The sequence below is a fragment of the Podarcis erhardii genome (assembly GCF_964252035.2).
Source record: "Podarcis erhardii genome assembly, chromosome: 15".
Classification (NCBI taxonomy): Eukaryota; Metazoa; Chordata; class Lepidosauria; order Squamata; family Lacertidae; genus Podarcis; species Podarcis erhardii.
This window is the reverse complement of record NC_138505.1, coordinates 5,302,213-5,415,722: the sequence shown is the minus strand read 5'-3', so window position 1 is coordinate 5,415,722 and position 113,510 is coordinate 5,302,213. Positions and strand designations below refer to the sequence as shown.

Sequence of the window (113,510 nt, the reverse complement as noted above, 5' to 3'; positions counted from 1 at the left end):
CCCAAACCAACGGATTCAGCTGGCAAAGTTTCTGAGTTCTTTTGACGGTGGAACAAACTACCTGGAAAGGTAGCAGACTCTCCTTTCTGGAAGCTTTTTAAACAGAGATTTAAATCCTTTTGGGGATTTGTTAGCTGCAATTCCTGTATCGTCATGGCTTGGACTAGATGACCTTTGGGGTACCTTCCAACTCTAGGATTCTACGGTTCTTCTACTCCTTGGCGACCATCACTGGATTGTGAAGGATGATTGGATGTGCATCATGAAAGGCCATGTGCTATGGCTTGCAACATCACCTCTACTGATCACCTGACCGATATGACTCCTTTAGCGACTCTGACCATCGGGCCTCCTGAATCCACTTTATGCTTTTATTGCAAGGTTGAAGCCATTTTTGAAGCCATACAACCAATAATGGGGTGAAGCTGCTCCAGCTGGTATGAGCCCTGATGGCAACACGCAACACAATACGATCATCTTTATTGTCATTGTCGCATACATATCAACGAAATTGAAAATCAACATCAGACATTCAGAAACCAACAAGCCTGCTATCCCAGCTATCCCAGCCTAGTTAGCCCCCTAAAAATCCTGATTGTTGTTGTTGTTGTTGTTGTTTAGTCGTTTAGTCGTGTCCGACTATTCGTGCCCCCTGGACCAGAGCACGCCAGGCACTCCTGTCTTCCACTGCCTCCCGCAGTTTGGTCAAATTCATGCTAGTAGCTTCGAGAACACTGTCCAACCATCTCGTCCTCTGTCGTCCCCTTCTCCTTGTGCCCTCCATTTTTCCCAACATCAGGATATTTTCCAGGGAGTCTTCTCTTCTCATGAGGTGGCCAAAGTCTTGGAGCCTCAGCTTCAGGATCTGTCATTCCAGGGAGCACTCAGGACTCATTTCCTTCAGAATGAATCGTTTTGATCCCCTTGCAGTCCATGGGACTCTCCAGAGTCTCCTCCAGCACCAGAATTCAAAAGCATCCATTCTTCGGCGATCAGCCTTCTTCATGGTCCAGCTCTCACTTCCATCCATCACTACTGGGAAAACGATGGCTTTAACTATACGGACCTTTATCAGCAAGGTGGTGTCTCTGCTTTTTAATATGCTGTCTAGGTTTGCCTTTGCTTTTCTCTGATACCCCATAAAAACTCTGATACCCCATAATTAAATACAATAGACTCCCACAGAGACACAGTTAAACTATGGAACTCCTTCCATCAGGAGTCAGTGATAGCCACCAAGTAGGATGGCTTTAAAACAGGGTTAGGCAAATTCACGGAGGAGATGGCTACTAAACACCAGGTGCTGTAAACCGCAGGAGGGGAAAGCGCTCTTGTGCTCAGACCCTGCTTGCTGGTTTCTTGGAAGAGGTATCTGATTGGCCAGTATGAGAAGAGGATGCTGGACTCAGTGGGTCTTTGGCCTGATCCAGCAGGCACTTCTTACGTCCCAGGCCCACATAGTAGAAGAGAAGCTGGAAGTCTGCCTGCCTGCCAACACTTTGCCAAAGCACTGAAGCCCTGGCTCTGTCCCCAAGGATGCTGCAGGCTGATACCAGCCCTGGAAAATTGCACAACATATATACAGTACATATATTTATTATTAAACAGAAAAAGGCAGAGATTCCACTGGTGGGCAGTGGCAGTAACTTCAACTGCTCTTTTAAACCTCCATCACTCTTTCCCCTGGGCTTGCTTTAATGTGGTATATTGTTTTAACTGCATTGCTGTATTAAGTTCCTTGCAATTGCCAATCTTACTCATCAGTAAAAATGCATTGACGGACGCTCGACCTGGCCTGAAAAAGACTGATGGGGCAGGCTCCCCGAGCTACTGAACAATATTCAACTACCACACACAGGTGTACCTCAGCAGCACAACCGCAGACATATTGGCGCTTATAAGCCATCCTCTTGGCGACTGAATGGTCCATCAAGTGGATTAAAACACAAACCAAATCAAACATCAGTAAAATCCCTGATGAAATACCTGGCAAACCTTCCTAACTACAAGTGCCAGAGTCATTTAAAGCACATCCAGGAAGGACGCTTTTCAGTCTCAGTAACAGCCAAAGCTTCCTGTAGTTGCTATATGGGGGGGGGGGGGGGACAGAAAGTTGTTTTGTATTTTTTTTGGATCAATGTTCCAATGTTATAATGTGCTTATCTGGAGAGCCAATGTGGTATAGTAGGAGTGTTGGACTAGGAGAACCTGAGAGAGAAGAGGGAGAGACCTGGGTTCCGATCCCCACTCTGCCATGAAACTCACAGAGTGACCTTTGGCCAGTCATTCACTCCAGGCGTAGCAACTCAGATATATAATCTAATCACCAAACGGGACCTTAAACCTAAGTTGCAGTCACCACAATGGAATGTCTAGGCACCGTTCCCCCTGATGGTATTATTATTATTATTGTTTCTATACCGCTTTATATTTTAAAGAACAAATCTCAAAGCAATTTACAACACATTAAACAAAATCAAATAAAACAATCCAGAATAAAACTAACTCAAGCTTCAAAGAAAATATTTCAGATCCTTCTGTGACATTTTGCTTTTCCCAGTTGCCAACCTGGATCCAGAGATCGCCATGTGGCCACAACTGGGCCTGCGCCAGCCACAAAATGCACCTGGGCTGATTTTGAATGCTGCTCACTCTCAACCTAACCTACCCCATAGGGTTACTGTGAGGATAAAATGGGGTGGGGAGGAGAATTTTGCCGCCTTGAGCTTGCTGGAGGAAAGGTGCAATAACATCAATAAAATATATTTACGTTTATAAATATGGAGACCCTTCAGTAACAAGGGACTACCAGATCTAACAAACAACAAATAAGTAAATAACCCCACATTTTTTACTCAGGGATGGAAGACCACCTGCAATTAGGTCTTGCAGACCCTAGCAGGAAGGACATTCCACAAAGCAGGTACCCTGATAGAAAAAGTCAGGTTCCGTAAAGGGACGCTGTGCAAAGCCTACCCAATGGAGCCAAGAGGAAGGGTGGTAGCTCAGTGGCAGGGCCCTTGCTTGGCATGCAGAAGGCACCTCCAAGTAGGATTGGGGACGCCCCTGCTATCAGAAATGCCGCAAAACCATTGCCTCTCAGCATAGTAGGAAATACGAAGCTAGATGGCCCAAAGGTGTGGCTCAGTATAAAGGAAGCTTCCTTTGGTTCCCTAGAAATAGCGCTTCTAGTTCTCATGGTTTTGTACAAAGGGCTCATTTAAACAGAAAGGGCTGTGACTCAGTGGCAGAACACCTGTGTCACACACGGGAGTCGTCCACCACCTTCTGTCGAACAGCTCTTACCGTCCAGAAGTGCCTCCTAATGTTCAGCTGGAATCTCCTTTCTCGATAAGTCCATCAGTTCGGGCCCTACCCAATCTAGCCCTGATATGCAGCAGAGGAGCTGCTGGTTCTCTGGAGCTAAGGTCACAGGCTTTGTTTCGCACGGGGACGTCCCTCGCGGAGGAACAGGGCTTGGCCGTGGCAGGCACTTACCTGCCGAAGGCACAGAAATCTCGCCAGCCAAGCCCTGAGATTGCATCACTCCAGGTTAGTCACATCCATCAGAATCAAAGTCCGTGGACTTATCGCGGCAGAAGGTGAGGATGCATTCCCTGCCAGTGGGGAGCTTTTAAGAAATGCCATCCAGCACCTAGGAAGGCCCAGCCATCTCATCGTGAAGCTGCTTAAATTACAGTGGTACCTCGGGTTACAGACGCTTCAGGTTACAGACGCTTCAGGTTACAGACTCCGCTAACCCAGAAATAGTACCTCGGGTTAAGAACTTTGCTTCAGGATGAGAACAGAAATCGTTCGGCGGCAGCAATGGGAGGCCCCATTAGCTAAAATGGTATCTCAGGTTAAGAACAGTTTCAGGTTAAGAATGGACCTCCAGAACGAATTAAGTTCTTAATCCGAGGTACCACTGTATTTCCACTTCTGCTGCTGGAAATTGTGGGGGAGACAGAGAAGCATGAAGCTATTCCTGCTCCAGGTCCCACAGTATGCTGAAACATACAAAGCAAACTTATACAGATCTACCTCAATACTGTCTGCACGGGTTGGCAGCAGCTCTCAAGGGTTTCAGGCAAGGGGACACTCCCAGACCTAAGTGGGATTGAACCAGGGCCTTCTGTTTGCAAACGGGCACTCAGCCACTGAACTCTGGGCCTTCCCTTTAAAATAATAGTCAAGATTCCAGTCCTCATGGTTGTGAATGAAAAGCTGGCATAAACAGACTGCCTTATATCAGTCAGACCCTTGGCCCATCTAGTTCAGTATTGTCTACACTGACCGGCAGCTGCTCTACAGTAACTTTACCATTGATCTTCAGCCCTTCCCCACCCAGTCCTGCGAGAGGCCACGTTCTGCACATCAGCAGAACCGGAACAAATGCATCTCCTGCATAAACCTGCTCAACTGCGGACATTTTTTAAAAAAATTGAATGCCCAAGGGAGACAATTGCCCAAATGCAGCAGCTAGCCAAGGTCACAGAGAAGAGCTGGCAAAAAACAAACAAACACCTGGCCTTTGCAAGAAGCCAAATCAAAACCCACAGGGAACAAGACCCTACTTGCCCGCACATCACCCCCCAAAACACGAGCATACTTCAAGACCCTGCAACCTGGGGAACAGCCAGCCAAACCATGCCTGCAAAAGCATCTCTGAGGGCCAAATTATCCCCTGGGGCATCCTTCCTAGGGCCACATGATGGTGGTGGGTGACGAGACACAAAAGTGGGTGGAACAGTGAATGTGAATTTTACCTTTGTCTGCAGGAACTCATACACACCTCTCTATATTCCATCCCAGCAGTCAAAAAAGCGCTATCAAGAGAATAAGCCAGGTAAAAAAACTGAGGTGTGTCCATGGAGGGTATGTAAGACCTGGAGAGTTACAAAGGCAATAAGGAGGCCTAGAGGGTTGCACTGCCTGAGACTCCCTGCCCCTGGTTTTCCTGCACTTCCCCATATTATATTCACAACAACCCAGCGCAGCCGGTTAGGCAGAGGGAGACCATAACTGGTCAAAGGTGAGCTTCCTGGCTGGCTGGAGATTTGAACCCCAGTCTCCCAGGACCAACACTTTAGCAACTGGCACAGTGACATTCACCTCTGCAAGCATGCACCCAGTCAGGAACAGCTGTGGGTTCAGAAAATGTTTTCTACCTCGGCGACCAGCACTTTCCTTCTGACATTTTCACTTGCGTAGGGATTCGAATCTCAAACGCAGGAAAGTAAGGTTGGAACCAACGTTTAAGGAATGGCAACAACTAGATCCACACACACACACACACAGTGTAGGATCTGCCACGTGAGCCTTTTACCACTACAGTGGTACCTCAGGTTACAGACGCTTCAGGTTACAGACGCTTCAGGTTACAGACTCCACTAACCCAGAAATAGTACCTCAGGTTAAGAACTTTGCTTCAGGATAAGAACAGAAATTGTGCAGCAGCAGCACAGCGGCAGCAGGAGGCCCCATTTGCTAAAGTGGTGCTTCAGGTTAAGAACAGTTTCAGGTTAAGAACGGACCTTTGGAATGGAAGGAGCTCATGCACCACACCAAAGGTGCGTTCAAGAAAGGACCATGTTGTGTAACTCTCCATGGCTGGAAGCATAAAAGCCCTGGAGCTGGATCAGGCCAATGGGGTTCACCTAGCCCACCATCCTGTTCTCAAAGTGGCCAAATAGATGCCTCTTTCAGGAAACCAGTACAAGAGTACAAGAGTCCTCTAGTTTCCAGCCACTGATATTCAGAAGCATTGCAGCCTCTGGCCGTGGAGACAGAGCACAGCCATAGTGGCTAGAAGCCCTCAGTAGCCTTCTCCCCCTCCATGAAATTTGCCCAATCCTCCTTTGAAGCGATCCAAGTTGGTGGCCATCACTGCCTGCTGTGGGAGGGAGTTCCAGAGTTTAACGATGCTGTGCATGATTAAGTCCTTTCTTTTATCCACCCTGAATCTCCCAGCATTCAGCTTCACTGGATGTCCACGAGTTTTAGTTCTATAAGGGAGGGAAACGTCTCTCTTTCCACTTTAGATGCAAGAGATAGGGAAGAAAACAGGAAGCGGCCATATACAGAGTCAGTCCCTTGGTCCATCGAGCTCCGCATTTGGCAGACGCTCCCTGGGGTTTTGAAATAATAATAATAATAATTTATTATTTATACCCCGCCCATCTGACTGGGTTAATCCAGCCACTCTGGGCGGCTTCCAATGGGATATTAAAATACAATAACCTATTAAACATTAAAAGCTTCCCTAAACAGGGCTGCCTTTAGATGTCTTCTAAAAATCTGGTACAGTGGTGCCCCGCAAGACGAACGCCTCGGAAGACGAAAAACTCGCTAGACGAAGGAGTTTTTCGTTTTCTTAGCCGCTTCGCAAGACGCATCTCCCTATGGGCTTGCTTCGCAAAACGAAGCTTGCCCTGCAAGCTCCGGGGATAGCGGGGAAGCGCAGCGCGTCTTCCCCGCTGTCCCCGGACCTCTTTTGAAGCAAGGGGCGGCAACGGGGAGAAGCGATTCTCCCCGCTGCCCCTTCCCTTGCTTTAAAACAGGTCCGGGGACAGAGGGGAAGGGGCGCGCGCCTTCCCCTTTGTCCCTGGAGATTGCGGGGCAGGCAACGGGGAGAAGCAATCTTCTCCCCGCCGCCCCTTGCTTTAAACAGGTCCGGGGACAGAGAGGAAGGCGCGCGGCATTCCTATGGGAAACCGTGCTTCACAAGACGAAAAACTCGCAAGAAGAAAAAACTTGCGGAACGAATTAATTTCGTCTTGCGAGGCACCACTGTATTTGTTTTTCTCTTTGACATCTGGTTGGGAGGGTGTTCCACAGGGCGGGTGCCACTACCGAGAAGGCCCTCTGCCTGGTTCCCTGTAACTTGGCTTCTTGCAGCGAGGGAACTGCCAGAAGGCCCTCAGCGCTGGACCTCAGTGTCCGGGCAGAACAATGGGGTGGAGACGCTCCTTCAGGTATACTAGACCGAAGAAGTTTCGGGCTTTCAAGGTCAGCACCAATACTTTGAATTGTGCTCGGAAACGTACTAGGAGCCAGTGTAGGTTCTCTCACCAAATGAGGCCTCTCACCAAGCCCTACCTGGTGATGCCCAGGATTGAATGCTAGAAGAATCAGGACGGATAGAAGGAAGTCCTCCTTCATGCAGCAGTTTTAAACTACAGAATTGCTCCCACAGGAGGCAGTGATGGCCACTAACTTGAAGGGACAAATTGGCGGAGGACAGAGTCATCAATGGCTACTACCCACACTGTGACTTTGCTCTGCCTCCGTAGGTGGAGAAAGCAGTACTTCTGAATACCAATTGCTGGAAGCCGCCAGAGGGGAGAGGGCTCTGGGCTCAGTCCTGACTTTGGGTATTTTGCACAGGCATCTGGTGGCCCCTGTGAGAACAGGATGCTGGACTAGATGGGCCCCCTTTGGCCTGATCCAGCAGGCTGTTCTTATGTTTAACCTGCAACATTCTACATGCAAAGCTGATGCTCTACTATCAAGTTGTGGTCCTTAAAATGCACATCCCTCCTCCAAGCTCAGAGATGGGGCTTCCCCAGGCTTTCCGCAGCTCGGGGGTGGGGCAATTTGATCAGGCTGCTCTCCGCTATCCAAAACCCGGCATTCCAGGCACCAGATAACATAGACAGCACTTGCTAATAATGTACAAAGCACACCAGTGGCGAGTTAGTGCAGAGGAGCAAAGACACCAGGCCAGGAATGCCTTAACGTGGGCTCCGGCTACCCCTATCAATTACAAATTTGAGGGGATGACACAGGCCCTCTGTCATTAGCAACTGCTAACATTTCTGTTTGCGCTGCAATTTCCAAGTCAACAGGTCTGGCCCGGGATCACGAAAACATCTGATGCGCATTCCCGGCGCTTACAGTTACAGAGCAGCTTGATAAATATTAACTTAGCGCTAGTCCGGCGTCACGAGAACAATTGCAATGGCTTTTTATATATCTTTTATCGCACACCGTCGGGAAAAAGGTGTTGCTGAACCAGGAGCAGAAAACCCACCCGCCCACGAACACTCTCTTGTCCCCGACCTCGGCTAAAATGCAATCCTGAAAGAGGGGAACGGGGAGGCACCTCCCCATCGCAGCTTCCCTTCTCATCATCACCGTGGGCCGGTCTGAAAGGGAAAGTTTTCAGTGCCGCCAATTAAAGGCACAAATTAAATCTTGCATCAAAGCTCGAGGCGCCAAGCCAAGCCTTTATGAACAAGGGAAGTTAAGAAGCGCCCCAGGGGGTTGAGGACAAGTGTTTAGAGGTTACCACAACACCGGCTTCTCCAGCAAGAGTGAAAACAAAGGAGATTTGCGACCGAAGGGGTGACAAAACAGGCAAAAACAAGGATGTGTCCACAAGAGAGGCAAAGCTGCAAGGCAGAAGGATGATGGGAAAGTGGGGGGGGTGTGGGGGCAGGGGTACCCGGAAGGATCCCAAAGAGGGTCAGAGAATCAAGGCTGCAGGGTTTAAGCCAGCAGGAGGGGGAAGAGGAAGGATCTGGGGAGTGAGAGAATTTCAAGAACCAATTTTATGGAACTCCCTTCCCTGCTGAACTTCCAAACTTTGTTTTCTTCCAGCAGACATTTAAACTGAGCTCTCATTTCATTATTTTAACCCATTTTTATTGACAACCATTTGGAGACCATTGTCATTAAGCGATAGATAATGGTAGAAATCAATGAAAGTGACTAAGATAAAAACCATGCAGGAAAGTTTTGAGAAAAGGCCACAAGGCGTACGCAGACCTTGAAGGCTGCGGGACCCAATAGGTCAGCAAGGCTGGGTGGTTCTTCAAGCTAAGAAACCATGAGTTTGGGGTGGGGGCTTCTAAGGTGGAAGGAGGAGAGAGAAGAGTCAGTAATGAGGGGCACAAGAAAGGGAATGGAAAGCACTGCTGGGAGAGAGGATTGGGGGAAAGCAGGAGGCTCAGGAGATCTGGGAGGAATGGCAATGAGGATGAGGCTTTAGGGTAGCTCATATGGGGGCGGAACAAGATCACACAGGAAGGCAGGGCTTTATGAAGTTGGGGCGGGGTTAAGGAAGCCTGAAGGTTCTAAAGGGGAGGGGCTAGGGGAGATTGAGGGCGGAGCCAGAGCAAATGGGAGGAGCCACAGAGGCTGAGAATTAACAATAAAAGTAACAACGCCCAGATTACTTTAGGACAGGCATGTCCAAAACCCGTTTTGGGGGCCTAATCCGGCCCCTTTGGCAGTTTATTTCCTGGGGTAAAATCCTTAAAAAAAAAAAAAAAACACCTCAACAACTTCAATCCTTAAAAAAAGTTAACAACTTTGGTCGGCCCTCGCGGCCCTTCACTTCATCAAATCCGGCCCTCTTTGAAAAAAGTTGGAAGATGGAAGAGGTAGAGAGGCAGGGGAGCAAGAGAGTGGGCGGAGCAAGATAGAACCCCGCCCCCATTTTAAAGGGGAGGGGCCAAGAGAAAGATCCCGGGGTGGGCAAGCTCCGAAAAAGGGAGGAGCAAAGGAAACCGTTCTACGAGGGGGGCGTGGCCGCGAGCGATCCCGAGGGAGGGGCGGGTGGTGGGCGTGGCGAGAGCGACCGTTCCCTCGGGCGTTCCGAAGGGGAGGGGCGCCAGGTGTGGCGTGATATTGAGAGGGGGAGGGGGCCGCCGTTTCGAGCGTTCGCGAGGGGGGGGCCGTTCGGAAGGGGCGTGGCCAGAGCGCGCGAGAAAGTTCTGAGGGGAAGAGGGAGGGCGCTCGACTCCCCCCGGCCGCCCTCAGTCTGAGGCGAGCGCCGCTTACCCTTGTCGTCGTCCGCCGCCGCCGCCGCCGCCATCCCGAGCTCCTCTCGCAGGGCCGCCGCCGGCTCTGAGGGGAAAGGTGGTGTGGAAAGTCGTCTTTTGAGGGGACTTCGTGTGTCCCCCCCCCCCCCGGCCGAGGGAGGACGAAGGGCGAAGACTCAGCCCAGGCCGCCCTACCGTCCCCTCACGGGTCTCCTCAGCCGCCCGAGACGGAAGAAAGCGCGGGCGGGTGGGATGAAACGCTGCGGAATTCAGTTAGAGAATTTAAAAAGTCAGGCGGGTGTGTGGAGATATGTCCCTTTCTCTCTCTCTCTTTCTTTCCCTCAGTCGCTTCTCTCTCAGTCGCTTTCTGCGCGTGTGCGCCACTCCGGAGCGTCCCGCCGCTCGCGCGCGCCCCCCGCCTTCGCCCCGGAACCCGAGTGCGTAGGCTGCGTTTTCCGCCCGGAGGCGTTTCAAGCGGGGACGGCGGCGGCGGCTTCCTTTCCCTTTCGCTCCCCCGCCCTCAGCCGGTCGCCGTTGTTAGGGCGAGCCAATGGGCGGGCTGGGCTGGGAAGGGGGGCCACGCCCACCGAGGGGGAGAGGTTCACGTGTCCCCCTCGGCCACGCCCACACGGAGGGGCGGGGGAGGGAAAGGAGGGAGTCGCCTCGGCCTCGTCACTTTCCCCCTCCTGCGGCTTAAAAAAAAAAAAGGGGGGGGGGAAATGCTTTATTTTCCTTTTTCTCTGATGGCTTGACCGGAAAGCGACTGATTAAAAAAACCTGACATTTTAAAGATGTTATTACTACTGTTCTATGAGGGCTTATCCCTTTAAAAAAATGACAAATTATGGAGGGCTTTGCCATGAAAAGCGCCCAATAAAATTCTCATTTTTTTGAGAGCTTGGTTGGCTCTGAAATGTCACCAAGAAATAAGTGTTTATATTTATTTATATTATACACATATACACATACACACCCCGTATTTTTCCGTCTATATGACTTTCCCATGTATAAGATGCCCCCTGTTTTGCGGGACTCAGATTTAAGAAAATATGGGGAGATATATCCATGTATAAGACGCCCCCTAATTTTTGACATTATTTTTTAGGGGGGGGAAACCTGGTCTTATACACAGAAATATATATATATAAATATTACTGGTCTGTAGTTGGGTTTGGCTGTGAAAATAATAAATTATATAATAAATTAATGACATAGATAACATATTTCTTTAGTATTTTCATTATACTTCCAGTGCAAAATCAAAGAAGAGCCTTGTGGCATCTTAGACCCACGCAATGTTGTTGACGGACATCAGATTCCGTGGAATGGCATCTGTTCCGTCAGAGGTAGGGAATGTTAACCTGCGTGGGCAGCTGTGTATTGTAGAAGCGTGGGTGTAGAGAGAGTGAGAGAACAGTTAATAAAATGCAAAAGAACCTGACAATCCATGACATGCCAGTCAAAGCCTTCCCCAACCTGGTGCCCTCCAGATGTTGTTGGACTCTTAACTCTCATCACCACTGACTGAACCCTGGCAATCCTGGCTGGGCTGGTGGGAGTCCCAACAAAGTACACGGGGCACCAGGTTGACAAATTAGCCCAATGACCATTCACCGTGAATTTTGCATTTCCTTGCCACTGTTTCTGCTGCTGAACTCCCACCTTCCATCAGATCCAGTCAGTATGGTCAGTGGACAGGAATGAGAATGAAATTGAGAGTCTAACAACATCTGGAGGGGCCACAAAGTGTTCCCCATCCCATCCCTGGCAGAGGGATTTCGACAACTCTCTGATTAATGAAAGTCTTATACCATCATGAATTTGTTACAGTGCAATCCTATGCCAGTTTGATCAGCTGTAACATCATCATCATCAACAACAACAACACATATCCCCCTCTTCCAAAGGAACCCAGGGCAGCAGGCAGACAGGTGATACAAACATCTGAAAGCATCTTTTAAACAATTCCAGTACAGATGCAAGACTGGGAAATATCTCTGCTTAAAAGGCTTGCTGGAAAAGGGAGATTTTCAGTTGGTGCCAAAATGACAGAGGTGGTGCCTTAAGTTCAAGGTGAGGCCTACTCACAGGTAAGCTTGGACCCTAGTCTTTGAAGCGTCACAATACTTGATTTTGCTGTGAACAGCAAAGCAATGCATACAATATCTCTTTTTCATGTTATCTCCATCGCGGTACAGCTAACAGTGTATGGAACACGAGGGTATAGACTGGACCCAGTGGTGCAAATTCCAAACCCAGCAAATTCCAAACCCAGGGTTGCAGTGGCGTAGCGTGGGGGGTAAAGGGGGGGGCCGGCCGCACCACGCGCAACATCTGGGGGTTAGGGTTAGGGGGCGCAAATCCATGGGTTAGGGGGCGCAAATTACTTGCCTTGCCCCGAGTGCTGACAACCCACGCTACGCCACTGCTGGGTTGCAAGCTGGCTAATGCTGGTGTTACACTGCTGTGTAGTGGTTAGAGTTGGACTAGGACCTGGGAGACCCAGGTTCAAATCTCCACTCGCCCATGAAGGTGACTGGGTGACCTTGGGCCAGTCACAGCCTCTCAGCCTAGCGTACCTCACAGAGTTGTTAGAATAAAATGGGGAGGAGGGGTACATGAGCCAGCTTGAGTGCGCTTATGCAATAAATAAGAGATTAAAAATAACAATAACAATTAAAAAATTGTTAAATGGTTTTCTTCTTCAATAAACCTAACAAGCCCTTGGTGTCTGGGTCAGCCTTTATCCTGAATGTTAGCCCAAGAATGTTAGGTTGAGTCTATCTCAAAGCTAAATTTAATATCCTGTGACTTTAGGGTACTTAGTGCAAAACTATCTCCTTGAGTTGACATGACAAAAATTGTCAGTGTGGACTTCTTGATGTTTTTAGCAATAGCTTGCTTACTTTTTGGTAGCAACCCTCTCACCCAACACCCCAGAAAGTATTTTTCAAGCTTCTTTTTATAACTTGGGGCTTTCCTTTTCCCTCAACTTCACATTCAATACATATGTTAAACACTAAATTTACGGTAAAAGAGCCCCCTCTAGCCAAATCTCACTGTCTAGGAGGACTTTAAAGTGCTGCCTATATTGACCTATTCCAGGGCTTATTTAAAACCAGATAACGACTGAAAACTTGGGCACTTTACAGCCAGAGAGACAAAAAAAGGGACTTGCAAATATTTGGAGCTAGGAGTTAGGTAACAATATGCAAATAATGTTCTCACTAGGAAAGAAATGCAGGTTATCGACATACACGTGCAACTTAAATCTTGCCTAGGAATGCAAAACATCATGAAATAGAAAACCCCCCACTTACTTCACTTCCAGAAAATGAACAGGCCCAGACTTTGGTGGCTCTCCAGAGAGAGATTTCCAGGGCTGTGGAGTTTGGGGGTTGCCGTCTCACTGTTCCCTATAAAGAATAAACTTAGACACTTTCTAGAGAATCCCTCTGACAGATCGTCAGAATTGCGATGGAACGTTGCAGAGGCAGCGGCCTCTGGTTTTATTACCCCCCAGCTCTGTCTTGAAAGGCTCACTAGTCTTATTGACCTAGGGAATTTGCCTCTGCTGCTGTGAAATCATCAGATCCTTGTCGCTGCCAACAACAGCTGAAGCTCCGGGCTCCAGGGAACAATGGGCCTGTGGGCAGCCCTCTGGCACTTGGGCCCCCTGTAAGGAGCGGGACGGCGCGTCCCGTACGGTCCAAGGGCGGACGGGTGCTTTGCATTCTCCTGGTCGTGGGCTGCCAGGAGCGTTGACAGGCAAAGCATGCGGACTATGCACAGGGGTCAGCTTGTGGCGTTTGCATTATCTTTTCCAAAGGCAAGGAGGAATGGATGAAGCTTCTTAAAGGAAAGTCGCGGGGCCTGGAGCCAGCCGTGCTGGAATTTGAGATTGTTCTTCCAGCCTCTGGGTTTGAAGCCCTGCAGGGTTTGCTCAGATTTGCTGGGGGCTCTTTCATTCTTGGGGGCTCTTGAGGGCTCATGTTAGCCTCTGCGTAGTTTCGTCAGTGCCCCAAATGCCTGGAAAGGCAATCCTATATCTTATTTCTTTATTGCATTCCTATCCCACCTTTTTCTCCAAGGAGCTCAAGGTGGCAAACATGCATGGTTCTCCCCATCCTCGTTTAATCCCCACAACAACCCTGTGAGGTAGGTTGGGTTGAGAGGCAATGGTTGGCTCAAGGTCACAGCCGGTGGCTGAGAGGGGGGCATTCGAACCATGGCCTCCTAGGTCCAACTCTCTAACCACTGGCTCTCAAACAAGAGTTGCTTGGTGAGGTTTGAACCAACAGCTTCCTGGTTCCCAGCTTACTGTTCTTAGACACTATGCTACACCAACTGCAAAAGTGGCTGCCAGCCACAGTGACTATGCTCCACCTTCCCCTCCCTGTTTGTCTCCCAGAACCAGAAGAGGCATGAAAAGGGCAGAGGAGAGGTTGGCTGCATGCCGGCGCAGTCTCAGATTGCTTTTTTAAAACCCTAGAATGGAGGAGACTTAGCTGTGAGGACCTTTGGTCTCAGCAACTGCTTCAGGGGGCAGGCCTTCCCGGAGATGAGTTGCTGTGCTCATTAGGCCCGTGCAGCTCGTGGTTTTGCAACTCCAACTTGCACTGTGTGATTTATTGCTGGCTCCCTCCTCACAATGGGACAGTGCTCCATTTGCCTGCATGGGCTAGCCTGATGATCTTTTTTCTCTGTTCCCAAGTCCTGCATCTCCTGTGTTGATTCTCCCAACAGAACCAGCAATGACATTTTGTGCTGCGGCGAACCTTTTGCCGAAAAACGCTTGGCGAGCCGCTGCAGTAGGTCAAGTGTTTTTGGGTCGCCTCCAGGCTGTCAGGATGTTTGCAGGAGGGATTCAAGCATGTTCTGGAAATATAAGGTAAAGGGACCCCTGACCATTAGGTCCAGTCGTGACTGACTCTGGTTTTTGCGCGCTCATCTCGCTCTATAGGCCGAGGGAGCCAGCGTTTGTCCACAGACAGCTTCCGAGTCATGTGGCCAGCATGACTGAGCCGCTTCTGGCAAACCAGAGCAGCACACGGAAACACCGTTTTACCTTCCCGCCAGAGCGGTACCTATTTATCTACTTGCACTTTGACGTGCTTTTGAACTGCTAGGTTGGCAGGAGCAGGGACCGAGCAACGGGAGCTCACCCCGTCGCAGGGATTCGAACCGCCGACCTTCTGATCGGCAAGTCCTAGGCTCTGTGGTTTAACCCACAGCGCCACCCGCATCCCTCTGGAAATTTAGGTTTGTGTAGTTGAAGCTGATAAAAGCACTCTATCACCTTAGCGTAACACATTCCCAGCAGTGAGTGGAGCCAGAGGCAAAAAGTAGGTGGAGCAACGGATGCTAATTTTACCTTTGTGCAGTGAGCTAGTCTCTATGCTCGAACACCCCTCTCTATCCCCCACCCAGGCAAGCAAAGGGGCAAGATCAGAGTTCAGTGGAACAATTCAGCCAGACAGAAATGCTCAAGGAGGGTGAAAAACTGGGCAAGGGGGGCTGGGGAAAGTGGGGTAGCTGGGAGGAGTCCCGAGAGAAACTTGGAAGGCCATATCCAGCTCCTGGGTGCCCTAAGGATGCCCACTTCTGCCATATTGCCAACAGATGCACTTTTAAAAAAAAGAGAGAGCCAGACTTTCTGGGGTTAGGAAAGTGGAGCAGAATGAAAGTGTAGGATGAATGACTAATGGGAACATCCTGCAAGCCGAACAGGGGGGAAAACAAAGACCAGACACGGTCTAACCACTGCGTAAGCTTTGTGCAAACAAGTCAGAATGAATGCTCAGAAAGTAGGTTGTCTTGAGGAGTCGTAGGGAAAGCGTAGAGGAAGGTGGAAGTGTTTGGGGGGCTGGTGCTTTCGGCAGGCCTGCCCGCTCCCCCTGGGAGCAAGTGATCTCTCCCTTTCCTGCTCAGCGCCAGAGTGATAAATCCTGACTAGCCTCAGAGGGCCTCCTCTGAGCCATTATAGAAAGTCAGCAGCAGGGGGAGAAATCAATACACCCCGGGGCAGACGAGGCCATTCTGCTGGCTGGTCCTCCAGCCGCAGGGATTAGATGATAAAAGCCAGGAATGCTCTGGATTCTCTGCACGCCTGAAGCCTCCCATGACATCTGTGACGGAATCACCCATCACGTTCGGGGTTCTGTTTTTGTGGCATTCAAAGACCCGCAGCCGAAGACGCGGTGGGTTATTTTGAAGAAATATACAGTGGTACCTCGGGTTACATACGCTTCAGGTTACATACGCTTCAGGTTATAGACTCCGCTAACCCAGAAATAGTGCTTCAGGTTAAAAACTTTGCTTCAGGATGAGAACAGAAATCGTGCTCTGGTGGTGAGGCGGCAGCAGGAGGCCCCATTAGCTAAAGTGGTGCTTCAGGTTAAGAACAGTTTCAGGATAAGAACGGACCTCCGGAATGAATTAAGTACTTAACCAGAGGTACCACTGTACAGACAAAACAAGAATGCTTGGATCCTCGGCTCCCTCTCCTCCAACATGTAACCATAGGAAACTGCTTTATATTGAGTCAGAGCATGGGTCCAGCTAGCTCAGTACTGTTTACACTGACTGGCAGTGTAGATTCAGAGTTTCAGGCAGGAGAAATTTCCAGCCCTGCCTGGGAGATGTGGTCATGGGAGAGACACATGCCCAGTGTAAGCTGTATATTTCATCCCGCTTTAGGGCATGTGGACCACTGGTCTGAAAATAATCCTGCCTGTTTGGTATCACCGCCAAACGATGTGTTTACACACATTAGTTGGCCAAGCTGCATTGTGAAGGGAGACCTAACCACTGGCCACTGTTGACAATATCTATTTTATAAAGTGATCGTCTTAAAGTTGTACGTTCCACTGCAAGGGTACAGCTTTCGTTTTAAAGTTTATAGGCTATGTCGACTTTCTTGACCAGGTAAAGGCCATGTTGTTTGCAAGCGCCTGGTCCTGTGTTGGTTTGGAACAACGTGGTCAGCTCACGGGCCAGCCTACATCCCTGGAGGTGTCTTTCCTTTCTTAAAATGAGGGGGAACTGCCAGGAGTCAAGCTTTGCCCAGATAAGAACATAAGATGAGCTCTCAGTGGCCCATATAGGCTCTCAGTGGCCCATATAGGCTCTCAGTGGCCCATAAGATGAGCTCTCAGTGGCCCATATAGGCTCTCAGTGGCCCATAAGATGAGCTCTCAGTGGCCCATATAGGCTCTCAGTGGCCCATAAGATGAGCTCTCAGTGGCCCATATAGGCTCTCAGTGGCCCATAAGATGAGCTCTCAGTGGCCCATATAGGCTCTCAGTGGCCCATAAGATGAGCTCTCAGTGGCCCATATAGGCTCTCAGTGGCCCATAAGATGAGCTCTCAGTGGCCCATATAGGCTCTCAGTGGCCCATAAGATGAGCTCTCAGTGGCCCATATAGGCTCTCAGTGGCTCATAAGATGAGCTCTCAGTGGCCCATATAGGATCTCAGTGGCCCATAAGATGAGCTCTCAGTGGCCCATATAGGATCTCAGTGGCCCATAAGATGAGCTCTCAGTGGCCCATATAGGCTCTCAGTGGCCCATAAGATGAGCTCTCAGTGGCCCATATAGGCCCTCAGTGGCCCATAAGATGAGCTCTCAGTGGCCCATATAGGCTCTCAGTGGCCCATAAGATGAACTCTCAGTGGCCCATATAGGCTCTCAGTGGCCCATATAGGCTCTCAGTGGCCCATAAGATGAGCTCTCAGTGGCCCATATAGGCTCTCAGTGGCCCATATAGACTCTCAGTGGCCCATAAGATGATCTCTCAGTGGCCCATAAGATGAGCTCTCAGTGGCCCATCTCAGTGGCCCATCCCCAGTCCCGCATCCTGTTATCACAGCAGCCGCCCAGTTGGTTGTAAGAACCGCCCCCAAAAGTACCTGAGCACAAGAGTACTCTCTCCCTTCCTGCAGTCTCCAGCTATTAGTATTCAGAAGCGTGATCACTAGTAGCCATTGCATAGCCTTCCCTTCCAGGATGCTGTAACCTGACAGCCCTACCCCATTTTAAAATAATTGCAATTAATCAATGCATCATAGACATGTAAGGTGTCCTGGTTGCACTTCTCCAGGGGTGATGGGAAGGCCCATTGCTCCCCCGTATCCAGGACGTTCCTGGCACTGACCAATCCGTCCTGATTCCCAGGCTAAGCCCCCCCCCCCCCCGGAGAGCCTTCAGATCGAACCCTCGCTATCTGAAGGGACCTCTCTGCTTCAGTCGGCATCAGCCTCACTTTAGTGGGAGCAGGAAGCTAGGGTGGGAGCGGTCACATGGGCACCTCAGCTGACCCGCAAAGTGAATCACCGGCTTTGTTCTCCCCCAGCCGTTGTTTATGTCCCAGACAAAAGGATTGTTTATCATTTCTGGGGACACAGAAAAGTCCAGCAATGAAAGAGAGCTCTGTGCTTTGCGAGTCCGGTCCCCCGATGAGACGGGCTTGAGTTTTGTTTCCTTGGCTTTTTATACAAAATATTAAACGCCGTGGCGGGGCGCTTCTCCACTCTGCTGCAATGTTTGTGCAATTCGGGTGGGGTGAGAGGAAGTCTTGTTTGCAAGGCTGGTCTGCTGTTTTATACAAATCAATAGGAAACAGAGCTGTTTGCATTCTGTTTGGGCTGGAGGGGGAGAGCAGGTACGTTGACAAGACGCTTTTCATAGTGTTGAGCAAAAGCATCTCAAGCAGTGGATCCCAAACTTTTTTGTCCACCGTCCCCTTGGTCCCCTAGTGCACCCTATCCTATCCTATCCTATCCTATAAATAGCAGTAACTCAGAAAAGCAGTTTTCACGACACACTAAGAATTCCAAACAGTAACCATTAATTGCACACTTATTCCAGATCCAATTAAAACTACTTAGTTTAATCAATTCAGCAAAACAGATGAACTTGATCAAGTGATAGCAGCTTTTTCAAAGTCTGAGGATCATTTAGCAGCAGGAGGCCCCATTAGGTAAAGTGGTGCTTCAGGTTAAGAACAGTTTCAGGTTAAGAACGGACCTCCGGAACGAATCAAGTACCCAAGGTACTTAACCCAAGGTACCACTGTAAGTCCTTTCATGCTTAAACAGTCAGAGAGGCATTTTGGACAAAGCTACAGGCCTCGGCTGGGACAAAGGCACATTCAGCTATCTAGCGAAATGTTGCAGTGCACTTTCCCTGCTCTCTGTGACTGACAGCCATGTGTAATGACAACCATGCAGCCATTGAAGTTTCTTCCACCCTCTTCTTTCCCAAGGTTTCAGGAAGGCAGTGCCGGATTTACATATAAGCTAAACAAGCTATAGCTTAGGGACCCACTCTCTTGGAGGCCCCCCCAAAAAATTAAAGAAAAAAACTGGATGTACATTTGCAAAATATAAGATAAAAAAACAAATAAAATAAAGCCTACATACAGCAACAGTGTTTTGTGTTGTGTAGGCTCCTATGATGTAAGTCATGGGCCCCACCTGCTAGCCTGCTCCCTAAAATATCACTGGTTTGCTCATTTCTGTATCAATTACTTTGATAAAATACACATTTTGTGAAGTGCAAATTGCTTTAGATACCTATGAGGTCCATAAATGACCATATAGCATATATTCAACACAAAAAACAGCGACAATTTGTTGTGATAAAGGACAGCTGGACATATAAAGGGCCCCATTGCCTTCAGTAGCCTGGGGCCTCATCAAACCCAAATCCGGACCTGCAGGCAGGTGACATTCCCAGACCCATCAGGGGATGTTCCGCCCTGAGCGACAAACCCTTTCGCTAAAAGGATGGGCAAGATTCCAGTCCTCATGGTGTTGCATAAAGAGTAGATTTAAGCAGGAACATTTGTTGTTGTTGTTGTTGTTTAGTCGTTTAGTCGTGTCCGCCTCTTCGTGACCCCCTGGACCAGAGCACGCCAGGCCCTCCTGTCTTCCACTGCCTCCCGCAGTTTGGTCAAACTCATGCTGGTAGCTTTGAGAACACTGTCCAATCATTTCGTCCTGTGTTGTCCCCTTCTCCTTGCGCCCTCAATCTTTCCCAACATCAGGGTCTTTTCCAGGGAGTCTTCTCTTCTCATGAGGTGGCCAAAGTATTGGAGCCTCAGCTTCAGGATCTGTCCTTCCAGTGAGCACTCAGGGCTGATTTCCTTCAGAATGGAGAGGTTGGATCTTCTTGCAGTCCATGGGACTCTCAAGAGTCTCCTCCAGCACCAGAATTCAAAAGCATCCATTCTTCAGCAATCAGCCTTCTTTATGGTCCAGCTCTCACTTCCATACATCACTAAAGCAGGAACATAGGAAACTGCATTATACCAAAGCAGGCCATTGAGGTTTGCCTACCCAGCATTGTCTGCACTGACCGGCAGTGCTTCTCCAGGTTTTCAGAATTGGGGGATATTTCTGGAGATACCGGAGATGGAGGGGCCTTCTCTGCTCACAAAGCAGTTTACCCATCAAGTTCACGGGGTGATTTGGGGCCAGTCCCTGTCAGAGCCTCGCATGCTTTACGTTTCTGAGCACAATTCAAAGTGTTGGTGCTGACCTTTCAAGCCCTAAACGGCCTCAGTCCTGTATACCTGAAGGAGCGTCTCCACCCCCATCGTTCTGCCTGGACACTGAGGTCCAGCTCTGAGGGCCTTCTGGCGGTTCCCTCGCTGCGAGAAGCCAAGTTACAGGGAACCAGGCAGAGGTCCTTCTCGGTAGTGGCGCCTGCCCTGTGGAACATCCTCCCACCAGATGTCAAGGCAATAAACAACTGTTTTACTTTTAAAAGACAACTGAAGGCGGCCCTGTTTAGGGAAGTTTTAAATGTCTGAGACTGCATTGTTTTTAATATTGGGTTAGAAGCCACCCAGAGTGGCTGGGGAAACCCAGCCAGATGGGCGGAGTATAAATAATAAATTATTATTATTATTATTATTATTATTATTATTATTATTATTATTATTATCTAAAGGGGTCGTGCATCAGGACGTAGCTGTCTTCCGGTCTCCCTGCTCCAAGCTTAACAACCTGTTGAATTTTCTTGTGCAAAATGACCATTGTCTTTGTACCCGACGGATTTAGAACCATGAGGGCTAGCAGGAGAGCAGAAGGTCTAGATTCTGCCCTCGGCAGCATCTCGAGGTACATCTGGGTCTGTCTGGGAGAAAACAGCTTCCTAACATCAGGAAGGGTGAGCTCAATTCCTCCTCAGGCCTAAAAGCAGGTGGCTTCGTAGGGATATTTACTGTCTCACGGCAAGAGGATGCCACAGTTTTGCCCCCCGATGCTCTGTGTCAGCTCAACAAAGGGAGATTATCATCCCAGCCCGGAATCGAGACAGCCAGTGACTGATGGGGAGATCACGTGAGTTCGCCGGTGGCCACAAGTCACCACAAGGGAAGGAGTGCGATAAAGAGGATAAGTGAAAGGAGATAAACACACGCGAACAGATGGCCGCCCGATACGCGAAGATGCTCAAGGAGGGGGGAAGCGAGGCCTTTCATGGGGGTCGGTGCTGATCTTGTCCCAGCTGTGTGTGGAATCGGACAGCAGTGGGATGGCCTTTCATAAGACCGAATTTGGGGAGGGGGGAGATATTCACACCGGCGCTGATTTGCAGAGAAGCCTCTGTGCTTCATTTTTGCAGCCAAAGCCAGAATTCCTAGCCTGGGGCTCCTGGTTGCGGCCACAGGAATGAGCGGAAACAGCTTTATACTGAGCCGGACACTTAAGAACATCAGGCGTTGCTGGCCGAGACCAAAGGAAATCCATCTTAGCACAGCCTTTCTCAACCATAGCTGTCAACCTTCCCTTTTCTTGCAGGAAATTCCCTTATTCCAGCACCGTTTGCCGCTGCTATCCCGGATTGTTAGATATCCCGTAGACTGTCCTCGGGACAGGTGAGGCGCTGATCCCTTATTTTTGAGGCTGCTGATCCCTTATTTTCAAATATGAAAGTTGACAGCTATGTTTCTCAACCTGTGGGTCCCCAGAAGTTGGACTACAACTCCCATCACCCCTAGCTAGCAAGGCCGGAGCTCAGGGATGATGGGAGTTGTAGTCCAACAACATCTGGGGACCAACAGGTTGAGAACCGCTTCTAGCCCATGAGTAGGCAAACTAAGGCCCAGGGGCCAGATCCGGCCCAATCACTTTCCCAATCCGTCCCGCCGACAGTCCGGGAATCAGCATGTTTTTACATGAGTAGAATGTGTCCTTTTATTTAAAATGCATCTCTGGGTTATTTGTGGGGCAAAGGAATTCGTTCATTTTTATTTTTATTTTTCAAAATATAGTCCGGCCCCCACAAGGTCTGAGGGACAGTGGACTGGCCCCCTGCTGAAAAAGTCTGCTGACCCCTGATCTAGTCTAGCATCCTGTTCCCACAGTGGCCAACCAGATTCCTGTGGATTCAAGCGTGGGAGGAAGCCCTCACCCCTCCTGAAGTTTGCCGCTACTAATATTCAGAAGCGTCACTGCCTCCAGTTGGTTAGCAGCCATCAATAGCCCTCTTCTCCTTGAATGAGTCTCTTGTCCAGCCCATTACCACCTCCAAGCACCTGTTCAGCCCCCGGGCAACCCATGTACACCATTATGCAATTTTACGACATCTAGGGCATCCATTGTATGGGTAAATCCATGCGTCACATCCACACTGCACATTTTAACATCGCATTTAAAGCACATGGCTTTCCCTCGAATAATCTTGGGGATTGCCGAATGCCTCTCACAAAGCATTCCCTGGGGATTATCGAGTTGATTTTTGATTTTTATTGTTATTCATGTTTTTATACTGTATTTTATGCTGCTTTTATAATTAAGTTTTAAATTTGTTGTTAGCCGCCCTGAGCCCGGTTTTTGAACCGGGAAGGGCGGGGTATAAATAAAAATTTATTATTATTTATTATAAAGGCACAATTATACATTATACAGCTTCCAGAGAATGCTGAAGAAAAGGAAACTGGAGGAAAAGGAGAGAAGAGAAGAAAAGAGGGAGTGGAAAAAATAAAAAGGAGTGTCCTGTCAGTTGCGTAAAAGAAATTATTCAAAATATTCTCTCTAGAATGACATCCAGCTGATCTACTTTCTGCTAGACAATGTTTTCCCAATCTTCCAATCCAAATGTCTCAGATTAATTCATTTTCCTTTTTACACAAAAAGTCCCAAAGGAACCACATTTCCCCCCCCCCCCAAAAAAAAGTTTGCTTCTAAGCCCAATGCACCCGTGAATCGCTGGAAGTGCAACAAGCTGGTGTCCACTGCCTTATAAGCAGTGTGTTAATCTGGTCCATAATTGCATTTTGTCGGGATTTTTCCCCCCAGGGAGCCTAGTGTGATTTAAAACGCTTTAATCGTATCAGGAAAGGGCTCGTCGTTTTAATTGCTGCCTTGTTTCCTTGTAAATGTTTCCTTTATAGCATTGTTAGCGACAGGGTTTTCAAATATATGGTCTCAGGGAGACACTCTTTCCTAGCAGCCGTTTGCCATTATGCTGGGGTTGAATCTAGCAGAGCAAGATTCATGCGGCAATTTGCAGCTGATTTACTGAACTAAAACTCTCACACCTGGGGGGAACGAATGTGATATTTTTAGAAGTATGTAAGAAGAGACAGCAGTCACGAAATTAAAAGACGCCTGCTTCTTGGGAGAAAAGCAATGACAAACCTAGACAGCATCTTGAAAAGCAGAGACATCACCTTGCCAACAAAGGTCCGTATAGTAAAAGCTCTGGTTTTCCAGGAGTGATGTGTGGAAGTGAGAGCTGAACCATAAAGAAGGCTGATCGCCGAAGAATGGATGCTTTTGAATTCTGGTGCTGGAGGAGACTCTTGAGAGTCCCATGGACTGCAAGAAGATCCAACCTCTCCATTCTGAAGGAAACCAGCCCTGAGGGCTCACTGGAAGGACAGATCCTGAAGCTGAGGCTCCAATACTTTGGCCACCTCATGAGAAGAGAAGACTCCCTGGAAAAGACCCTGGTGTTGGGAAAGATGGAGGGCACAAAGAGAAGGGGACGACAGAGGACGAGATGGTGGGACAGTGTTCTCGAAGCTACCAGCATGAGTTTGACCAAACTGTGGGAGGCAGTGGAAGACAGGAGTGCCTGGCGTGCTCTGGTCCAGGGGGTCTCGAAGAGTCGGACACGACTAAACGATTAAACAATGAAAGAAGAGTCCTGCTGGGTCAGGCCAGCGGCTCCTCTAGTCAAGCACCCTGTTCTCGCAGCGGCCAACCAGATGCCTGTGGGAAACCCACAGGCGGGATTCGAACACAAGATCCCTCTCCTTTCCTGCGATTTCCAGCAACAGGCATCCAGGGGCGTCACTGCCTCTGACCGTGGAGGCAGAGCACAGCCATTGTGGCAGGGAGTCATTGAAAACCTTTATCCCCCATGAATTTCATAGGATCACAGAATTGGGGCACCCTGAGGGTCATCTAGTCCAACCCTCTGCAAATGCAGGGACATATCGCAGCCATTCCATACAGGGATCAAACCGTCAACCTTGGCGTTACCAGCATCATGCTCTAACCCACTGAACTATCCAGATGGGGGGGCGGGATTATGTCATATATAAAGGTAAAGGGACCCCTGACCATTAGGTCCAGTCGTGACCGATTCTGGGGTTGCGGCACTCATCTCACTTTATTGGCTGATGGAACCGGCGTACAGCTTCCGGGTCATGTGGCCAGCAGGACTAAGCCGCTTCTGGCAAACCAGAGCAGCGCACGGAAATGCCGTTTACCTTCCCGCCGGAGCGGTACCTATTTATCTACTTGCACTTTGACGTGCTTTTGAACTGCTAGGTTGGCAGGAGCAGGGACCGAGCAACGGGCGCTCACCCCATTGCGTTGATTCGAACTGCTGACCTTTTGATCAGCAAGCCCTAGGCTCTGTGGTTTAACCCACAGCACCACCCGCGTCCCACATGTCATATATAGGATAAGGTGAAATAGTGAAATCAGTAGAATGGAAATAAACCTCATAATGGGAAAATAAAAAGAAATTTTATTGGACATTAATGACAATATGAATTAAAACAAAATGCAATTGAGGTAATTAACAGTATTTGTAAATGAATATTGACAGACAAGAAGATTTGTATATACAGAAAGATTTATTTGTATACAGACACCGTATGGACAAAGATGGAAGAAAAACAATATACAAAATGGACAAAGATAATGCGAAAAATTTAGAGGTGACATATAAAAAAGCCAGAAGAAGGAAGGAGGAGCTTTTCAGGATGTTTTAGATACAGTGGTACCTCAGGTTAAGTACTTAATTTCTTCCGGAGGTCCATACTTAACCTGAAACTGTTCTTAACCTGAAGCACCACTTTAGCTAATAGGGCCTCCTGCTGCTGCCGCGCCACTGGAGCCCGATTTCTGTTCTCATCCTGAAGCAAAGTTCTTAACCTGAAGCACTATTTCTGGGTTAGCGGAGTCTGTAACCTGAAGCGTATGTAACCTGAGGTACCACTGTATTTGTCCAGTTCTCTTTCTGACGCTGTCCAAGCTTGCTGGCCGGCAGGGCCTCCTGCAGCAGTGAGTTCCATCGTGGCAGCTTGGGGAAAAAATAAAAATGACAGCTGTGTAAAAACCCAGCAGGACCCAGGAGGGAACTACTGTACTGTGTGCAGTTTGCCCATCGCAAGATAAACAAGAGTTGCTCCAGTGGCACAGGAGGGCAGGATTTATCCATGAAACTATGTAAACCTATAAATAGCGGTGGGGAAGTGAAGGTGGCTTGGGTTTATTGCGCACAAGCGCCTTTATTTCTTTCTTTCTTTTAATTCTGTCTCGCCATGCCAGGAATAGCACCTAATCCCAAAATGTTAGGAGATTAGGCAGTTTCTCGAAGGCAGCATTCAAGCCAAGCAACTTGCCCGCCACCAAGCAGGGGGTTTTGGGGGGAGAGAGACCCCTGTCTGCTCTCAGCCGCTGTTTATTTCTGTGGGGTCACAAGAATGAGGCGTGAGGTTGAGCCCCGGAGACACAAATTGTGTCGCAGAAGGAGCAAGACGTCCCGTCGTGCCCCGGTGACGTCACTTGCTTATTTTTGGGATCTGCCCAAGGTGGCGTTTAATCCGACGGGGACGTCTGTCTGCAGCTTCAGACATCTTGCGGGGGGGGGGGGGCTAGGAGGACAATGTTAGCTCATGGGTTTAAAAGTTTGCCGTCCTCCCAATCTTAAACAATGCACAATCTCCTCCTGACTATAACTGAGCTTTTTACACCAGGATGAAACTGTTCAGCTCGCAGCGAACTAAGTTCTACTTGGCGTACACCCATTGACATTAATGGACCTAAGTTGCCCGCCGTGGCCATTGATTTCAGTGGTTCTAATATGAGTACCTCTGGAGAGTCCCATGGACTGCAAGAAGATCCAACCTCTCCATTCTGAAGGAAATCAGCCCGGAGTGCTCACTGGAAGGACAGATCCTGAAGCTGAGACTCCAAGACTTTGGCCACCTCATGAGAAGAGAAGACTCCCTGGAAAAGACCCTGATGCTGGGAAAGATGGAGGGCACAAGGAGAAGGGGAGGACAGAGGACGAGATGGTTGGACAATGTTCTCGAAGCTACCAGCATGAGTCTGACCAAACTGCGGGAGGCAGTGGAAGACAGGAGTGCCTGGCGTGCTCTGGTCCAGGGGGTCACAAAGAGTCGGACACGAATAAATGACTAAACAACAACAACACATTCTGCATGGACTGGTTGCAGGGCAACACGTGCAAATGGCTTGAGATACCTATTAGATCCATAAATTACCATATAGCATATATTCTGCACAAAAAAACAGGACAATTTGTTGTTGACAAAGGATAGCTGTACTTAATTTCCGTCCGTAAGGAGGTAAGGATCAGGCCCAAAGTGGGCTCATCTAGTCCCCGCATCCTGTCCTCACAGCGGTCAACCAAACGCCCCCATGGGCAGGATCCGAACCCAAGACCCAAGTCTCCTCTCCTGGTGTTTCCAGCGAGCGGCATTCAGATGCATTGCTGAGCATAGCACATCGTTCCAAGCAAAAATTAGAAAGGAAAGCAAACTCGCTCAGCGACTCCTCCGGTCTGAAAGCGCCCCCTCTCGGCGCGCTGCGGAAACACCGAATGAGATTTGCTCCTTTGCAAACCCAGCCTTTGCAATGTCAGCCCGGGAGGCGCGGAGGCTTCTGGGAGATGTAGTCTCCCACTGCTTGCAGCTGCAACCGAGTCAGCTGGAGAACTACAGCTCCCAGGGTTGCAAGAGCCAAGAGAGAGAGAGAGAGAGAGAGAGGAAGAGAAATTGGGTAGCTCTTCCAGGCTTGGTGCAAGGAAGGAAAAAAGAAAAGGGAAAAAGGGGGATCCTGTTTAGTTGCATTTCTTTGCAAAAAAAATTAAGGGGTTTGCACCGGGAGGGAAAATGAACGTGGTCTTTGCAGTCAAGCAGTACATCGCCAAGATGATCGAGGAAAGCGGGACAGGCATGAAGGTGCTTCTGATGGACAAAGAGACGGTGAGCTCGGAAAGGGGGAGGGAGGAACGGAGGAACGCTCCATCCAGGCCAGTGTTGCCAGCACGGGCTGGCAGCAGCAGCAGCTCTCCAGGGGTTTCAGGGCAGGGGTAATTCCCAGGCCTTCAAGGATTGAGCCGGGGATATTTTGCATGCCAAACAGGGGCTCTCTGGCACTCAGATCCAGCCCGTCCCCTAAAACTGAAATCAAGATTCCAGTCCTCATGGGGGTTCTAAATGGACTGATTTGAACAGGTGGGCAGGTGGAGGTGGCGTGTACTGAGATCATTGGCCCATGGGGGCTCAGTAATGTCTACAGTATACCTGAAGGAGTGTCTCCACCCCCATCATTCTGTCCGGACACTGAGGTCCAGCTCCGAGGGCCTTCTGGCAGTTCCCTCATTGCGAGAAGCAAAGTTACAGGGAACCAGACAGAGGGCCTTCTCGGTGGTGGCCCCCGCCCTGTGGAACGCCCTCCCACCAGATGTCAAAGAGATAAACAACTACCTGACATTCAGAAGACATCTGAAGGCAGCCCTGTTCAGGGAAGTTTTTAATGTGTGACATCTTAGTGTATTTTTGGTCTTTGTGGAAGCCGCCCAGAGTGGCTGAGGAAACCCAGCCAGATGGGCGGGGTACAAATAATAAATTATTATTATTATTATTATTATTATTATTATTATTATTATTATTTAGCTGATTTCCAGCTCTGAACTCTTGTGTTTCCTCATTTCAATTGGTCACAGTGTGGGGGGGATCTTTCTTTCTCCTGAATGCAGGGCGTTGGACTTGATGGCATTTGCGGGGAGTACCTTGTAACTCCGCAGTTTTGTGATTCGAAGACTCCCTGCTCTAATGGACCGCACCCCTGACACGGTGGGAGTTCGAGTCCTGCAACATCAGAGTCCTTCAGTGGAAGACCTTCTCTTAATAAATAATAATAATAATAATTTATTATTTTACCCCACCCATCTGGCTGGATTTCCCCAGCCACTCTGGGTGGCTTCCAACAAAATATTAAAATGCAATAATTCACTAAATATTAAAAGCTTCCCTAATCAGGGCTGCCTTCAGATGTCTTCTAAAAGTCTGGTAGTTGTCGTTCTCTTTGACATCTGGTAGGAGGGCGTTCCACAGGGCGGGTGCCACTACCAAGAAGACCCTCTGCCTGGTTCCCTGTAACTTTGCTTCTTGCAGTGAGGGAGCCGCCAGAAGGCCCTCAGCGTTGGACCTTAGTGTCCGGGCTGAACGATGGGGGTGGGGACGTTCCTTCAATCCCACCACCCTCCCAGACCCACTAGGTGGGGACAAGGGAGAGGGCCTTCTCGGTGGTGGCTCCCCCCCAGACAACTTTGGTGCTCCCTCCCTGGAGAAGCCAGACTGGCTCCCTCCTTGCTGTTCTTTGACCAGCAGGTAAAGACTGTTCTGTATTGGGAAATAATCCATAAGGAATTGAAAAAAAAATCCAATTTAAATTTTAAAAATCCGATTTTTTAATTATTATTTTTAAAAAATCATTGATTTTTATCCACCCTTCTCGCAGACCAGTATCGTGAGCATGGTGTACACGCAGTCGGAGATCCTGCAGAAGGAGGTGTACCTCTTTGAGCGCATCGATTCAGCCAATCGGGAGAACATGAAGCACCTGAAAGCCATCTGCTTCTTGCGGCCCACCAAGGTGAGACAGGGCAGAAGGGAGCCTCTGCCAGAGGTGGGGAAACATCTGGGAGAGCCATCCAGATGTTTGGGGCTCACTTCTCCCCATTAGCCTTCAGGTCCCTGGAACTTGCATGTTTATTGATTTCAAACCAGAGTGGATTTGGTTTAAACCACTAGTCAGTAAGACTTGATTTAGATCATTATTTATTTTTTTTTACAGAAAGACTCATTCTTGCAGGTATAATCTTAATATCCACAACCAGATGAAGGTTTCGTTTTTTGAATAATAAATTTTCAGAGTAGTTTTTACGGTTATATCAGAACTCACTGACTTGGTTATGCTATTAGAAATACATTGACAGATAATTATGAAATTATTGTGAGGTTTAATAAGTGAACTGTTTATATTGGGACAACTTTCCTGTTGTACTTTATTGGAAGAAGAAAAATAATCACTTCCTTAATAAGAATTTATTTAACTAAAGCAATAACGTTATAGCATATGTGTCCATGTTTGTTAACTGATGTGGTTAAACGATTAAAACAAACTTGGATTGAGTTTTAGCATACATGAAAAACTTAAACCCTCATTTCCTGTTGAATAGCCTTTGGACTATAATGTAACTTAAATAGAAAACTATCTTTAGAAAGATTTTTTTCTCCAAAAGCATTTTATTTAAAAATCCAGTTTAAATCCCAAAAAATCTGATTTTTTGATATATATATATATTAAAAAACATTGATTTTTTTACCCACCCTGTTTCAAACCCTAAAGGTGGGCGACGACAACCAAATATATAGCTATATAAAACAACTTGAAAATTACCAGGAGTGAGATGAAATACTTTGCTTTCTGTAACTGGTTTAAGGACTTGATTTCTCGCCTCACTGGTTTCTGGATGGGTTGTCCTTTCAGGAAAACGTGGATTACCTCATCCAGGAGCTGCGACGTCCAAAATACAGCACCTATTTTATTTGTAAGTACGGAAAGCCTCTCGGTATGTTGCATTTTCCTGGCAGCACGGCGTAGTGGTTGGAGCATCACCCTGAGCTGCTTGGAGAAGAAGGTGTCCTAGAAATGCAAAAAATAAAAAATAAATTCTCTCCTGACATGTTTCTTCATCATCATCATCATCATCATCATCATCATCATAATTATTTTTACCCCGCCCATCTGGCTGAGTTTCCCCAGCCACTCTGGGCGGCTTCCAGCAGAATATTAAAATACAGCGGTACCTCGGGTTACATACGCTTCAGGTTACAGGCTCCGCTAACCCAGAAATAGTGCTTCAGGTTCACAACTTTGCTTCAGGATCAGAACAGAAATCGTTCTCCGGTGGTGTGGCGGCAGCGGGAGGCCCCATTAGCTAAAGTGGTGCTTCAGGTTAAGAACAGTTTCAGGTTAAGTACGGACCTCCGGAACGAATTAAGTACTTAACCCGAGGTTTTTGTTGTTGTTTAGTTGTTTCGTCATGTCCGACTCTTCGTGACCCCCTGGACCAGAGCACGCCAGGCACTCCTGTCTTCCACTGCCTCCCGCAGTTTGGTCAAACTCATGCTGGTAGCTTCACGAACACTGTCCAACCATCTCGTCCTCTGCCGTCCCCTTCTCCTTGTGCCCTCCATCTTCCCCAACATCAGGGTCTTTTCCAGGGAGTCTTCTCTTCTCATGAGGTTGCCCAAGTATTGGAGCTTCAGCTTCAGGATCTGTCCTTCCAGTGAGCACTCAGGGCTGATTTCCTTCAGAATGGAGAGGTTTGATCTTCTTGCAGTCCATGGGACTCTCCAGAGTCTCCTCCAGCACCAGAATTCAAAAGCATCCATTCTTCGGCGATCAGCCTTCTTTATGGTCCAGCTCTCACTTCCATACATCACTACTGGGAAAACCAGAGCTTTAAGGATACGGACCTTTGTTGGCAAGGTGATGTCAGGTTAAGAATAGTTTCAGGTTAAGTACAGACCTCTGGAACAAATTAAGTACTTAACCCGAGGTACCACTGTACAATGATTCACCAAGTGCTTCTTTTTTATGCATGTGTTTGCTGCCTTGGACCTCTCCTTTGAGAGAACGGCACATCTTTTAAGAATAAGCGGTTCTCATTGATAGCTGCATTAATCACAAACCTTCGGTTATTTGGGGATGGCGTGAGCTGACCCAAACAGGCCTCTAGAGGTCGTCCTCGGCTTACGCAATCGCCCCGATGGAGCAGAACAGCTGCTTTGGTTTGCAGCCTGCTCCTGGAAGACTTTGATGGGGAGAAAGTCAAGAGTGGATAGGGCCCATGGACTATATGGAACTTGCCGAACTGACTGGGAGACTCCGAGACCAGAGAGAAGAGACGGTGGAAGAAGGTTGGAAGAAGTTTAAAGAATATCTGGAAAAAAAATGTTAATATTTAAATCTTAGAATAGCTTTGGAAGTGGATACAGGATGTGGGGTTAGAAGTAGAAGACAGTGTATTTTAAAATAGTATTATTTGTAAAGGATAATATGTGAAGATTGTTATGGTAAAAGTAAGTGTGTTAAAAATGGTTAAGAATTATGATATATGTAAACTGCTAAAGATGAGGTAAAATGAAAATCAGATAGGGGGGGACTTGGGGAAGCTCACCTAACAATGTTTAGGGAAAAAACGGATAAGACAAGAATTTGTTTGTACAGTGGTACCTCAGGTTAAGTACTTAATTCGTTCCGGAGGTCCATACTTAACCTGAAACTGTTCTTAACCTGAAGCACCACTTTAGCTAATGGGGCCTCCTGCTGCCACTGCGCAATTTCTGTTCTCATCCTGAAGCAAAGTTCTTAACCCGAGGTACTATTTCTGGGTCAGCAGAGTCTGTAACCTCTGCTGACCCAGCGTATGTAACCCGAGGTACCACTGTATTGTTTGTTTTTCTGTTTGTGTTGTTTATTTGCGTTATAAAATGAATTAAAAAAATTGGGGGGATGGAGTGGTTAGGGCCCACCGTGGAACAGACCCACATCCCACCCAGCAACCACTTTTTCCCCCTTCTGTCTCTCGCTTATCCTGCTTCCTTTCTCTCCCTGCCTCCTTCCAGATTTCAGCAATGTCATCAGCAAGAGCAACGTCAAGTCTCTGGCCGAGGCGGACGAGCAGGAAGTTGTGGCAGAAGTCCAGGTATGTCTACGGTCAACGAGCCACAAGTCCAGGAAGTCTCTTGGTTCCTTTTTTAAAAAATATATATATTTCTACTTTTCAGGTTTATACATTCCACTAATTTTAGAATCATATTGACATTTCTAAACTTGGCTTCCTTCCCCTTCTTTCTGCGGCTCCTTAAATTTATTTTTAACATCTTCTGCATATCCACATTAACTTAATTTAGTCATTTATTCATCTTCTTTAAATATATACAGTCGGACCTTGGGTCCCGAACGCCTTGCGAGTCGAACGTTTTGGCTCCCAAACATTGCAGAATCAGAAGTGTGTGTTCTGGTTTGCAAACATTCTTTTGGAACCTGAATGTCCGATGCAGTTTAGGTGGCTTCTGATTGGCTGCAGGAGCTTCCTGCAGCCAATCAGAATCCGCACCTTGGTTTCCTAAAGTTTCGGAAGTCAAACGGACTTCCGGAACGGATTCCGTTTGACTTTCGAGGTGCTACTGTACTCTTATGAAATTGCATGTTATTACAATAATATTGTCAATGATCTTATCTGTTTACAATTTAACTGTAAATAATTCCATAAACTGTTTCCATTTTTTTACAAAAAAAAGTTATGTTGATTTCTTATTCTTCCAGTAAGTTTCATCGTTTCTGCATATTCCATCAGTTTTTGTATCTCTGGGCTTCCTTTTTGAGGAAAGGCTCCCTGCTGAATGAGGGAATTAAATTTACGGCCTGTAGTGCATTAAAAGAAAATACTATGAAAATGATGTATAGGTGGTATTTAACACCAACTAAATTGGCTAAAATGTGTAAGATGAAAAAAAAGGAATGTTGGAAATGTAAAGAAAAAGAAGGAAATTTCTATCATGTGCTGGACTTGTAGCAAAGTAAAAAACTTCTGGGATTTGATTAGTAATGAATTAAAGAAAATGTACAAAAGTACATTTGTTAAAAAACCAGAAGCATTTTTACTGGGTATAGTAGGGGAGAGAGAAACCAAAAATGGAAAAAAACAGGAACTACCAACAATTGAAGAGTGGCAGATGAAGAAGATGGAATATGCAGAACTGGCGAAGCTGACCGGGGAAATCCGAAACCTGTGTGATCAAGCTTTCCAAAAAGACTGGGGTAAATTTATGCAGTATTTAAAGGACAATTGCAAACGATCAACAACACTAGCAGGATTGAATGAAGACGACTTGTAATGTTGATGACCCTACCTATTTACATTTTCTTTAAAAACGGACAATGGGAATTGTATAATGTAAAGAGGAAGAAGTATAAATGCGAGGACATTATAAACAATTATGGTAACCATGAGACTTGGGTGGGGGGTGGGAGTCGAGTACCTCATATGAGCAAAAATAGGGTGAAAAATGAGGAAGTGCTTATAAACTGTAAAATGGAAAACTTAATAAAATATTATAAAAAAAAGAAAGTATCCCTGCTGCTTTGGAGACGTAGAGGCGGACTGGTGCTGTTGCAGTATAATCTAATGCAGCCCCCCAGGCCCTTAAGCCTCTCCCCTTGCCCAACTCTTCATGATGCACCAAATATAATAATAATAATAATAATAATAATAATAATAATAATAATTTATTATTTATCCCCCGCCCATCTGGCTGAGTTTCCCCAGCCACTCTAGGCGGCTTTCGACAAAATATTAAAATACAGTAATACATCAAACATTAAAAGCTTCCCTTCAGATGTCTTCTAAAAGTCTGGTAGTTGTTCTTCTCTCTGACATCTGGTGGGAGGGTGTTCCACAGGGTGGGTGCCACTACCGAGAAGGCCCTCTGCCTGGTTCCCTGTAACTTGGCTTCTCTCAGTGAGGGAACCGCCAGAAGGCCCTCGGTGCTGGACCTCAGTGTCCGGGCAGAATGATGGGGGTGGAGACGCTCCTTCAAGTATATAGGACCGAAGCCGTTTAGGGCTTTAAAGGTCGGCACCAACACTTTGAATTGTGCTCGGAAACGTCCTGGGAGCCAGTGTAGGTCTCTCAAGATTGGTGGCCGCTCCCATTCACCAGTTTAGCTGCCGCAGTGACAAACCCTGCCCCTGCTTTATACCCAACCTCGCTTTGCCACATGTTGACACCGGGTCTGGTCACTGGAGTTGAATAGCTTCTTGGGCATTGCTATGACACCGAGTCTCTCCTGTTTCTCGCCTGGCAGGAATTCTACGGAGACTACATCGCCGTGAACCCGCATGTGTTCTCTCTCAACATCTCTGCCTGCTGTCAGGTAGGTGGCGTGAGAGGAATCCCGGTAAATTCCAGGCCGCCTCACAACTCTCAGCACCAGTTCCCAGGATTCTTCAGGGGAAGCAGTGGCCGTCCAAAGGGGTGTGATAACCGCGTCAAATGTCTGGAGGCTTCAACAGTCACCTAGCAGCAGACTAAGCAAGATGTTTTGTCATAGGAGAGCCGTCTTGTCATGGGTTCATCACGGGGTTGGACCAGATGACCCCTTCCGACGCAGGTGGCGCTGTGGTCTAAACCACTGAGCCTCTTGGGCTTGCCGATCAGAAGGTCGGCGGTTTGAATCACCATGACGGTGGTGAGCTCCTGTTGCTCTGTCCCAGCTCCTGCCAACCTAGCAGTTTGAAAGCACACCAGTGCAAGTAGATAAATAGGTACCACTGCGGCGGGAAGGTAAACGGCGTTTCTGTGTACTCTGGTTTCTGTCATGGTGTCCCGTTGCGCCAGAAGCGGTTTAGTCATGCTGGTCACATGACCCAGAAAAGCTGTCTGCGGACAAACACTGGCTCCCTCAGCCTGAAAGCGAGATGAGTGCCGCAACCCCATAGTCACCTTTGACTGGACTGAACTGTCCAGGGGTCCTTTAACCTTTACCTCTACGATTCTGTAGCTGCTCCCGGGGCATCACCTAAGCAGGCTGCTGGCTGCTTTCTTTGCGTATTTTTATGTCATATTTTTATGTCGTGAACTTCCCCTGTTAACGGAGAAATCTGAGGGCTCCCTTGGACAAAAAACAAGGACACCAGCCAGGAATACCGGAGCAAAACATCAGCCTTTAGGCTTGGTCTTTATTGAAGACTGTCGCGACAGGACTCCCACCTGCCAGAAGGTGGAACAAGATGGAAGCCCCAAATAAAGAGCCCCAAACTTTTATTAGCTGTTAATCCCCATGTAAGGGACGTGGGTGGCGCTGTGGGTTAAACCACAGAGCCTAGGACTTGCCGATCACAAGGTCGGCGGTTCGAATCCCCGCGATGGGGTGAGCTCCCGTTGCTCGGTCCCTGCTCCTGCCTACCTAGCAGTTCGAAAGCACGTCAAGTGCAAGTAGATAAATAGGTACCACTCCGGCGGGAAGGTAAACGGCGTTTCCGTGCACTGCTCTGGTTCGCCAGAAGCGGCTTAGTCCTGCTGGCCACATGACCCGGAAGCTGTACACTGGCTCCCTCAGCCAATAAAACGAGATGAGCGCCGCAACCCCAGAGTCGGCCATGACTGGACCTAATCCCCATGTTACACCCCCGCAAACTACATCATGAAGATCACGGGGTGTTAATGGAACATCAGGTGGCAGTGTGCAAATGTAATAAATGAAATAAAACCAAACAGGCCTTGCTCGGCTCTCATTGATCTTTTCACCATATTTCTTTAGGGGCACAGCTGGGACCAGGCTCAGCTCTCCAGGACCACCCAAGGCTTGACCGCTCTGCTCCTGTCGCTGAAGAAATGCCCCATGATCCGCTACCAGCTCTCTTCTGAACCAGCCAAGAGGCTGGCAGAGTGCGTCAAGGTTCGTTCTTATTTAGTAAAAGTATTTGTATGACACTGCCTAGTGAATTATTATTTTTTAAAGAGAACACCAGGGCAGTGCTCAACAAAGTGCATGTGATAAATCGTAAAGCACCCTTTGCCTCTTCCACAAGTCTCTCAAGAAATTAGGGATAAGTAACATCTAATTTGGGACACGGGTGGCGCTGTGGGTCAAACCACAGAGCCTAGGGCTTGCCGATCAGAAGGTCAGCGGTTCGAATCCCCGCGATGGGTGAGCTCCTCTTTCTTGGTCCCTGCTTCTGCCAACCTAGCAGTTTGAAATCATGCCAGTGCAAGTAGATAAATAGGTACCACTCCGGCGGGAAGGTAAACGGCATTTCCGTGCGCTGCTCTGGTTCTCCAGAAGCGGCTTAGTAATGCAGGCCACATGACCCGGAAGCTGTACACCGGCTCCCTCGGCCAATAAAGCGAGATGAGCACCACAACCCCAGAGTCATCCGTGACTGAACCTAATGGTCAGGGGTCCCTTCACCTTTACCTTTACCATCTAATTCAGAGCTTTCCAAACTGTGTGTCGTGACATGTTTTGTGTGTCGGAAGCAGTGGGGAGGGGTGTTGTCTCACACAAACGCTCCCAGCCCTCCTCCCGGGGCTAGAAAGGGGTAAGTTTAACCTCTGGTTTGCTAGTAAAACTGAATTACCGTGTCAAGAAGTGATGCGTGTCTAAAAAGTGTGTCGTCAACATGAAAAGTTTGGAAAGCCCTGATCTAACTGGTTGGAAATGTTTCTTGATGTAAGACAGAGCTTTTTATTCTCAGCAGTCCTTGTTCCTCTGGAGGTCTCTCAGCTGTTGTGTTTCTCTAGACCTTGCAAGTCACGAGCGCCACACTTTTTGCTCTCTCGTTTCTTAGGACGGCACCTTGAACTTACCTGTCTTACTGGAAATATCTGGATAACCAGCTATATCATTTCTTCTCTTGACTATATGATCCCGTGCCAACCTTGGTTCAGTTCGGTTTCGTTTTTATGCTCTTGTCTCATAAGGTTCTATTTTGTTATTTGGGTTATATATTAAAACGAAAACACTTTTATTTGAATTTGGGGCCCATCTAGCTTAGTATTGCCTACACTGGCTGGCAGCAGTAGCTCTCTAGATTTCAGGCAGGGGCCTAACTGGAGATGCCCCTGGAGACTGAACCAGCAAGACAAGCAATTGCTCTCCCACTGAGCCAAAAAAGTCACAGGCCAGTCTTTTTTGCCTTCCAGTGCCAGGGTAGAAAAACTAAGTTTGCAATCCCTGTGCAGAGGACCTTTTCAGACCTTAACTACCTGGCTTGCCTATTCCTTTCCTCCCCTCCAAACAGCAAGTGATCACGAAAGAGTATGAGCTTTTTGACTTCCGTCGCACCGAAGTCCCTCCGTTGCTGCTGCTCCTGGACCGCTCGGATGACGCCATCACTCCACTCCTGAACCAGGTGAGAGCCTCGTTCCTCTCTGTCGCCTTGAAGCTGTCTTTAAATGGGAATCTGTGGATCTGCCTTCTACCTGGGAGGAGGAGGAGGTGTCGGAAGCCAGAGATCTTAGCGAGCAGAGAGTCTGTGGCAGAGAGCAGTCCGGAGGAGGGAGGCCAAGAGGCAGAGATGAGAGGCACAGGTGTCTCCCCCTCTTGCTGCAGCAAGCTCCCCTCCCTCCTGGCCTCCCAGGACCAGGAGAGGCATGAAACGGGAGGAGCAAAGGCAGGTGTGATGGCATAGCCTCAGATTGCTTCAGAAAACGTCCAGAGAGGATGGAACTTAGTCCCCACAACTGCCTCATAGGCAGGGCCATCTTTTATATATATATTTTTATTGAACAGTTTTAACAAACAAATTATCAATCAATATAACCATTTACATTTCCCTCCCTTTTTATCCCCTCTCCCCAGGACTTCCCTCAGCTTCTCTCTCCGGTTTCTTTGCACATATTATCCTCTGCATATTGTAAAATTGTACATATCATTGCCTTATTTATCATATAGGCAGGGCCGTCTTTACCCAGGGGTGTAAGGTGTGTGGGGCACCCAGGCGCTGAATTCTGGGGGGCACCTGCTGCCCACCACTGAAGCCGCCGAAGCTCTTATCTACCTGTTAGGAAATAAATAATTTTGATCAAGCTAGAAAAACAAAATACATATATACCTAGATATTACCGAAATATATACCTACTGTTTCACTAAAGGACTTTCGACTTTGTGCACTTATTTACCAAAGACACGCTGCGCCAGCGGCGATGGTCATTCACAACGGTGGCACTTCGCAGACTCAACATTGGCGCTTGTCATTCTCAACTGTGCCATGCATGCAAAATTAACTAAATTTGGGGACGCTGGGCGGATCTTTGCACCCTGGCAGCACAAATGGTACTTGCTCATAGGGGCAACACCGACTGCTTATTGGCCTGGCACTCCTGAGCACACCTTGTTTTTTCTGATAAAGAGTTTGCCTACTCGGTGTGATTTATTGCTAGCCCGCCCCAACACTAAACCAAGCGCCACTGGTCCATCTAGGTCAGCATTGCCTACACTGGCTGGCAGTGTCATGGTCCGGTTCATGGGCGATCAAAGTCCTGGCTGGGGACGTCAGGACTATGGGGAAGATGGCGGGGTGGGAGCAGGAACGGGGGTCCAGAAGCCAGGAGTCAGGAAGCCAAGAGTCCGAGGGTCAGAGAGCTGGGAGTCAAGAAGTCAAGGGTCCGAGGATCAAGAAGCAAGGAGTCACGAAGTCAGGGGTCCGAGGAACACGAAGCAAGGAGTCAAACGCAGCAAGGCAGGGAATGTGTTGCTGTGGCAAAGAGTCGAAGGGAAATGCTGACTTATATCCCTTCCCAGCTCTTGCCACCAGGTGCAGTAAGTTACCAATTGGCCTCACCTGTGCGGCCTCACCTTGCCTCTTCAGAACAAACTTAGGAAGGCCCCAGTCTTGGTCACAGGGTCTGGCTTCTGCACACATACCCGACAGGCAGTGGCTCCCTGGGGTTTCAGATGGAGATGTTTAGAGATGCCTGATGATCCGTTTCCTAAGTTTTGGAGCTTTCCTTCCTTCTGCCTACTCTGCTAACTCTCTTTTCCTCTCTGCGTAGTGGACATATCAGGCAATGGTCCATGAGCTGCTTGGGATTAACAACAACCGCATCGATCTCTCGCGAGTCCCGGGCATAAGTAAGGACCTCCGGGAGGTGGTCTTGTCGGCCGAGAATGACGAGTTTTACGCCAACGTAAGTCTTTTGGAAGGTACCTTTTATCACATGTGGTGGTCATGTAGGGTAATAAAGGCTTTCTGGGAAATGATATATAATGAACTGAAAAAAACGTTTTAAATAACTTTTGTTAAAAAACAACAACAACCCAGAAGCCTTTTTGTTAGGAATTATAGGTACAGTGGTACCTCGGGTTAAGTACTTAATTCGTTCTGGAGGTCCGTTCTTAACCTGAAACTGTTCTTAACCTGAAGCACCACTTTAGCTAATGCCGCGCCGCTGGAGCATGATTTCTGTTCTCATCCTGAAACCAAGTTCTTAACCCAAGGTAACCTGAAGCGTATGTAACCTGAAGCATATGTAACCCAAGGTACCACTGTACTGATATCCCAAAGGAACAGAAAAGACTCTTTATGTATGTGACAACAGCAGCATAAATGCTATTAGCCCAGAGATGGGAAGAAGAAAGAAAGAGGAATGGCAAACCAAGCTGTTAGGACTACGCCGAAATGGCAAAACTGACCGGAAAGTTCAGGAACCAAGAAGACAAGAAATTCAATAAAAAATGGGGAAAAAATTATAATTTATTTAGGAGACCACTGTAAGCAGATGAAAACATTAGCAGGATTTTAATCTCACTTGTAATGGATCAAATACTATGGACAATATGGATACAGTGGTACTTTGGTTCTCAAACTCCTTGGTACTCAAACACTGCAAACCCGTAAGTAAGTGTTCCACTTTGCGAGCTTTTTTCAGAAGCCAAACGTGCTCCGTTTTGAGTGCCACACTTCCGTTTTCAGTGTCACGCTGAGGTCTGCCTGTTTTTGCTATTTATTTTGCGTTTTTGTTTTCGCGGCTCTTCTTGTTTTTGTGACTGTGTGCAATCCAGTACAGCTACTGATTGATTGACTGTGTGACTACAGTACATTGTCTATTGCTTTCATTTTATGACTCAGCGGTTTCGTTAGATAGTAAAATTCATGTTAAATTGCTTCTTTGGGGTTTGTTTTTAAAAGTCTGGAACGGATTAGCCCACTTTGCATTACTTTCTATGGGAAAGCGCGCCTTGGTTTTGGAACGCTTTGGTTTTGGAACGGACTTCCGGAATGGATTAATTTTGAGGACCGAGGTACCACTGTAGACATAAAATACAGATTATGAAATAATATGCAGTTGAAAATATTGACAATAGAATCCATGGAGGTGATGGGGGAGAAGTCCCGAGATTCAGAGTAGTCTCTTAATATGGATGTGTATTTGGTACGGTTATAAATTTATATTTGTAAAATCAAATACAAACCATTTAAAAAAAAAAAAAGTCTTTGGGGAACGCTCTGTACGATGCTGGACGAGATGCTGGGGACCCCTTTGGCTTCTTCTAGCAATATCCAGACCCCCCTGACATTTCCTTCAATCCGCTGCTTTTTCTCGTTTGCAGAACATGTACCTAAACTTTGCAGAAATCGGAAGCAACATCAAGAACCTGATGGAAGACTTCCAGCGGAGGAAGCCTAAGGAGCAGCAGAAGCTGGAATCCATCGCAGACATGAAGGTAGCTTGGAATAATAATAATAATAATAATAATAATAATAATAATAATAATAATAATTTTATTTATATCCCGCCCTCCCCAGCCGAAGCTGGGCTCAGAGCAGCTAACAACAATAAAATACAGTGGTGCCTCGCAAGACGAAATTAATCCGTTCCGCGAGGCTCTTCGTCTAGCGGTTTTTTCGTCTTGCGAAGCAAGCCCATTGACGGCTTAGCGGATTAGCGCTATTAGCGGCTTTTAGCGGCTTAGCGGATCAACTGATAAGCGGCTTAGCGGCTTAGAAAAAGGGGGGGAAGGGGGAAAAAACCGCAGGAACTCGCAAGACATTTTCGTCTTGCGAAGCAAGCCCATAGGGAAATTCGTTTTGCGAAGCGCCTCCAAAACGGAAAACCCTTTCGTCTAGCGGGTTTTCCGTCTTGCGAGGCGTTCGTCTTGCGGGGCACCCCTGTAATAGAGCATTCTAGGGAAAGGCCATCAGCAAGCGCTTGCCCAGGAGCAGGGAGCTTGCAAGACTTTTGGACCTGGGGGAATGGCAGACCAAGTTAATGGAATATGCAGAAATGGCGAGACGGACGGGAAAGATCAGAAACCAGGAAGCTCAAGTATTCTTAGAAGATTGGAGTAACTTTTTATAATATACTTAAAAGACCACTGTAGGCATTTGAAATCATTGGCAGGGATACAATGACACTTGGCAATGTGAACTGAACTTTGGTAACTAAGATCATATAACAGATGGAGAACGGTAAAAAACGCAGAAAAAAGAAAAGAGTATTTTTATTTTTTGGAAATGGAATCCACGAAGGGAGAGGAGGAAGTCCAAAGGTTTCAAAAGAACCTTTTTATTTGTATGTTTTGGAATGATTAAAATTATTGCGTATAAATTCATGCAAAATCAATAAAAAATTAATTAAAAAAACAAACAGTTTTGGACTGGGACCTGGAGGAGACCTGGGTTCAAATCCCCATGCAGCTGTGAAGCTTGACTTGGGGCCAATCATTGCCTTTTAGCGTGGGTAGGCAAACTAAGGCCCGGGGGCAGGATCCTGCCCAATCGGCTTTTAAATCCAGCCCGCAGACGATCTGGGAATCAGCATGTTTTTACATGAGTAGAATGTGTCCTTTTATTTAAAATTCATCTCTGGGGCATAGGAATTAGTTCATTTTTATTTTTTCTCAAAATATAGTCTGGCCCCCCACAAGGTCTGAGGGACAGTGGACCGGCCCCTGCTGAAAAGTTTGCTGATCCTGCCTTTTAGCCTGATCATGGTGCTGTGGGTTAAACCACTGAGCCTCTTGGGTTTGCTGATCGGAAGGTCGGCGGGTCGAATCCCCGCGACGGGGTGAGCTCCCGTTGCTTGGTCCCTGCTCCTGCCAACCTAGCAGTTCGAAAGCACCTCAAACTGCAAGTAGATAAATAGGTACCACTCCGGCGGGAAGGTAAACAGCATTTCTGTGCGCTGCTCTGGTTCGCCAGAAGCGGCTTAGTCATGCTGGACACATGACCCGGAAGCTGTACGCCGGCTCCCTCAGCCAATAAAACGAGATGAGTGCCGCGACCCCAGAGTCGGTCACGACTGGACCTAATGGTCAGGGGTCCCTTTACGTTTACCTTTACCTCGCAGGGTTCTTAGCAGGATAAAACAGGGAGAACTTTGGGTGCCGCCTTGAGCTGCGTTGAGGGAACTTGATTCAGCAGCCGGGCTCTGAGGTCTCCTCTTCCCTTCCCTTCCTTTCCATCCTTCAGGCCTTTGTGGAGAACTACCCTCAGTTCAAGAAGATGTCCGGCACTGTTTCCAAGCACGTCACGGTGGTGGGGGAGTTGTCCCGGCTGGTGAGCGAGAGGAACTTGCTGGAGGCATCGGAAGTGGAGCAGGAGCTCGCCTGCCAGAACGATCACTCCAGCGCTTTGCAGGTAGCCCAAGCCCTGAGCCTGGAGCCTTCTCCAAAACCCTAAATAAATAAATCCCCTCTTGGTGCGCTGTCATGGAAGTAGAAGCATTAGAAGGCATGCAATCAAAGGGCCCAAAGCATATTTTCCCAGCCTGGCTCAGGGATGTTAACATCATACTACTACTACTAATAATAATTTATTATTTGTACCCCACCCATCTGGCTGGGTTTCCCCAGCCACTCTAGGCGGCTTCCAACAAAGATTAAAAATACATTAAATGTCACACATTAAAAGCTTCCCTGAACAGGGCTGCCTTCAGATGCCTTCTAAATGTCAGGTAGTTGTTTATCTCTTTGACATCTGGTGGGAGGGCGTTCCACAGGGCGGGCACCACCACCGAGAAGGCCCTCTGCCTGGTTCTCTGTAGCTTTGCTTCTCGCAGGGAGGGAACCACCAGATGGCCCTTGACGCTGGACCTCAGCATCCAGGCAGAATGATTGGGGTGGAGATGCTCCTTCAGGTATACTGGGCCGAGGCCGTTTAGGGCTTTAAAGGTCAACACCAACACTTTGAATTCTGCTCGGAAATGTACTGGGAGCCAATGTAGGTCTTTCAAGACTGGTGTTATGTGGTCTCGGCGGCTGCTCCCAGTCCCCAGTCTAGCTGCTGCATTCTGGATTAGTTGTAGTTTCCGGGTCACCTTCAAAGGTAGCCCCACGTAGAGCGCATTGCAGTAGTCCAAGCGGGAGATAACTAGACCAGCAACAGATTTGGTTTGGTTCGTAGGCCCAAAACCAAACCCTGACTTCGGATCATGGCTTGTTGGCAGAAAGCAAACTACAGTTCTAGGCTCGCTTCACAATTCCAAACAAAACAAACCACGGTTTAGTGTTCCGTGTGAACCAGACATGTTCGTGTGTTTCTGTTTACGTCTAAATCTTCCAGTCTTTCAGCCTCCAATAATGTTGGAAGTGCTTTTGGGGATATCTAACCTGCTTTTCAGTTGACGGGTGCGTTCTCAGCTTTCAAAAGCTCAGAAATGACCAGGACTAAAAAGTGAAAAGAAGAAATTATTGGGGTTCCGTTCTGCGTTCTTAAAGGTTCTCCTTCTCTGAATCCTACGCTCCACCCTCTACTCTAAATCCTGGGATCTTTCAGAAAGATGCTGCTTTTATATAAAGAATTTCTTTGGGGCAGTGGAGATACTTTCTAATTTTATTTCGGGGGGAAAGCTTCACAAGGAATCCTCTGTCTGCCTCCGGAGCTTAGATGGGACGTCTGTTTCCTCCGTAACCCATAGAATTCATAGACTGACCCCACCAGCTGACACCACATCAGTGGGGATGGATTAGGCTTGTCGGCTGTTAACAATGCAGCCCTTTTTATGAGGGATCTTCCGGCGCCTCGGGGGGCCTAGATGGGCAGGGAGGTCAAAGGTCAAAATGGGTGGGTTTAGATGATGTCAGGGCAGAAACTTCTGTGTGGATCTCAGCTTCCGACCACAGGGAAACTCTCTTTTCTGAATTTTAAGCCGCAATTCTCAAGCTGCTTTGGGGCTCAGAAATGCCTCCGTAGATAAGACGGGGGAATGTCCTTGGCAGTGGGAAAAAAAGTGCATTCTGCACGAACTCAGAGGCAGCCTTCTGCAAGAAGGCTCCCAAGCCAGTCCTCCTGATTCAGCTGGAGATCTTTGCGTTGTGAAAAGGCTTGGACTTAAGAGTACCCTGAGCCTGTGATGTTGTTGTTGTTTAGTCGTTTAGTCGTGTCCGCCTCTTCATGACCCCCTCGACCAGAGCACACCAGGCTCTCCTGTCTTCCACTGCCTCCCGCAGTTTGGTCAAACTCATTCTGGTAGATTCGAGAACACTGTCCCACCATCTCGTCCTCTGTCGTCCCCTTCTCCTTGTGCCCTCCATCTTTCCCAACATCAGGGTCTTTTCCAGGGAGTCTTCTCTTCTCATGAGGTGGCCAGAGTATTGGAGTCTCAGCTTCAGGATCTGTCCTTCCAGTGAGCACTCAGGGCTGATTTCCTTCAGAATGGATCGGTTGGATCTTCTTGCAGTCCATGGGACTCTCCAGAGTCTCCTCCAGCACCATAATTCAAAAGCATCCATTCTTCGGCGATCAGCCTTCTTTATGGTCCAGCTCTCACTTCCATACATCACTACTGGGAAAACCATAGCTTTGACTATACGGACCTTTGTAGGCAAGGTGATATCTCTGCTTTTTAAGATGCTGTCTAGGCCTGTCATTGCCCTTCTCCCAAGAAGCAGGCGTCTTTTAATTTCGTGACTGCTGTAACCATCTGCAGTGATCATGGAGCCCAAGAAAGTAAAATCTCTCACTGCCTCCATTTCTTCCCCTTCTGTTTGCCAGGAGGTGATGGGACCAGTCGCCATGATCTTAGCTTTTTTTAACTTTGAGTTTCTGACCATATTTTGCACTCTCCTCCACCCCCCAAATCTGCAGATGGAAGGCGGTATACAAATTTAATAAAATAATAATAAATACGGAATTCAGATTGTGATGCAAGCAAAGATGCAAGGCAGGAAATGAAACAAGCAATGAAATTACAGTTAAAAATCCAGTCCGTTGCGGCTGCTACAAGAGTTGCTCTCCCAAGTGGCCCGCTGTTCACCGAGACTTGCTGATTTTCAGGCCATCTCTGTGGCTGAAAACGTTTGAGAAACAAGGCCTTTGATGGCTTTGAAAGGGGAGGAAGCCACCCCATTTATGTGGAGCATTTAAGTCGGCCTTTCCCAACCAAGGCATCTTCCTGACGTTAGATCTAAGCCCATTCATTTCCATGCTTAAACTCTGAGCAGAGCTAACACTGGGTTTCATCCACGTGTTATCTAGACACAAATCTGCAGCATAATAATCGTAATTTATTATTTATACCCCGCCCATCTGGCTGGGTTTCCCCAGCCACTCTGGGCGGCTTCCAACAAAAGATTAAAAATACATTAAAACATCAGTCCTTACTTCCCTAAACAGGGCTGCCTTCAGATGTTTTCTAAAAGTCAGATAGTTGTTTATTTCATTGGCATCTGGTGGAAGGGCGTTCCATAGGGTGGGTGCCACCACCGAAAAGGCCCTCTGCCTGGTTCCCTGTGACTTGGCTTCTCGCAGTGAGGGAACCACCAGAAGGCCCTCAGAGCTGGACCTCAGTGTCCAGGCAGAATGATGCGGGTGGAGACGCTCCTTCAGGTATACTGGGCCGAGGCCGTTTAGGGCTTTAAAGGTCAGCACCAACACTTTGAATTGTGCTTGGAAACGTCCTGGGAGCCAATGTAGGTCTTTCAAGACCAGTGTTATATGGTCTCGGCAGCCGCTCCCAGTCCCCAGTCTAGCTGCCGCATTCTGGATTAGTTGCAGTTTCCGAGTCCCCTTCAAAGGTAGACCTACGTAGAGCGCATTGCAGTACAGTGGTACCTCGGGTTAAGAACTTAATCCATTCCGGATTAACCTGAAACTGTTCTTAACCTGAATTTAGCTAATGGGGCATCCCACTGCCGCCACGTGATTTCTGTTCTCATCCTGAAGCAAAGTTCTTAACCCGAGATACTATTTCTGGGTTAGCAGAGTCTGTAAACTGAAGCATCTGTAACCCGAGGTACCACTGTAGTCCAAGCAAGAGATAACCAGAGCATGCACCACTCTGGCGAGACAGTCTGTGGGCAGGTAGGGTCTCAGCCTGCGTACCAGATGGAGCTGGTAGACAGGATGCCCCTCCGTCGTCCCCCGCCCTAAAAGCCTCGTCTCTCCTGCTGCAGAACATCCGCCGGCTCTTGCAGAACCCCAAAGTGAGCGAGCTGGATGCCACCCGCCTGGTGATGCTGTATGCCCTTCACTACGAGAGACACAGCAGCAACAGCCTCCCGGGACTCATGACGGAGCTGAGGAACCGAGGGGTCTCCGAGAAGCACCGGAAGGTGGGTGGGGGTTCTGAGCCCTCCAGGGGGCAGGGAGAAACTGTCCTTAAGGAGCAAAGGCTGTGGAGTGGGTCCATACATTGCTACGATACCACTACAAACATGCGTTATCGCTTTGTTTTCGTTTCATTGTTTTGCATTCTAGTTTGGTTTTTATTATTTTGTACTGACTTCGGTTTTATTTATTTTTATTCTTGTTTTGTATTTTCTGTTGCCAACCGCCCTGGAATCCTTCTGATGAAGGGTGGTGTACAAACTTGATTAATAATAATAATAATAATAGTAAGCATTTGAATTATTTCTGTGTGGGATAACAGGTTAAAAGTACATTAAAACATCAGTCGTTAAAAACTTCCCTAAACAGGGCTGCCTTTAGATGTCTTCTAAAACGTCAGATAGTTGTTTATCTCTTTGACATCTGATGGGAGGGCGTTCCACTGATAATAATATTTCTCTTCCGGCTCAGCTGGTGTCGGCCGTCGTAGAATATGGAGGCAAGCGCGTTCGTGGGAGCGACCTCTTCAACTCCAAAGATGCTGTCGCCATCACCAAGCAGTTCCTCAAAGGACTAAAGGTGGGGGCCGTTCTTCCAGATAACCATGGTTTTTAATTTCTGCAGCCTTGCTGAGCCCGGAGAGAGCATTCGCTTTTCCCTCTTGTGTTTCCTTCTTCAAACAGGGCGTCGAAAACGTCTACACCCAACACCAGCCGTTGCTGCACGAGACTCTCGACCAGCTCATCAAGGGGAGACTAAAAGACAACCAGTACCCCTACCTTGGCCCCAGCACCCTCCGCGACAGGTAAGGGTGGCAGACGTGATCTCTCCTAGCTGGGGATGCCTTTAGGGGCTGGATCTGGGACCATGCAGAAGCCAGGTGATCTACCTAGCAACCGCTGAGTTGCTAAAAAATAAAGTAAGATTGCAGTCCTGAGGTCCAGCTCCGAGGGCCTTCTGGTGGTTCCCTCGCTGTGAGAAGCCAAGTTACAGGGAACCAGGCAGAGGGCCTTCTCGGTAGTGGCCCCCGCCCTCTGGAACGCCCTCCCATCAGATGTCAAAGAAATAAACAACTCTCTGACTTTTAGAAGACATCTGAAGGCAGCCCTGTTTAGGGAAGCTTTTAATGACAATTGTATTTTAAGGGATGCAGGTGGCACTGTGCGTTAAACCACAGAGCCTAGAGCTTGCCGATCAGAAGGTCGGCGGTTTGAATCCCTGCGATGGGGTGAGCTCCTGTTGCTCGGTCCCTGCTCCTGCCCACCTAGCAGTTCGAAAGCACGTCAAAGTGCAAGAAGATAAATAGGTACCGCTCCGGCGGGAAGGTAAACGGCATTTCTGTGCGCTGCTCTGGTTCGCCAGAAGTGGCTTAGTCATGCTGGCCACATGACCCAGAAGCTGTACGCCGGCTCCATCAGCCAATAAAGCGAGATGAGCGCCACAACCCCAGAGTCGTCCGCGACTGGACCTAATGGTCAGGGGTCCCTGTATCCTTTACCTTATTGTATTTTAATATTTTGTTGGAAGCCACCCAGAGTGGCTGGGTAAACCCTACCATAGGGACGGGGTATAAATAATATATATTTATTTATTTATTTATTTATTTATTTATTTATTGTCATCATCCTCACAGTTCTGAACAAAGGCCTGGTTCAGATAGGGACCAAGGAAGCTGGCTTATACTGAATCAGGGCACGGTTCCCTCTAGCTTAGTATGGCCAGCATTGACCGGCAGCATCTCTTTCTAACTCAGGCATCTCTCCCACACCTAAAGATGCTGCCTGCGGGGCTGGAGCCCTTCTCCTGAGCCCTGCCGCTCCCTAAATCGTTCCGTAACCGTCACAAGACAAGGGCTGAAATAAGCACCTCGACAGTATAAATTTTGTGGCGAACGCCTCCCTACGGCCGAAAGCTTTCCATATCTCCGATTGAATTGCTGCCTTAAATTCCCTGCTCCCCTGAGCAGCTGGCTTACAAACCGACTTGGCGCTGGTTTTCCTCGTTTGCGACCTGCGCTGTAGTTTTTTCGTTTTGTTTTCTGTACTCTCCACAAACTGCGATCCCCGTCAGAGTTCAAACGTAATGGGGGCGGAAGGCTGCTAGGATTTGCATTTGTTTATTTGCATGAGCCTCGTAAAACTAGCCTCCCCATCAAATTTTCAAAGCAGAGGGTCTGCCTGTCTTTTTTCATTCTGCTTCTCCTAAGCGCCCATAAGGCACCACCTTCCCTGGCAAGTTGTCACTGTGCAACCTTATTTCTTTTATTTCCACATTCTTCCCTTTATATCCTGCCTTCCTTCCATCATAGAACCCAAGGCTTCGAGTCGGTCGGCACAGCTGAGATATCACCAACTTTGGGCTCTTAGGCCATCCCAGTTGTTCATCATTTTGTTTCTTTAGATAAGTAACTTAAGAGTGAACCCACTGGGTTCTCTTCTCTCTTTTTCACTGGGTTCTCTCTCTTTTTATATAAACTTTTATTAGCTTTACATAAAAGTTATACACCATAAACATAACATTTTCACACACTGAAAAAAAAAGAAAAAGGTTATTTCGAACCTTGCGACCTCCTTCCTTCCCTCTATGGGTTTCCAATTCTAAATTTTATTCCTGCATCTTTTCCTGTAATCTATCGGCTATATAATCATAGCATCCACAAGCCACATTACAAGTGTCATTGTATTCCTGCCAGTGATTTCAACTGTTTACAGTGATCTCTCAAATATGTTAGAAAGTTATTCCAGTCTTTTAAAAATACTTGGTCTTTCTGAAGGAAGAGCTCAGCATTCTCTGTTCACTAGTGCAAGGGCTTTCTCATATATATATATATATAATTTTTATTTATTTTCCATTTAATAATATAGACTCACATCATTACATTCCACTTTACGTCTCTGGCTCTGTCAACTTCCTGCCCTCCCACCTCATGGCTCTCAGAATTAACCTTTATATCATTGCGTTTTGTACATTTTCCCATTCTAATTACACACATTATGAAATAACTCAAAATTTAAATAAATATACAAAGGTAAAGAACTTTTCATTATAAGTCTTCAAACAACCCTGCTGGTGATGTTAATTGCTTACAGTAATCTTTCAAATATCGTATGAATTTACTCCAGTCCTTTTGGAATACTTGATCCTTCTGGTTTCGGATTTTTCCTGTCAGCTTTGCCAGTTCTGCAAAGTCCCTCATCTTCACCTGCTCCCCTTCTTTCGTCAGTACTTCTTGTTTCCATTTTTGGGCTAAAATAATTCTTGCGGCAGTTGTTGCACACACTAGTGTGATGATACACTAGTGCGAGGGCCTTTGCACCAGCAGGCAGGTGAGTTTTACTGCTGCGCAACGAAGGAATCCATTGCCGCAGTTGCGCCAGCGTAAACTCGCCATGTGACCGATCACGCGGTTGTGTCATGCAGCGAAGTTGCCAGGGACCTGCTCTTGCGAGTTCTGCTGCGTAGCAAGTTGCCGCGAGTGCAAAAACATTTCACCAGTAGAACAAGGATACCGCTTTGTTGTTTAGTCGTGTCCGCCTCTTCGTGACCCCCTGGACCAGAGCACGCCAGGCACTCCTGTCTTCCACTGCCTCCCGCAGTTTGGTCAAACTCATGCTGGTAGCTTCGAGAACACTGTCCCACCATCTCGTCCTCTGTCGTCCCCTTCTCCTTGTGCCCTCCAACTTTCCCAACATCAGGGTCTTTTCCAGGGAGCCTTCTCTTCTCATGAGGTGGCCAAAGTCTTGGAGCCTCAGCTTCAGGATCTGTCCTTCCAGTGAGCACTCAGGGCTGATTTCCTTCAGAATGGAGAGGTTGGATCTTCTTGCAGTCCATGGGACTCTCCAGAGTCTCCTCCAGCACCAGAATTCAAAAGCATCAATTCTTCGGCGATCAGCCTTCTTTATGGTCCAGCTCTCACTTCCATACATCACTACAGTGGGATCTCGGGTTAAGTACTTAATTCGTTCTGGAGGTCCGTTCTTAACCTGAAACTGTTCTTAACCTGAAGCATCACCTTAGCTAATGGGGCCTCCTGGTGCTGCCGCACCGCTGGAGCACAATTTCTGTTCTCATCCTGAAGCAAAGTTCTTAACCTGAAGCACTATTTCTGGGTTAGCGGAGTCTGTAACTTGAAGCGTATGTAACCCGAGGTACCACTGTACTGGGAAAATCACAGCTTTAGCTATACGGACCTTTGTCGGCAAGGTGATGTCTCTGCTTTTTAAGATAAGGATACCGCTAAGGGACTTTAACTTGGTCTCAGACCCTCTGTGATCTAGCGACTTCCTCTGCATGCGAAGACAGGCTCTGGCGGATCGAGCGGACGAGACCAAGAGCGGGTCCGACAGTCAAGAAGGCTGTTTCTGCACATGCAGAAGATATAGAAGCACGCGTAGTCGCACCAACAGGGTAAAGAACAGCTTCTATCCGTGGGATGTTAGGCTGCGGAATTAAAAGAATCATGGAATCATAGAGTTGGAAGAGACCACAAGGGCCATCGAGTCCAACCCCAACAACAGGGCAACTGAGTTTCGGGTTTGGTGGGTGTGCGTCAGTAAACAAAAAGGAATTACGACTAAGAGAGCTGAGTGGGGGGTGCTCGTGTAATCTCACTGTATAGTAGTAGTAGTAGTAGTTTGGATTTGATACCCCGCCTTTCACTCCCCTTCAGGAGTCTCAAAGCGGCTAACATTCTCCTTTCCCTTCCTCCCCCACAACAAACACTCTGTGAGGTGAGTGGGGCTGAGAGACTTCAGAGAAGCGTGGCTGGCCCAAGGTCACCCAGCAGTTGCATGTGGAGGAGCGGAGACACGAACCCGGTTCCCCAGATTACGAGGCTACCACTCTTAACCACTACACCACAGTGACAATAAAGTATTTCAGTTTCAGTGCTGCAGAGGGAAGGGAGGGTCAGAAGGGAGGGTCAGATGGGGCTCGGAAGGCAGCCCACCTAGGAGAAGGAAAACTGGTCCTAAATCTCCACTGTCTTGCGGGGATATATTCGGGAGATGCAAAAGCTTGAGAGTAAACGCTACACAAATCTGGAGCGGAGTCCCTAAGACTGTTGGGTGGGGCCTTGAACTCCTCCTTCTGGCAAGCTGGTGCCAAGCGCCTTTCTCTGCTGTCCTTTGGACCACAGCAGCGAGCCTGGGGGGCGGGGTCTTGTTCTCTGGGCAGCCCAGGACCTCCAGACACCCTGCCCAGGCTTGCGCCCCAGGGGAGTCACTTTGGGGCTGCCAGCATCGCGGTTTGGCTGCATCCCCGGAGGCGCACTCCATCGTCTCTCGAGACAGACGGAAGCCAGTGCCAAAAACTTTGGAGACAGCCCCTAGGCCTGGCTCACTTTGATCGGTTAATTTCAGCGGTGGCGTTTCCTCTATCTGTTGAGCCGTGCCTCCAATTCTGGAGAACGCAGAGCTTGGGGAAGGCTTCCCCGATGGGATACAGAATGCTGCAAGCGTGTTTACTTTTAAAAGTGCCCCTTTCCCCCCCAAGAGTGGGGTTGTGCTGTTGTTTTTCCAGCATTCCTCGTAGCAGAGCTTAAGCTGCTGATGGGGTCATTGGTTGTGTCTGTCATCGGCTGCCCTTGTGGTTTTTACCCCCGGGGGGGGGGCAGGTGCATTGATCGGATCTCGGCACTTACGCAAAAGCAACAGCGTGTGTTTGTGCGGTTTCGCATCTGGCTCTGTCCCGCTGTCCTCGTGGAGATAACTGACAACAGGAAGGGTGTGAGAGACTTTTTTCCACCACAGACATCGGGTCACGCTGGGAAATAATTCCCATCCCTTCTCTCAGCTTGCTTGGAGCGATCTCCGGTCCAAGCAGGATCGGCAGGGAGAGAGGAACACACAGATGGATCCCTCCTCCTCCTTGGGTTTCATAAGATCGTAAAGTTAGAAGGGCCCCCAGGATCAGTCAGTCAGTTTTATTGTACATAGCCAAAGGCTGCCGCAATGTACACAGAATCATTCAACAATTAAAAGAAAATATACTGGATTGATACAAAAAACTTAAAACATTTATATTATCAAGACATTACCTACTCTAAACAGAGCTATAAAAGTACCTTAAGACATTAAACAAAAAAATTTATAAGTTCAAATTATCACATGGCCACTAATATGATAATTAATACAATGTGCATTTATATTCAGAGTTTGGTGATAAAGATAGAATATAACTTAATGTAGATAGGGTCAAATAAATTCATCTCCTTTACAGTTGGTGGCTACCCTGGCTATATAATTTGCTCGAATTTTCCTAGCGGCAGTTGCAAAGAGTGCTACACGCCAGGTCACACATACTTATCTGTGTCTGCGAGGAGATAGAAAATCATGTCAGAGGGGGTCTGGCCGAGGGTCACGTAGTCCAACACCCCTGAAACGCAGGATTTGCAGCTAAATAATCCACAACGGGTAGCCATTTAACCTCTGCTTAAAATCCTTCCATGAATGAGAGTCCACCACCTTCTAAGTTAAAACGAGATGAGCCCTGTGGGCCTCATACAGCAGCGAGACTCTAACAACAACAACAACAACAACAATAATAATAATTTATTATTTATATCCCGCCCATCTGGCTGAGTTTCCCCAGCCACTCTGGGCGGCTTGCAATCAGGTTTAAAACATTGTTTGAAACAATACAGCATTAAATATTAAAAACCTTCCCTAAACAGGATTGCCTCCAGATGTCTTTTAAAAAGAAGATAGCTGCTTATTTCCTTCACATCTGAAGGGAGGGCATTCCACAGGGCGGGCGCCACTACCGAGAAGGACCTCTGCCTGGTTCCCTGTAACACCGCTTCTCACAATGGGGGAACTGCCAGAAGGCGTCCTCGCTGGATCTCAGTGTCCGGGCTGAACAATGGGGGTGGAGACGCTCCTTCAGGTATACTGGACTGAGGCCATTTAGGGCTTTCAAGGTCAGCACCAACACTTTGAATTGTGCTCAGAAATGTACTGGGAGCCAATGTAGGTCTTTCAAGACTGGTGTTATGTGGTCCCGGTGGCCGCTCCCAGTCACAGTCTAGCTGCCACATTCTGGATTAACTGCAGTTTCCGGGTCACCTTCAAAGGTAGCCCCACGTAGAGCATGATGTTTTTAGGTGAAAAAGGAGATTGCTGTTGGTTGACCCAAAATTCTGTCCTCTCTGTGGCCTTGAGGGTCTCCGTTAGCTGGGCTACTACAGCCGTACCTTGGTTCTCGAATTTAATCCGTTCCGGGAGTCCATTCAACTTCCGAAACGGTTTAAAAAGCAAGACACGGCTTCCGATTGGCTGCACTTCCGAGTTTGCGACATTCAGGAGTCGGTTTGTTCGTCAACCAAAGTGTTCGACTACCAGGGTACCACTGTATTGGGATTTTAAAAAGGGAAAATAAAGCCGGATATTTAGTTGGACAGGAAAGAAATTCACCAGTTTTATAGAATTGTATAGTTGGAAGGGATCCTGAGCGTCATTTAGTTCACCCCCCTGCTGTGGAAGAATCACAAATAAAGCATACATGACAGATGGCCAGCCAGCCTCTCACGTTCTGCTACAAGAACAATAGAATTGCCAGCAAAACACCTATATTGTGAAGTGTCCTGTCTGCCCCAGACATTTGATGGGGTATCGCAACCCACGGTTTCTCCCAAAGTAACAGACAGGGAACTGCTGTCTGTTAAACTTTTGTTGTTGTTGAAGAATCTCTTTTTAAAAACCATATTTTATTGCGCTTTACTTGTCAAATTTAAACATCTGCATCATATAGGATTCCTTGAATCCTTTTGACTCCCCTCCACCCTTCCATGGTTACCATTTTCAAACTTTTCCCACTGCTTCACTTATTTTCTCTGTTTTTCTTATATAATCCCATTTTCCCTTCATTTTAATACATTACAAACGTTATTCGAATCCTGCCAAAGTTTTTAGTTGTTTACAGTGTTCTCTTAGAGACATTATAATTCTTTCTCATTCTTTTTAAACTTCATCACTTCCTAGTTTCTGATTTTCCCGATCATTTTTGCCATTACGGCGTAGTCCAGAGGTCAGCAAACCTTTTCAGCAGAGGGCCGGTCCACTGTCCCTCAGACCTTGTGGGGGGCCGGACTATATTTTTTGGGGGGGAATGAACGAATTCCTATGCCCCACAAATAACCCAGAGGTGCATTTTAATTAAAAGAACACATTCTACTCATGTAAAAACACGCTGATTCCCGGACCGTCTGCAGGCCGGATTTAGAAGGCGATTGGGCCGGATCCGGCCCCTGGGCCTTAGTTTGCCTACCCATGGCGTAGGCCATCATCTTCACCAGTCATTCGTCTTTGGTCGGGACTTTATCTTCTTTCCATCTCTGGACCACCCTTCGCCCGTACATAAAATGAACAATATAATAACACATTAAATACGTACTAAAATTAAGGGTGCCGAGAGTTGCTGGGAGGGTGGAAAGTTACTGAAACTGAGGTTTGAAGGCGGGGATGGGGGGGGGGGGAATGAATCAATTTGGATTCCAGACAGGTCTGATAAAGGAAAGGATCCCCGCGGATTAGCCGTGTTTCTCGCTCTGGGAAAAAGCCGGCCTGTCTCAAAATTTACGACGCTGTCCTTTTCTTATCTGTCAGACAAACTTGCAGAAAGGGACCTTTTTGTCTGGCTCGGAAGGAGCTGAAACCCTCCATTAATATTTTTCCGGAGGGGCGCTGTGTGTGACCACCCGCCTCCCCTTCCCCACCCAAAGATAATTCGAGAATGTTTCCAAAACGATCCGTAGTTTGCCTCTTGTGAGCTCATAACTCCTTTTCCTTGTTGGTAACTGGAGTGACGAATGGGCCATGAAGCTGTCAGCGGGGCTGCGAAGCGTGGACACCATTCGTGACAAAATGCTCCACCTTCCCCGGGGAAATTTTTTATTTTTATTAAAACGCTCATCAGATGCATCGGAGTTCTGTACTACAGAAGCGCAGGCCCTTCTCCCCTTATCCTGAACCTCATTTTGAGGGTGGGGGGAGCTGTGTTCTTTTCAAACTATGGATAAGGAATCCCAATTTAAGGTTTTCCCCCAGCCACATGTTTTGCAGGCTCCCTCCCATAGTCCTTCAGCTTTCACAATGCTTCTCGTCTGCCCGGATCGTAGAATTAAACAAGTCGTAAGGGAACACGAGAGCCATCTGGCCCAACCTCTTCGCAATGCTGGAATCTCCCCCCTCCCCCCCAAAAAAATTGTATTCATTTTCCAGAAAAAAATTAAGACAAACAAACAAACATAGATACTAATTGTAATTAAACCAATCTTAATAACATTATTAAGTGACTTCCTCAAATCCCCCGGTTGAATTTCATTGTATATCATTTTAACAGTTTTCCAAAATCAATCTTCTCAAAAAATTAATTTTGTCACTTAGCATCTTTCAATCTTTCTAATCTAGCTTTAAACACCTTATTTCCTATCCTTACATATTTAAATCCTAAGCCTATGTAATATTTGCAAGCTTTTCCAATTAAGTTATCTTAACATATTTAGCTAAATAGTCTTTAAATTTTATCCATTCTTCCTGGTACTCCTCCTCCTTCTGGTCGCGGACTCTTCCAGTCAGGTCGGCTAGCTCCGAAAAATCCATCATCTTCATCTGCCAATCTTCCACTGTTGGTGCTTCTTGTTTTTTCTGCAATGCAGGAATCTTTTGCCCAACGTAGGACTCAAAACCAAAGCCCTGAGATGAAGAATCTCACGCTCTACCAACTGCGAGCTCTCGGGACAGAGAGGGGTGTGTGTGTGTGTGTGTGTGTGTGTGTGTGTAGGAAGCCCGCTTGACACAAAGGTTAAGATCTCTGGTGCAGCCCCACCTGTTAGCATTCCACTCCTCCGTTGCTGGTTATGTGATTGTTACTTCACATGTCTGTGTTTACTTTCTATATAAACACACAAGACGTAACCAGCTGTACTTTTGATAATAAATCAACAGCAGCAACAAATTATTTTTATATGATGATAAGAAAATATTATTATCATTGGCTAATTAATGGAATTGGAGTACAAATTTCACTTCAGAAATTGGCTCCTCCTCACAATTTCTTTTTTTTTTTTAATCAAAATTTTTATTGATTTTCCAAAGTTTATAAACAACTAACCAGTTGTACTTTTGAATAAATGAGGTACAGTGGTACCTCGGGTTACATACGCTTCAGGTTACATACGCTTCAAGTTACAGACTCCGCTAACCCAGAAATAGTGCTTCAGGTTAAGAACTTTGCTTCAGGATGAGAACAGAAATTGTGCTCCAGCGGTGCGGCGGCAGCAGGAGGCCCCATTAGCTAAAGTGGTGCTTCAGGTTAAGAACAGTTTCAGGTTAAGAACGGACCTCCGGAACGAATTAAGTACTTAACCTCAGGTACCACTGTATAATATTCATTGTGTCAAATTGTAGATTTCAATGGAAGTCTCATAAAGTTCAACGAAAAAAGCAGAAGACCCAGTGGATCAGTTCATTTTCTAGTCAGTTCATTCATAAGGTCCATACATGTATAAATATCTATTCCACCTGTCTGTTCATAGAGTCCAATAATCCACATGAAGGGTTGTTACAGTTCCACAGAGTCTAAGATAAAGATTTCCGGAATATTAGCCTTGTTTAGCCACCCTAGGCTTCATCAGTAGAACAGACTCACATGTAATATTACAGGATAGTGGATCTTGCAATCACCATTCTGTAAAATCCACATATGAGCTTGTTCTACTGCTGAAGCCTAGGATGGCAAAACAAAGCTAATATTCCGGTGCTTTTCGACACCCATGTAAGCATCTCCTCTGCCGTGAGAAACTGGGAATGTCCTAGTTACATTGCATTTTATTCTTAAAGTAGCGCCTTAGGAGATTCACAGCCGCCTTTTTGTATTGTTTCCATTGCCGACCTTGGGCCAGAACAGCCTGTCCGTTCATTGCGGGACTTCTTAATCTTCCGTGGGCGGGGAGGGAAAGAGGAACCATCTGATCCTGGGTTGGTCTCAGTGACTGGTTTACGGCGAGTCTCTGGCAACTGCCCAGGAACCAGTGTTCGATAGCTCTGTGCGCTGGGGACCCTCTGCTTTTAAAAAGGGGTTTTCAAAGCCTGCCGTGAAACGGAACCCGCATTCTGCGAACTGTGTGCATTATTATTGTCTTTGTTGTTGCTTACTCAGTTTGCATCCCGCCCTTAAACTGCGGAACTCACTGCCACAAGAGGCAGCGATGGCCACCCGCTTGAACTGCTTTAAAAGCAGCTAGGGTAAATTTGCAAGGGACGAGAAAGCTCCAAACCAAAATGGGCATCTGGAGAACTGAGCCGGGAGATGTGTGGTTCAGATGTGGGCATTGAGGAAGGACTCGCGACGTTCAAATTCGGAATTTGCATCTCTCCCTATATCAAGTGATCTTTGCAAACGTCGCTTGCGATTCAGGGCTCTGGGCCTGAATATTTGAATGGGCTGAAGTTGCTAACCTGTGTGGAACGGGAGCACGAAAGAGGTGGGGGCGTTTTTCGGGGGAGGTTCATGTGTGGATTTCATGCTCCCTGCATCCTCCTGGTCCCCAGTGAGTATGCATTATTGTGATATGAGCTGTAACAAAACCCTGCTCATTGTGTGTGTGTGTGTGTGTGTTTAGGGGGTGCGGACCCATATTGCAGTGGAGGGGTGCCAGGTCTGACCATCTGATCAATCTCTCTCATCCCTTGAAAGCTGGTGGACTTCATCAGTTACAAGAGACAGCTTGGGGGACGGGTTTTTCCTTTTAATTATTAAACAACAAAAAACCAAGCATCTGTCCATCTCTGTCACTGGATCCGGTTGCCCCAGTTCTTGGGGATCTGGGCAGGCCCAGAGCAATAGCACTCTCATCTGTGTTTCCAGGGGAGCGGAGGGAGGGGATAAAGTATCTGACACCTTCTTCTTCCCTTTCTAAGGGACACGGTTGGCGCTGTGGGTTAAACCAGAGCCTAGGGCTTGCCGATCAGAACGTCGACGGTTCGAATCCCCGTGACGGGATGAGCTCCCGTTGCTCAGTCGCTGCTCCTGCCAACCTAGCAGTTCGAAAGCACACCAGTGCAAGTAGATAAATAGGTACCGCTCCGGCGGGAAGGTAAACGGCGTTTCTGTGCGCTGCTCTGGTTCGCCAGAAGCGGCTCAGTCATGCTGGCCACATAACCCGGAAGCTGTACGCTGGCTCCCTCGGCCAATAAAGTGAGATGAGCACCGCAACCCCAGAGTCGACCACGACTGGACCTTCCCTTTCTGGGACAAGGAAGCCCCTATTTGCAGGGGGAAGATGTCAGACTCTTCCATCACGCCGTGGGTTGCCTCCAGCGCTAGCCTTGCTCAGATTAAAAAGTGGAGACATACCGTATTTTTTGCTCCATAAGGCACATCTGACCATAAGACGCACCTAGTTTTTAGAGGAGGAAAACAGGGGGGAAATATTCTGAATCAAATGTTGTACTAAACTATTTAATAAACTACCGGTATATCAGAATGAGAGTGAGGGACAGGAGTTGTATGTTTCTTTAGTGTGCGCGCTCAAGGAGCGATGAGCGGGGAGGCAGCACACCCCTGGACGGACCCGACACAGGAACCCCAGCAGCCTCCTCTTGTGTAAGCGGCTCATCTCCCGCTTTGCTGCTTTAAAGCGAGCCACGGAGGAGGGAAGGGGCGCCATGGATCCTCCGCTCGCGACTGCAGTGGGATCCCACTGCCGTCCATAGGCATTCACTCCCTAAGACGCACAGACATTTCCCCCTACTTTTTAGGAGGAAAAAAGTGCATCTTAAGGAGCGAAAAATACGGTAGCTGCGATGCTGGGAAACTGGGGGAGGCAAGAGGGCAAGGCGGGGGGCGCAGACCAGACACACCCACTCTGCATTTTTAGCCAGTTCGGGCTGCAACTCAGTGGCAAAGCACCTGCTTGGCACACCTGGAGACCCCAAATTCAGTCCCCAGGGGCATAGGATCCTGGAGTTGAAAGGGACATCGGGGGGTCATCTAGCCCAACCTGCTGCGATACATCTCCAGGTCAGGCTACGCAAGCCCCCCTACCTGAAGTGTAGTCAGTACTGAGATAGATGGACCCAATGGTCCCATATAATGAGAGGCACAAATACAAGATGGGTGACACCTGGCTTGAGAGCAGTACATGTGAAAAGGATCTAGGAGTCTTGGTTGACCACAAACTTGACATGAGCCAACAGTGTGACGCGGCAGCTAAAAAAGCCAATGCAATTCTGGGCTGCATCAATAGGAGTATAGCATCTAGATCAAGGGAAGTAATAGTGCCACTGTATTCTGCTCTGGTCAGACCTCACCTGGAGTACTGTGTCCAGTTCTGGGCACCGCAGTTCAAGAAGGACACTGACAAACTGGAACGTGTCCAGAGGAGGGCAACCAAAATGGTCAAAGGCCTGGAAACGATGCCTTATGAGGAACGGCTAAGGGAGCTGGGCATGTTTAGCCTGGAGAAGAGGAGGTTAAGGGGTGATATGATAGCCATGTTCAAATATATAAAAGGATGTCACATAGAGGAGGGAGAAAGGTTGTTTTCTGCTGCTCCAAAGAAGCGGACACGGAGCAATGGATCCAAACTACAAGAAAGAAGATTCTACCTAAACATCAGGAAGAACTTCCTGACAGTAAGAGCTGTTCGACAGTGGAATTTGCTGCCAAGGAGTGTGGTCGAGTCTCCTTCTTTGGAGGTCTTTAAGCAGAGGCTTGACAACCATATGTCAGGAGTGCTCTGATGGTGTTTCCTGCTTGGCAGGGGGTTGGACTCGATGGCCCTTGTGGTCTCTTCCAACTCTAGGATTCTATGATTCTATATAAGAGTGGCTGGGGAAACCCAGCCAGATGGGCAGATGGTTGTTGTTGTTGTTGTTGTCGTTGTTATCATTGTTGTTGTTATGGCAGCTTTTTGTGTTCCTGTTTTGGGTGGGAGGGATCCCACAGCTAATTCTCCCCTGGTCTCCTCGCTGGCCCAAATAGGACTAATTTAGCCAGCTGGCCCTGGTGATCATCTAATATTTATTGGATGGATTCCCCCCCCCCAAAAAAAATTGATTTTTGAATTCTGAATTTATTGTTATTCACGTTTTATACTGTATTTTATGCTGTTTTTTGTTGCATCAATTAAGTGTTTTGTTGTTAGCCGTCCTGAGCCTGGTTTTCTGAACTAGGAAGGGCGGAGTATAAATAAAAAAATATTATTATTATTATTATTATTATTTGTCTGTGTGAACTTCTGACCACTTGCCGATCACTTTGCTGTTTCCAAATATCTCCGCCTTTCTGCTTCCTCTTACCTACACAAATGCTCTCACCCCTGCTCCTTTCACATCCTGTTTTGATCATACTGTTGTAGAGTTGTAAGGGGCCCTGGGGGGTCATCCAGTCCACCCCGCTGCTATGCAGGAATCTCAACTAACGTATCCAATGCGTCACCTGCAAAATATACCCAAATTGCCAAACTAAGTTGAAACGACCGGATGTAAACTCAAAAGCAACACTAGTTTCTTTCCCCCAAATAATCTTCACTTTCTCCAGAAGCTGGGGTGCATATTCGTTTGCCTGTATAACAACTAAGCCTTGGTTTATCAAGTGATGATTTGTCAAACCGTGGTTGGCTTGATTGGCCAAATCCTACCCAGTGGCTTAACAGTGGTTTGTTTAACTGGCAGCAAGCTGCCACCTGAAACCATGGTTTGCTGTTGGCCTACAAAACCTTGGTTTGCTTTATTGATTCATGAGATACAGTATACGATCTCAGGGCAGTTCACAAGGTAAGAATCCCACGCAAAAGCACAAACAAATAGTTAAAATAAAAACAACCAAATAATACCCCCCAAACACAATTATAATATTAATCAGCCAAAGGTTTGTTTGTACGGCTTGGTGTTTCGTATAACCCTGACACTCTTCACTGTGGTTTGTTTGACCACCCTGTTTCTGACACCTGCCAAGCTTTCCAAGGGTCTTGTCTTCAGAAAAACAAACCATGGTGTGTTTGATCATCTGTGGAATTGCTCTCCGTTAGCTTGCTGTTTCTTGAGCAAACCACGGTTTATCATTGCAGGTCAGACAATGGTCTCCCCGCTTAATGGGAGTTGGGCAGGCTAGTCTGGCCCCAAAAGGTATTCTGGGCCCCAAAGGCCATTTCAGGCAGGTTTCCTCCACCTGGTACCCTTTGGGCCAGGGTTTCCCCAAGACTACAACTCCCATCATCCATAGCAAGCAGGAAGAGTGGATGATGGGATTTGTAGTCCAAAAGCAGCTGGAGACCCAAGTTTTGTGAAACCCTGATCTAGACGTTGCTGGACTCCAACTGAACTCTTCCTTCCGGATTTTTCGGTCCTTAAAACGTTAAAATTAGCGCTCTGAATTGCCTCCAGAAACGACTCTCTCTCTTCCTCTCTCTGTCACAGGCCCCAAGACATCATTGTGTTCATGATTGGAGGAGCCACGTACGAGGAGGCGCTGACTGTTTACAACTTGAACCGCACCACCCCCGGGGTCCGGATTGTGCTGGGTGGGACCACTATCCACAACACAAAGAGGTGAGCAGTACCCCCAGCCCCCCCCCCGGGTGGGCAGCAGTTCCTGGCGGGTGACGGGCACACAGCATTCAACTGGGTCTTGCTCAGACTAGACCTATGGAAATGAATGGGCCTTGCTTAGTCCTCCCCATTTTCTTCAGCTAACAGCCTTACACACCATCGCGGCACTGAGAAGGCCAACTTTGTTTCTTGCTCTTGAGATAATAATAATAATAATAATAATAATAATAATAATAATAATAATAATAATTTTTATTCATACCCTGCCCTTCCCCGTGCAAAAACTCAAGGCGGCTAACAGCAAATTTAAAACACTCAATTATAAAAAGCAGCATAAAATACAGTATAAAAACATGAATAACAATAAAATTCAAAAATCAATTCAGGGGAATCCCCAGGGTTAGCTGGCTGAATTGGTCCTACTTGGGCCAGCGAGGAGGCCAGGGGAGAATTAGCTGTGGGGCCTCAGAGCGGGTGATCTTCATAAAAGGGGAGGGAAGGGAAATAAAAGATCAGGCTGAATTCAAATTAAAGGCCAGGCGGAATAGCTCTGACTTACAGGCCCGACGGAAGGAGGTTAAATCCTAAAGGGCCCTGGTCTCATGGGACAGAGCATTCCACCAGGTCGGGGCCATCACTGAAAAGGCCCTGGCCCTGGTGGAGGATCGTCTGGCTTCCTTAGGGCCCGGGACCTCTAAACTATGGTTATTCATGGACCGTAAGGTCCTCTGCGGGGCAGACCAGGAGAGGCGGTCCCGAAAATACGAGGGCCCAAACCACAAAGAAGAAGCTTTGCCGCCTTCCAGGCGTGGGGGCAGGAGAGTTTTCCTCTCGAGCGAGACACCCGCTGCAGAGACAGCCCTCTGACCGGACCCCAGACTTAAATATCTCCCCGAAAGTGGGTTACAAAGGCAAGTCTGTATTAACCCATATTTTGCTCTGCCAAATCCTGATGAAATTAGCTGGGGTGCCCCTCCACCCTCCACCCACCATCTCCAGATCTTTTATTTATCTCACACACACACACACACACCCCACTCCACAAATTATTAAGTTGACTTGTTTAGCTCGGGAGTAGTGGTTGGGGGTGCAGTCTAGAGCCCCCGCCCCAGAAATGGTCAGACCTGCTCTCAGCAGCCAGCAATGGCCAGCAGACATGAAGGAGGATGGGAATCGAGAGACTGACAACTTCCGGACCCTGCGCCCCACCTCCCAGGCAAGATGGGACCCATGGTTTGACCCCACGGGAGGCAGCTTCCTGTGTTTCCAAATTGTCCCGAGACCCATCGAGCCAAGTACCCATAATGCTGTTATACAAACCGATGGTTTCGGCTGCGCGTGGAATACCGTGTGCCGTTCTGGTCGCCCCACCTGAAAAGGGAGGTTGAAAAGCTGGGAAAAGTTCGGAGAAAGGGAACCAGAACGATGGAAGAGAGGGAGCCACGCTCCTGCAAGGAGAGATGGCAGCGTTTGGGGCGTTTCAGTTTGGAGAAGAGGTGAGGAAGATTTGACAAGATATAACCCATTTATAAAATGATGCAGGGCATGGAGAAAGCGAAGGGAGAAAGGGCTTTTTGTTTCCTTTTTGCTAAAACCAGAACTTGTGGGGACACAGTGAAGCTGAATGTTGGGAGATTGAGGATACATAAAAGGAAGTCCTCCTTCCTGAAACAGAGTTAAACTGTGGAACTCCTTGCCACAGGAGGCATAAACTTGGATGGCTTTATTAAAAAAAGAGGATTGGGCAAATTCGTGGAGGAGGAGGAGGCTACTAGCCACAATAACTGTACTCCACAGTTATGCTTAGAGGAGACCTGCTGGAGCAGGTGGCCCAAGTCATGTCCATTAATGTCAATGGGACTACTCTTGAGTAGGACTAGCAACAGAGTCAAGACTATCCCATTTAAGCTAAAGGAAAAACCAGGGAGGTTTTCTTATTTGTATACAAATGAAGCACTGCAGGAAAATGACTGTAAGGAGAAAATTGGGGGAGAGAGTTAAAATGTCAGGAGAGGGGCCCGTCTATTAAATGCCACAGATATTTCACTATAATGGACTTTGAGCATGCCCAAGCGATTTGCAAATATTTTATGCAAAGCAATGGATAAATAAGACTAAGATCCCCAACCATAAACTACGCTCCCCGTGAGAGTGAGCAATAGAGATGATCAACGGCTGCAAGGGAAATTTTATTTAGAAAATGAGTCGCTGGGGTTTTTTTATAAGATACAGATTCCAGGGTATCTAAATGTACTTAGCTCTGTACAGAGCCTTGCACCTGTAGAACTCAGCAAAGAGGAGGAGGAGGACGAGGAAAATGGGGGCAAATCTAGAATGAGTTGGCTGCGCCTCTCGTTGACATTGACTTCTCTCGTTGCCTCTGGCTCCGCCTCTCATTGCCTGTGGCCCCTCCTCTTGTTGCTTCTGGCTCCGCCTCTCGTTGCCTCTGGCTCCTCATCTCATTGCCTCTAGCTCCTCCTTTCGTTGTCTCTGGCTCCTCCTCTTGTTGCCTCTGGCTCCACCTCTCATTGCCTCTGACTCCTCCTCTCGTTGCCTGTGGCTCCTCCTCTCGTTGCCTGTGGCTCCTCCTCTTCTTGCCTCTGGCTCCACCTCTCATTGCCTGTGGCTCCTCCTCTTGTTGCTTCTGGCTCCGCCTCTCGTTGCCTGTGGCTCCTCCTCTCGTTGCCTCTAGCTCCACCTCCTGTCAGCCTCCCTCCCTCCTGCCTCATCTGTCCCATTGACTTGCCAGCCGCTGCCCCTGCTCCTCACATAACTTGGGGAGGGGGTGGGAGAGAAGGGAGACCCCCACCCACATGTGCCCGCTTAATGATGGACTCACATCGAGGATTAGGTTCGTTTGGGGAGAAAATGAGCCCATTTCTAAAGGGATTCCATCTGGTTCTTTTCTGCAGCATAATGAGCAGTAATGACAGGCAGGGTATTAATGGGAGATTCTGCGAGCGTTTAAGATATAATTACAGTCCTTCCCTTTCTCTCTCTCTCCCCCACCGGTCAGATCTAATTCTATTTACTGCACAAACACGACTCTCTCCTTGGAAGATTTTCCTCTCCTCCCCACAGTTTTCTAGGGAAGCCACAGCTGCCTGCCTCCTTTTCGCCTGGCAGAAAAGGATCTTGCGAGGGGGGCTTGTGCTGTTTTATTTTATTACCATTATACCCTACCGTTCAGGATATAAATCCAGTTTTACAGAGGACAGCCTTCTCGCTGAAGGCGCCCTCTGCTTAAAAGCACGATCAAACATTCCTGTCTAAATCGAAACAATGAGGACTAGCGGCTTCCTCTTTTTTAAAAAAGGGCAGAGCTGTAGCTCAGTAGCAGAACACCTGCTTGGCACGCAGAAGGTTCTGGGTTCAATCCCCAAAGGCAGACATCTCCCTCCTTCATGGGAGATTTTTAATTAGAGCTTGGGCAGTCACTGGCCAGGGATTATTTGGCTGTGATTCCTGCATTGCAGCGGGTTGGACTGGATGACCTTTGGGGGTCCCGTTCCAATTCTGCAATTCCATGAGTCTTTTTATAGCTTCGAGGCTGGAGAGGAGGCCAGGCAAATCTCCGAGAGAGGTCCCGTTTGCTTACTGTTTTCCCGTGTAGAGGAAGAGCCAGCCGTAGAGGGAGGGCGGTTTTTAGGGTGAGCCAGAGTCTGCAGCAACTAATCTGGGGGTTGACCCACTTACCCAGTTAGAGGGATAAAACCCACTTCCTTTCCCAGCTAGCAACCATCCCCCCCCCCATTCTCCCAAGTGCTTTTTAAATACCAATTGACTAAAAACGCCGACTGATGGGTCCAGCAATGGTGGACAAAATACTTTGTGCTTCATATAGCAATGTATTTATTTAAATGCGTGTGTGTGTGTGTGTGTGTGTGTGTGTGTGTGTGCCCGTCCCCTGCTGAATATTGCAAACAGATCTCTTAATCAGCATACAGTCCAGCAAACAAACATACAGTGGACGCTCGGGTTGCAAACGGGATCCGTGCGGGGTGCACGTTCGCAACCTACAGCGTTCGCAACTCACATCTGCGCGCACACAGGTTACGATTTGGTGCTTCTGCGCAAAGCGTGATTTAGTGCTTCTGCGAATGCGCGACCGCCAAAACCCGGAAGTAACCCGTTCCAGTACTTCCAGGTTTCAGCACTCCGTAACCTGAAAAAACGCAACCTGAGGCGGCTGTATCCCGAGGTAGGACTGTATTTCAACCTAAACCAGTAGAAGAAAAATCTAAAAACATACCCAGGGCTACTAGCCACAGTGGCTATCGTCTGCTTCCACTGTCTGGTGCATGAAATACCTCTGAACAATCCCAGTTTCTGGGGAGAGTTTCTGTGGCGCTCACTTCCTGATGGTGGGCTTCACTTTTGGGGTATCTGATCGGCCCCTGTGATGACAAGAGGCTGGACTTTGGCCTGGAGTCCCTTTGGCTTGATCCAGCCAGCAGGGCTCCTCTTAATGTTCGTACGGAGCCTCCAGTTCCAGACACAGTCTACCTTGATTGCCAGGTTTTGGGGGGCATTTGGCCACAGTGAGAACAGGAGGCTAGACTATATGGGCCCCCCTTTGGCCTGCTCCGTTTAGCAGGGATCTACTTGTGGGTGGCGCTGTGGGTTAAACCACAGAGCATAGGGCTTGCCGATCGGAGGGTCGCTGGTTCGAATCCCCGTGACGAGGTGAGCTCCCGTTGCTCGGTCCCTGCTCCTGCCCACCTAGCAGTTCAAAAGCATGAAGTGCAAGTAGATAAATAGGTACCGCTCCAGCGGGAAGGTAAACAGCATTTCCGTGCGCTGCTCTGGTTCGCCAGAAGCGGCTTAGTCATGCTGGCCACATGACCAGGAAGCTGTACGCCGGCTCCCTTGGCCAGTAAAGCGAGATGAGTGCCACAACCCCAGAGTCGTTTGCGACTGGACTTAACTGTCAGGGGTCCTTTACCTTTTTTTAGACTTGCTGTGTGGTGTTTTTTTTTTTTTTTTAGTTTGTTGCTTTTAAAAAAAGTGGGGGGTTTTTTTTAAGTTAAAAAAATGATTTTAAAAAAGTTGTTTTCATTGCTTTTTCCAATACTTTTATCGTGTTCTTTTGGTAGCCTGCTTTGGGGGCTGTTGGCTTTTGTTTCTCAAGCGGTATATAAATACTATGTTTTTACACTCAGGCGGTATAACAAACTCTGAAATATACGAAGCAAAAGAAGTAATTATGTAATTGATTTGTTTTGGATGTTTGTATGTGATGCCAATAAAAGGTTTGATGATGATGAGAAAATAAATAACAGGGCAGAGCCCCTGGCCTCTGCAACAACACGAGATAACTTGCAGACCAGGTGATCTTTAATTCTCCCTCTTACCCTGCAAACCTCAGCAGGTGAGTCTGGACTTTTTAGGATCCATTACAGGGTTGGGTGTCCCCCTCCTTCTCCTCCTCCTTCCCTTGCGTCTTGCAACATCGCCTCTGCCGTTCAATCCCTGGCCGATATGCTGCTTGGGGGGTCGGATCCATCAGCCCTGTAGCACTTGCAAGGGATGAGTCATTTTGGCAGAGAATAACTCCGTGTAACCACACTGTTTCAGTAAGCATCCGTGGAGGCGCATATGTTAGCAGCTTCTGTGTCTGTATATGTGTGTGTGTGTGTTTCTGTTTGTGTATGTATAGTTTCGCGACCTACAAGAGACAAGATGGCCCCGCTTTCAGGTCTGATTCAGCAGGGATCTTCTTCTGCTCTGATGGAACCTCCAGGGCCAGAGGCAGTCTATCGCAATTCTTAGTGTATTTTTGTTTTGTTTTTTGTTTTTTTAAAATAATATTTATTAAAAATTTTAAGGGTTACAAAAAGCAAAAGTAAAAGTAATAACACCATATTAAACAAAAACAAAACAACACATCACAATAAGAAAACAAAGAAGAAGAAAAAAAACAAACACAGCTAATCTTCCCATAGCTTATCTTTCATTTGCTTGTTTCCTTGACCTCCTCACACCTCCCTTTTTTGTATTCTAATTCGGTTAACTATTTCAGCAAATCCTTTCCATCTTTTCCAATTTTTGTTCTGTAGTTTATCTCAATATAATGTAACTTTACTTTCCCTCCTTTCACCAATTAACAGTCTATTTTTTCCTAAACCCTTATAACATTTCTGCTAAAACCACATAACTTCATTCCAACATCCTTCTAACATCGCAATTCTTAGTGCATTTTTGGTCTTTGTTGGAAGCCACCCAGATGGGCAGGGTACAAATAAATAATAATAATAATAATAATAATAATAATAATAATAATAATAATAACTTCTACTACTACTACTAGGCTCTCAGGGGTATTTAGCCACTGGGAGAACAGGAGGCTGGACTGGATAGGCTTCGTTTGGCCTGATACCTCCAGATTCAGAGACAGCCTATCTAACACCATCTAACACCAGTCTTGAAGGACCTACATTGGTTCCCAGTACATTTCCAGGCACAATTCAAAGAGCTGGTGCTGACCTTTAAAGCCCTAAATAGCCTCGGTCCAGTATACCTGAAGGAGCATCTCCACCCCCGTCGTTCTGCCTGGACACTGAGGTCCAGCTCCCTCCCCGAGAGAAATGAGGTTGCAGGGAACCAGGCAGAGGGTCTTCTCGGTGGTGGCACCCGCCCTGTGGAACACCCTCCCGTCAGATGTCAAGCAGATAAATAACTACTCAACTGACATCCGAAGGCAGCCCTGTTCAGGGAAATTTTTAATGCTTGACTTTTTATTACATTTTTTATATGTGCTAGAAGCCTCCCAGAGTGGCTGGGAAAACACAGCCAGATGGGTGGGTTAATAATAATAGTAATAATAATAATAATAATAATAGCTATTAAGGTTATTTGGTAGACCAGGAGGCTTGGCTAGACAGACCCCTTTGGACCTGACCCACGTCATTACATTCAGAAGCAAATTTTTGGAGGAGGAGGGAGTATAATACATGCCACTAAATTCTTATTGAGGGCGGGAGCAAGTTAAGCCTGAACAGTTCAGGCCTCTCAACCCCATAACCCGAGACCATTCCTTGTCCATCCTTAACCGTTTGCTCACTTTTAAACCAAAAGCCCTTTCAGAAGAAGATTGGAGACCCTGATTCTTCCTTAAGCACAAAATGTGGAATTTTAAAAGCCTCTGATGGGCATGAAACGCTTCGGATATGCCGCGATTTCTAGCCCGCCCTAGAGGAGACTGTTGTTGCTACGGCGCAAGGAGGTCAGCCTGTTTGGGCACCACTGCGGACAGAAGCGCATCTTGAATTGCTGGCGTCCAGGTTGTGTGAAACGGCACCGCAGCCCCCTTTTCAAGGCCAAATTCCTTCTGGTGCCACAATCCTGTCCTGGGCACTGGGCGTCAGTGAAAAAGCCGGCTGTTTTCCTCCTGCCCTGGGTCAAGCGTCCGAGGCTTGTTGTGACAGGCTGGAGGCCAGACGAGCGCGGGGGCTTTCCTTCTCCTGGGGCCAAAGGTTGTGGCCCCCGCGTCATCTCGTGACGCATCTCAAGCACGGGAGGACTTTCCCCGACCAGCTCAGTGGAAACGGGAGGGCAAAAGGCGTTTCCTGGCTTTGTGACTGAGAGAGAAGGGGAGTCAGAAGAGGATGCCCAGCTGGTGAGTGGCAGCCCTGGAAAAGGCGAATCCCAGGACAGAAATGGAAGTGGGAATAAAAAGATGTTAGATTATTTTTTGGTTACAGATAGGTAGCTGTGTTGGTCTGCCATAGTCAAAACAAAAAATTCCTTCCAGTAGCACCTTAAAGACCAACTAAGTTAGTTCTAGGTATGAGCTTTCGTGTGCAGGCACACTTCTTCAGATACCTGAAGAACTGAAGAATCTGATGGACCGCAGATACTTCTTCAGGTATCTGAAGAAGTGTGCATGCACACGAAAGCTCATACCTAGAACTAACTTAGTTGGTCTTTAAGGTGCTACTGGAAGGAATTTTTTGTTTAGATTATTTTTTGTATGCCACTACAGCAGGAAAAGTCAATAAGAAAATATATGAAAAGTCAATAAGAAAATATATGAAGATAGTTAATTGAAGGAGTAAATTGTAGTAGACAGATGATTTTGGAGAATTGTTACAAGGTGATACAATGAAATTCAGTTAGGGGGGATTCAAGGAAGTCAGTTAATGGAATTTAAAATGAACTTCCGAAGGAGTATGTGTTTTATTTTTGTTTTTTGTTTTCTTTTGCTTTTTTCTCTTAGTATTGTAATGTTCTCTCTTTTGTATGTTTTATATGTTATATCTGTTAAAATCAATTAAAAAGTTTTGAAAAAAAGAAGGAAATGGAAATAAAACTGCCAATATCGTTAATGCCGTTATCCAAATCGGAGGCGCGACTTTACAGTTTAGAGGAAAGGCGAGTCAAAGGGGACATGACAGATGTTTATAAAACTATGCATGGTTTGGCGAAAGCAGACAGAGAAAATTCCCCCTCTCCTAACACTGGAACTCTAGCGAAGCTGAACGTTGGGTGGTTTCGGACAGATTTTTAAATAGTCCGTAGTTAAACTGTGGAACTCACTGCCACTGGAATCCCTTGGATCCCGCTTGCGGGTTTCACACTGGGGCATCTGGGCGGCCCCTAGGAGAAAAGGATGCTGGACTAGATGCCCCCCCCCCTTTGGCCTGATCCTGCAGCCAGGCTCTTCTGACGTTCCTATGGAGCCTCCAGCTCCAGAGGCAGTCTATCGAGATCCTCAGTTTCGGGGGGGGGGCACTGTGAGAACAGAGTGCTGGACCAGATGGGGCCATTGGCATGTTTTAGCGGGTGGTTCTTGCGATTTTAGGAAACGCACCTTTTATGTTTGTGGGATAGGATGCCGGGAGAAACGACACTCCTTTTCACCAGAAGGGGAAAGTGTGAGTGCTTTGTGGGAGAAGGAGCAGCTTTGATCCTGTGGTGTGTTTGAGTTCCCCCGGTATTTTGGTATTTCAGCGCCTTCTCCGTACGTGGGCAGCTCACAAAAACACAGCCAGCCGCTTTGCTGTGTGACAAGGATTAATTAAATCGACGTGGGATGCTCGGAGGATGTGTCGTTCTGGAGAGATGCTGAAGGGGGGGGTTGGCGGGGGGGGGTGGAGACACCACAGAGCAACCCGTGAGACCTGACAGAGTTGCCTCACTTCAGGGCGATTCAGCCCTCCTCCATCTTTCAGGGTGGCTGCCAAGCGATTATTAGAGATTTAGGTGCTGTGGACTGAGACGTTTTGCTTGCCCAAAGTGGGGGGGGGCAAGGTTGCTTCTCTCCCCCCCCCTCCAAAAGAGAGAGAATGGAAGAATCTGCGATCAGAAAGAAGAGGAACACCAAGAACAATGGAAGAAAATTAAAGATTATTTAATTAAATATTGTAACATAAGACAAGTAGAAGCTACTTGAATTTACCAGTTTGGCTTCAGAATAGAACATGATTAAACTGTAAAACATTATGGGAGAAATTATGAAAAGGAGCTCAGAAAGTAATTTGAAAAAGTAAATTTTGTTAGAAAGAAGAGATTGGAGAACTGTTACGAGGGGATACAATGGAATTCAGTTAGGGGGGATTTGAGGAAGTTAGTTAACAATGAAAAGCAAATTGGATTTTAGAAAGGTTGTGTGTTTATTTGTATGTTTTTTTTTCTTTATTTTTATTTTTCTTTTCTTTTTTCTTATTTGTATGTCATATCTGTTATAAACTTGGAAAATTAATTTTTTAAAAATGGGGGGGAAAGAGAGAGATAAGATGCACATCCAAGCTCAGCCAAGTTATTCTGGCATGGAGAAAACCCCACGAGTTCCATCATCATCATCATCATCATCATTTTTAATTTGTTTACCGTCTTTCTATCTTACAATACTCAAGGTGGTTTACAAGCTGAAGAAACAAAAAACGTACATCTTACAACAATCTAATGCAATACAAAAACGTGATAATAAAACATAACTTTAAAATAGGCAACCTACATCAAACAAGTAACTTTCAACAATCATTAGAATAGTATAAAATAGTAATATCAACATATAAAAGTTAAACAGAAATCCAGTTACGATAAATAATATCTAAACTATAATCAATAAAACGGCAAGCCACAGTACATAAAACATTACAGAGCTGGGAAACCTTTCTGCGCTTTCTTGTTGACCGCAATCGCCAACTCATTGGGACGCCCTCCTTTAACTCCCTGCCGCTGTTTCCCTCTTCTCTTCCCAGCTTCCTAGAAGAGGTCTCGGCTTCCGGTTTCCGCGGACGAGGCGCAGACAGCTCCCAGGGGCCGGCAAGGGCAACGTCCAGGAGGCTGAATTGATGGCCCCTTTTTCGTCATTTCCGACTGACTGTTCCAGGCTACTCAGCATCTGTTGCCCGTTGACACCCACAAACTCACCCACCTGGCGTTTGAAACTTCAGAAAAGCACTTTAGCAGACAATACTTACCTGTTGCCGAAAAGTATGGGGCAGGTACGCTCTCTCCTTAAAGGACCAAACCATGGGGTCCTTTTCTCCCCATCCCAAAAGGCTTGATCGAGATCTTAAGGTGAAAGGAAAGGACCGTCCCTCTTGTCACCTTCGTTCTCTTTCCACCCCCCCCCCAGCTCTCACATTGCATGAGAGTTGTTTGCCTCTTTTCCAAACTCATTTACCTCCCCCCCCCCGCTGTGCCCCGGGATAACCCACCCCCAGAGAAAAATGGCCCCAATAAAAGGAAGTTGCGATTCTTCTAGCAGAGAGTGTTGCTGGTTTTTTTCTTGCTTTCGACAGAAGAGTAGATAAGATCTTAGAATCACAGTTGGGACCCCAGGGATCAACTAGTCCAGCAATTTTTTTCAGCAGGGGGCCGGTCCACTGTCCCTCAGACCTTGTGGGAGGGCTGGACTATATTTTTAAGGGGGGGAGAACAAATTCCTATGCCCCACAAATAACCCAGAGGTGCATTTTAAATAAAAGGGCACATTCTACTCATGTGAAAACACCAGGCAGGTCCCACAAATAACCCAGAGGTGCATTTTAAATAAAAGGACACATTCTACTCATGTAAAAACATGCTGATTCCCGGACCGTCCGCAGGCCAGATTTAGAAGGCGATTGGGCCGGATCCGGGCCCCCGGGCCTTAGTTTGCCTACCCATAATCTAGTCCACCCCCCTGCGATTATGGAATGTGTAGCTGTTCCAAATGGGAACCGAACCTGCAACCCTGGCTTTACCAGCACCAAGCTTGCAGGGAAGGGGGGGGTCTGGTGTTTTAGAGAGGACGAGGACGCCCTTTGGGGGTCCTCCAGGTGTTTCCGGACTCCTATCCCATCGTTCTCCCTGACCATTGACCGTGACAGTTGCTGGGGCTGATGGGAGTTGGAATCAGGCCCACCCAGGCCAGCACCCTGTTCCCACGGCGGCCCCCCCAGATGTCCCGTCAGGAAGACCCCCCCCCCAAGCAGGACCTGAGTGCGAGAGCATCCCTCCTGTCGTTCCCGGCTATGGGTCTTATTCAGAGGCGGAGTTGCTTCCCTGGGTGTCTCATCTGGCCAGGCCAGGTCAAAGGTTGGGGCTTTCCATTGTCCTTGGTGACCGCAGTCATCGATAGCTGTGGCCCTGCTTTCGAATCTGCCTTATCAAGGAGCCTTGGGCGAAGATACAGCGGGCGTCCCCTGCGTAGCTGCTTATTTCGTTTGCTTTCATCTAAGAAGGGAGGGGTAGTCGGAGCCGAGGCCATTTGCTTGAGTGCGGTCATAGCACTAGAGCGGGTGGACGGGATAGAAAACAGAAAGTCCTCCTTTACGCTACACAGAGTTAAACTGTGGAACTCTCTGCCACAGGAGGCAGCAATGGCTGCCAGCTTAACAAGGCTCTAAAAGAGGATTAGGCAAATTTGTGGAGGGGGAAAGAGCTATCAATGGTTGTTATTATTATTATTATTATTATTATTATTATTATTATTATTATTATTTGAATTTATACACCGCCCTATACCTGAGGGGGTCTAGGGCAACTCTCAGAACAAAAAACCCCACATTTTTAAAGGGCATAGTATGTATATTGGATCAAAGGCCTGGTTAAAAAGGAATGTTTTTGTCTGGCGCCTAAAGGTGCATAATGAAGGTGCCAGGCAAACTTCCCTGGGGAAAGCATTCCACAGAGGGGGAGCCACTGCAGAGAAGGCCCCGTTCTCGTGTTGCCACCCTCCGGACCTCTTAAGGAGGAGGCACACAAAGGAGGGCCTCAGGTGATCTCAGGGTCCAGGTAGGTTCATACGGAAAGAGGCGGTCCTTGAGGTATTGCGGTTCTGAGCCATTTAAGGCTTTGTAGGTCAGAACCAGCACTTTGAATTGGGCCCAGAAACTAATTGGTAGCCAGTGCAGTCGGACCAGGATTGAATTCTGCACTAGCTGAAGTTTCCAAACCGTCTTCAGAGGTAGCCCTACGCAAAACACATTGTAGTAATCTAACCTTGAGGTTACCAGAGCATAGACAACAATAGTTAGGCTATCTCCAGATAGGGACGTAGCTGGGCCACCAGCTGAAGCTGATGGAAGGCACTCTGGGCCACTGAGGCCACTTGAGCCTCGAGCGACAGCGAAGGAGGACCCCCCTAGATGCGAACCTGTTCCTTCAGAGGAAGTGTAACCCTCCACAAAAGACTCCTGGGAACTGCAGTTCACCCCTGTGGCACTAAAGTTCCCAGCAACCCTAACCAACTACAGGCTACAGGATTCTTTGAGGGGAAGTCATTTGCTATCATAGAGTTGTAGAATCGGAAGGGACCGTCAAGCCCCCTGCAATGCAGGAACCACGGCTAAGGGAAAAGGGAGGAATTGTTCTGTGCTTGCTTACGGACCCTCGTGGTTGCGCCCGCTGGTTGTGCAATGGTGAGCTCATTGCTCCTGGGATTTGGTCCCATTTCGGACACCGAGGAAGAAGAATTTTCCAGAGAACCTACTCAGCGATAATTGGAACTTTATTTGGGGAAATAATGGGTCAAATCAAATTAACCAGCTCATAATCCCCTCCGGTTAATTTGATTAATTAACCAGCTCATAATCCCCTCTGGTAGGCACATGGGTGGCGCTGTGGGTTAAACCACAGAGCCTAGGACTTGGCGATCAGAAGGTCGGCAGTTTGAATCTCCGTGACGGGCTGAACTCCCCTTGCTCGGTCCCTGATCCTGCCCACCTAGCAGTTTGAAAGCATGTCAGAGTGCAAGTAGATAAATAGGTACCACTCTGGCAGGAAGGTAAACGGCGTTTCCGTGCGCTGCTCTGGTTCACCAGAAGCGGCTTAGTCCTGCTGGCCACATGACCTGGAAGCTGTACGCTGGCTCCCTCGGCCAATAAAGCGAGATGAGCACTGCAACCCCAGAATCGGTCACGACTGGACCTAATGGTCAGGGGTCCCTTTACCTTTAATCCCCTCTGGTAATTTAATTTTTTATTATATTTCGAATCCCGCCCCCCTCCTTGGTTTCCTCTGTGCAAGAAATGGATCCATTCGTATGGGAAGCCCAATGACATTGCAAGATCACCAGTAAGGTTTAGAACTGGGTGACTGGGGGTGGGGGTGGGGCAGCATGAGAGCAAGAGAGAAATTGGACGGCTTTGCAGGGCTTTTAAATATGAAATCCCTCCCCCTTTTACCATGTTTGTCCGGAATTAAACTTCCTAAAGCCCACCCATGACTTCCAGCTGGTCTTGACACTGTGGGATTCTACTTAGCAGGAGGGATGAAAACTGGGGTGCCACAACTCCCTTTCCACTGGCGCCTGGATTTACAACAGGCTCCTCCGGCCTTAGGTGCTGGATGTGGCCCTGCAAGGCTCTCAACGTGGCCCTCGAGACTCTTCGCCTATCCTGCCCCTCGCCTCCCCGGCTTCACAGGCCCTCCTTGAACGTGTTTGCCCCAGAAAGTCAGCCTGGATCATGAATAGGGGGGATGAGAATGGGAGATACAATTCCACCATATCTAGGGGTGGGGAATTGTTGTTGTTTAGTCACTTAGTCATGTCCGACTCTTCGTGACCCCCTGGACCAGAGCACGCCAGGCACTCTTGTCTTCCACTGCCTCCCAGAGTTTGGTCAAACTCATGCTGGTAGCTTCAAGAACACTGTTCAGCCATCTCATCCTCTGTTGTCCCCTTCTCCTTGTGCCCTCTATCTTTCCCAGCATCAGGGTCTTTTCCAGGGAGTCTTCTCTTCTCCTGAGGTGACCAAAGTCTTGGAGCCTCAGCTTCAGGATCTGTCCTTCCAGTGAGCACTCAGGACTGCTTTCCTTCAGAATGGAGAGGTTGGATCTTCTTGCAGTCCATGGGACTCTCCAGAGTCTCCTCCAGCACCAGAATTCAAAAGCATCCATTCTTCGGCGATCAGCCTTCTTTATGGTCCAGCTCTCACTTCCATTCATCACTACTGGGAAAACCATAGTTTTAACTATATGGACCTTTGTTGGCAAAGTGATGTCTCTGCTTTTTAAGATGCTGTCTAGGGGGTGGAGAATAGCCTACCCTATTGAGATGTGCCTGCTTCCATCATTATTGATTTTCGGAGGAGGATTTGGAAACGCTCCTGTTTAACCCAGGCATTGGGGGACTCAGCTACACCGTCCCTCGGTTTCCAGAAACTGGGATTTAAGAAGCACGAGCATGGAGGAATCGTGTCGCCATCGCGGCTGGAAGTAGCCATTGAAAGCCGCCTTCTCCATGAATTTCTCCCGTGAAGCTGGGGGCTTTCTTGGTACTCCCCAAAGGTCTAATGACCCCCCAGACCAAGATCTTATGCTTCGAGCAGGACCCATATCCAATGGCCTAAATTCGACCTCTTTGCCCAAGCAATCTTGAGCACCAAGGACCGGGAGCGGGGAGGTAAATGGAACAGTTACCAGGATGCCCCTATTAAAATCCTTTTTATTTTGTCTGCGAGTTTTGTGGGGGTGGGAAGAAGCAGGGTGTCAAGATATAGATGCGAGGAGATGATAGCGCCAGCGACATTTGCAACCCCGCAGGCCAGCAGGGAGAGAGAAAGAGAGAGACTGGCTTGACTTGAGCAAAAGATATTTTGGTAACCGTTGATTATCCGGAGAATCGGAGAACGAAACTGCAACATGGGGACACAGCGTGTGTGAATAGGATGTTCCAGGACAGAAGAACAGAGGCAGATAATAACGGCTTTAGATAGGGAACATCTCTCTCTGCCTTCCATTCTCGATGCAACACACCCACCAGGCATTTCAAGGTCGCTTTTTGCAGCCTGCCTCTGTGGATTTAGTGAGACTTCCTTGGTGTGTAGCAAAATGCAAACAAGACTCCTTGCTTTGCTGTTTATTTTCCCTCCTGTTCATTGTTCCGTGGCCCCTCGGAGAGGGAACGTTCCCAGGCCGGGTCCAAGGCTGCGAGATTTTGCCACACACACAATATGCAACTTCGTGAGACGCTTGGTCTTGTTTTGTTGTTGAAAGAACCAGATAATTCTGGTCATATCTGGGGCTTTGCATGTTCTGTGACAGTGCAAAAAAGAACAGCTGTTGGGGGTTTGGGTGGGCGATAGCATCCTGAGAACCTCCACTTTTGTTAGTTGGGAAAGGAACCAAGTTTCTAGTCCCTGGGAGTGTGGAAGTTAGTGAAATAAATAATCAAGGTCTTATATATATAATAAATGTTCATAAATATACCAAGCAAACACGTACATAAATATATAAACCACATGTCTGAAGCAGCACAGGAAAAGAGCCCTGGAACCATTTTTGACTGACCAAATGTTTTTTCTGCAAAGTCAAAGGAAAATGGAAAAGCCTCCCCATTGCCTTTTCCTTCAAAAATCCTGTCTTAAGGGTATGTCTGTGTATGAATAGGGTGAGCCCGTGACCTGGCTCAGGAACTAAGTATTTATCATTATAAAAGACTGGCCAGGCTCCCCAGGGTATCAAATCAAGTACAGTGGTACCTCAGGTTAAGTACTTAATTCGTTCCAGAGGTCTGTACTTAACCTGAAACTGTTCTTAACCTGAAGCACCACTTTAGCTAATGGGGCCTCCTGCTGCCGCCGCGCCGCCGGAGCACAATTTCTGTTCTCATCCTGAAGCAAAGTTCTTAACCCAAGGTACTATTTCTGGGTTAGCGGAGTCTGTAACCTGAAGCGTATGTAACCTGAGGTACCACTGTAAGCATTAACAGGTAACTTGCCAGACAGGAAGTAAACAACCCACTCAAATTTCTGCTGTAGACAGCCCTTTCTGTGATGTACGTATGATGTTTCTGGGGGTGGTCTTGGACTCCGAGGCGGGCAATTTAAAATGTCTATATAAGGGCTCACACACCTGGGTTCTGGGTCCTCCTCCGTTCCTGCGTGTGAAGGGGGCACCCTGTTGCAACAGTTCAATAAAGATCAGGCTTACGAGCTGCTTTGCTTCTCAGTATTCTTTGGTTGGCCTCTGTTCTTTTGTCCAACCAATGGAGAACCTAGAAAGGACTCTTTAAGGGCTTTTGTGTCCCCCATAATGGAATAAGGGCAGATTTCCATTTATTACATAAGCTTCAGGTTGCAGCGGCAATGCTTGCCGAAACCTCAAGTCAGATGCTAAAGGAGCAGAATTTGGACAGAGCGATACGCCATAACTCAGCAAGGGAGCATCTCATTTGCACACAGAAGGTCTTGGGTTCAATCGCCAGCATCTCCCAAGCAGAAAAGAGTCCCTGCCTTGGAGAGCCACTGCCAGTCAGTGCAGGCAACATTGGCCCAAAGGGAGCAATGGGCAGCTGACTCTGTAGAAGGCAGCTTCCTCTTTGAACCAGCCCTTTAATTCGGAACCATGAGGACTAGAATCCTGCTTAATTTGGGGGGCCGCATAGCTCAGTGGGAAAAGCACCTGCCTCTGCCTGCGAAACAGCCCCAGGCTCAATCCCATAAGGCAACTCCGGGTAGGACTGGGAAGGCCCCACCTGAACCCCCGAAATCTGCTGCCAGCCAGTGTAGACAACACTGAGTTTGGTGGATCAAGCCTCTGACTTGGCAAGAGGCAAGTCCTATGTTGGTGTGTCTTGCACTCAGCCCCTGCATCAGGGCAGGAGCAGGATCGGGACCTGCCCTCTGCCTCTGAGCATCTTCCATTGGGCTCAGAATGCATCAGGTTTTTAAATGATCCCCCCCTCCTGTCTTCGTTACATCTCTTTCCTTTTCTTTCTTTATATAAAATTTTATTAGTTTTTAAACATATCATTTTCAACAGTAATTAAACATACTTTTCCATCTTATTCAATTTTTTTGACTTCCATCAGTCCTGTCTGAAAATTTTCCAGTCTAATCTCTTAGTAAAAGGTAAAGGGACCCCTGACCATTAGGTCCAGTCTTGACTGACTCTGGGGTTGCAGCACTCATCTTGCTCTATAGGCCGAGGGAGCCGGCATTTGTCCACAGACAGCTTCCGGGTCATGTGGCCAGCATGAGTAAGCCACTTCTGGCGAATCAGAGCAGCGCACGGAAACGCCGTTTACCTTCCCGCTGGAGTGGTACCTATTTATCTACTTGCACTTTGTGCTTTCGAACTGCTAGGTTGGCAGGAGCCGGGACCGAGCAACGGGAGCTCACCCCGTCGCAGGGATTCGAACTGCCGACCTTCTGATCAGCAAGTCCTAGGCTCTGTGGTTTAACCCACAGTGCCACCTGCATCCCAATCTCTTAGTATGCATTTCTTATTTCCCCTATTACATTTCAAACTCATAACCAACATCTCTCTCTTTTCCGACTTTGTAACACTTCGTATATTCCTCCTTACAAAACTTCTTGTGGTCCTACTAGCGTGATTTGTTGATTCTAGTTGCTCTTCAAATAATCCATAGACTTCTTCCAATCTTCTGTAAATCTCTGGTCCCGCAGGTTTCGAATCCTTCCTGTCATTTTGTCCAATTCTGCATAGTCCATTAATTTCGTCTGCTATTCTTTCCATCACTCCCCTTTCACCCTTATAGGGTCCTGACTCGGCTTTGAGGTTGTCCGAATTGCCTGCTGATAAAAAGCTGGTTAGTTTTATCAATGGTGGTTACAATGGGACTTTTGCAGATAATTTATTAGTATTGGGGGGGGGGGGAGAGAGATTCGGATGACTGAAGCCTCTCCAGGAGTGACCATTGATCATTGAGTGTTGTTAGCCGCCCTGAGCCCAGCTTCGGCTGGGGAGAGCGGGATATAAATAAAATTTATTATTATTATTGACTTGGTACACAGAGAGTTACCGCTCTCTCTCTCTCTCTCTCTCTCTCTCTCTCTCTCTCTCTCTGTGTGTGTGTGTGTGTGTGTGTAGATATAGGGACTGGTGTGGGTCGTCCGTCCCTCCAGTGTATTTTGAAACATGCCATTGATACAATAATTGCATGTTTCTGGTGAATTTACGCACGGCTCGTAGAATCGTGGAGTCGCAAGGGGTCCCCTGTGGTCATCTAGTCCAACCCCTGCAATGCAAGAATCTTTGCTAGATCAAACATGGCAGATGACCGTCCAGCCTCTGCTTAAAAACCTCCAAGGAAGAAGAGACCACAACTTCTCCTGGGAGTCTGTTCCAATCAGACCGCCAGAAAGCTCTTCCTGCTGTCGTCCACATCATTAAGAACCTAGGAAGAGCCTTCTTTTTAATATATATATATATATATATTTAATCATTTTTTTCGATACAGACAACAACCATAAAAGACACTACAACAAAAAACATAATAACAATAACACAATTTGACAATTCAGATTTACATACACTGATATACCTATGACTGAACCTTTTTAACAATATTTTCCCACCTCTCTCTCTTCCCACCACTGTCCGCCTTAACGCTTAAATATTCATTCCAGATTTCTTCATATTTATCCATTCTTAATTTGTGTTGACATGCAATTTGTTCGTATGTAGCTAATCTGTCCATATTATCAATCCATGTGCTCAATGGAATCTTTTTGCGGCTCTTCCAATTCATCAAAACAAGTTTTTTTTTTTGCTTCTTATATAGCACGGTACATCCATATATATTTTTTTACCCCTCGAAATCTCCCACGTTTCCGGAATATAATTTAGAATTAAATTCCCCTAAATGACAATTTCTTTTTATTACTTTTACTATAAATATCCACACCTTGCACCAAAATGATCTTATCATCGGGCAGCTAATCATCATATGTACGACGTTCGCCTTTTTACTCCCACATCTCCAGCAGTTGTCTGCACTTGTGATTTTCTTCTGGTATAGTTTTGCTGGAGTCCAGAGCCCTCTCCCTTCTTGTGCTTTCTTGCAACTGGTGTTGAGAAGCATTCTTGCCCCATCGAAGGAGGCAGAACAGAACTGCCATGACTAATAGTAACTGATATAGCCCAAACAAAACAAATTCCTTCCAGTAGCACCTTAAAGACCAACTAAGTCAGTTCTTGGTATGAGCTTTCGTGTGCATGCACACTTCTTCAGATACCTAAAAATTATAATGTCTGGGTTGTTTCTGAGATTATCTATGGCTCTCCTTTCAGCATGGTTTAGATTTTGTTGTAAGCGATGGTGTTTTCTGGTCACATCTGTTTGGATTCTGTGGCGGAAGCAGTCAATGTACAAGTCCAGTGTGGTATTGCGTCCATCAGGAGGGGTCCATGTGGAGTCCCTTTTTGTGTAACACTTTTTCGGTGGTAGTTGGTGATCAGTGTTCTGTTGGGAGGGTGGTTGTTGTTCTCCAGTGGGTTGAGAGGTGTTGTGTTGTGAAGTTGTTGCTTGTTCTGCTTTGTCTTGTTGTTGTGTGTGTTGAAAATACTCCTTCAGGCGTAAACGGCGGAAAAATGCTTCCAAGTCCCTGCAGAACTGGATCATGTGTGGGGATTTGGCAGGGCAGAATGACAGTCCACGTGAAAGGACTGATTCCTCAGGTGGGCTGAGTGCTTGCTGTGAGAGATTGACAATATTGTTGATCTTGTTTTGATTTGTAGCCTGTAGGTTGGAAAGGTTAGAGAGTTTCTTGTTTTTCTGTTTTTTCAGTAGCTCCAGTTGAGAGTGGTAAATGTTTTGTTTTTCCTTTTGGAACTCTTGCCAAGCTTGGTGGTTCCTGATAGAGTTGTCCAATACAAGGAGTTCCTCCTTTATTAGCTTCTGTTTAGAGTAGAGAACGCTGATCAGATGTTTGAGCAGCTTCTTAGAGAAAGTGTTGCATAGTTTTCTTGCATATTCAGTGGGATACGTGGATTGTAGAGGGTTCTTAATTCTAAGACCCTTGGGTATAATGTCCAGGTTCTTGCATTTAGTAAGAAAGAAGATATCAGTCTGTACCTGTGCAAGTTTCTTGGTGAGGTTGATGGACTTCCATTTCATGCGGCTCAATGTGGTGCCTTCCATAGTTCCAGTTACAGATAGGTAGCCGTGTTGGTCTGCCATAGTCAAAACAAAACAAATTCCTTCCAGTAGCACCTTAAAGACCAACTAAGTCAGTTCTTGGTATGAGCTTTCGTGTGCATGCACACTTCTTCAGATACCTCTGTGCATGCACACGAAAGCTCATACCAAGAACTGACTTAGTTGGTCTTTAAGGTGCTACTGGAAGGAATTTGTTTTGTTTTGACTATGGCAGACCAACACGGCTACCTATCTGTAACTGACATAGCCCACTCTTCCTCCCTGAATTTGTCCAGTCCATCCAGATTGCCACCCGCCACTGTTTCCTGTGGCAAGGAGTTCCACAGTTTAACTCGGCGCTGTGTGAAGAAGGACCGTATTTTATGTGTCCCGAATCTTCCATTCTGCTTCATTGGTTGTTCTGAGATGCTTCTCCACCCCTCTATAATAACCGCATTATTGCCATCTGAAAGAGCACTCTTGTGCTATGGAGCAACAAAAGTAGGACAAAAATGTTTTTAAAAAACCATTTGTGGTATGAAAAGTTGCAGGAGGGCAGCAGGAAATTCTGGGGAATGCCCCAATGGCAGACGCCACAGAGTCCTTGTCTTTGCAGGTGCAAGCAAAGATCGAAATTTGGGACGACGTATAATGGCCCACAACAATTATAACGCTACAATTCCCAGCTTCAGTTGGGCTCGCTCTCAGTCATGAGTGCAAATATTCCTGAATGCACAATTAAAAGAGCTGTTATTTAAATGTGCCAAGAATTGGTTTTATTTATTTAAGGAGTGGTGGCGGCAAGTAGGGCATTTTCCAAAGTTTTGTTGTTGTTTTTTTAAAAAAAGAAAGAGCACGATAGGCGGGAGAGAGAGCAGGTCCCTGCCCTCTAGGAACCTACAATCTAAACTCCTGGAAAAGAGAGTTTCAACAGAGGGCAAGAAAGGAAAACAGGACGAAACTGGGCCAAAAGTCGTTTAGCTTAGAATGGAATCAGCAGGCTGAAATGTTCAAGGGAAAGATGGGGCTTGAAGGAGGAACTGAAGGAGGAAAGGTTAGAGTGCCCTATAAGTGTTCTAAGAGGGAATCTAGAACAGACATGGGAGACACCCTAGAGGTCATCCATCTCAACCCCCCTTTTGCTCAGGGTCGGGATCTTGAAACCTGACCTTCCCAGCCTGTGCTTTTACATTCTTCTGGCAAAAAGCAAAGCCACTGACCCCAGAGGCAGTCTCTGCTCCACCAGTGATCAGCTCTCACCTTTAGGGAGTCTCTCCTAGTGGTTATAGCCAAAATCTGCTTCCCCGCAGTTGCCACCCATTTCTTGGGTTCCCTGAGCCTTTGGCCGTGAAGGAGGAGGGAGAGGGAGGCCTGTCAGTGCGCAGACTTTGGTGCCAAGGTGACCCTTTAAGGCTGCCGCCTGCATTAATCATGCAGATTGGGCAGCTGTGCATAATTTCCCTGACTTTGCATAATTTATTCTGTTTCCGCCATTGGTGAGGAGGGGCAACCAAGTTCTCAAGTCCCAAACGCAGGAGATCTTACTCAACAACTTCTCCAGCTCCTGCGATTCCACCAGGTGTTCGCTGTGCATATTTAAGCACATATTTGAGATGATGAGAACTAGACACTTGGGGCGTTAACATTAAAAAAAGAAAGAAACCGGATATCCTCAGTAACTCTTAAATATCTCATTCAGCCATGGCATTTCACATTTGCAGTTTCTTGGACCAGTCCTCTTAATGCAATACTTATTATTCTTATCATCATCATCACTCCCTGGTATTTGACATTTGCAATTCTTTGGACGGTCCTGTTAATACAACACATTTTACAATTATTATCATTAAGTTTATTTATCTATAAAATACTTGTGTGGAAATAAAGGCAGCCTTCAGGCAATGCAATCACAAACAATAAATTATTCTTACAATTCCCTTATATTTGACACTGGTGATTCAGGTCCTGTCAGTGCAACATTTTGTTTATTATTATTACTACCGGCAGTGCTTTTTTTCTTAAAAAAATGTTTAGGGGTACTCTCCTTTTGACTCAAGAAAATCACCATTTTAGAGTTCAAATAGGGGGAAAGAAATACAGTCAATGGACAAAAGTACAAAAATTCACACAATGTTTAGGGGTATGCGTGTCCATGCGTCCCCCCAGGGAAAAAAGCACTAGCTATTGGTATCAACTCATTTTGACTCAAGAGTAGCCCTATTGAAAACAACAGAGCCGCCGGTTCCCTCTGTCCGGTTTCCATTTTATTGTTTGAATGTTTTGAAAAAGTTCCTTTCGCTGACCATTTTTTTGCAAACCGCTTGGTGCTTGGCTGGGTTTTTTGTTGGCTTGCTTGTTTTCAAAATACGCACCATGTCACGAAGCAAATCAATCTCCCCCGGGGAGGTCTACTCTGAGCAGGAGTTCCTACTCGCGTCGGGTGCCGCTCGCGACCCCCTGCAGCCCCTTCTCCTGGGGGGCTGAGCCCCTTCTCTCTCTCCCTCCCCCGTCCATCTCCGCCCCCCACATCCCATCCCACGCTCCTCCTGGAACAAAGGACGCCTCGCCTCGCCTCGCCTCTTGGCACCGTGGCGCGCGTCTAGCTATAGATGGGGCTGTGGAGCCCCGACTCACCCCTTTCTCCTAGCGCCTGCCCACAGGAGAGAAAGGGGGGAGGAGGAGGGAGGAGGAAGGAAGGAGCAGGCGAGGCAAAGAGGGAGGGAGAGAGGGAGGGGGCGCCCCTCTCTCTCTCTCTCTCAGTAGGGATGTGCGCGCATCGCAAAGAGGTCCATGCCACCGGAGGTCTCTTGCGCTCCCTCTGAGAAAAAAGAGGAGCAGGAGGGAGGAAGGAGGAAGGCAACGAGGAAATAAAGAGGGAGGGAGGGAGGAAAAAAAGGGGGGAGCCATTTATTTTTTCCCCTCCTGCCTTTTTTCCCAAGCCTTCAGCTGCTTGCTCGTCTCCAGGAGACCAGCTTCGATTCAGATTTTTCCTCTCTCCCTCTCCTTTCTTTCTTTCTTCTCCTCCCCCCACCCCTCTTCCTCTCACCCACCCCCGTCCTCCCCCCACCCCCTTTTTCCTGACGGCCACCCCACCGAGGAATGATGAAAAAAACCAATTCTACCAAGCGGGTGAGTTTGCAGCCCGCTTTCTGAAGACCCCCCAAAAGCAGAAGGGTCATTGTCCAGTTTCTGTGAGATTGGAGGGGCGCGCGGTGGGGAGGAGGGGAAGCTGGGGTGTCAGAGCCTGCGTTTTTTCTGGATTATTGATTATTTGGTTGCTGTTGTTGTAAATATCGTTTCGATGCCCTTCGATTCGGCCCCCTTCCTCCAACAACTCAATTGCCTACTATCTCTCCCCAGTAGCCCCCAATAGCTGGGTCCTTTAAACTGGTACAGAAGCTGGATTGTCAAGTGTTTATTATTAAAATTGGGGGTGGGTGGGTGGTGTTTTGTTTTCGTTTGGTTTTTTGCATTAATTCTGGGAGTATTCGAAACAACAGGGAAACCCACCATCCTTACAGAAACAACGCAGGTTGCCTATTCTCCAGATTTAAGACTGTTTACCGTGGTTAGAAAGGCGGAGGGGGAGATCCATCTGAAAACATCCAATTCTGTAGCCCCACATTTGCTCTTAGAAACGGGGCCTCGTGCGAATATTATCATTATTAGGACCGCTAATATTATGTTGTTATGCTGCGCGTTTTCAAAGGGTGAGAAAGCAGGGAAAACACGAAAGTTGTGATGATTATTTTTTAAGGAAAAAAGGTGAAACGCAGAGTGGGCAGGAGAACAGATTGACACAGTCTGTTTCCTTACATAATGGATGTGGAGGCGGTGTGGGGTGGTGGTGGGGTGCCAGAGGTTTTTTTAAAAAAATTGTTTATTGATTTGTGCATCATCATCCTCATAATCTCTCTCACACACAGAGAGAGAGGGACCGTTAGAATTGGGATTGTTTTGTTAGTTAGTTTAATAATAATAATAATAACTGCACACTTTCAAGGGAGGACGGCGGCTCAGAAAAGATTGCCAGCGGACTCTGCAGCGATAGAGGGGCCCTATCCTGCAGTCTCCGGGAAGGAAGGATGCAGGTTGGAGAGGCTTGAAATAAAAGACATTCCATCAGTTTCCAATTCTCTCTTTTTCTCTCTCTCTCTGGCTTCTCTTTCTAGGGTCACCAGGATGGGAACCAGCAGCCCACTCTGCTGGAGAAGGTGGGCTGGGTCCGGAAATTCTGTGGCAGAGGCATTTTCCGGGAGATCTGGAAAAACCGCTACGTGGTTCTGAAAGGGGACCAGCTGTACATCTCGGAGAAGGAGGTAGGATCTCTCTCTCTTGGAATCTCCTTGGAGGGCAGCCCTGCTCCCCCACCCAAAGAGAGATGGCAACCGTTTCCCACGCCCCCCACCCTCAGAGCCGGAGCTCCAAAACAGGAAATTGGGGGGGAGGAGGGAGGAGAGACCACTGGCCTTGCCCGAGACCTAGATTTTGCAAGCTGAAAAGGGGCAGCAATTTTTGAAGTCTGTGGAAGCGCGGCAGGCGCTATAGGGCTGCCCCCAAAGGACACAGGCCCAGGGCCCTTGTGGGAATGTGGCGGCTCATTCCCAGGATGTGGGGTCAAAGGTGATTAATGTTGAGAGGGGTCAGTTGCTTGCCAGCAGCAGCAAGCAAGCAAAGGAGCCAACTCCTAGGGGCTGAGATCCCTTTGCCCCCCAATAAATATTTGAGGGGGCTGCCCCCTAAGTGGATGGGAATTGCCATTCAAATGGTGTGCATGTAATGTGTCTTGGAATTGATTATGTGGGGCTTACCTGGCCCCCCAATGATCTATTCAGGTTGGCACCCCTGGCGGCAGGGAAAGGGGTTCAAAAGCCCTTTGGTGTCTTCACAGCTGTTGGGGAGTGGGGACGGGTGGCCTCCTGGCCAAGGGACCTAGCACCTGCTTTTCATGCAGAAGGTCCCGGGTTCATTCCCGGCATCTCCCGGTCAGGCTGGGAAGGTCCGGAACCTGGGAGAGGTGCTGCCTGTCAGTGCAGACAATACTTAGCTTAATGGACACAGGTGGTGAGCGTAAGACAGCTTAGAGAGGGCCGCAGCTGAGGCCGGGAACATGTGCCCTCCATGCAGAAAGTCGCAGGTTCAATCTCCAGGTAGACCCCCATCTCAAAACCCTGGAGCTGCCAGTCAGAGTAGACAATACTGAGATAGAGAGACCAATGGCCTCACTTGTAGTAAGATGGCTTTTTAGGTTCTTCCATTAACCGGCCCTTTATTCAGATTCATGAGGACTAGCGCCTTGCTTTCTTCTCAGAGAAGAAATGAAGGAGGTCCCAGACTCAGTGCCCAGGAAGAGAGCAGCTGCCTGTCAGTGTGGGCAGTACTGAGCTAGATTGACTGACGGCCTGACTTCTGGAATGGCAAGTTCCTGCCTTCTTATTCGCTAGTCCTTCCTTTGTGTTCTTGAGGACTGGAATCTTGCTTTGATTTAAAGGGAAGGCCGGTGGCTCTGCAGCTCAGCACTTGCTGTGCATTCCTGTGTTGGTGCTTCCCTGGCTACTTGGCCAGAGCAATGGGCACCATTATGGGTTTTCCATCCCAGGTATCGGGAACATTGTTTGCCAGAGTTCGGTGTCAAAGGCTCTAGGTTCAGTCCCTGCTGGCAGCATCTTTGGGTAGGGATGGGAGAGACCCTGAGGCCCTGGAGAGTTGCTGGCAGTCAGTGCAGACAATACTGAACCAGATGGACCAGAGGTCTGAGAGCTTCCTGTATTTCTGTAGAGTTCTGCATTGTCAGCCATCCTTTCCTGAAAATTTGCATCTCGATTTCGAGGCTTGCTTCCTCCTGCGACATCCTTTCCTGCTTGCCGGGCCGGCTGTGAGACAAAGGGCAGGTTAAATGCAAAGTCGTGTGACACATCAAATGCAAAGTCGTGTGACACATCGCAGGCCCCCTAAGTGGAAATCTCTCCCTTAGCCTTGTTAAAACCTTCATCCTTTGCGGACGATTAACCTGAGCGAGTATTAACTTGGCTGCATTGCCGTCGATGTGCCTGACGCTTTTACCTGTGCCCTCTTATTTCCACCATCGCCGTGACCCGTTTGGAAAATAAAAAAGTCCTGGGGCTAAAGAAATTATTTCATAAAATTTATGCACCGCTCGATTGCGGGGGGAAACAAATCTCACAGGCTGTCGAGAAGAACTAGCAACAGTTTAAGACTTTTGAAAAGTTAAAATAGCAGTAAAGTAAAAACAGGATTAAAACTCACACCGGCCGGATATTGCTTTAGATTCTTTGTCTAATAAAAAATGCTTTCAGCAGGTGTGTGCAAAAAAAGACCTGCTATCAATAGGCAGGGAGTTCCACAGTGCATGTCTTTATTTATTATTTCCAAAGAAATTGCTTGGAAGTTGCACCCGAGTTCTTAATTTTCAGGTGGACAGGAAACGGCCCCAATTTCTCAGTGGTAAGAGACAAAAAAAAGCACTTTGCATGCAGCTGGAGACTACGAGGGTCTCGTTTCTAATAAGAGGTGATGTGGTTTAAACCTATTTTGCACATCCGGCCTTCTGGCCTGACTCTTCATTTGTAATAGCAGGAGGAAGCCTAACTTTTATGCATTTGTTCTTCCTTCTTTTTTCACTTTGAGGTGTGTGTGGGGTTTTTTTTTTTTTTTGTAGCATCATGCAGGGCAGATGGTGCTTTTGTCACTTGTGCGAAAAGGTCGGGTCCCTGCCCCCATCAGCTTGCATTCAGAATTAAGAGGTCGGGGTTAGGGTGTGCAGGATAGCAGTGAGAGAAGAACCTGGGGAGGGGGGAAGGGGGCCGCGAATGGATGTAAACAGACACCGGGTCACCTGGAGGGGGGGGGTGACACCTTAAAGCAGAGAGAGTTCCTAGTCCCCATGACTGGAGAGAGATTTCTGCAGAAAGATTTCTGCAGTCCACATGGATTGCAAAGTTTTGAAATTAGTCCTGTATGAGGACCTGTTTTTGTAAATCTGCTTTCCCCACCCTTGTGGTCAGATAGGATTTGTTCCTCAGGATCCCTGGGAACCTGGAATGTTTGGGGTAAGTGGGGAGCTAATGGGACACCCCATTGCACCATCCCACCAATGTCTATCGTATTCCTGGCTTTACACAATCTTGGGAAGGGAAGAGCGAGTTGGGGTTTCCATGTCCTCAGTTCCTGAGACAAACAGAACAGTGGACTGCTCCTAAGGCAGGGCTGAGGAATCAAGCAACCTTCATGATAATAATAATAATTTATTATTTGTGCCGCGCCCATCTGGCTGGGTTTCCCCAGCCACTCTGGGCGGCTTCCACAGAGACCAAAAATACACGAAAATGTCACACATTAAAAACTTCCTTAAACAGGGCTGCCTTAAGATGTCTTATGAATGTCAGGTAGTTGTTTATTTCCTTGACATCTGATGGGAGCGCGTTCCACAGGGCGGGTGCCACCACTGAGAAGGCCCTCTGTCTGGTTCCCTGTAGCTTTGCTTCTTGCAATAAGGGAACCGCCAGAAGGCCCTTGGAGCTGGACCTCAGTGTCCGGGCAGAACAATGGGGGTGGAGACGCTCCTTCAGGTATACTGGACCGAGGCTGTTTATAGAGACTCATAGAGTCGGAAAGAACCCTTGCAATGCAATTCAGATCTTTCTGGACCCTGACTCCTGTCCATTTGTTGTGCTGGGAGATGGAGCCCAGCAACGATTCCCTTCCAGCCACTGGTATTCAGAATCATCACCACCTTCAGTTGTGGGGGCAGAGCGTAGCCACTGATAGAGCCTTCCCTTCCTCCACGAATCTTCCTCTTTTAAAGCCATCCAAGTTGGTGTCCATCACTGCATCCTGTGGCAGTGAGTTCCACATAACACCGGTCCTGAAAGACCTACATTGGCTCCCAGTACGTTTCCGAGCACAATTCAAAGTGTTGGTGCTGACCTTCAAAGCCCTAAATGGCCTCGGTCAAGTATACCTGAAGGAGCGTCTCCACCCCCATCGTTCAGCCCGGACACTGAGATCCAGCTCCGAGGGCCTTCTGGCAGTTCCCCCACTGCAAAAAGCCAAGTTATAGGGAAACAGGCAGAGGGCCTTCTCGGTGGTGGCGCCCACCCTGTGGAACTCCCTCCCATCAGATGTCAAAGAGATAAACAACTACCAGACTTTTAGAAGACATCTGAAGGCAGCCCTGTTTAGGGAAGCTTTTAAAGTTTGATGTATTACAGTATTTACAGTATTTTAATATTTGAAATATTACAGTATTTTAATATATTTTAATATTTGAAATATTTGTGGGACGCGGGTGGCGCTGTGGGTAAATCCTCAGCGCCTAGGGCTTGCTGATCGCATGGTCGGCAGTTCGAATCCCCGCGGCGGGGTGAGCTCCCGTCTACGGTCCCAGCTCCTGCCCACCTAGCATTCGAAAGCACCCCTAAAGTGCAAGTAGATAAATAGGTACCGCTTTCTAGCGGGAAGGTAAATGGCATTTCCGTGTGCTGCGCTGGTGCTGGCTCGCCAGAGGAACTTCGTCACGCTGGCCACGTGACCCGGAAGTGTCTCCGGACAGCGCTGGCCCCCGGCCTCTAGAGTGAGATGGGCGCACAACCCTAGAGTCTGTCAAGACTGGCCCGTACGGGCAGGGGTACCTTTACCTTTACCTTAATATTTTTTTGGAAGCCGCCCGGAGTGGCTGGGGAAGCTATTATTATTATTATTATTATTATTATTATTATTATTATTATTATTATTATTATACAGTTCAACTGAAGAAGGACTTGGTTTTGCCTGTCCTGAATCATCCTCGTCAACACCCCCCCCCCCAAATTCCAGCATTATGGGAGAGGGAAGGGAAACTTTTCTCAGCATAACTTGGTCAACTTCTTTCACGTCTCCGCTTACTAACTTTTCCAGTAAACTGAAAAGACGCCCCCCCCCCCAAGTCTTTTCGCAAGAAGAGGGTTCTCAGAAACAGGCTTTCGGAAGAGCGGGCGTTTTAATTACCATGAAACTGACCGGGCGCTTTGGTGGCAGGAAACTAAGGCATTAGAAATGCAGAGAGGTGATTAGGCAGAAAGGCAGAGAATGGGGTGATCCGGTTACGGAGACACCCGATCTCCAGGGTGGGTGGGTGGGTGGCTCGCTTGATAGGTAGGCGGGTGCAGGTGGGGGCAAAGGGCTTGGAGGAAGGGGCTCGTTCGGGATCCGCCGTGCCTTAAGGCTGCGTTGCACGCTGTGCAATTTAAAGGCACCCGCCGCGGCGCCACCAAAGACTCATGGGAACTGTAGTCCACCCCTCATGGAGCTACAGTTCCCAGCAACCTTCACAAACTGCAGCTGCCAGGATTCTTTGCAGAGGGGAATCATTTGCTATCCTAGAATTGGAAGGGACCGCCAAGGATCAACTAGATCAGCCTTTCTCAACCTGTGGGACCCGAGATGCTGTTGAACTACAACTCCCATCACCCCTAGCTAGCAAGGCCAGAGCTCAGGGATGATGGGAGTTGTAGTCCAACATCATCTGGGGACCCACAGGTCGAGAACCGCGGATCTAGATCAACCCCCTGCAATGCCCTCAAGCAGACGGGCATCCAAATTCTGCTTATAAATCTCCCATGAAGGAGAGTCCATTGCCTTCTGAGGGGGTCCGTTCCACCCTCGAACAGCTCTTGCCATCAGAAGCAGTTACCTAATGTGTTTTGTTGGGCTCTCCTTTCTTGTAATTTGAATCGGTTGGTTCGGGTTCTACCCTCCAGAGCAGGAGAAAACAAGCTTGCTCCATCCTCTGGGTGTCAGCTTTGATATTTGAAGACAGCCGTCATATCTCCTCTCAGTCTCCTATTATCTGAGCTAAACATTCCCAACTCCCTCATCCATCCATCCCTCATCTGGCTTGGTTAATAATAATAATAATAATAATACAGTTATACCTTGGGGGTTACAGACACTTTGGGTTTTGTGATTTCGGGATTCGCACCGCGCCGAACCTGGAAGTACCGGAACAGGTTACTTTTGGGTTTCGGCGCTTGCACATGCGCATAAGCGCTAAATTGCACTTTGCGCATGTGCAGAAGCATCGAATCATGACCCACACATGCACAGACATGGCACTGCGGGTTGCAGAACCTGCGGGTTACGAATGTGCTTCCCACACAGATCACGTTCACAACCAGAGCGTCCAGCGTCAATAATAATAATAATAATAATAATAGTAATAATTTTTATTGGCTCAGGGCAGCTACCACCAAATATACAATACATTAAAAACACAAAATCAAACAATTACTTTAAAATACAATTCGAATCACATTTGAAATAAAATTAAGTGGGAACCCACGAATCATAACCGTAGCGGTAAGGAATTAAAAGTGCACCAGGCCCGGCCACTCATGCTGGTCCCATATGGGTCAGTAGAAATAGCCAGAGAGGCCACTTACATACAGTGACCCATAGAAAGAAGGGGGTCAGACTGAACCCCGACCAAAGGCCTGGCGGAACAGCTCTGTCTTGCAGGCCCTGCAGAAAGATGTCAATTCCTGCAGGGCCCTGGTTTCTCGTGACAGAGCGTTCCACCAGACCGGGGCCAGGGCTGAAAAGGCCCTGGCCCTGGTCGAGGCCAGTCTAACCTCCTTGAGGACCTCCAAAGTATTATTGTTTGTGGACCGTAAGGTTCTCCACGGGGCGTACCAGGAGAGGCGGTCCCGTAAGGCGGTTAAGAGTTATGGAAGTCAAGTTTTGTGGTGCCAGTAGGCAGGGCAACCGATGTTCTCTTCCAGTCAACTGAGCTGCCATCTTTTACACCTGATGTTATTTTGGGGGCATCTCTAAGAGCCTTCTTGTACAGAATGCAACACCACTGGTCCATCAAGCTTAGTACTGCGTACACTGGCTGGCAGCAATCGCTCTCCCAAGGTTTCAGGAAGGATGTATCTCCCAGCCTTTCAGGAACTGAAGTTGGGACCTTCTGCGTGCAAAGCCGGTTTTCTGTTTCCATGACGAGTGGCATGTTTTTGAAATCATACCTTAAATCGAAATCCCTAAGGTGTTTGTGTGTTCTTGATGGACTGGTCTGAGCCGAAGGATCCAGACTGAGCTGGGAGGATGTTCCCCTTCTATCGATGGCGGAATATTGAGCCCTGAAGTTCTTTCAGGAGGACTTGGCTGGGAGGGACCTAGCCAACCAGGGTTTGCGAGATAACCTCGGGTTAGGCGTCCCTTGCTGCCTTGGCCTCAATGTTGTAGCGGGTTGGACTAGATGACCCTCTGGGTCCCTTCCAACTCTAAAAAAGTCAACGATTCTCTGGCCTTCTCTCTTTGTCGCTGGCCCTCCAAGTGCAGTCATGGTGTGCAGCCTCCTTTGCTGATTCTGAACTTCCTCTCATCCTCTCAGGATGCAGGCTTGTAAACAACGCTGGGTGTTCTCCATGCTAAAAATATTTCCGAAATTATTTGCCCAGGCAACCCAAATCCTTGCACTAAGCAAAGCTGGATCTGTGACCCCGCGTGAGTCACACACACGAAGCAACTTCACGTGGTTGGTGATTTTTTTGCTTAATTCCTTCTGCTACAAAACTCTCTTCCTGGTTGGCTCAGTCCGTAGAGCCTCTGAATCACTGGGTTGTGGGTTTGAGCCCCAAGTAGGGCAAAAAGATTCCTGCAGTCCTACTGGGTTGGACTAGATGAGCCTTTGAGGTCCTCCCAGCCCTGTGATTCTTTGTCTTCTGAGATTATGCTAGGCACTGCCAGAATATTGCAAAAGTCTACCTTTGAACCCCTAAGGGTTAGAAATCTACTCTTTTTATTCCTGACCTCTCCCACTTAAAAGAATGGAAGGAAAGGAAAATGGAAGAACATAAGAGCCCTGTTGGATCAGATAAAATATTTCTCCAGTCCAGCATCAACGGGTGTAAATGGGGAAGGGAACGAAGGCAACAGAGGTAGACTGCCCCTGAACTTGGAGTTCCATTTAGACAGCAGGGCTAATAGCCATTGTTAGGTCTCATTCCCTGCCAATAATAATAATAATAATAATAATATTTTATTCATATCCTGCCTCCCCGGCCAGAGCCTGGCTCAGGGCGGCTAACACCAGTAAAATTACAGTAAAAACATAATAGGGGGGGAAAAACCACAATTTAAAATACAGGTTAAAATGGAATTTAAAATGCAGCCTCGTTTTAAAAGTAGCCCATAGATCAAAACCATAAGGGGAGGGATACGTAAGGGTCAGAGTGAGTCCAAACCAAAGACTAGGCGGAACAGCTCTGTCTTGCAGGCCCTGCGGAAAGATGTCAAGTCCCGCAGGGCCCTGGTCTCTTGTGACAGAGCGGTCCTTCAAGTCGGGGCCAGTATTGAAAAGGCCTTAGTTGAGACCAATCTAACCTCCTTGCGACTTGGGATCTCCAAGGTGTTGTCATTTGTGAACCTTCAGGTCCTCCACAGGGCATACCCGGAGAGGCGGTCCTGTAGGTACGTGGGTCCTAGGCCACACAGGGCTTTAAAGGTCAAAACCAGCACCTTAAACTTGACCCTGTACTCCGCCGGGAGCCAGTGCAGTTGGTAAAGCAATGAATTTGTCTAATCTGACTTAAGAGCCATTTAAGCCAGCGGCCAATTGCAATACGGCAAATTCTGTCCGGTTTGCAGGATGGTGAATTCCATTTATTTACGTATAGGTAAAGGTAAAGGTACCCCTGCCCTTTGGGCCACTCTTGACAGACTCATCTCACTCTAGAGGCCGGGAGCCAGCGCTGTCCGCAGACACTTCCGGGTCACGTGGCCAGCGTGACAAGCTGCATCTGGCGAGCCAGCGCAGCACACGGAACACCATTTACCTTCCCGCTGGTAAGCGGTCCCTATTTATCCACTTGCACCCGGGGGTGCTTTTGAACTGCTAGGTTGGCAGGCGCTGGGACCGAGCGACGGGAGCGCACCCCACCGCGGGGATTCGAACCGCCGACCTTTCGATCGGCAAGTCCTAGGCGCTGAGGCTTTTACCCACAGCGCCACCCGCGTCCCTCTTATTTACGTATAGGTGATTGCAATTCTACCTTTTTTTCCTCTAGGGAGCTCAAGGTGTCAGGCATAGTTCTCTCTATGCCTATTCCCACAACAACCTTGTGAGGGAGGCTAGACTGAGAAGGAGGGACTGGTCCCCAAGTTGGTCTCTCCCAGGTCCTAGTCTGACACTCCAACCACTACACAACACTGCCCCTATATACCCACCACCACCTTCTAGTTGCTGGGGGGTGGCGGATTGCCACATAATCCACTTTATCCAAGACCCTAGACTTGAGAGACAGGCTGTTTCTGTTTTCCCTTTGGTCCTAAAAGCCCCCACCCCCACCCAACCCCAAAATCTAGACCTCAGCTTCACATGTCCTCAAAATGCTGCTTATTGTTTTCTGGGGGGGGGTTGGAGAGCGTTGATCCTTGCCCGCCACCCGACTTCACCTCTTGTAATTAATTCCGATAGCGTGCTAAAATGCATTTGATACGAGCCTTGGAGAAGGTGCGCAGATCGATGCCCCTGGAGAGCGAAAGTCTGTGTTTATTGATGTGTGTGAAAAAGAGCGGGGGGGGGGCCACTTTCAGCCATGGCCTCCGCTGCTCCTGGGGCAGAGAGGCAGAAGCACACACACACACACCCCTCCAAGACGGAAGGTTGCCAGATCCCTGCAGGCACGCACAAGTTTTTTGCTTTAAATTTTAATCCAACGTTAAAATTGTTCCATCCGGTTACTTAATGCACTAGCTCTTAGCAGATTCCCCCCCGGCGTTAAGTTTGGAGCATCATTGCCAGTCAGTGTGGACCCATAGTCTTGACTCTGCAGAAGGCGGCGTCTTCGGTTCTTGTTCAAACCGGCTGCCCATTCACAAGCCGTTCTGGCAAGTGAATGGCTTGCCAGTTAATGACCGATGGTAACAATGACCATGAGGACTAGAATCTTACTTTATTTTTTTATGAGGGCTGTAGCTCTGTAGTTCTGGGTTCAATCCCCAAATCCAGCAATCTCCAGATCCAGCAAGATGGACCGATAGTGTCTGGTTCAGCTTCCGATGTCCCGTTTACAGATCTGGAAAGAGCGCGGATGAGTTGGGGAAATCTCTGTGAATTTGTCTGCTCCAAAGCCATCCAAGTTAGTGGCCATTGCCGTCTCCTGTGGCAGGGAGTTCCACATTTTCAACTGTGTGAAGAAGTCCTTTTTATCTGTCCTGAATCTTCCAACTTTCAGCTTCAGTGGATATCCCTGAATTCCACTGTTAGGAGAGAGGGTGGAAAACTTTTCTCTGTCTACTATCTCCATGATACGCATGATTTTATAAACTTCTATCATTTTGTCTCTTACTCGCCGATTCTCTAAACTAAGAACGACCAAACTCCGCAACATTTTGTCGTAGGGGAGTCTCTCCATCCCCTTGATCATTTGGGCTCCCCTTTCCTGAACCTTTTCCAGCTCTTCAGTACCCTTTCTGAGGTGAGGCGACCAGAACAGTGCACAATATTCCAAATTCGGCAGCACCGCCAATCGGTATCGCCGCATTTGGACAATGGCAATTTCCATTCCTTTCCTCGTGACCCCCAGCCTGGTAAACCTTCCCCAAGGACTCTCTCCCCTCTGCTTCTCAACGAACTGCTCCGATCGCCAGCTCATGGGCATAGATTTTTGTGCTGCGATAGCCCAGCTGAGCTGCCCATGTGCTCACAGAGGCGCGCATGACATGCCTTCCCCTTCCCCCAAATTGATTTGCGAGAGTTGAGCATGAGCTGTTAGGTCAACCTGATGCGAGCGGCAATCGATATTGCCGTCCCCTCCGTTCTGCAATGGAGAAAATTGCATTTATTTGCGGCTCCCTAGTTGGAATGAACATGGCGCTCCATTAAGCTGCCTCTGCCCTTGCTCTTTTTTCCCCTCCCAAATCCCTGTGGTTCGGGAGGGTGTTGGGAGCGGTGCAATGGTGTGATCGTTCCCTCGTGGTGCGGACACACGTTTTGGGATGCCTCCCACTAGTCAGACGGGCCTTGCTAGCTTTAGGAATGCTACCAGAGGTTAGTAGCGTTTGCGATTTTTTTAGCTTAGAGAAGAAGAAGAAGAAGAAGAAGAAGAAGAAGAAGAAGAAGAAGAAGAAGAATAAATTTTATTTATATCCCGCCCTCCCCAGCTGAAGCCGGGCTCAGGGCGGCTAACAACAATAAAATAGTACAACATTCTAAAATCATTTCATTATAAAATTAATTCAACTCAAATTGATGGCAACCATTAGGCTAAAGTTCTGTGAAGATTGCCAAAGGAGGGAGTCAGGCTGTGCCCTGACCAAAGGCCTGGTGGAACAGCTCTGTCTTGCAGGCCCTGCGGAAAGATGTCAAGTCCCGCAGGGCCCTAGTCTCTTGGGACAGAGCGTTCCACCAGATCGGAGCCACAGCCGAAAAAGCCCTGGCTCTGGTTGAGGCCAACCTAACCTCCCTGTGGCCTGGGACCTTCAGGATGTTTTTGTTTGAAGACCGTAAGGTCCTCTGTGGGACATACCAGGAGAGGTGGTCCCATAGGTACGAGGGTCCTAGGCTGTATAGGGCTTTAAAGGTTAAAACCAGCACCTTAAACCTGATCCTGTACTCCACCGGGAGCCAGTGCAGCTGGTATAGCACCGGGTGAATGTAATCTCGCAGCGAAGACCCCGTAAGGAGTCTCACTGCAGCATTCTGCACCCGCTGGAGTTTCTGGGTCAGTCTCAAGGGCAGCCCCACGTACAGCGAGTTACAGTAATCCAGTCTGGAGGTGACCGTCGCGTGGATCACAGTGGCTAGGTCAGGGCGAGAGAGGTAAGGAGCCAACTGCTTAGCTTGGTGGAGATGAAAAAATGCCGCCTTTGTTGTAGCTGCAATCTGCGCCTCCATGGAAAGGGAGGTGTCGAAGATTACACCCAAACTCTTAACGGACGGTACTGGCACAAATTGCGCCCCCGCAAGAGATGGGAGTTGCCCTCCCCCCAATCCCATATCGTCCCGTCCCAGCCAAAGGCAAATAAGAGCCAACATCTATATAAAATTCTGCCTGGCAAGGAGAAAGCAGACAGAGAAGAGTCCCCCCCCCCTCTCATAACACTACAACTTGTGGACATCTAAGGAAGCTGAATGTTGCGAGATTTAGGGTAGATTTCTTCCTGCAGCGCAGAATTAAACTTTGGAACTCTTGCCGCAGCAGGCAGCGACGGACGTCAACCTAGAAGGCTTTAACAGAGGATTAGACAGATTCATGGAGAAGTGAGCTGCTAACTTGGCATTAGACTGAGATCTGGCTGGTACGCTGTTGTTGTTTTTCCCCGCATGCACAGCGAATGTGTCCGTTTGGAAATGGATCGCAGGACGGAAAGGGGAGCCTGACCGCCGGGTTCAAGCTCAACGTGGGTCCACGCTCTTCTGTTCCGGGGTTTAATTCCCTTTTTGGCTAATCTCTTCTCTGGGGACAAAAAGCTTTAGGAGCGAAGGCGGTGGTTTTATTTCACGTGTCACGGGTCTCAAGCGGCTTAAAGTGAGCTGTCCTGCCTGGCACACAGCAGAGATTCTGGCCCAGTTAAAAATAGACGGCGCTCATCCTCCCCCCTCCCATTTGACTTTTTGTTCCTGCCCACTTCCAAAATGCACCAGATAATAGCACAGCGATGTTGGTTTTCCTTCTGCTAAACTGTAGGCGTGCTCATCCCTTCCTCAAAGCTGACTTTCGCAGACGGATTTAAGATATCCGTGTAGTTTTTAATTTCGTATTTTGCTTTTGTGGCTTTTCGGGCACCCTGCCCCACGATATTTTCGAGTGCGGGACGGTCTAAAACAAAGAAGTATCTTCCATATGTACACGTCCATAGGAATGCAGTAAACCTGCATCTTAGGTGCAGTCCACATACAGCAGTCATGTCCAAAGTCCGTTTAATCAATTTAATCCAGCACCCTTGTGGCAGTATACAGTGGTACCTTGGGTTAAGAACTTAATTCGTTCCGGAGGTCCGTTCTTAACCTGAAACTGTTCTTAACCTGAAGCACCACTTTAGCTAATGGGGCCTCCTGCTGCCACCACGCCGCCAGAGCACGATTTCTGTTCTCATCCTGAAGCAAAGTTCTTAACCCGAGGTACTATTTCTGGGTTAGCGGAGTCTGTAACTGAAGCGTATGTAACCTGAAGCATATGTTTACCTGAAGTGTATGTAACCCGAGGTACCACTGTATGTCCTGGGGTAAAATCCTAAAAATAACTCAACAACTTTGGGGTAAAATTGTAAAAAAATCTCAACAACTTCAATCCTAAAAACCTTGGTTGGCCCTCACGCATGTTCACTTCATCAAAGCTGGTCCTCTTTGAAAAAAGTGTGGGTACCCCAACAGAGTTTCAACCGTATGCTGTGAAGGTGAGCTGGCGGGGATCAGAGGCGAGTGGAAGCCGCAAAACAGAGCTCTCAAGTTCTCGCAGGAAGTTAGGTTGCCTAGCAACCTCTCCCGGGAGCATCCTTACCGCCAGAGTTGGATTTAAGGGAGCGCAACTGATTTGGTCGCACTGGGCATGGAGCCTTGGGGAAGCTGCAGGGGATGCCACAACTGTGATTTAGAAAGGGGCGCAAAAGGCAGGGGCGCCGAATTTTGGCATCGCACCAGGCGCTGCTGAAATTTGAGACCTGCCAGGTCCGCCACTGCCTACCGCACCCCTGGCGAAAGGTGAGCCACTCAGAGGATGCCCCAGGAGGGACTTGGCCAGAAAGACCAAAACTTGGAAGCAAGACCAATAGCTTAAACGCTCTTTTTGCACTGAGTCGGCTTCGAGTTTCTAGCTTCCTCTCACATCTGAGCATCCAACTCACTGGCTCCTTTATAGCTGGCTAGTCGTGGGGCAAGTCCAAAGGGAATTTTGGCTATAGCTGGATGTTGCCTCGGTGTGTAACCTTTGGGACCAAACCCAAGTTGCCTGTGAATGCGCTTTCTCTCCTGCAAATTCCATTCGTTCCATTGGGAAGTCTCCAGTAAATTAATCCCACGTTCTGGTTAGTGGGGTGTCATTTGCAGTCAGTACCCCAAACACTGCTACTACTACTATTAGTAGTAGGGACGTGGGTGGCGCTGTGGGTTAAACCACAGAGCCTAGGACTTGCCGATCAGAAGGTCGGCGGTTCGAATCCCCGTGACGAGGTGAGCTTCCGTTGCTCGGTCCCTGCTCCTGCCAACCTAGCAGTTCGAAAGCACGTCAAAGTGCAAGTAGATAAATAGGAACCGCTCCAGTGGGAAGGTAAACGGCTTTCCATGCGCTGCTCTGGTTCGCCAGAAGCGGCTTAGTCATGCTGGCCACATGACCTGGAAGCTGTACGCTGGCTCCCTCGGCCAATAAAGCGAGATGAGCGCCGCAACCCCAGAGTTGGCCAGGACTGGAGCTAATGGTCAGGGGTCCCTTTACCTTTACCTAGTAATCATTTGCACTTTTAAAAGCAGCTGCACGCATGGTTAACTTATGGGATTTGCCGCCAAGAGAGGCATTGCCAAAGGTGGTAGTGCGTTCACCATATGGCTTCTAAATAACCAGGAAATGCTTTTCCACCTGTAAAACCTGAAAACTTTATTTATTTATTTTAAGGAAATGTTTGTCCACCTGGCCTGGCAGTTTATACTTTTTGCAATGACAGTGTATCCTGCAGAAATCTGCAGGTGTGGCTTCCCCAGCTATGGAGATAAACGTAACACTTTCCAATTAATAATAAATATATTTTTTTTTAATTTATACCCCGCCCTTCCCGGTTTAAAAATTGGGCTCAGGGCGGCTAACAGCAAATGTGAAACAGTGAGTAAAATGTGACTTAAAAACAGCATAAAACCGCATAGAATACAACATAAAACGCAGCATCAATATCAATAAAATTCAAAAATTCAGGGGTCATTGGCGGTGGGGGGGACCCAGTCAGTAGACATTGAACGATCACCAGGGCTAACTGGCCAAGTTGGTCCTACTAGGGCCAGCAAGGAGACCAGGGAAGAATTTAAATGTGGGGTCCCAGAAAGGGTTTCTTCACAGAAGAGGAAAGGGAAAAGGGAATAGAGGATCAGGCTAATTCAAATTGAAGGCCAGGTGGAATAGCTCAGGCCCTGCAGAAGGAGATCAAGTCCTGCAGGGCCCTAGTCTTGTGGGGCAGAGCATTCCACCAGGTCAGACCCGTCACTGAAAAAGCCCTGGCCCTGGTGGAGGATAGTCTGGCATTGACACAACTGCAGTGGGAAGCTGAAAAGCTGGCAACCCTTTTTGGCTGAGATCCCACCTAGCGAGCAGAGGGGGCCGTGAGCAGATGGAGGAGTCGCTCTGCCTCTTCATCTCCAGGGTGCAATCCTCTTACACCCGCCATCCAAACGGGTGCAGTCAGCTGCTGAACTGCAGTGGGGACCAGGAGCCTTAGCCTCCCTGTGGGAACTACAGTTCCCAGAATGCTTTGTGGCTGGGGAAGTCAGAAGGCAGTGATTCCCACTCTAATCTGCTTTCGTCGCAATCAACGCTGTTTTCATTCTGCTGCATCTTGGTTTCCACCAAATGCTAACTTATTCTTCTTCCTGTCTTCCTATGCAACGCAACCGACTTGATTATTTACGCACGTTACAAATGCCATTTACGCAAGTTACTGACGTCATGACTCATGAATGCTGGATGCAATTTAAATGTGAGGTGGCAGCAACCATCAATTACGTATTGTCTGCGGACTGAAAGCAGCAGCAGCAAATGCCAATCAATATTTGCTGGGTTGATTCCTATCACGTAGACAGGACAAATAAGTCAACATTGGCCATTTTGCTTCTGTCAGAATCCTCCAGTGTCTGATTTCGTTGTGTTAAGAGGAGTTTGGATTTGATATCCCGCTTTATCACTACCTGAAGGAGTCTCAAAGTGGCTAACAATCTCCTTTTCCCTTCCTCCCCCACAACAAACACTCTGTGAGGTGAGTGGGGCTGAGAGGCTTCAGAGAAGTGTGACTAGCCCAAGGTCACCCAGCAGCTGCATGTGGAGGAGCGGGGAAGCGAACCCAGTTCACCAGATTACGAGTCTACCGCTCTTAACCACTACACCAAGCTGGCTCCATAAGCCAGGATAGTTAAAACAGTTGAGGGTTTGTAGTGTATAGAGACAGAACCAGCAATCAATCGCAAATGAAAGACTCTCACTGAACTTGTGTCCCTCTGTGTTTGTTATTCCCTGCCTGCAGGTAAAAGACGAGAAAAACATTCAGGAAGTGTTTGACTTGAACGATTACGAGAAATGCGAAGAGCTCAGGAAATCAAAAAGCAGAAGCAAAAAGAACTACAGCAAGTTCTCGCTCGCCCACTCCAAGGAGCCTGGGAACACAGTAGGTCTTCCCTATCGCCCCCACCCAGAGGGATTCCTGGCTCCTGGTTAAACTATGGAACTCCCTGCTGCAGGATGTGGCAGGAAAAGGATGGTCCTTCCAGCATCCTTGGACTCCAACTCCCATCAGCCCCCAGCCAAGGTGGCCAATGGTCCATCAGCCAGTCTCTTTATTACAGTCAGCGGCCAGTATTTTAAAATCTATAAGCTAGTACCAGACAAAACAAGACAGAGAGCCGTAACGATACTATGACTAATAATGGAAGCATACTATAGAATGCCAGGCACAGAAAATAAAGCCGTAAGTTCGTTAATATTAATCCCCGGTGAGTTTTACTTGCTGCAGCACAGTATTTAACTCCCAGGTTAGAAGAGATGGATGCATCCCCGATCTGAGAGGCGTTTTAAAAAGCATAAAATTCACCTGATCGCCCGGGGAGTTTCTGTAAAAAGGAGTTTCCAATAAAAATCACAATAAAAGAGCAAGGCATAAGAATAGTTGCTTCCATCTCTCCAGATTTGCTGGAGAGTTTGTGTTGACAATGGGGGTTATAATTTTTTTGCAGCCTCCTCTCCTGTAGGCGTAAGGTAACCCATCCCGCAAGGTTAAAGGAGCCAGACCAGCCAGGATGGCCAGTGGTCAGCAGTTAGGGGAATTGGATTCCAGTGACACCTTGAGGCTTTTAAGACTCCCCAGCCCTGGGATAGTAATAGCACCCTAGGAAACCAGGATTTCGTCATTGATCAAAAGCTACAGAGCCACGAGTGAAGAATGGGTCTTCTTGGCTTGCATCTCCTTTAATGGGAGACAAGGAAGGGATGTAATAAAGCAAGGTTTAAGTGATCCTCTCTCAGACACCATGGTTTTGCATTACTATTTATTTTAGTTTGAGAATTCATGCCCTGCTTGGCCAAAAAGACTCCAGGAAAGGCTTAGCTACAATAAAAAAAATAAAAATGACAACCTGACAGCCCTTGCCCGCACAGGTTTATAAAGTAAACAAGAACGTCACACAAGGGGAAACGGACAAGGAGGGAAGAGGAAAAATCAAAACTCAGGTACAGATTTCCAAACAGTTGTCCTGATGGAAGAGGCCTTCTGCTTCCCATCTCTCCTGATGGGATGACTGCCCCCAAGTGACAGGTGAGGGGAAAGGAGGCCTAAGGGAACTGGCCTGCTGTAGCAGAGCTAATGGAGGGAGTTCTGCTTTCCAGAACCAGGGTGTCACCTGGGTGCTTCAAAAAGCCAACCGAGTTGTAAGTGGGTTTTGTATTTCCATGCACTGTTAGGGATTCTCTCTTCCACTAAGAAGCTGTTAGGCGCTGGTCCTTCTGACGTAGATGGACGCCATCTTCCTTGCCTTAGAATGGGTTTGTTGACGGCGTGACATTTGCAGCTGATGCGCATTCCTTCTCTCCTAGGCACCTAACCTAGTCTTCCTGGCTGTGAGTCCTGAAGAAAAGGAGTCCTGGATCAACGCTCTCAACTCTGCGATAACTCGGGCCAAGAACCGCATCTTGGACGAGGCAAGTAACCTTTAGGGAATGAGGTGTTCACAGACAGAGAATCTGCTTTGCATGAAGGTGCCAGAAGGCATCTTCTGGGTAGGACTGTTGTTGTTGTTGTTTAGTCGTTTAGTCGTGCCCGACTCTTCGTGACCCCCTGGACCAGAGCACGCCAGGCACTCCTGTCTTCCACTGCCTCCCACAGTTTGGTCAGACTCATGTCTGTAGCTTCGAGAACAGTATCCAACCATCTCGTCCTCTGCCGTCCCCTTCTCCTTGCGCCCTCCATCTTTCCCAACATCAGGGTCTTTTCCAGGGAGCCTTCTCTTCTCATGAGGTGGCCAAAGTATTGGAGCCTCAGCTTCAGGATCTGTCCTTCCAGTGAGCACTCAGGGCTGATTTCCTTCAGAATGGATAGGTTTGATCTTCTTGCAGTCCATGGGACTCTCAAGAGTCTCCTCCAGCACCAGAATTCAAAAGCATCAATTCTTCGGCAATCAGCCTTCTTTATGGTCCAGCTCTCACTTCCATACATCACTACTGGGAAAACCATAGCTTTTACTATACAGACCTTTGTTGGCAAGGTGATGTCTCTCCTCCTTTTTTTTTCTTTTTTTTTACTTTTTTGGGTAGGACTAGACAGGCCAATACTCTGACCTGGGGCAAGGCATGTTCCTATTTAAACCAACCCTTTGGTTCAGAATCATGAGGACTAGAGTCTTTATTTTTAAGCGGAGGACCATAGCTCAGCGGCAGAGAACCTGTTATGCATGTAAGAGATCCCAGGTTTGATCCTTGATGGAATCTCCACGTTTATGAAACCCTGGAGAGCTGCTGCCAGTCAGTGTTGACAGTACTGAGCCAGGTGGACCCCAATTGCCTGATTCTGCATAAGGCAGAGTCTGTTCCTACAATGTGGGTCTTGCGCCCCCCCAACCTGTTCAAGGGGTTGCCCTTTGAAAGTTGCCTTAGAGTTGTTTTTTAAGAAATTTAAGAAAATGGGGGGAGATGTATTTGTGTATAAGACACCCCCTAATTTAATGACATTATTTTTTAGGGGGGAAACCTAGTTAAACATGGAAAAATACGGTACTTACTTAATTGTTCCTCCTCCCAGGAACAATGAGAAATGGACATCGTTTGTATTCATTCATTCATTCATTCATTCATAGCATTTGTACCCTTCTTTTCAGCCAAAAATAAATAAATAAAAGGCCCCCAGAGCAGCTTAACGTACAGTCAAAACAAGAGTTCCTTTCCGCACAATCTAAAAGCAAACAAAACCACAGCACGCAAGGGAGACTGGACTGGTAGGGAAGAGGAAAACATTGCGCTTATGGCAGGCTAAACAAAGGGGCCTCTGCCGGGTTGTGGGCCTCTCCCACAGCGAAGCTTTTGAGACCCCCCCCCCACTGCCTCCAAGATCCCTTTTGTTTCTCCACCGGTTGCCCCCCTTTCCCTTTCCAGCCATCCTTCCACCCACTGTAACGTGAGCTTATATAAAGAGCTGCCTCTGCTCAGAGTTTTAAACAGTGCGATTGAATTAAGGAACCCTTTTAAAGAAAAAAAAAATGGGAAGGAAGAAAGAAGAACCGAGACTACAGTCTGCTGTCTCCGATATCGCCGGGGCCATCTGTCTCTCTTTTTTGATCGCTCTGCCTTTGTGGGCTTGTGACTCATTCTGCATCTGCAGAGCAGGGCAGAATCGAGAGTGCCGCTTCCTCGCTGCTAAATTTAGGGGAAGGCTGAGGGGCGGCCACAGTGAGAACTTCTTGCTTTTATTTAAAGGCTGGGGTTGCGGTTCCGCCTTTTGATCCGTGATAATCCCCAGGGTCGGAGCGATGCTTCTGAATGCTGATTGCTGCGACACTCAGGAGGGAGAGAGTGTTACTCTTGTGCTCAGATCCCACTCACTGGTTTCCAGTTGGGACACCTGGTCAGCAACTGGGAGGATAGGAAGCTGGACTAAGTAGGCTCCCTTTGGCCTGAATCAGGAGCAGCAAGACCAAAGAAATGCATCCACATGGTGCATTGTTAAACTATGGGACAATGGCCGCCTCCTTCCCTAGAGAGACCCTCTTGGGTGCTGAGATGGGCAGGGGGCGCCCTCTAGGTTGTTGCAGAGGCTCGGGGGATGGGGGCCTTCCCTGTGGTGGCCCCTAAGCTGTGGAACATCCTCCCTGCAGTGATGTGCCCGCCACCTTCATTGTAAACCTTCCAGAGGATGCTAAAGATGTACCTCTTTGCTCAGGCTTTTGGCACTCAGGGTTGCATGTTTTTTAAAAAACACACCTTATTTTGCGATTGTTATTTTAAACTGCTTTTAACATTGCATTTTAATTGCTGCAACCCACCCTCGGACCTTAGGGTTAAGAGTGGGCTAATTATTATCGTTGTCCTTAAATCTATTACCTCCAGCCCTTGGCGTTTGCTCTGGGGTTGGCTGAGGTCGGGAACCTTAGGCCTGGGGGCCAAATGTAGCCTTGCAAATTCTCCTCCCAGGCAGAGGTGCAACCAAGGTCTCTGGCGCCCCAGGCAAAGAGCTGTATCGCCGCCTCCTCTCGCTGGAAAATCACTTGCTTGAAACATCTGGAGTGAGGGCAGGGAGGAAGGGCAGGAAAAATTGTACGTCTTTGTGCCACAGTGCGAGGATGGGAAGCTTCTCCTGTGTTTGATCTCAGTGCGACAGGAGCTGTGATCTCCCCACACAAGTACATCATATGATCCATAGTCAGGTGGCTTTTGAGCCCCTGGTGGGGACTGGTTTCACCAACTCCTAGGTACATCTCTGTGCCCAGGCCACACCACTCGCCAGCTCTGTTTTGCACCCCTGTTGAATGCTTTTCCTGTCCTTGATCCCTGGTCATGTTGTCTGCTTGCCTAATAATAATAATAATAATAATAATAATTATTATTATTATTATTTATACCCCACCCTCCCCAGCCAAGGCTGGGCTCAGGGTGGTTAACACCAGGTATAAAACAATTGATTAAAATAAAACTTAAAAACAAGATTAAAATACAACATCAAAATGCAGCCTCATTTCAGTAGAAACTCAAATCAAAAACTTTTTGGGGATGAAAACGTCAAATCTTCACCAAGACCAACTATCCAGACTGGTCCTACGTGGGCCAGAAAAAAGCCAGGGAAGTCCCCAAATAGGAGTTCCATCACAGAAGGAGAAAGGAAAAAGGAAAGAGGGGAAGGGGATCAAGTTGATTCCAAGCCAAAGGCCAGGCAGAACAACTCTGTCTTATAGGCCCTGCAGAAAGAAATCAGATCCTGCAGGGCCCTGGTCTCATGAGACAGAGCGTTCCATCAGGCCGGGGCCAGTGTTGAAAAGGCCCTGGCTATGGATGGATGACAGAGGGGTGCTTGTGTGTAGAAACTAGCCCACTGTAGAAAAGAAAAATGTTACATTCCCGTGTCTGTCCAGTTTCCCCACTGGCCTTGTCTACCTCTAGAATGTGGTCCCTCAAGACAGCTGCCTGGAAGGGAGCATGGCCCTTGCTAGGGAATGTTCTGCGCTAGGGTGACAGAGCGCTGGAATCCACTTTGGGTGTGCCAACTGACATTCCAGAATGGGCTCCAATCCGGGAAAATTCTGACTGCCTGGAGGCGGCCCTTGGCCCAACAGGTTTAGCAGAATGATGCTCTGCTTTAACCAAAGTGCGCTTGCACCTTCATGCCTGGAACGCTGGCCAATGACACACTTCTGAGCAGCGCCTGTCTCTCCAGAGGATTTGCAGCCCTGCAAAATCTGGAGCCTCTGCCAGGCAGCAGTCAAGCCGTTTTCGACCCCGAAAGAGATTCCAGCTAATTGTTGTGGGTAATGAATACGCCACAGAGTTCCAGGCCAAGCTGACGGATCAGCCCCTTGCAGGGAGCCAAAACGAGAGGGATCAATTATTCACCGCGATCCACCGCGCTGGCCTGTCGTTGTGACAAACTGACGGTGGGTGTTCTTGTGTTGCATTTCAGGTGACCGTGGAGGAGGAGAGCTACCTTGCCCACCCGACTCGCGACAGGGCCAAGATCCAGCACTCCAGGCGGCCGCCGACCAGGGGGCATTTGATGGCTGTGGTACGTTAAGGCGGATTTCCCGCTTCCATTAACGGCGCACACTCAGAACTGGACATGGGAAATATATACGTGCAGTACAATATCATCTTATGCAGGGGTTTGGTTTCAAGGGTTTGATGCACACACAAAAAGGCAGATTTTCAAACTGCCCCGTGTGAGCATATCTAGACTCCTGGAACTAGCGCATTGTGCAGGTCTCGCTCCCCAAGCAAGGCAGAAAGCTCAAAAGCTTCCCGCAAAACACAGCATGGAAAAAGCTTTCAAGCTCTCTGTCTCGTTTGCCAGGCAAGGCCCGCTTGGCACACCGGCTCCAGGTTACAGATGCTCACGCAAGATCTCACGGGAACTCATGAGAGCATCCCAGAGCCTGCGCGCTGAGTGGGGCTTGCCCAAGCAAGGGAGACAGCTCTAACAGTCTTTTCACGCCAGGAAAACCCGGTGCAAAAAGAGCTTTCAAGCTCTTTGTGTCGCTTGCTTTTAACTTGCAGAATTCGAACAAGCTGGACTTCAAACACTTATGTCTGAAACTGCGCAAATTAAGTGCGCATCAGATGACAATTGCTGGAAATCACAGGAGACGCGGTTGTGTTCAGGCTCTGGTTGCAGGTTTTCCATTGAGGCATCTGGTTGGCCACTGTGAAAACAGGATGCTGGACTAGATGGGCCACTGGCCTGATCCAGCAACAGGCTCTGCTTATGTTTGTATTCGATCCCTGTGTGTGTGTGTGTGTGTGTGTGTGTGTGTCAGATGGCATTAGCATGCATGTTTTGTTTTGTTTATACACATGCAAAAGTTGACTGATTCATTGGGCATAGGAAGTAGCAACTATGGATCAGAGCCAAATTCTTCATTTCTGTCCTTGGTATTGGGTTACCTGGCACAAAAAGAGCATTGAAGCTCTGTGCCTTGCTGCAGAGGGGTTATTTTGGCATACCAGCTCTAGAAGACTAGGGGTGCTTGGACGAGGGCATCTCCAAGGGGGTGGTTTGTGTCCATGTGCTTTTGTGTTTATGTGCCATCCCAGGAATGTGACCCCTGCGTAAGATGTGACTGCACTGTTGTATCCGTGGGTTGATTTGTGATGCCTACAGGCATGACGCTCCAAAATAATTCTCAAAACATGTAGCCCTTATCTCTCTCTCTATCTATCTTCCTGCCCCACAACCTCTGTAGGCATCTACCTCAACGTCCGACGGAATGTTGACCCTTGATTTGATCCAGGAGGAGGACGCTTCCCCGGAAGACCCCGGCACCTGCGAGGAGAGCTTCCGGGTGGACCTGGACAAATCGGTGGCCCACCTCTCGGCCGGGCGGCGGCGTTCGGATTCCGAGAACGTGAAGCCCGCGGAGAAAAGCCGGACGAACAGCCTCCCGAGGCGGGAGGTGGCATCTTGGGACAAGTTCTCTCAGCGCATCGACTCCTTTGAGAAGGGTACCATGTACACGCCTCAGGTTCCGAAGAAGCTCTCCCACCTGGAGAAAAACAAATGTGCCTCCATGGAGGAGATCCTGTCGTGCCGGGACTCTTCCTCGGCGCACCGGGCGGTGCTGCGGAAAGGGCTGGAGGAGCAGCTGGCTTCGGCCGGGCCAGAGCAGCTGGGCCGGATCCAGGAACTTGTTGCGTTGAAACTTGAAAAGACCCAGGAACTGCTGGCGGAGGTGAGGGGCTACGCCGAGGGGAAACGGAAGGCCAAGGACCCCGCTTCTGCCACCGCCACCGCCACCATCGCCTCCTCTCCCTCCTCCTCCTCGTCTTCTTCCAAGTTGGACTCGGAGGCCATCTTGCAAGAGACGGAGCGGCTGCTTGGGGAGGCCTCGTCCAACTGGAGCCAGGCTCAGAAAGTGCTGCAGGAGGTTCAGGAACTGAGGGGCCTGTACAAGCAGCTCGAACTGCAGCTCTCAGACCCCAAATCCAAACAGAACGCGCAGTCCCAGTACAGGAAAAGTATGATGTGAACGGAGGCCCGTTTTGGGCCCTCTTAGGCGGGAAGGACAGGGTGTTAGGGCGGCTAGGAAGAGGGTCAAAAGGGTTGGTATGTACCTTTTTATTACCACTATTATTATTTACAGTGTTTGATGCTGACGAGGTGCCTGTTCTCATCCAATCCTAATTTCTCACCAGTTTGATTTGCTGCCCTTCTTTTGCCCCCTATCACCCCACGCCCTTTCCCTTTCTCCAGCCCCAGACGAACACATTCCAATAAATCAGTTTGTATCCATGCTTTTAAATTTATTTTGGGGGGGCTTCGTTTTCCTCAGCTTTCTCTCGCTCTAAAACAACATCAAGCCTCTTTTTTAAAGAGGATAAAGGATTCTAGGTTTGCAGGAGGAGGGCTTAATAATTATTTTTTTTTTTTGTAGTTTGGTGGCAGGGCACAGAATCTGGTACAATAATTTCTTTCTGGAGAAAGCTTCCAAATAGAAACTGTTGAGGCCCTCAACCTGAGCGCAGAGAGGATGGAGCAAATGAGAGCATCCCAGTAGCTTTCTCCAGTTCTCCAGAAGTCCCTGGAGGTTTAGACTGACTTTGGGGCCCAGGATGTGGGTTTCTTCCTACAAAACAGCAGATTTAATTCACTACTAGTCCCTCCACATCCAAATCTCTCTCGCTCTACAAAATCTGCTCTTCGGGCTCTCACTCCGAGCCACTCTGCTATTTGGGCTGTTGTTCCCTTGCCCACAGTGCCCACCTTGGCCTGCGCCCAAAACCCTGCCACAAAGGTGGTCTTAAACTATGCAGAAAAATCATCTAAGTTTCCCTGATGTTTCCAAACCAAATCAATTCAGCTCTGTGCTTGAGCACAATGTCAGATTGAATTGCACCCCAATTCTTAAAACTTTTATCTGGCTGTTCTTGATCTCTGGTGGAATTCTGGTTGTCTTTTAAGTTCTACATGACCGGCAACAGAGTTTTTGGGTACACATTCATGAGTCATGCTAAACAACAACAACACACATTGATGTCGCCGATTGGCCTGTTCATACGGACATCCCACGCAGCCTTCCTAAAAGCTGCTTTGTACAGTCAAGTGCAGCTCACGAGTTCGCAAAGCACGTGACTCAGTTTGCAAGAAAAGCTGTGACTCACGAGATCTGGGATCCTTCATCAGAGTTCTCACGTTGCAAGAGGCCTGTAGGCAGATTCTGCCCTTCTCATGATGTTAGTTTCTTGCGTGGCTTCAAGGATATGTTTCATCGCCCGTATCTTTGCAAATGCAATGTGCAAAAGGGCCCCAGTGAATCCTGGTAACCAACACCAAGTCCTCTCTCTCCTCTCTTCCAAGAGCAGAGAGTTTTGTTTCCTCTTTGCTTTGTCTTCCCTTCAGTGATACTGGTGCAAAACAGATACGAAGGAGCTCAAGAGTAGGTCTCTGTTTGTTGGGGTGCTCTCTCTCTACTGCTCAATGGATCGCAAACCCAGTTTGCTTCTACATGGGCTTCCTCACTGGGGCCACCACGGTCAAGGCTATGCAAATAGTCAAGGACTTGTTTGAAGGGTCTGCCAGGCCCGGAGCCCTTGTTCCCTTAGCCCTTCTGGAACCTAGGAAGCTGCTTTATTTCAGACAATTGTTCCATCTAGCTGAGTATTGTTTACACATACTAGCAGTGGCTTTCCAGGATTTCAGAGAGGGTTCTCTCCCAGCCCGATCTGAAGATGTCCTTGGGGATTGAACCTGTGACCTTGTGCATTCAAGGCAGAAGCTGCTCTTGCCACTGAACTACAGCCTTTCTGCTCTCTGAAAACCAGTGGACAGGTTGACTGAAGGGCCATGGGACTGGCATAAACAGCAGGTCTGTTTTCTCTTGCAGACAGCCTGGTACTAGATTGCAATGGAAGGCTCTTTTCCTTGACAAGAGGGATGGTAGGATAGCCATCTTCTAAAGGACAGTTGCAATGGAAGGTGGAACAAACTTGTCTTCGGCTGCCCCGGAGGTGAGGACCATAACCAATGGATCCAAATGACAAGCAAGGAGAGTGACTCAACATTAGGAAGAACTTCCTGACTGAGCTGTTTGACAGTGGAACAGACTCCCTCTTAAGGCAGCGGGCTCTCTTTCACTGGAGGTTTTTAAGCAGAGGTTGAATGGCCATCTGTCAGTGATTCCTGAGCTGTGTTTCCTGCATAGCAGAGGGTTGGACTAGATCAGGCATCCCCAACCTGCAGCCCTCCAGATGTTTTGGCCAACAACTCCCATGATCCCTAGCTAACAGGACCAGTGGTCAGGGATGATGGGAACTGTAGTCCAAAACATGGAGGGCCGAAGGTCGGGGGTGCCTGGACTGGACGGTCTTTGGGGACATCTTCCAATTCTATGGTTCCTATCCTTCATGATCCCATTTCCACCCAGCTCACTGTCTGACACGATCTTTGCTTGGGTGGGTAGATTTCAGAATAGTGGAAGTGACCTGGAGAAGCATATTCTCAGGGTGGGACGTGGGTAGGTGAATTCTCTAGTGGTGCAGAAAGTGTTGAGTGGCTTTTTCAGATAGGATTGGACAAATTCACGGAGGAGGAGAGGGCTGTTAATGACTGTTGTTGTTTAGTCGTTTAGTCGTGTCCGACTCTTTGTGACCCCATGGACCAGAGCATGCCAGGCACTCCTGTCTTCCACTGCTTCCCGCAGTTTGGTCCATAGCTGTCAACTTTTCCCTTTTCTTGCAAGGAATCCTATTTGGATTAAGGGAATTTCCATTAAAAAAGGGAAAACGTTGACAGCTGTGGTTTGGTCAAACTCATGCTGGTAGCTTCAAGAACACTGTCCCACCATCTCATCCTCTCTCGTCCCCTTCTCCTTGTGCCCTCCATCTTTCCCAACATCAGGGTCTTTTCCAGGGAGCCTTCTCTTCTCATGAGGTGGCCAAAATATTGGAGCCTCAGCTTCAGGATCTGTCCTTCCAGTGTGCACTCAGGGCTGATTTCCTTAAGAATGGAGAGGTTTGATCTTCTTGCAGTCCATGGGACTCTCAGGAGTCTCCTCCAGCACCAGAATTCAAAACTGTTGATTACTACTAGCCGCAATTGACTATGCTTTGCTCTGCACAAACAGCAAGGCTTCTCAATACCAGTTTCTGGAAACTGCAGGAGGGCAGAGGGGTCTTATGCTCAAATCCTGCTTGTGGGTTTCCCAACTGGTTGGCCACTATGAGAACAGGGTGCTGGGCTGGATGGGCCATTGGCCTGATCCAGTAGGCTCTTCTCACCTTCTTCCTTTAGGGACCAACCTTGCACCAGACCAGGTGGCCGTCCTCCTCAATGATGCCAGGGAACTGAGCCTGGGAAACTGACACCA

At 48.0% G+C, this 113,510-nt stretch overlaps 2 protein-coding genes and 1 long non-coding RNA gene across 5 annotated transcripts; all 3 read left to right on the top strand.

Moving 5' to 3' along the window:
- The first annotated feature begins 9,760 nt into the window (after window positions 1–9,760).
- On the top strand, window positions 9,761–11,699 carry LOC309330162. 2 transcript variants are annotated; one of them, XR_014151329.1, is made up of 3 exons: window positions 9,761–9,867; window positions 11,023–11,116; window positions 11,678–11,699. It is a non-coding gene; the product is annotated as an uncharacterized lncRNA (long non-coding RNA). The 2 variants fall into 2 exon arrangements; XR_014151330.1 differs by lacking the exon at window positions 11,678–11,699 and adding an exon at window positions 11,601–11,617.
- A 2,817-nt stretch (window positions 11,700–14,516) lies between these two features.
- On the top strand, window positions 14,517–72,665 carry VPS45 (vacuolar protein sorting 45 homolog). Of its 2 annotated transcripts, none has more exons than XM_081841063.1 (15): window positions 14,517–14,614; window positions 28,790–28,924; window positions 29,822–29,882; window positions 31,966–32,045; window positions 34,210–34,278; window positions 35,665–35,802; window positions 37,148–37,258; window positions 38,901–39,035; window positions 40,459–40,572; window positions 42,320–42,487; window positions 46,243–46,401; window positions 46,868–46,975; window positions 47,080–47,201; window positions 61,816–61,947; window positions 72,153–72,665. In XM_081841063.1, exons 1-15 carry the CDS (start codon window positions 14,525–14,527, stop codon window positions 72,244–72,246), a joined length of 1,716 nt encoding a protein of 571 aa, XP_081697189.1. In that variant the 5' UTR covers window positions 14,517–14,524; the 3' UTR covers window positions 72,247–72,665. The 2 variants fall into 2 exon arrangements, with proteins under 2 accessions (XP_081697189.1, XP_081697188.1); XM_081841062.1 differs by lacking the exon at window positions 14,517–14,614 and adding an exon at window positions 27,004–27,249.
- A 12,175-nt stretch (window positions 72,666–84,840) lies between these two features.
- Window positions 84,841–110,437, top strand: PLEKHO1 (pleckstrin homology domain containing O1). Its single transcript, XM_081841129.1, has 6 exons — window positions 84,841–85,396; window positions 86,440–86,586; window positions 102,488–102,628; window positions 104,050–104,154; window positions 108,116–108,217; window positions 109,392–110,437. Exons 1-6 carry the CDS (start codon window positions 85,367–85,369, stop codon window positions 110,172–110,174), a joined length of 1,308 nt encoding a protein of 435 aa, XP_081697255.1. The 5' UTR covers window positions 84,841–85,366; the 3' UTR covers window positions 110,175–110,437.
- Window positions 110,438–113,510: the final 3,073 nt, after the last annotated feature.

What these genes read in the sequence shown, in the direction of transcription:
- VPS45 (XM_081841062.1), top strand. Translation starts at nt 27,157, where the DNA reads ATGAACGTGGTCTTTGCAGTCAAGCAGTACATCGCCAAGATGATCGAG. An exon ending in GCTTCTTGCGGCCCACCAAG is followed by an intron (nt 28,925 to 29,821) that starts GTGAGACAGGGC and finishes TTGTCCTTTCAG; the next exon opens with GAAAACGTGGATTACCTCAT. An exon ending in ATCACTCCAGCGCTTTGCAG is followed by an intron (nt 42,488 to 46,242) that starts GTAGCCCAAGCC and finishes CTCCTGCTGCAG; the next exon opens with AACATCCGCCGGCTCTTGCA.
- PLEKHO1 (XM_081841129.1), top strand. Translation starts at nt 85,367, where the DNA reads ATGATGAAAAAAACCAATTCTACCAAGCGG. An exon ending in CCAAGGAGCCTGGGAACACA is followed by an intron (nt 102,629 to 104,049) that starts GTAGGTCTTCCC and finishes CTTCTCTCCTAG; the next exon opens with GCACCTAACCTAGTCTTCCT. An exon ending in GGGGGCATTTGATGGCTGTG is followed by an intron (nt 108,218 to 109,391) that starts GTACGTTAAGGC and finishes CAACCTCTGTAG; the next exon opens with GCATCTACCTCAACGTCCGA.